This window comes from Chrysemys picta, chromosome 8 (genome assembly GCF_011386835.1).
Source record: "Chrysemys picta bellii isolate R12L10 chromosome 8, ASM1138683v2, whole genome shotgun sequence".
Taxonomy (NCBI): Eukaryota; Metazoa; Chordata; order Testudines; family Emydidae; genus Chrysemys; species Chrysemys picta.
In genome coordinates this window covers 104,633,607-104,753,383 of record NC_088798.1, presented here as the reverse complement: position 1 = coordinate 104,753,383, position 119,777 = coordinate 104,633,607, and the positions used below count along the sequence as shown (strand labels likewise).

The following is a 119,777-nucleotide window of genomic DNA, read 5'->3' as shown; positions in this document are numbered from 1 at the left end:
AACCCAGGAGGGGGGTTGGAGGCCAGGTAACACCTGGGGAAACTGGACAAAGGACACAAAGGCTGGGGGAGGAGCCAGGAAAAGGCCAGAAAGGAGGGGGCTGAAGGGAGTTTCAATTTGGAGCTGGCTGGGAAATAAAGAGGGGCGCCCCGACCAACAGGGCTGTGGCCTCCCTGAGGCCCCCAGATGGACCTAACTAAAGGGGGTTCTGTTGTCTGTAACGGCAAGACCTGTTTTGGACTGTGTTCCTGTCGTCTAAATAAACCTTCTGTTTTACTGGCTGGCTGAGAGTCATGGTGAATCGCAGGAAGCCGGGGGTGCAGAGCCTTGTCTTCCCCACACTCCGTGACAAAGCTATATTATCATGTTTTGTTATGGGTGTTAATAATGATCACAGGTGAAATCTTGGCCCCATTGAAGTCAGTGGGGCCAGGGTTCATCCCACATCTCCAGTGCTGCACGTGTACATTGTGCTGTACAGGTTCCTTGCCCCGAGAAAGAGAGCTGTGGAGAGCTATGACAGAACCAGCGTTCAGGACGGGGCGGGTTATTGGTTGGCGGCTCCTAGAAGTAGGTGGATGGAGGGCGGGCTTGGAGGACAAGAACAGAAAGGGGGCCAAGTGCAGGGGAAGCATTGCAGGAGAATGGCAGAAAGGGAGCAGTGAAGGAAGAGGGTAGGTAGGACTGGAAATGTGGGGGACTGTAACCGCACGGGACTCACCCGGCAGCGCCTCCTGCTGGTCGTCTCGGGGAATTAGCTTCCAGCCTCCGGAGCGCCCTCTGTCGGTCAGTATCCCACTTTCGCCTCTGGGATAGTTTAGGCTCCCTTGGGCCTGCTTCATCGTGTGGGTGGGTGGGTGGATGAATGGGTGGATTAGATGACCTCTCAGGGCCCTTCTAGCCCAACTTTCTATGGTTTGCCCAAGGTCACAGCAAGTCAGTGGTAGAGCAGGGAACAAAATCCAGTTCGTCTGTCTCCCAGGTCTATGTTGTACCAACAAGACCATGCGTCCACCTCCAAGCTTTTGAACTGGAAGTCCTATTTCTTTAACACATGCCCTCATCATAAACCGTTACGTTACTTGCAGAAGCTGCCACATCAAAGAGGGCTTTATGGGAGAGGAAGAAGCAGGTCAGGAGGCTGAGAAGGCTGCCTGATGCGCACGATAATATTTGTGTGTGCATTACACCTCGCTTGGACGGATTCGATTTGTATCGGTAAATGTTGATTTCACCTACGCACGCTCACCCCAACAAAAAAATGTTTCCATCGATAATAATAAAAACGTAAAGCTAGGCAATGCAAGACAAATGCTGCTTGAGAACGTATTAGAGTTTGATGGGAGGATATTGACTTTGCCTAGGCTGACGTGTGATGTTGACCTCCCCCATAATTTTGCCCATCTGTGAAAATGTAAATCTGCGAAAAGAGAAAACGATGCATGAAGATAAACATCGAGGTGATCTTTCGAAAGTCTACAAAAATAACAACGGAATTCTGCCCGGCCTAAATACAACAGTGCTGAAAAATCGGCAGCAGGCTGGACCTGGGACCAAGCCAACGAGAGCTGGGCAGACCACAGCTGCACAGTTGTATGTCCGAAGCATGGCTGGTTGACAGAGTAAGTCGCTGGCTTCCAGCGTGCCATTTCGATTGTGTCGTGAAAAGCCGTGCTCACCAGCTTAGGGCGTGCCCGGCAAAATTGTCCTGGCCAAGCTGCGCTGGAGTAGCGTGCTAGCTGGTAAAAGGGCAGGGAGTGGAGACAAATGTTGTTTTCCATCATAGAGCCTGACAGTTGTTAACAAAGCTTTTATTGTCTCCAAGGAGCAACTGCTCCTAACGCACCTAATCGCATCAACAGGCGTGACTGTCACTCCAGCCAACTGGGTTATACAAAGCAGATGGGGTTGTGTCACCCAGAAAACCAGGCTTGGGTGACAATGCTAGTTAAGTGACCTGCCCACGGGGAGGTAGCAATGCCAATCTGTCAGTACTAGGACGTGTCTCGTTAGATCCTAGGTGCGGGATGGGGATGAGGAGGGATTCAATTTGGTTTTTTACACTAGGGAAAGCCCTGCCCTTTCCCAGCAGTTGGACATTTTCCCTCAGGCTGTGCCATCCCTCCGGCCTGCCCCCTTCTCTGCCCCTTTCTCACCATGCCCCGCCGGCTTAGTGAGAGGAGGGAAATGGGCTCAGGGAAGCGGCTCGGGGTTATATCCAGGATGCCCGTTCTGCTGATTGCCAGGCTGCCACTCTAATTGCCAACAGCAGGAAGTTGGCAGTGGGGTGTTCCTCTCTGCTCCTGCGGCTCTACCCATCTGCCGTGATCCTCTGCTCCCTCTGCTGACCCCGAATGCTTTGGAGCCCCCTGCAGGGGAGCCTCTGGGGTACACCGAGCTAGTGGAGTGGTCCTCAAACCTTTGTACTGGGGACCCCTTTCACACAGCAAGCCTCTGAGTGCGACCCCTCCTTATAAATTAAAATAACTTTTTTATATATTTAACACCATTGTAAATGCTGGAGGCAAAGCGGGGTTTGGAGTGGAGGCTGGCAGCTCGCGACCCCCCATGTAATAACCTCGACCCCCTGAGCGGTCCCAACCCCCAGTTTGAGAACCCCTGAGCTAATGCCGTCTGTTGCTGCTGGGCCAGTAGGTGGCAGTGTGGACTGACACACAGGCCAGAGGCCGTACCGTAGGGCTGGCTGTTCTGCCTTGGGGGGGCAGTTCCCCGGCTGGGGTCCGGGGAGCGCAGGAGGCAGAGGGAGACTCCTTTGCACGTTGACAGTAAAGCTCCCATTGGGAGAACTGTCTGTGTCTCTGGCAGCTAAGGTCAGGCACCTCCGTGCTAGTGTCAGGCACTGTCAGACCCCAAGGGACCAGATAGCAAGTGTGAAAAATCAGGACACCTTTTTTTTTTGGAAGGGGGAGAGGGGAGTGTAGTTGCACATATAAGCAAAGCCTCTAATATCGGGACGTCTGGGCACCCTAGTCAGACCTGCCAGCACCTGAAAGCTGTGGACAGGGACAGGCTGCAGAAGAGAAAATTCAGTGACACACATTGGGTTGAAAGCGTGATGGAATGGGGTGCTTGTCTAGCCCCCTCAGCAGGTGCCTTATTTCTCCCACCCCATCCCCCAATATGCAGGGCAGCCAACTCTGGTGATCTCTGGTGTTTCTCTTAAAGCCCCCGCTGCAGGAATCCGGAACTTGCGGGAGAATCTCCACTGTTCTTTGGGGGGAAAAAGGCAAAGTAACTTTCAAGCCCCCGTCGATGCAGAGGAAAGCTTGAGAACATGCAGCGAGCGCAACCGAAAGGCTCAGAAACCAGCCAGCAAAGAAAAAGATCCCAGCCTTTATTACTGGGAAAAAATCTCACGCGTTTTAAGTAAATCTCTGAATTTGGGGAGCCTAACTCGTGATTTTTGAACGCTTCGGGTTGGCAACGCTGAGTCACTCCCATTGACTTGTATTCTGCGCAGAGGATCAGTCCATCAAGATGGTCAGGCGTGCAACCCCATGCTCTGGGCACCGTTAAACCTCCAGCTACCAGAAGCTGGGACTGACGACAAAGGATGGATCACTCCAGCCCTGTTCTGTTCATTCCCTCTTGACTCCTATTCTGCTGGGGAGGAGCATAGGCTCCGGGTGAGGAGCCTTTAAGAATCCGTTTCCAAGGGCCGTACCGCTGCACTTCCTGGTGAATTTCCCAGCTGGGCGGCTTGAACCCTAAATCCATGCCTGAGAGTAGAGTGGAAAAATAGGAGACATTTTGCCAACAAATTAGGGCCCATCCCCTGCCAAAGGCCCTGTCGCCATATGTAGATGGCGCTTGCTCCTCCCTTTCACTGAAAATAGGAGCAGGATTTGGGGCCATTCCTTCTGGCAGTGTCGTTCCACTTGCAGGCCTGGCTGGCGACAGCAGGCAGGGTGCTCCCTCTGCCCCTCGACTCCTGAGCGCGTCCTGTTAATCACTAACGGTGAAGCCCTGGCCCCACTGATGTCAGCATGAGCCGTTGCCTTCAGTCGCGATCACCATCATCGTCCCGGCTCTCCAAGTGCTTTACAAAGGAGGTCGGTATCATTATCTCCATTTTGCAGGCGGGGAAACTGAGGCACAGAGCGAGCCGTGACTCGCCCAAGGTCACCCAGCAAGGCAGTGGCAGTGCTGCGAATAAAACCACCGTTTCCTGAGTCCCAGCCCACTGCTCAATCCACTAGACCAATGGTTCTCAACTAGGTGTCCCGGGCTCCTGGGGGAGGCCACGAGCAAGTTTCAGGGGGGCCGCCAAGCATGGCCGGCGTTAGCCTCTCTAAGGCCCAGGGCAGAAAGCCAAAGACCCACCGCAAAGGACTACAGCCTGGGACCCTGAGGCCACCACCCAGAGCTGAAGCCGAAGCCTGAGCAACTTAGCTTTGCAGGGCCCCCTGTGGCATGGGGACCCCCAAGCAATTGCCCTGCTTGCTATCCCTTAACACCAGCCCTGGCTTTTATATGCAGAAAAACAGCTGTCGCGGCACAGCTGGGCCGTGGAGTTTATTGTAACTGATGCATTTCAGTTTCAAATATAGGAATGGCCCCAAGCCCTCTATCTATGATCAGTGTGTTCACACTATTTCACAAGAGACTGAACCAATTTCCTGGCCGTTCATGATCAGGATGGAGCAAATATTTCCTTTAATGGGGGCACAGGTCTGCAGGCAAAAGACTTGTGCATGAACTCGTGCACCTCCTTCTGCACGTGCAAACCGTCTCCCTGCACGTGCAACGCAGGGACTGTTTGCACTGTCGTCTGTTTCATCCCTTGTGCTTTCTACACTGAGGAGAAAACCCCAGCAAATAGTCTGGAAGTGCCAAAGAAACACCCAGGGGGTGGTCGCACAACGGACTTCAGAAATGGACTCGCTATAGGGGCTATCTGCAATGGAGAGCAGCAGGCCCAGAACACACTTCTTGGAAAGAAATATAGGGCCTGATTCTCATTGACACTAAGGCAGTGGAGAGGCCTCAAAGCTGGCAGGCCTCTTTACCCTGCTCGAGTGGCGTAAAAGGGCCTTCGTGTGAATGAGAATCAGGCCCCTAGCGATTTCAATGGGAATCCTTTTCCTGCCCTTCTCTGGAGCCTGACCAGACTTGTGCCTTCGTGCCTGGGACCCTCTCTCAGCTGTTTGCGTTAGCTCTCGCAACTGCTGAGGGCTGGGCGCTCGCCATGTCATTTGAGTCTCTCTCTGGTAGAACCCAAAAGCCCCCTGATGTCGGAGCACGTCCTGCCAGCCAGGAACAGAGCCCGCACTACAGCATGGACCTCAGCTCCTTTGAATCCCAACAGGGCGATGCTGGCGGGATTGTTGGGTTAAAATCCCTGCTCCGGGAGCACGATCTCCCTCCTGAGGTTCTGCTGAAAGGTGCGAATGGCTGCCACCAGGTGAGCCTTTGACTTATTAAAGTCCAGGGGTGTGCCAAGCCCCTGCTTTCAGCCTCAGTGAAAGAGCAATGGTAGTAGGTAGTAAAACAGCTGCAGCGGATGGAGGCTAGGGCCCGAGGCACTAAAGTGCGTGGCTAGGCCTGAGCAGAGCTAACCCAGGTAGATTAATAGGGGTTTTCCCTAAAGGCAAGTGCAGAGTCTAAGGTAGACGATTGGTTTGCAGCCTTTGCAGGCTAGTTGGTTGGAGGCAGAACAACCTGTGAGCATGAGCCAGAAAGCAGAGACACGTGGAGCTCCTTGGGCAGGCTGGAGCGGCAGACGGGGATTTCTGAGCAAGGAATCTGCCTGCTGCTGTTTCTTTCTACATCTCCTCTCGCTGTGGCTGCAGCAGCCCGGAGACGGAAATGGCTGCTGTAAACAGCGCCCAGGCAGGGGGCTTAGAAATGTCACAAGGTGCAAAGCACTGAAAATTGGAGGCCCCAGAGTTCCAGCTGCACACCCCGGAGCTGTTGTAACCCAGGCCTGGCACGTCACCAGGCAGCCATGGGTTACGCTAGGACCACATTCAAGTGAAGACTCTTAGTATTTCCATTACCAAGCCCAATTTGTAGGTGCTTGCAAATGGCTGAAAACCCTTCTTGGTGCCTGACCCGAGAGGCTGCTTCTTTCTCAGAGGAGAAGGAATTGGGCCTTTTATCTTTTCAGAGAGCACAAGGGAAAGGCACCATATATGGTCTGGCTCTTGCTAGATCTCTCCTCACTTATACGGAGGATGCATCCCTCTGCCCCTCCACTGTCCTGCTCTCTCCTCTCATTCACGCCCATGCGGTGCGATACTGACCTGGCAAGTGACCACCAGAGGTACTTGAGCTGGGAGCCCCCACAGTTCAATGGGGCAGGGCATTCTCCATGAAGCCCTGAAATTTGCTTCCCTCCATGGTGGGTCAGAGCCCGGCTTCCTTAGTTAACTTGCCTGCAGCCTGTGATTTCCCCTGAATTAGGGTCAGGGATGAGCTGATGGGGCAGAGGGGATCATCATGTTACAGTCATTGGTGGAGGTAGCTTAGTGGTGGCACTGGCAGTTTGATCTATATATGAAGAGCTTAATTGTGTGAAATGCTCTTGTGCTAAGGGGGTATAAGACTCATGCCATAAAACTGAAATAAGCGTTATCTCCAGTATGTGCCACATAATGCACATCACGAGACTGAGGGCGGTGGCATATGGCCGCTGTGAAAACCACCAGGGCTAGCCTTTCCCACCATGCTGTGCCCTACACGGCGGGAAGGGGGGGGGGCTGGAGTTCTATCTCTGCAGCCTGGAGAGGCACCCAAGTTATCCCTCTCATTGCTCTTGTCCTGGTGTGTATAATGAGATGCACTACTGAGCTCCGCTCCCACTGGTGCAGCGAGACGGTGAGGCAGGAGCCGGATTATTTCTCTGACCCCTGTTGCCTTTTCTCAGTGAGGGTGACAGATGGCAGTTTGCTGGTGCACGTTCTTTCTCTAGTGCCATGGGCGAGGGCCGCTGAGGGCGACCCAGTGGCTCTCCTGGTGGCCCCAGCCTGGGAGGCCAGGGTGACACCCAGGGGCTAGCCCGGATTGGAAGGCTCTGGAGCGTGTGACGTCGCTCCACCGGAGGAGAGGAAACAGCTGCATTGCAACGAGGGCAGGCTGCACACTGCCATACCGAGCGCGGCTCTGCACAGCTCCTGGGCTGTCTCACTGCAGGCTGAGAAAGGCTGCTCCGGGGAAGAGGCTTTGGCAGGACATGTAAGTCTGAGCCCGGGGAAAAGGGTCGATCCTTAGTGAGAGGGGAAGCTGGAGAGTGCCAGGGCTGATTGCGGGGAAGGGGGTCTGGCAAGCCACTGGACTAAAGGCAAATCAATAGCCCCTCCTATGTGCATTGCAAAATGTTTGGCTTGCTGGTGAGTTTCAGGGTTATTTGCTCTTTAGAGTAAATTAATGATTATTTATTATTAATGAAAATCACCATAAGTCTACCTGGCACTCTCCAGACGGCGAGCAAGCCCCATTCCAATTTGCTGGGAGTTTTGGGGAAATGGGTAGCGTTTCTGTAACCAGAGATGGCTGGGAGCTAGTGGGTGTGTTCCGGGCCCCTTCCCCAGGGTGTCTGTGTGTGTGCAAAACCCAGCCACAAGGATAAGCCTTGCTTAGCTTTGCTTGTCCCAGTATTTGGGCAGACGACAGAAAAAGACAAAAATCCCAGTGACATACTCCTTGGGATATGGGTTACATCCGTGAACTTGGTTTGGGGAAAGCGGATTCCCAGGGAATTTTGCCCTCCTGTTTCATAAAATGTCCCGTGCAATAGTTATTTTATAATGTATATTTTTAAAAGATTCATGACCCGGCGGGGAGATGCTTGAGCTCTGGGACGGTTCTTGGGGAGCTGGGATCACTTGTCCTAAGGCTTAAGGTTGAATTAAAAAAAAACAGACTGCACTGGATGTGTAGCGTCCCGGGTCTCTGTCTTCTGAGGTGGCTCGTGCATCTTTTTTTAACCCTCCCGATGTTTCATTTGCCGCCCTTTTAACGTGAGGAGCCCCAAAGGGCTGGTGCAGGAGGTCCTTGAGACAACGCCCCGATTCCAGTAGGATGGGTAGAGCCTGTGGTTTCACTTTTGCTCCGGGAATGACTTTCTGAACCCCCCCTCCTGTCTAAAGCAGAAGTAAACGTGTTCTCACAGTACCGCTGCCAGCCGGCAAGCTTTCAGAATAACCCCTAGGCCTCTTGTCTCTCTGTCCATGCTGCACTCTGGCATGAATCTGCAGGGCTGGGAAGAATGTAAAACCAAAGCCCTGCTGCTTAGAGGAGCCGTGCAAAGGTGGGCCAGGCTGGCCGGGGCCGTGAATCTGTCAATAAAACACAGGGGCTGTGGCTGGCCTGTGCACCACGGCTTTCACTGGCCCTTTTGGGGAAGGGGAGCTCAGGACAATTATCCTGCCACTGTACCGAGGATTTAAAGGATGTGGGGAGGGGCTGCTGAGTGCCCAGAGACCCTGGATGCAACAGCAGAGAGCTCTCCGCTCTGGTAAATTATTTATTAGGTGCTGTGAGAAAATCCCTATAAGCTCTCCTAAAGCATAATGAGCAGTGAAACCTTTTGTCCGCCCAAGAGCCGGCAAACATGGACACACCAACACCGCCTCCCAGATCCCCCCCCCCCCCCCCGCCCCCGGCCATCAGGGCTTTCCGTTGATTCCCTTGGTCTCGGTCGCTCTTCCTGGTGTTCAGCAATCAGGGAACGTGCTGCGCTTGCCAGGAGAGGCGGCAGCCCGAATGGTCGTGTGGGGCCAGCCCCCCAAGTAGGGGTCCCGTCTGCCCCTGACGTGCTGCAGGCGCGAGGCTGTGCGGCACAACGGCGCTGTTGCCAGCACAGGTGTTCTCGAGGACAGCAACAGTGGGTTCGTTGCCCGGTGTGCTTCGCGCCAATAAACACACCGGGGGAGAAGCAAACAACGTTTATTTGGGATCCCAAAGCGGTGCAAGGAGACAGGCACGTCTCAAATCAAGCACATTAACAGGAACAGTTTTTCTTCTTTTATACATTTTGCAGTTAAGCCTCACCCCCCCCCCCCACTTTCCCCTCTAGCCCTCCCTTTCTCCCTCCCATTCCTCCCTCTACCCCTCCCGTCCCTGGTAATAGTTAAGTCATTCTTGGCAGCTATAAGCCTAGCTTGTTAGTAACTTCTTTAAACCGTTATCTTGTCCTTTTTCCCTTCAGCCAGAAACATGCAGGCCTCATTATTACCGCTTGAGCAGGGGGTTGCACACAGATAACTGGTTGCTTACATATTCCAATTGCACCTGGCTTTTGAGGTTGATTAGAGTTTAAACATGGAAGGATAGAGTTTGGTTCACTTAGGCCTAGTGCAGGAAGGCTTCATTGACACTTAGTGGCCTTCCACCCTCCCGAGTTACCTAGGGTGATGCCTAGTGACGTCAACAGCGCGTTGACTATTTCATCCCCCATTGGCCTGTCTTTGTCTTCCAATGAGTGGCCCAAGTGGGGATCGGCTCTTGTCGTTGGGTCTTTGCATAGCTGGACCTTGCCTAGGCAGTTGTCATGGGAGAGGCGCCTCTCCTAGGGCCAGGAGGACCAGGAGCATGTTAAAAAGCAGTGCTGGATGGAGCTGTGGTGACTCCGGCATGGGCCTGCTCCCATCCAAGAACGGGGATAATGCGAAGGCCAGCTGCAACCCTGAGCAGCTGCTCCTTCCAGTGAGGTGGTGTTGCCCCAGAGGGGATCCAGGTGCTGTCGGGAGTTATCAGACCCCAGTGAGATGAATTTGGCTGTGTCTGGTGCACATTTCTCTGGGGCTGCATGCAAAGCTGGGAGCCAGACCCGGATAGGTGATCTGTATCAGAGGAAGTCAGGCAGGAAGCTTTCATAGGGTACAGGTCTCTTCATTTCCTCGCTGCAGTATTCACAAGAAGCCCCTCCCCCACCCAGGGCCCCGGGGAGGGGCCCCATCTATGCAAGTACCCTCGCACAACGCCACCCCCACATAGCTCTACCCCTCCTGGAGCTGTGGCAGGTGCTGGCCACCCTTTGCAAAGCCTGTCAGTTCAGCTGCTCTGGGCCCTGAGCCCTGCACCTTCCTGGTATTTCACTCTCTGGGCTTGCTGGCTTCAGCATTTGTGGATAAAAGCCCGGGTTTTGGAGCTGGCCCCGAGAAAATATGGCAGGCGATGAGTCTCAGTGAAAGCCCACGTCAGCACCCCCCTGGGCCTGGCCAGTGCAGACCAGCAAAACGGCAGAGTTCTGTGCCTCTTGGCCAGTTCGTGGTCAGACAGCGCAGCGCGTGCTGCTGGAGGCTGAGGGGTGACTCCGGCTGGTTTTTGGATCCCTGCCCTGCAGCCAGACTGCAATGCAGGGCCAGGCTGTCAGCCAGGAGCCAGCCAGGCCTCTTCCTGCGAGCCGGGCTCTCTCATTGGAGATCTGAGCTGTGCGCTCTCCACCCCCGCCAGACATTTCTCTCCCACTCTCTCTGGGCAGAGCTGCAACCAAGAGGGTGCCTTCAGAAAGAGGATAGGAAATAAAAGGGGGCTGAAGAGGCCGCCGAGTTTCTCAGCAGAGCATAAGAATCATAAGGAATTCTCAGAATCACAAGTGAAACTGTGACGATGCCGGATGCTTCTGTAGCATCTCAAAGCACTTCATTCATGTTTGGAGAGCACCGCAACGCTCTCCGGAGACCATACTGTTATCACCATTTTAGCAGGGGGGAAACTGAGGCACGGAGGAGGTTAAGTGACTTGCCTGGGGTCACCCAGGAAGTCGGTGGCAGTCAGTCAAGAAGAGAACCCAGGACTTCTGACTCCTCACCTCATGAGGAACAATGAGGCAAGCCCACCCTTCCTGCTGCCCCTGGAGATGATTGTGGTGTCCGAAATCCAGCCGGACGACCTCTCCACAGGCTCTTCTGGGGCTGTGTGGGAGAAGAGCCTCCTGTTTGAATGCGGTTCGCTTTGGCCGTGCGCACACAGGCTTTGTGGAAGTGAACAGGATGGAAAGTGAAATGTATTCAACGTATGTTTTTGAAAAGTGCTCCCAGCCCGAATTGCTGCTCTGGGGCTTTGCCAGGATTGAATTTTCCTGCAACATGGCGCATTGGCTCCAGGAAGTTGCGGGTGGATACGAGTTGTCCCGAGACCCGATGGGTGTCAGATAACACTCAATAGACTCATTCATTTCCAGGCTCCGTTATCCAGCTGCTTCTCTCCCTCCATCATCCTCTGCTTCTCTCTAGTCCCGAGGAAAATGAAAATGGCTCCCCCTCTTTGGTGAATCTCCCCCTTGTGGGGACGGGGTGTCCGTTGCCTGGTGACCGGCAGTGACTTTAGCGGTGAGGGCTTGTTTCCGTTGGTGTAAAATCTATCTTAAAGTAGGAGTAGGATGCGCTGCCATGGAAACCGAGGTGTATTTCCTAGGTTCGGGTCTCTGTATGTCTCTGGCATCCGGCTTGATTTCTAGTCTAGATGGAGTGAGGGGCCCGTGAGAGGGAGCTGCACAGCGCGCTGCAGACCTTGAAATGTGGCACTTGGTTCTAGCCCCAGGCTCCCTGGAGAAATAAGGGACTGATTGAAGCTGAGGTGGGATTCTGTCTCTCCAGGGCCTGCGGGATGAAATGGTGAACAGGGAGCGAACCAGCTGCTCTCTAGAACGCAGCACAGCCCCATCCCGCCCTGTCAGGTCTCTGAACACAACACCCCACTGCAGGGGGTCTGGATTGTGAGGTCGTCACTTGTAGCAGGGGCTTCCTCCGTCAGGCATTGACCTCTGCTGCTGCCTCAGTTTCCCTTCTCCCCCTGGTAAGCATCCCACTGCAGGCGTAGTCACAATAACCCTCCCCTGCTGGGAGTTTGGCTTCTTAACAGCGTTCAACACACAAGCCATCCACCCAGCCTCCTGTGCGTCACAACCTTTGGTGTAGGGCTCTTCGCTCTGTCCCTGATGAGGCTTTCCCCCCATGGGCCTGCTCTCCCCTAACCTCTCCTCTCCAGCTCCTGCCCCCTGCAGGCTTGTGCTTGCCGGGACTTCTGCCTGGGAGCTCTGGAGAGCCCTCTCCAGCCTGCTCTCTCTCTCACACGGGCCCCCATACGCTGTAGCCTGGGACTCACTTGCCCCATTTGTGCCAAACCAGGCGAGACTGAGCCCAACTCTCTTGTGTTCTGAAAGGGCCAGCATTGGAACTGGTGCTCTGGGACATGTATGTACCCGGGGGCCACTGCCCTGCTCCCCCAGCCAACCCTGTCTCCCTGGATGGCTCTCCTGGCTGGCAGGGTTGCCCCAAGATTTTGTAAGATGTGTCTGAGTGTCTTGCAATATCTCTGGGGCCAGCGCAGCATCCTCTCCTCGTGGGGATGCAGCCCCTTGCAAAATAGGATCCCGAGCCCTGACTGGGCTGTCTGGACGCTATCGCAGTGCAAAGGAGGATGATACGCGAGCTGAGCTCACCACAGGGCGATGCCAAGCCAAGATGGCATGATGTTGTTCCAGAGGAAAATGTCTCTGAGACGGTTGGCGTTCCGCTGGCTCCTAATATCAAGTGCTGTCCATATCGAGCCCGATTCTGAGGTCCACGCTCAGGCAAACTCCGGTTGACTTCAAGGACTTTGGAAAAACGACTGAGCAGGCCAGGATCCGGCCTTCGGTTTCCACTCCTGATGATCCTGGGCTTGAACGGGGCTTAGATCCCACATGAAACCTGTCTGCTGGGATGGTGGGTGGCTTTCTTGGGAGAAGCCAAGCACTGGAATAGCAGGGGGTGGCGCAGGCCAGGCCTGAGATGCGTTGGCAGAATCCTGGAGGGGAAGTTTGTTCAGCGCTGCCTGCTCTGTACCTGTCCAGAGCAATTCGTTCCTCCCCTAGAGGCGTTCTCCAGTAAATGAGAGAACAGCTGGGAAAGCAGAGGGAGAGGAGAATACAAGGTGACTGGAGCAGGAATAGGGGAGCTTTTGTATTCGTGGCAAAAGCTGAATCTTCCTGACATGCTCCTGTGGGGTCCGATTGTTTTATTGTAACACCTGTTGCCATAGCAGTGCCGAGGTTTAATGACAGCAAGAGGAAAACACACAGGGCCTGATCCAGAGTCCATTGAATTCAGTGGGAGACTTTCCATTGACTTCAATGGGCTTTGGGTTGGGCCCATCACCTATGTAAATTAGTGCCAGCAGAAGGAGGTCTTAAAAATTGAACTGGGCCATGACAATAACTTGTCGCCAGCAAAGCGATGGAGACTGAGCGTCCGACAAGAGACAGAACACCCCGCAGCGATCAGCCAGGGACAAAGCAGCCATGGGCCGTTGTGTGATGCTGCCCAAACATGGGCTCTGGGGAGGGATCATCTCCCGCCAGCCATGGAGAGCTCAACCCTAGGAAGCAACAGCAAGAGAATCTCAACCACTCAGGATGCAGAGAGGGAGAGGAGGTCTCCTAGGTAACCAGGTCTCCGGCCATTCGGCGCAAGACTTCAGTGCTCTGTGCTGAAAAGCCAGTTGCTCTAGCAGGCTTTCCATTGGGGAGCGGGCTGTCAATGGCAACGTTCCCCAGGGACCACGCTCTGCTCCTTGCTGACTCAAGTGCAACTTACTTTGTGTTTCTTCCTTCCCTCCTGTCCCCTTCCTGTGTCTGTCTGTGCCAGGCTGCCTGGCGCAGAGCAGAACGCCAGGGACCGAGAGCGAAGCAAAACTGCTGCTCTCACTGGTGAATGCGGATTTCTTGGAACGATGCTCCATGTGCCAGCGCATGGCAGCAGGATTTCTGCCCGCCAGGTCTATCAATACATGCAGAATGGCTCTGGGGAAGAGAGGGGATAAAGGGCAGAGCAAATCTGCGCAGCATCTCTGCCCGACAGAGGCATCCGTGCCCTGTAGCAACTGTATTGTGTGTGTGAGTTTGGCCAAGCCTCGGATAGGGGCCAATAAAGGACATAATGGACCAAACGTCTGGCCTCGGTTACGCCGGTGTAAATCTGGAGTGGATCCCCTGACTCCGAATTTACATTGCTGTGACTGAGAGCACAACCCCCACCAAAGTCATAAAGGACATTTTGCCTGACGTTTTTCTTTTCTTTTCTTCTGCAGCATCCTCTTCCTCCTCCCTCGTTGATTCTGACCCAGAAGCCATGGCGCCCACAGGCAAGGTACGGTACTAGCTCTAGCCCACGGGACATGTTGTAGCACTGGTTACCTCCTGCCGACTCCTCTGCAGAAATGGAGAGGCTCAGGGATCCCCCGTGCACCATTTTGTCCTTGGGACAGATTCACTGGTTCACTCCAGGGGTTTTGTGCCTCTCTGGCAATGTAAAGCAGCCAGTCCTGGCTTAAAGGATTGGCTACCAAGAGTCCATCCCATATTTTGCCAGGGGGCCATGTTAGTGAAGCTAACAGGTTGGTACAATCCACCGACCCAGTTCATAATTCTTGCCATAGTGGTCCTGGGTAACTCAGTACTTCTGCTCAGGGTGGGAGCAGTTTCTTTGTAAGGCTGAGAAGCAGGAAAGCAACCACAAGTTTGGCAGCTGGCGTTGCTTTTCATCCACGAGTCATGAGGTTTGAGATCTTGCTGACAGACACTGTTTATGGTGTTTCATCCTTCGGCTAGCACTCTGTGTAAACACAAAGCAGAGGCACCGGACGATCCAAATGGTTGTGATCTGAGTGGGGCTGGGAAGAAAGACAGAGGGGAACACAGATGGAAAAAAAGAACTAGTAGGAAAAGAAAGAAAGAGAGAAAGAGAGAAAGAACGAAAGGAAAGGAAAAATAGAAGAAAAAAGGGGGGGTGAGGGAGTCAGGAGCCTCTGTGGGGACAAAAGAAGTGGCGTGTAGCACAAACTTCTCATTCACCCCGGGGAGGTTATAGATCAGACCAGTTCATGGCCTTCAGCCCAGATTCTGGTCTCAGCCACCGCAGTGTAAATCTGGAGCAACTTCCCAGAAACCGAAGGACTGACTCCTGATTCACACTGGTCTAATGGGGATCACAGCCTGGCCCCACTTCCCTGGTTTTCCAAGCAAGTGGTGCAACCCCTGTTTTTAAAATGCCGGGGGTGACGCTTGTGGCTGGATGCCAGGCGGGCGCTGGAAGCTCGAGAAGTTCTAATCCAGAGCTTGTTGCCAAACCTTTTGTTGTAGTGTAGACAGGGGGAGGAGGGAGGCGAGTGTGAGCGAAGGGAAGGGTCACCACCACTCCTCTAGCCTGGAGCAGGGACAGCCATCTGGGGGTGACCTTTAACAGCCACAGGTGGGGGCTGTTTGCTACAAACCCTGCACTTATATCGGATTGGGGGAAGGGTCCTTCTGCCTGCTCGGCCCCGTCCTTAGTGGGCACTTCAGCGATCCCACTACGTCCCAGCCTGGCCTCTCATCATGCCTAGAGGAAACCGATCTGGCAACTCCCCTGAAGGAGAACAACTCCGTTCTGCTAAGAGAGCAAGTCCCTTCGCCCTCTGCCATCTGGCAGCTCCATTAGCAAACACCCACGCGCTGCCGAGCTCCAGGGGGGCGGAGGGGTGGAAAATCCCATCTCTGGTGTCAGTGAGGTCTGCACGCACCCTCGCCTGTCACTACTGGAGGGCGCCTGCCACCTGATCCCTCGCAGCCCCCATGTGCATCTGGGGCTGGTGCTTCTTCCCGCTGCAACGCACCCAGGAGCCACTGGTCAGCGTGTGTTAAGTCTCCCTCTTGGTGCCCGCTCCACAAAGGGTGTGAGTCTGTTAGAGCCTCTCGCTGGACAGCCTGGCTCCTGAGGTCAGGCTGCAGGGCCTTGTGCTCCTGGATCGAGAGGTTCAATCCCGGTGCTGGCCAAGATGGTGGCTGTCACACTGGCAAAGGGTCAGCACCGCTCCCCTCCCTGGGGGTGTCCAGGTGTCCCTGCAGGACATGTGGTTGGGAAGCTGGCGTTCTCTCATCTCATCCGCTGGGGAAGTCTTGTCCCCAAAACAGGGGAAGTCCCTTAAAGCGACAGACAAATATTCACGCTGTAAAGAAAGTGACCCCCCCCCCCCGAGAGAGAGGTGGCAAGAGCATAGGGTGCACCCTATGTGCACCCAGGGATCACTGGGCCCAGGGTGGATGCTGAGGCTGTGTGAGGAGGAGTGAAGCTGTGTAGGGAATTCGACTTCCACGGAGCTGCCTGCCTATTTATAGCGTCAAGAGCTCCAGCTGTCTAGAGGCCGGTGTGACTCAGAAGTGGGGGATGGGAGCAGGAGGGAGTCTTATAGCCTATGCACTAAATAAAACAGCTGAGGAATTGGGGGGGAAGAAGGAAGGCAGTCCCCCAGGCTCATTCCCAGCCAGGCAGGAATGGGAGTGGGGGATGTTATTGCCCCAGAAAGCTCACTACTAGCATGGAGCAGCCTCTGCTTCCCCTCCCCCCATTCAGTGCCAAAGGGGCCCTCCATTCCTACTAAGTGCGTATATATACAGCACAGTTTCGGGCTCCTGCATTTTGTTCCCTGCTCCGCTACTGACGCGCTGTGCAGCCTTGCCCATGGCACTTTGCCTCTCTGTGGCTCTGTTTCTCCACCGGGCTCAGAGTGGTGTGGCTGTGAGGGTGAACAGGTTAATATTTGTAAAGCACATTGGGACTATGAAGTGCCCTGCCAGTGCTGGGTACGATTAAACCTCTGCCCGAGTGGTGGGTGCTGAGTGTGCCCCTGCCAGGGTGATCTATGCCACCCCAGGCAGAAAAAACTTCTGCTGGTACCTGATTAGCCACCCGATGGGCCCCTGCTCTGAGCTCTCCCCTGAGATAAGTCTCCACAGAGAACACGCCCCACCCACACACATTCTGCGGGAGCCGGTGACAAGTGACTCCTTTGCCGGTGGCTTGGCCTTGTAACGTTTATTCACGTCTCTCCAAGGCATTTGTGCGGTAAGCGGCTCACACAGGGAATAAGGGACCTCAGGATCTTTGTTACGGGAAAGCAGGGATAAAGCCGTGCCCTGCCGATGAATCACCCGCAACATGATCCTGCCCTAGCAGCAGGGAGAGTGATCGGCTTCTCTTATTAGCCGTGCCAGAGACTGTGCACACGGCCAGAGCAGAGGTGCTCTAAGAACAGGCTCACGGTCTCCTGCTTGAGTCACCAGCCCCTACTGCCTCCCCACACTCTAGCTAAAGCGATGCTACTGCTTGCTTTTTGAAGAGCTGCTTCTCCCTGCTGTGGTCTCTCTTCAGTTCCTTGAACTGAACCATTGTGGTGGTTGAGTGAGTGCTGCTAATCGGGTGTCATATCTGCTGTCCAGCAGGGCCTCAGCTGTTTACGGTTGTCCTGCTTCCGTGTTCCTGCACAAGCTCTTTTGTAGATGATTCTGCCTCTGTGATGGCTGATTCAGCACTGGGCTGAGAGGAAGGCGTTGGTGGCTAAAAATTAGCCAGGCACCGGGAGGGAAATCCGAGTTTCTGCCCAGTTTGACTTGACTTCTTCATTCTTAGACTCTATTCCTGGGCTATAACTGTGCATGGTGACTTGATAGCAACATGGTGCATAGGAATTGCCACGGTGGGTTGGACCATGGGCTCCACCTAGTCAGGGCCGGCTCTGGCTTTTTTGCCACCCCAGGCAAAAAAGCCTCCTGCCACCCCCACCCCCCAGCGCGGCAGGGGAGGGCGGCCGGAGCCCCGGGGGGAGGGCGGCGAGTCCCGGTCGGGGCTCCGCTGTCCCCAGCGGCCAGAGAGCCGGGGGGAGGGCGGCGAGTCCCGGTCGGGGCTCCGCTCTCCCCAGCCGGGGCTCCACTGTCCCCGGCGGCCAGAGCGCCGGGGGGAAGGCGGCGAGCCCGCCGCGGCTCCGCTGTCCCCGGCGGCCAGAGCGCCGGGGGGAGGGTGGCGAGCCCGCCCGGGGCTCCGCTCTCCCCGGCACTCTGGCCGCCGGGGGGAGGGCGGCGAGCCCCGGCCGTGGCCCCGCTCTCCCCGGCGGCCGGAGCTGGAGCACCACGCCGCCCCCCTCCAGGTGCCGCCCCAAGCACAAGCTTGGTGGGCTGGTGCCTGGAGCCGGCCCTGCACCTAGTCTAGGATCCCATCGCTGACCTCAGCCAGTAATAGATGCTTCAGAGGAAGGTGCGTGAAACCTCATAGGAGTGATGGGACAATCTGCCCCTCAGGGAGCCTCCTCTCAACCCCCCGTGGATGGAGGCTGGCATCTCTCCAAAGCATTTTGTTTTTGAGGGTTCACTAGAACAACTCTGGCTGGGCCTGCCATCCAAATCGATGGCCAAGCCCGCCTGGTTAGTTGTGCTAGAACTGCAGAGCAGCCGCGCACACTGGAGCAGCTAGGACTGCAGAGACTAAGGGTGAAGGGAGGATCCTGGGGTCTGATCCCTGTGGTTAGAGCAGGTCCAGCTGCCTCAGGGGCCCGGCGCACAGATGATTGCCGCACCGTTGGCTGCTGGCCGGGCTGAGCTGTTTCGCTCCGGAGAAGGGCCAGGCTGGAGCAGAAACAAAGGCCAGGCTCCATCAGGGCACAAGGAGGTAACTCGTCTGGGATGCCCCCAGCTGTTGGTGGATCTGGGCCCCCTGTGGAGGCTGGGTGAGAAGCCCAGTGGTGGAATTCAGCGGTGGCTGGGTGGATCAGATGTTGGGTTTGCCCCACGCATTCACATTGCCACCCTCATAGATTCATAGATTCTAGGACTGGAATGGACCTCGAGAGGTCATCGAGTCCAGTCCCCTGCCCTCATGGCAGGACCAAATACTGTCTAGACCATCCCTGATAGACATTTATCTAACCTAGTCTTAAATATCTCCAGAGATGGAGATTCCACAACCTCCCTAGGCAATTTATTCCAGTGTTTAACCACCCTGACAGTTAGGAACTTTTTCCTAATGTCCAACCTAAACCTCCCTAGGCATGACCTCATGCCAGCTCTGGCCAGGCGGTGGAGAGGAGCCTCCAGCTGGCGCTTCCCAATTTGTTTTCTTGTTTCCTCTCTCTAGGCTGGCAGGTACAGGGGCTCCGTGAAGGAGTTCCCGAACTTCAACGCGAGCCAGGATGCAGAGGCGCTGTACAACGCTATGAAGGGGTTCGGTGCGTACTTTCCACTGCCGCCGCGCTATGGGCCCAGTCCAGTGTCCGTTGTTAGTGGCTTTGGAGCAGGCCTTGTGCTGGCATTCTGGGGCGGCATGGCCGGGTGGGAGCGGAATGGAGGGGTGACACTGGATGCCCTGATTGTCCCTTTTCTGATGGCAAGGGAGAGCATTAGGGGGAGAAGGCCATGAAAGCATCTCCTAGCCCTTCAGTATTGCCCCCTCCGGTGCTTCATCACCTCCCTGTGCCTCCATGTAATTGGTAAACGAGGACGCATAGTGCATGTGTTTTCAGGGCACTGCTGTCTGTTTTTGTAGGGTGCTGGAGTGGCTTCATGATGCACAAACAGCCTTCCTATGGGAAATGTCCCATGGCTTATCTTGGTGGGGGGAAGAAGCAGGCAGAAGGCACAGCGCTTCAGTCCGGATCTGACCTGGGACAGTCTCTGGTGCCCCAGTGCAGGATCCCCACGGGGAGAACGAGTGATTGGGGCATTCCCTGTGCTAGCGTGCTATGCCCCCCCTTCCCCAGTGATGTCCCTGAGACCAATCAGTCCATTACCCTGGTCCCAGGTAGGCCAGCCCTGGATGGGTGCGCCCTGGTCGCAGCTCTCTGTCCTACCAACTCCAGCACAGAGCTGGAATCCGCTTCTGGTCCAGGCAAAGCTGGATCTTAGAGCAGACCCAAATCTAGGCAGTAGGACGAGGGTGACTGACCGTGTCTCCCTGCAGGCAGTGACAAGGAGGCCATACTGGACCTGATAACGTCCAGGAGCAACAAGCAGAGAATCGAGATCAGCCAGGCCTACAAATCGCTCTACGGAAAGGTAACCCCAGAGAATCGGACGGTGACACATCCTGCTCTGTGATCTGCAGGAGAGGGAGACTTTGCTGCATCCTCCAAACCAGAGCATGCAGGGTGTACAGCCCCCTGCTTCTCCCTGTCCCTGCCTGACTGGCAACGGGCCCACAAAGCAAAGCAAAATCATTGGGAAAATTCACTAGCTAATGGCAGGGTGGGAAAAATCCTTCCGATACCCATGGCCAGCCCGGACTCTGCCAGCAGCCCTGCTGAGAAGGTCATGACCTCCTCCCAAACAGCTAAGGAGGCTGTCTTAATAAGTCCTTTCTCCCAGAGAGTCTGCCATTCATGGATCCTTCTCTCTCTCTCTCTCCTCGTACTCCCTTCTGTGCCCGGTGGCCAGGACCTGATCGCAGACCTGAAGCGGGAGCTGACGGGGAAATTTGAGAGACTGATTGTGGGTCTGATGCGGCCCCTGGCATACTTTGATGCCAAGGAGATTAAAGATGCCCTTCAGGTAAGGGGGAGGAAAGGGCACGCTCTGACCATCCTAGAATACAGTATGTGCTACACCAGGGGTTCTCAAACTGGGGGTGGGGAACCCTTAGAGGGTCACGAGGTTATTACGTGAGGGGTCACGAGCTGTCAGCTTCCACCCCAAACCCCGCTTTGCCTCCAGCATTTATAATAGTGTTAAATATGTAAAAAAGTGTTTTTAGTTGATAAGGGGGGTCGCACTCAGATGCTTGCTGTGTGAAAGGGGTCACCTGTACTATAGCCTAGCTCTGGCCGCCCCCTCTAAGGGCGGGTGTTCTTAACCCCGCACCCTGACGCAGTCCCCCAGAGGCTGCCCTTCTCGGCTGATACCCACCTGGCGTCAGCACGTGACATCTCACGCGGTGGTTGTGTTTCCTGCCTGCAGGGCATTGGCACCGACGAGAAATGCCTGATTGAGATCCTGGCATCCCGGACCAACCAGCAGATACACAACCTGGTGGAAGCCTACAGAGACGGTTAGCATGGGGGACAAGGGCGTCCCGGCTTCTCTGGGGCCAGGAGGCCAGCAGTCACTGCCCTGTGGGCAGGGGAGGATTTAAGTCAGATGGGGCACAGGTTCACCAGAACTAGAATATCCCCCAATAGCCTCTTTCTCTGTGTTTCCCCCTCCGCTGCTCCTGAGATGGACTCCTCCACTCCAGACTCTGTGCATGCTTCTCGGGGGCACCTGCCTGCATCCTCGCCCGTGGGTGGGAGAAGGCCTTGCACTTCCCAAATGTTGCTGTTGCCTTTGTACTCAGTTTTCTGATTGGTGCTGGGCAGCTGGAGTTAGAGAAGCGAAATATCTTTCTTTGAGAAGAGAACTGATTTTTAGACAAAGGAAATGCAGTAGATCGAATCTGCGTGGATGTTAGGAAGGCATTTGATACAGTTTCACATAGGAAATTATTAGTTAAATTGGAGAAAACGGGGATTAATAGGAGAACTGAAAGTTGGATAAAGAAGTGGTTAAAGAGCAGACTACAATGGGTCGTGCTGAAAGGTCAACTCTCAGGCTGGAGGGAGGTTACTAGTGGCGTTCTCAGGGATCAGTCTTGGGACCAATCTTATTCAACATTTTTATTACTGACTTGGGCACAAAAAGCGGAAGTGTGCTAATAAAATGTGCAGATGACACAAAGTTGGGAGGTATTGCCAATATGGAGGAGAACTGGAATATCATACAAGAAGATCTGGATGACCTTGTAAACTGGAGTAATAGAAATGGGATGATATTTAATAGTGCAAAGTGCAAGGTCATGCATTTAGGGATTAACGAGAATTTTTGCTATAAAATGGGGATTTATCAGTTGGAAGTGACAGAGGAGGAGAAAGACCTGAGTGTATTTGTTGATCCCAGGAGGATGACTATGAGCTGTCAATGTGATGCGGCCGTGAAAAAGGCTAACACAGTCCTGGGGTGCATCAGGCAAGGTAGAAACAGGGAAGTGTTAGTACCATTATATAAGGCACTGGTGAGACCTCATCTGGAATGCTGTGTGCAGTTCTGATCTCCCATGTTTAAGAAAGAGGAATTCAGTCTAGAACAGGTGCAGAGAAGGACTACTAGGATGATCAGAGGAATGGAAAACCTACCTTATGAGAGGAGACTCAAAGAGTTTGGATTGTTTAAGTGGTTCTCAAACTGTGAGTTGGGACCCCAAAGTGGGTCGCGACCCTGTTTTAATGGGGTCGCCATGGCTGGCTTAGACTTGGGGGCCAGGGCTGAAGCCTGATTCCATTCACGCAGGGCAGAAGCCAAAGCCTGAGGGCTTTTCAGCCCTGGGCAGCGGGGCTCAGGTTACAGGCCTCCTGCCTGGGACTGAAGCCCTTTGGCTTTGCCCCCACCCCCACCTAGGACGATGGGGCTCAGGCGGGCTCAGACTTCGGTCCCCCCTCTTGGGGTCGTGTAGTAATTTGTCAGAAGGGGGTCGCGGTGCGATGAAGTTTGAGAACCCTTTTAGCCTAACCAAAAGAAGGCTGAGGGGAAATAGGATTGCTCTCTATAAATACCTCAGAGCGACAAATACCAGGGAGGGAGAGGAGTTATTTAAGTTAAGTACCAATGTGGACTCAAGAACAAATGGATATAAACTGACCATCAACAAGTTTAGGCTTGAAATTAGGTGAAGGCTTCTATCCATCAGAGGAGTGAAGTTCTGGAGCAGCCTCCCAAGGGGAGTAGTGGGGGCAAAAAACCTAACTGGCTTCAAGACTGAGCTTGATAAATGTATGGAGGGGATGGTATGACAGGACTGCCTACAATGGTGTGGCCTGTCAGTGACTGCCTGTAGCAAAAATCCCCAACGGCTGGAGACGGGACACTAGCTGGGGAGGGCTCTGAATTACTACAGAGAATTCTGTCTCGGTATCTTCCTGGTGGGTTTTGCCCACATGCTCGGGGTCTATCTGATCACCAGATTTGGGGTGAGGAAGGAATTTTCCCCTGGGTCAGATTGGTAGAGACCCTGGTGGTTTTTTCACTTCCTCTGCAGCATGGGGCAGGGGGTCACTTGCAGATTTAAACTGTGAATTCTCTGGAACTTGAAGTCTTTAAACCATGATTGGAGGAAGTCAGTAACTCAGCCAGAGGTTAGGGGTTTATCACAGGAATGGCTGGGTGAGGTTCTGTGGCCTGCGACGTGCAGGAGGTCAGACTAGATGATCACGATGGTCCCTTCTGACTTTAGTAAGAGTAGCTGAGTAAGAATATACACTTCCATTTTAAACCTAACCAGTGTCCCTTAAGTGACTTCCCACAAGATGTCAGAATATGTTAGTATTGGAGCTGAGTGGGTCTACTATTTACTTAATTTTCTTTCTTGATATAGGAATTAGATACAGTGCTCCTGTCAGAGAATTTCTAAGTTATTAACTGCAAAAATAAATAGAGTTTTCAGTTGCCTAAGTAGCTCCTGGAATCATGGTTAAAGTTGTCCCTTCCCCCCAAAAAACCTGAAATGGTGCCCCTGTTGGCAGGCACAGAATTTGCCCCCCTCCCATGCACAGCGCCATTGGCTTGACTGGAGCCGCCCCCAAAAAAGTCAAACTATGGTGATGGGACTGTGGAGGCGAGGGGAGTTGTTGGCAGGGGGGAGTGCCTCTGAAATGGGTTTGGCTTGTTTGGGGCTTGCTGTGAAAGGCAGTGCAGCTTTGATTGCATCTGAGAGAGGGGTGGCATGCTGGACAGCAGCTCCACATACGTCCTTTGAACCCGGGGTCTGGATCCTGGGAGCCTTGTGTTGGGCTCCGGCCTAACCTGAATACAGAGCTGAGGTGCTTTCCATTTTCCTTTCCAACGCTCCAGCCTACGAGAGGGAGCTGGAGGCAGATGTCCTGGGAGACACCTCGGGCCACTTCAAGAAGATGCTCGTTGTTTTGCTTCAGGTACGTTGATCCGTCCGCCCCTCCCCATTCCCCCTTGTCTGTCCGCTGCCCTCATTCCTCTGTGACTGAGGCGCTGGCCTCTCGTCTCTGATGCAGGGCACGCGGGAGGAGGACGATGTCGTGAGCGAGGACCTGGTGGAGCAGGATGCCAAGGTAAGTGTCGCTGAATTGAGACGGCTCACTTCCCTGGCAATCACTATGGCACAGCCAGTGACTGGGAGGAAGAATGATGGGTCAGAATGAGCTTTTCATGGCACCGGCTGCATCCCTAGCTGGTTCAGATCGGAGCGACGCTGATTTATACCAGCCGAGAACCTGGCCCCTCCGACTTCAGTTTTAAGCACACTTTTTGTAGTTTATTCATTGCTCTGCTATGTGTCTGGGCAGCTAGAAAGGAGCCCAAAGCCCTGGTTGCAGACACCCCATACTGGAAAAGTTCAGCTCTGACTTCTGCAGCTCAGGCCCAGGTTTATCACCCCCTCTTACAGCATTTGAGAGGCCGTGGGGACAAGAGCCACCCAAGAGCTGCTTTCTAACCGAGTAGAAAGCTTCACAAACACACATGGCTGTGGCCCAAACAGGATATGAACCTAGGTCTACACACACACACACACACACACACACACACACACACACACACACACACACACACACACACACACACACACACACACACACTCGCTCTCTTCCAGCCATGTGCTCTTGCACGGTTGTAACTGTTTTTACTGCACACAGACACAGTGAGATATGGCGGGGGGAAGGAAGACAAGACAAATCAGATTTTGAATTGATAACGTCCCTATAGATGAAGTCAGTTAAACAAATGATCGAGCCTGAGACGGGGAAGGAGCTTTGCCTTTTGTAAGCAGTGGCATTAGGGTTTGGAGCTGGCACTGAAGGCAGGTGTTGAGCGTGTTCGTTCTGGGTTGCGTTCTGGGTTCAGGATTTTAGCACTCTCTGACTCTGGGCTTTTGCTGCTGTTTTCGCCTTTCTGCAAGGATCTTTTGGAAGCTGGCGACCTGAAGTGGGGCACAGACGAGGCCCAGTTCATCTACATCCTGGGAAACCGGAGCAAACAGCATCTCCGCCTGGGTAAGCTGTTTTCAAAGTGATCATAAGATCGCCAAACCACAAAGCAGCTAGCTGGTTCTTGCAGATTCTGTGTGGACATGCCAGCCAGTCTGGCTCTCGCCATCTGGTGGTCACGCCTGGGAAGGACAAGTAACCGTTTTCCATGAGATCTAATGAATTTTGAGGGAGGAAACCCCGGTGCCCATTCCATCTCTGGCAAAATCTTATCGGGCTATTGCTGGGGGAGCCCTGAATGCTCCTTTTCATCTTCTCTCAGGCCTCATGGCTGCAATAACTTGTTCACCCCAAGGGATTTTGTTTCTGTAGACATGCTTCGTAGCTTTCATTATTGTCGTTGGTGCCTCTGCTGATTAAAACCCACATCATTTAAGGTAGTTGCCTTAAAAGCAGACTTGCTGTGAAAGTAGTGGAGTAAACCAGCCACTGGCTGGCCGCCTTCATGCTGTAGTGTCCGAATGACTCGCAATCTGGCTAATGCACAAAGGAGGGGGTGCGCCTGTCTGACCCATTGGTGAGTGGGTGTTACAGGCAGTGGAGCCATTTGTATAGTGGGGGTGCTGCGAGCCACTGAACATAACTGTAAACCCTGCATATGATGGAAACCACTTCAAGCCGGGGAGTGCAGGTTACAGGGACCTTCTATGCTGGTACACAGAGGCTATGAGTTGTTACAGCCCCAAGCCATAGAGTTTGGGGGTTTTAGCTCAAGCTGTAGGAGCCCACGCGTTTAGTTCTGGAGGTCCCCGGTTCAATCCCCAGCGTGTCAGCTGAAGATTTCAGGTGGCCAACACACTCTTGGTGGCCAATGGGGGAGCGCCACGGGGAAGAGCTGCAACCGTGACATATGGCAGTGAAGAGAAAACACAACAGATTAGTTCCTCCTCTCACCCTCCCACGCAGCCATGTGCAGGGTTCCTGAGAACAGCCGGACGCTCTGCACCTCTTGCCAGCCAAACACCTAAAAGGCAATAATCCCTGCCTCTGAGAGCCCCCAACATGCAGAGTGGTGTCTGCTCCCCCACAAAGACGCTGGCCTCCATTTCCCCCGCCTCTGGGCCATGCCAGTGTGGCTTGTGACGAGACCTCTCTCCTGCTTTCACCCCACAGTCTTTGACGAGTATCTGAAGATTTCCGGGAAGCCCATCGAGGACAGCATCCGGGGCGAGCTGTCTGGGGACATTGAAAAGCTGATGATGGCAGTGGGTGAGCTGGTGCTGTCTGGTGGAGGGGCAGGGCCAGAGGAGACGCTCGCACCAAAAGGGTCAAACGGGGGGACTTAAAGTGAAGGGCCTGTCTCCAAATCTCTGAAGAAGAGACCTGAGCACTTACCGATACCGTGATCCCACTGACGGCACCTGGTGCTCTGCACCTCTCAGAAATGGGCCACTTTTATTTAGGTGCCTTAACATGGATTATGGGGCCTACTCCAAAGCCCACTGAAATCCATGGCAGAATTCCTGATGGTATCAATGGGCTTTAGATCAGGCCCCAGGTATCCATCTTGAGGCACCCAAGTTTGAAAATTTCACACTAATCCCTGTGGAAAAACACAGACTGGGTACCCCCATGTATATGAATGTGGGACTTGCCTGACTGCATGAGGCCAGGGTCTGTCGAGTCTGGTGTCCTATCTCGGAAAGAGATTTTGGGCGGACAGTCGTTGGTGCTAAAACGTGTAACGTTCCCCTGAGCGTGCAGGGAATGGCTGGAGAGCCCCGGACAGCGGAGAGGAGCCCGCAGCGAGGCTGACTCATGGAAATATGTGCAAACCCCTGCTGTGTCACCGGGCCAGCTCCGCGCTGTGCGTGTAAATGCAAGCCCAAATCCTCCAGTCCTCCTTCAGTCCATACCCCCGTTATTGTAGAGGGTAAGGAAGGAGGAAGAGCTGGGAGGGTCCCATGTCTACAGGAGTTACCTGTAATCTGCATCAGGAAAATAGAGCGCCAAGATTTGACCCACCATTAAAAAGACCTTTTCCGGCTATTACATCACAGCAGCATCTGCGATGCTCATTTCTCTCTAACTAGATTAGCCAACAGCTGCAACATCTGAGGCATCACAATACAGTAACTCATCCTGGCTCTTTAGTGGTGACCACTGTCCTGTAGGTGGGTTACAGTACACCTTAGAGGGAGACCACTGTCCTGCGGGTGGGTTACAATACACCTTAGAGGGAGACCACTGTCCTGCGGGGGGTTACAATACACCTTAGAGGGAGACCACTGTCCTGCGGAGGGTTACAATACACCTTAGAAGGAGACCAGTGTCATGCGGGTGGGTTACAATACACCTTAGAGGGAGCCTCGGGAATTATACTGGGACAGGAGGAAAACAGACACGGTACAGGGGAAACTGGGGGTAGGTTAGGGAGCAGCATCTAATGTGGTGTTGGAGGTGTGGGGAAGAGACCGAGAGCCTGGAAGATTTGAAGGAGTCAGCCGTGCCCTGAGCTGGAGTGCTGTGGTTAGAAGGGCTAAGGAAACCACTCTGCTCTGCTGGCCAATGGGGAGCCCTGTCTGTCGGGGTCACTGGACTCTTGTGACTCTTCTTGTTTTTTCACCTTCATTGTTTCTCCTGCAGTGAAGTGCATCCGGAGCACCCCAGAGTATTTTGCTGAAAGGCTCTACAAGGCCATGAAGGTGAGTGGTGCAGGATGTTCTCAGGAGCCCAGGCTCTGCAGGTGCTGTGTCAGGGAAACCCCACTAGCGAGGCATGAACCCCGTTTCCTTTAGTCCGTGAGAGGCACGGGGCTCTCTCTTCTGGGCGCAGGCCTGGCAGGGTTCTAACACCCGGGCGTGAGCAGGGAGAGTTCAGCAGAGCGTGGGACAGAGGGGTGGGAACAGTCTGGGCAGATTCATTCTGGCCATGGAAATCCGAGCCCAGGCTAACGTAATGACACTGGTGCTCTCCTCTGAAACTGCGCTCTAGGAGAAGATTGCAGAGCTCCAGGAGAATTAACCTTCCAGGGGCTTGGGGACAAGCAGTGTGAATGAGCAGAGATTCTGACAATGGGCCACGGGGACATTGACTAGCTGGCATTAGGCTAGTTTCGCGAGTTACTGGGAGCCCAGCTGGGTGACCAGTTCAGAGAGAACCGTCCGTCCAGGGTTTCGCCTCTTTCTGAGCTGGCGAATTGTCTGCAGACAAGTTGTGACTTTCTGGCATGATTGTGTGGCTAAGCCGTGGCCTGTGGGGCCGTCCGTTCCAGGGGCTGGGGACCAAGGACAACACGCTGATCCGCGTCATGGTCTCCCGCAGCGAGATCGACATGCTGGATATCCGGGAAGTGTTCAGGACCAAGTATGAGAAGTCCCTGCACAGCATGATTAAGGTAAAAGGAGGGCACTGCCGGGAGAATACCCAGTAATTCAGCTTTGATCCCAACCACATACGTAATGGAGACACGTGAGGCCAGGGAATCCCATCCTCTCCTCATCTTTTGACAGTGTGAGGAGGGGCGGCAGGGAGGTGGGCTTGGAAAACCAACAGGAGAACATTGGGGAGTTGTTGGGGTTGATTTTGGCTTTGTGAAAAGCTCTCGTCAGCCTCTTCTCTGACACGCAGAACCCCTTAATCCCCACTCGCTGCTGAGGCATCTTTAGGGAGAGACTCTCCGATGCTCCCTGGAATCGTCCCTCAGGCATTTTTGGAAGGCTCTGACTAGATTTTTTTCCCCTCCTGGTCTGGACACCCCCAGAACTGCAGTGAGTTCTGGGGTTCCACTGCCCACAGCTGGCTAAAGCTCCTTCTAATATGTTACCAAACTGATTTGTTCCTGAATCCACAGTGTGGTGGATGGTGGCACCCCAACCGGCCCCCCTCTGCCTTGTGCCTTGGCTTCCTTTGGAGAATGCAGCCAGGAAATCCCCTCCCACTCATGAGCTACTTTGTGAGACCCAGCGTCACGCCCCTCTCCGCCCAGGGGAAGCACATGACCTGCTCAAGCTAGACAACCCCGGCTGGGGCCTGGCTCCGCGATGTGGCTAGAGGTCTGCCCTGTGCACGCATGTGGTTTTAGCCTCTGCCTCTTCTTTTGCAGGACGACACGTCCGGCGAGTACAAGAAGGCCCTGCTGAAGCTGTGTGGGGGAGATGATGAGTAAGCATTCCTGCCACGCCCGCTGCCTACCTTGTACTGTCCCGCCAGTGTCCCCCGGGGTCTATGGGGAGGCCAGACTCTAGGCTCTCCAGCCTCCTTGACTGGAGCTCCGTCTTGGGGCCCTGTTGGAGGGTTTCCACTGCAGTCCAGGGAAAGGCACGGAGCGCTGGTCTGGTGCCAAAGTGGAGCATCCACATCATGGGCATGATCGTCTGTCACTGACGTCAATAGGAGCAGGTCCTGTAGTCCACATGGTCAGCACAACCAGAGGGGTTATAGTCCTGTCCCAATCCCCTCATTCCCCCTCCGCGCCCCCAATTGTTGCCTCTAGAGGCCCCTGTCAGACGTTGGCTTTGGGGGAAGCCCCACCTGAGCTGAAGCGTTTGTAGCTGCCCGGTCCGTGGGCTTGAGGGAGCTGCTGAAGGGGTGCCGTGGTATCCCGTATCTCCAGCTTGCACTGGGACGGGACCCCCTCCACATCTGCAGCTGAGTCACTCTCCCGCTGGTGACGTGCCAGCGCGAAACAGCCTCCTTTCATAGGAACTGCCCCTGAACGCAGCTGTAAAAACCCAACCCAGCTCCCCGCACCCTGCAGGGACGGGGCCATTGTCCAAACACATGTGAGCCCCAGCCTTGTTCACAGTCCTGCGGTCCCCCCAGTGGCACCCGATTGCTGCCAGCTGGGGGAAGGCAGGGACGCGAACGGGGGAGCACAGCAGATGCAGGATATGGACTAGAGTGGGTCCCATGCTGTAAGCAATGGTGGGGGGAATGCTTTGTCCTTGTCCCCCCAGTGCTGGGCGCAAGGAGCAGAGAAACCTCCCTGCCCTGTTCCCGGCCCACCAATCGCTCATGTTATGGAGCCAACGCCTCGTCACCTACCAGTGTCCCAGAGCGCAGGGAAGCAGCTGAACCGGCGATGCAGTGCACCCCGAGTCACGGCAATGCTAGCGTGAAAAACACCTCTGCCCCCAAGGCTCAACTCACCCGCCCCATCCGGTCGCTTTATCCTGACAATGCACAAAAGCCCCACTATTGTCTCAGCAGCTCTGGGTCACGCTAAGATTCAGGCTGTGGGGAAAGGGCTGCAGATTTGGGTTGGGATGCTGGCTGATCTGTCCTGAGGGGCATTTAGGGACTGGGTTAGAGTGGCGGCTGATTTGCCCCCAGGGGCATTAGGAACTGAATTGCAGTGGCGGCTGATTTGGCTTGGGGGCAGTAGAGATCGGGTGATGGTGTGGGCTGGTTTGACTTGGGGGCATTAGAGATCGGGTGATGGTGTGGGCTGGTTTGACTTGGGGGCATTAGAGATCGGGTGATGGTGTGGGCTGATCTGGCTTGGGGGCATTAGAGATCGGGTGATGGTGTGGGCTGGTTTGGCTTGGGGGCATTAGAGATCGGGTGATGGTGTGGGCTGGTTTGGCTTGGGGGCATTAGAGATCGGCTGATGGTGTGGGCTGGTTTGACTTGGGGGCATTAGGGATCGGGTGATGGTGTGGGCTGGTTTGGCTTGGGGGCATTAGGGATCGGGTGATGGTGTGGGCTGGTTTGACTTGGGGGCATTAGGGATCGGGTGATGGTGTGGGCTGGTTTGGCTTGGGGGCATTAGAGATCGGGTGATGGTGTGGGCTGGTTTGGCTTGGGGGCATTAGAGATTGGGTGATGGTGTGGGCTGGTTTGGCTTGGGGGCATTAGAGATCGGGTGATGGTGTGGGCTGGTTTGGCTTGGGGGCATTAGAGACCGGGTGATGGTGTGGGCTGGTTTGGCTTGGGGGCAGTAGAGATCGGGTGATGGTGTGGGCTGGTTTGACTTGGGGGCAGTAGAGATCGGGTGATGGTGTGGGCTGGTTTGGCTTGGGGGCAGTAGAGATCGGGTGATGGTGTCGGCTGGTTTGGCTTGGGGGCAGTAGAGATCGGGTGATGGTGTGGGCTGGTTTGGCTTGGGGGCAGTAGAGATCGGGTGATGGTGTGGGCTGGTTTGGCTTGGGGGCATTAGGGATCGGGTGATGGTGTGGGCTGGTCTGGCCTGGGGGCATTAGAGATCGGGTGATGGTGTGGGCTGGTTTGACTTGGGGGCATTAGAGATCGGGTGATGGTGTGGGCTGATCTGGCCTGGGGGCATTAGAGATCGGGTGATGGTGTGGGCTGATCTGGCGTGGGATCATTCAGCGGTTGGGTTATGGTGCTGGCTGATCTGTCCTGTGTTGGTGAGTTCCCCAGTTGCTCACTGTCCTTGACGTCCTATCCCCTCCCATTTCAGCGCCGCAGGTGAGTTCTTCCCTGAAGCTGCGCAGGTGGCCTATCGGATGTGGGAGCTTAGTGCAGTGGCTAAAGTAGAGGTCAGAACCCACTCCAATCCCTCCTCCTCTGCTCCCTGCTAGCTTGGAAATCACAGCTTCCTCCCTCTGCGCGCTGGCACCTTCTAACTGGCTGCTGCCCTGGCCAATCAGACGTCTGTACCGTGCATATTAACACGAGGTTTCCCTTGAGGTTCTGATTTCCAGTGATGAGTTAACCCCGGAAGTGCTGGATGCTCCCCCCCACGCGGCAGCAGCACGTGTATCTACTAACACATGTTGCTAACACTGAAATGCAAGCCTGGTGGATCCTGCTGGGTGCTGGTGCTGTCCAGTGCCATGTCAGCACCGTACACTGCGTGCAATCTGGAGCTTGGCTTCAGTGCCTCACGGAGGTCTCATGCACACGCAGCAGTGGGGCTCAGGGGGCCTTGTGTTCACCACATTAATGGTGTTGCACTGATGAGACATCCCAGGGCTCTGGGGGGGGGGGGGGGGAGAGAAGGTGATGGGGATGGACACCCTGGGGAATGGCAGTGCGGCAGATCTTCTAGGAACCTTTTGCAGATCTTGTGTGTGTGACCATGGGGCTCAGTCCCCAGCAGCGAGGCTGTTCAAGGAGCACCCTGGGAATGTTGCCTGGCAGAGTATTAGATGAGGAGCAGGGTTGGGTTGGGTGGCAAGGACCTTCCCAGCCCAGTCAGCCTGTGGAGGGGCACGGACGGCTCCGTTCCTGTTGGTGGGAGCTGCATGAGGACACCCGAGGGTAGAATTTGGCCTAATGCGGGAGGGGAAAGACTTTCATCCCCTTTGTGCTGCTGATTCCTGGTTCTCAGCTCTGTCCCTTTGCCTGGCGTGTGAGGTGGTGAAGCCCAGTCTGGCTCTCGTGCAGCATGAGGCGAGGATGGTATTTATACAAGCAACAGCGCCTCCTCTTCAGGGCTTCTTGGCTATTTCCTTCCCGGGGTGGGCAGTATCTGGACACTGCTGGCGCGGCATCCACCCCCTCCCCCCACCTGCTTTCTAATCCCACTAGCCGCTTTGCCTCTGGCTTGCTGGTTAACACGCCTTCTCCCTCTGTTTCTTCTCCTCTCCTGGCCCAGTGGGCTTCTGGATTTAATCTAAAACCTCTTAACCTTTCTGCAGCTGAGAGGAACCGTGCGCCCGGCTGCAGACTTTAATGCTGATGGTGACGCAAAGGTGCTGAGGAAGGCAATGAAGGGACTTGGTAAGTAGGACACTGTGGGCCCTGGTGGAAGGTGGGCGGCCCTATCTCCTCTGTCTTCTGGGGAAATGTTCCACTCCCTAGTGGATTCTAAAGCAGAAAACCCATGAAGGTCTGAGACTATCTGCATAAAGATCTAGAACCATAATTCTGCAGATGGACTGGAATAAAGAACTGTCAGCATTGGCTCAGGCAGCTGGAGTTGGAGCTGCGTAGAGTGCAAAGCTTGTAGTGAAGGATTTACTCAGAGAGTTTGGCCCATTTTCCATATCACTGATTGTCCCTCAACAGACAGACTTTGTTTTGCATGTTTTCTGCAAACATATTTCAGCCTAAAAGGCATCTGCAAACTCTTCACACCAGTGAGTATGTCTTCAAGTGTTAGAGATTTGCACGGGTGTGACTGGTCACGAAAGTCATGTGATTTTTTTTCTGTTCCCCCATTGGATGGTCTAACTTTTAGAAGCTACTTCCACCCAATATGAATTTTATTTAGTTAGGGAACAAACTTTGATTCCTGAGTAGACGATTCTGGGCCATGGGCCACAAATCCCCTTCTCATGAACACTTGGGTTCCTGCCCTTTGCTTGTGCACATCTTTGTGGGAAGGAAACAGGAAGAGAGGAGCACCTGGGTGACTGAGATGTTTGTGGATAGTTGCTCTCAATTCACCCAGCTCTGGTCTACAAGTAGGAAGGGAGGGGCTGTTTGGGATGGCCCAGGAGGGATATCAGAGGATGTGATTAAATGTGATCAAAGGGAAATTTAGACTAAATATCAGGACACTTCCTGCCAGTGGGATCTCCCAGAGTGTCTCTCTCTCTCTGGACAGCTAAAGCCCATCTCTTAGATCATTGAAAATTAGACTGGAGAACATACAGTAGGGAACAGCTCTTCGCTGGCAGGCTGATAAACTAATCAGACCCTTTGGTGTCTACATTGAGGAAAGTGTCTGGGGTACCTGACTCTGGCTCTCAGGGCTAGCAGTGTAGACACTTGGGCTCTGGCTGGAGCCTGGCCTCTGAAACCCAGCAAGGCGGGAGGGTCTCACAGCTCAGGCCTGTACGTCTACTTTCCTATTTGTAGCCCCACAAGCCTGAGTCATGGTGCCATGGCTGACACACTGTGGATCAGGAGGAAGCAGGGTTAATGTCAACCTAACAGTTAGCTGTAGCCTCACCTTTCTCCTGGTAGGGGAGATTCCCAGAATCGTAGCTACCTGAGCTAGAAAAGACCCATTAGACTTTCAGTGGGATTTAGGCGCCTAAGTCACTTTTGAAAATGGGACTTGCTCCTCACTGATTTCTAGACACTTGAAAATTCTCCCCCGAGTGTCCGATTGTTTTGCTGGAGGAAGTTGCTGTTGCCAACTATACTCAGCTCTCTGGTCAGGTTCTCCCCATGACTGGCAGACGCTGCACAAGCCCAGCCCTGGGGAGTGCTGCCAATTTGGGGTGATCGTGTGATACCACTGCCTTGGAGGTGCTGTGCTGACTGACTCTGAATACCAGGCCTGTTGTTAGAAACGGCCTTAGGGTGGGGAAGGCTTCTGCCCCAAGCCCCTCACAATCCTGCTGAGAAGGGTCTAGATAGTGGAGCTCCCAGTCCCCTAGACACCCATCTTTCCGCCTCACAGGCCTTGTGGCAGCAAACATGTCTCAGGAGCTTGGACTTTGCTGAGTGGCCCTGTCTAGAGCCTGGACTGGCTCTGTCTATGCCTCCCTGTCCTTCAGGCCCATCCCCGCAGTGCGAAGTCCCCTGGTCTTCACGTGGGCTGGTTTCTGTGTCACTGCAGGCACTGACGAAGGCGCCATCATTGATGTGGTCACACAGAGGAGCAACGCTCAGAGACAGGAGATCTTGAGAACCTACAAGTCTCACTTTGGCAGGGTAATGACGCAGGCTCCTTTCCCCTGACGCTTCCTGCCACCTTCCTGTCCTTTCTGCTCTTTCCCTTCCATCTGGTTGCTCATTTTCACCTTCTCTTTCCCCACTACTGTCTCCTCTGTCTCCCCCAGGTCTGACGAAGCTGTGAGAGGGGAAAGACTCACAGACAGAGTTCAGCATCTTTCGTATTTATCCCTTTCCTGTGAGAGAAATCCCAGTCAGGAAGGAGTCTGGTCTTTAGTGGAAAGTTCTTCTGTCCATTCTCACCCACATAACCCTGTCAATAAGGGCCATATTTTCAAAATGGCCCCAGTTTTTGGATGCCTCAAGTTTTGAGTGTCCAACTTTAGACAACTTGGGGTCTGATCTTCCAAGAGCTGAGCTCCTGCCTGTGAAATGGGGTCTCCTGTGAGGCATCCCAGAACAGAGGCACTCATAATGAGAGGAGACGCTTGAGAATTTGGGCCCATTTCCATGTCTCCATAGTACCTGCACTTCACACTCATTGATGGATTTTCTCCTCATGTCACCCAAAGTGCAGAAGTATTTAGCCCCTTTTTACAGATGGGGCACTGAGGCACAGGGTAGCCTAAGTATTTGCCCATGGTATTTCTTCTTTACTCCCCTCTCTTAATCCTGCATTCTGCACCTTTCCCCTTGCTAGCCAGCAGGGAGCGCTGAAGATTAGGGGGTAGCCATGACTCCCTCCATCACTAGCTGCTCGGAGCTGTGATTGGTGAGGAAGACAGAGTTAAACATGATGACATCCATCCCTTTTGCAGGATCTGATGGCCGATCTGAAATCAGAGCTGTCAGGAAGCTTGGCCAAGCTGATCCTTGGACTGATGATGACACCGGCACAGTTTGATGCCAAGCAGCTGAAGAAAGCCATGGAGGTAAATTGTTCAGTCGAAAAATTATCCACAGCTGTGTCTGAGAGTTAGCCATGGTGCTCCCGCTGCACTCTAGCCAGGCTTCCAGGGCTGCGTGGCCCAATGCACGGGAGCAATGCCATAGAGGGTGGCATCTTTCATCCAGTTGGCGATTTCCGTTTGCTTCTCCTGTTGCAACAAACTAACAGGGAGAGAGGCAGGGGATGGGCCCAGATCCAAAGCAGAAATAATCAGAATATCTAGCTCTCATACAGCTCTTATCAGTAGATCTTAAAGCACTTTACAAAGAAAGTCAGTATGATGACAGGTGGGGAAAATGAGTCACAGGGAGGTGAAGTGACTTGCCATAGGTCATTCAGCAGGCCAGGGGCAGAGCTGGGAATAGGACACAGGTTCACTGAGGACCCGTGCAATGCTCTACGCGCGAGGCCATGCCAGCAGGAGTTTGGGGTAGGAGCTATAATGGGAAGGAAAGCAAAATGTGACAACCTGGGACAGCACCATTTGTCAGCGAAGGGAGAGAGCAGCAGTCCTGGGGCAGATGCAGCTCAGAGACTTGATGTGCATCCCACGTGTCCTAATCGTCCCCACCCCAACAAGAAAACATGATGAGGATAGAGAAATACTTTGCTGTGATTCCTACCCTCTCCGGAGCCTGCTGCAGCTCTTAGCATTTAGAACAGCAGAACTTCCCTTTAAAAACCCAATCGGCACCTGCAGGATTTTCAGGGCCAAAGGGATTTTTCTTGCCTCCTTGAATCCAGAGAGCTCTTCGAGGGGCCGGTGGATCACTGAATGCCTAACTGCAATGAGCGAATCCCCTGATAACTATGTGGGAGAGGAGCCAAGCCAGCAATCCAAGGAGAATAGCTTCTGTTTGCTGTGCTGTGAATTAGTCATGGCTTGAGGTCCACAAACACAGCGTTAGGTGTCACTGCCTTGGGGGATTCTCCAGTCTCCACAAATACAGAGTAAATAAACAGGAATGAGGACATAGCCACGGGGTATTTACCCTGGAGTTACCCTGTGCTTAGGGATTTTGTCTGTGAAACAAAGTGTTGCTGTGATTAAAGAGATCTTCCTTATTGTGTGACTGGGATGATGTGGAAATGCCCAGCCAGGAGGGTTTTCATCCTAACTTCACCAGCAACATCCCTCCGGAAGGCACTTCCCATCCCGCAGTGTGCCGTGCGTTGCTAACGTAGGGATGTGCTGTTCTCTTCCCTTTGTGCTTCCAGGGGGCTGGCACCGATGAGAACATTCTAATTGAAATTTTGGCCACTCGGAACAATCGGGAGATCCAGGCGATTAATGAGGCGTATAAAGTAGGTAAGGAAGCCAGAGGAGAGATCTTAGAGAAATGCCGGGGGGAATCTGCCTGGGGAGAAGAGGGCTACATTTCAGCATTACTGAAAGTGAGGGACTCAAGACCAATGCTGACCAAGCTCCCCCCAGTACAACTCTGCCAGAGTAAGTGGTCTATGTACCGCTGCTGCTCCAGGCTTGGGTTCCTCACACAGCTCTATGAAGGCACCTGAAGCCTTCTAGGTATGGCCAGCGTCTCCCAAATGGCTCTTGCCTCCAATCAGGAGCAATAGAAACAGATGAGGTGCTTGGCACAAGTCCTAGATTTCCTGCATGTCCATCCTCAGCAAACAGGATCCCTGCCCGCCTACCCAGGCTCTTGTCTTAGTGCCCATCACCATCGCTTCTCCCTGAGCGCCTGTCCTTAGAAAACGGGAGAGTCCAGGATCCCATTCCAAGCCCTTCCCCTTCTCTCCCAAACACCCGCTGCCCTGGACCAGACAGCTCCATGCGTGGTAACTAGCTGTACATGCCCGTCCTGGAGCCTCGCCATGACCCAGTTGCGTGACTCATGTCCTACCCTTGCCCTCTCCTCTGTCCACTCTTCCTCCATCTGGCCCTTTCGTTATGGAACCTGTGGAACAGAGGGTTTGTCCTTTACCACGTGGGATCAGGTGAAGGCTTTTCAGCCGGCCTCCAATTCCAAGCACCCATTGTTCCATGTCCAAAACTGTGCCTGTAAAAGCTGTTGTGCGTCCATTTTATGTGTGCAAATAAGGCAGCTGGATACACAGGCCGTAGGGGCAAAGGACCGCTCTCACCTGCCCCGTTCCATCCCCGGGGCCCCTTGTGGCAAGCATGATTAGCTGCCTGAGCAACACCGGATGCGTGAGCGGAAGGCGGGGGCTGACTCTTTGAGGTGGGATGCATATTTATATTGTGTTTTGGTTTTGCGCTCCTTTCTCCTCAGCCTATCACAAATCTCTGGAGGATGCGCTGAGCTCTGACACATCAGGACACTTCAAGAGGATTCTTGTCTCCCTGGCTCTGGTAGGGTCACTTTTTCTCCAGTGTGCTTTGCTTGTGGGACTCTGGTTTTCCAATCTAACCTCTCGCAAAACTCCAGTTTCCTCATAGCCCCCCTTCTCCCCGACAGTTGACAGGGATGTGGTTGTGTTTCTTCAGGTAGAATCTAAGACAGCTTGCAGAACTCAGGAATATACCTGGTGTTTGCCCATTGGTTGGCTGTACCCACTCAAATCTTTCACTTCTAGCTCCTGTGGCCTCTAGGAAAGCAACATGCCAAATGGCCATCCAGTCAGACTGCAGGCTGTTGAAAAGGTCACACTGTAGGGCACATTTTTTAAAGGGGGAAACGGAGCTATAAACCCAGACAAAAATGTCTCGAGAGTCCCTGGGCCAGATCCTCAGCTGGAGCTCTACTAAAGCCAACCTCCTGCTCTGAGGCCCATGATGCTGTGGTGATTGACCCCGGCTGCGGATCTGGCCCCATCTCCTCTCTATTTCTCAGAAGGTAACTGAGCCCTGGACAGGAAATGCTCAGGGCTCTCAGGCAGCCTGTCCTTAACGAACAGGACTTGGTGATGCTGTATCCCAGCTGGTCAAGGAGTGTTGGAGGAAACGTACTCGGTGCGCACCTGCTGGGGTGGGACTGGAGATCTAACCGTGGATGGTCCTGGAGTCTTTGTGCCCCAGTTAAACGCCTGATAAATAAATATACTGTCACTGCAGAGAACAGGGAAGATCCAGGGAGCCAGGTGGCTTAAAGGGACATTGCCCCACAGATAGTACTGTGGACTCCAGTCCTCTAATTTTATACGGAAGAGGCAGCAGAAACGCTGGCTTCCCATCCCCATCCGTGTGTGTCAGGTGTCTTCTGGAGAGACCCCTGGCAGGGGTGAAAAGGGAGCGCAGGCTCCAGGGAGCCCATTAGTGCTAAATGCATGGCCTTTGGGATGTAGACCTGTGTCCATTAGGAACCAGGCAGAGGTCACCAAACAGTTGTCAGCCAGCCAAGGCTTTTGCCACCAACCACGTGACCTGGCTGTGAAAGACTCTCTCTGCCACAGCTAGTAGTCTCAGCCATCCAATATCGTTTGGGTGTGCAGCAGGGACAAGGACCCTTCCTGCTCTGAGCGGACATTTCTTCCAAGATCCTTCCTCCATGACTGTCATGTTTAAACACAGGGCAACCGTGACGAAGGAGGAGAAGACCTCACACGAGCTCATGAAGATGCCAAGGTGAGAACTGCACCTGCAGGTGTGCACACATACACACATGCTCACAGACTTGGGAGTTGGTGTTATTTATCAGCTTCTCCTTTGCTCCTTGGATCTGAGAATGCCCACCCCGAGACCGCCTACCCTCTCCATTTCTGGTGGGTTCCCTGGACCCAGCACTGAGGCGCAGGGGCCCTTCAAAGAGTTTGCGCTGCTTAGTAGCTCTTCTTTTCCCAACCTAAAGGAAAAATCTCAATGAAATTTTCCATGAGAATAGTCTAGCTGGGGTTTGCAGAAATCACACCATACTGCTAGGGGAACTGGGAGGAGTTAGGGGGGTGGTGCTTCCTTTTAGAATTTAAATGAATCATTTTATTAGCTAAAAAGATGTAGAATTAGTGAGCGGGTTGGTGTCCGAGGCCCTGAATGAAGTGCTGTAACATGTGCCAGTCTGCCCAGAGGTCACTTTGGCATTGTATCGGATGGAATTTTCAGACCATTCCTTTCTGGGTTCCACGGCGGTTTCACGCTGGTTAGTGCGATCGTTGACTCTTTTCCTGTTTGTCTCCTGTCTTCGCTTTGCTCCTTCCGCCTGCCTTGAACGACACCAGCCGCTGCACTTGGAAAGTCAACGAAGCCAAAATGTTCAAACTGGGAGCCTGACATCCGGCACCTAAACAAGGAGCCTGGTCTTCTGAGGTGCTCCAATGGGAGCTGTGAGGGCTCAGCGCCTCTGCAAATCAAGCCATGGCTTCAGGTGTCCAATGTCAGGACCCCGTGTTTGGAAAGTCTGGTCTTCATGACTCAGATGTTCCCATGCATAAACCTACATGAAAAATGCCTAGTGAAGCGGAACCGTTTCTGGGACAAAACTATGTGTGTTTGGGTAAAACTGCCACCCTTGATTTCTGCAAGCCCTAGTTCTAATATCCTGGAGCCATTGCTGTTGTATGTAAACATACAGGGCAGCTACAAACCATGACAGAAGACAAGGTCCCTCTCCCGAGAAGCTCCCAGTCTGGCCCCCTGGATTGTAAATGTTCTTATCAAAGGAAACACCTCCCCCAGCCCCACCACCACCCACCACTTAGTTGTTCAGAAGCTAGTTTGCAAAATAGCCACCATTTTTGTGGGCCACACACAAAAAAAGTCAGATCCCCTTGCTCGCACCACCGCTGCAGTTAGCTTAGGAAGGCTGTCCCGTGGGGAGAAGCTTAGCGCTTTCGCTTCACACAGGCTGGCGCCAGTAGCTGCTGTGGTTTTGATCCGCGGGAGTTACCAATCCCTTGCGTTTTGCTGGCAGTGACTCCGAATCTCAGAGTGGAAGGCAGCTAAAACAGCTGAGCTGCACCTGGTTCCTAATCTGAATCAACCAGGAACTGCTGAATTCATGATTTCAGCACAAACCCCTAAACCAGCCTGGGCTTGCTTGAAAGGCCCCTGGTCCCCAGTGAGCCTGGCACAAGTGCTCGGTTGGTTAGTCAACTGGAACCAGGCAAGGTTAGCCTGGTGGGGTCAAGCATGAGGACCCCCTTGACACAGCTCTGCCCTCCGCAGAGCTCACACTTCAACCCCCGTGACAAGAATCATCTCCCTTCCCCGCTGCCCACCGCACTGCACCCTCTGACGCTCCAAAGCCTGTTTACGAATCTCGCTGGCCTGAGCTGTCTGAGGTGGCTTCCAAGGGCTGTTGGAATATTCTGCTGCTGCAACGCCTGTGGACACGGCGGCTCCGTGGCCCCGCCATTTGCTGCTCTCTGTGCTTGAAGCCTGTTGACATGTGCCTTTCATTAGCGCGGCTGGCACTGTTCTCCGGGAGGATGTCGTTAGCATTGCTACCAGCAGAGGGGGGGCTCGCATCACTACCGCATGCTGCTGTGCGTTCCTACGCCTGTCCTGTGCAGTGCTTCATTCGGGCCTGCCGCTGATTGTACCGGAGAAAGAGAGAGGCAGCGATCAGTGGCTGAAATGCTGAGCAGATGAACTCGAAATCCCAGGCCCCTATTCAGGCCATTCCAGCCAAACTACTCCCCATGGCTCAGCCCTGGAGGAATGCATTGGAATAATCTCACATTTCATCAGATAGCAAGACCAATGCCCTCCCCGCCCACCGCCTGACCTTCACGCGGGCTCAAGAGGGCAGAGTAGGTTTTCGAGGCTGGCAGAAGAGAACAACGGTCCCCATGTATTTTTGTAGGCCACCTTGTGTGTGTGGAACACCTTCCCTCTCTCCCTGCACCAAACAACCCCCCTGACCTCCTCCCAATTCCTGTGGCTTGGCCTTGCATCACCCAGCTCCTCTCTGGCATGTGCACAGGTTGCCCTTCACGTCCTCATTCCTCTCCTGCTCCGGGTATGTCCACACTGCAGTCACGGGGTGTGATTGCCGCTCAGGTAGACGGACCTGAACTAGCTTTAATCCAGCCAGCTCAGGTACCAGAGCAGTGAAGTGGCAGCAGCTACATGCCTGGCCCCATAATTACCCTGGCTTGGACAGCCTGTGCTGAAGTGCGCACCGCTGCCTTTGCTGCTGCCGAACCCGAGCTAGTGAGATTAAAGCTGTAATCACCCCTGGGACTGCAGCCCAGACATTGCCTTAGCCTGCAAGCTCTTCAGAGCAGGGGCCTTGTCTTCCAACGTGTTTGCAAAACTCCAGGTCCATTGATGGCGCTCTGTGAATAATAATGATGGGCAGGGATGGTGTCCCTAGCCTCTGTTTGCCAGGAGCTTGGAATGAGCGCCAGGGGATGGATCACTTGATGATTCCTGTTCTGTTCATTCCCTCTGGGGCACCTGGCATTGGCCACTATCGGAAGACAGGATACTGGGCTAGATGGTCTGACCCAGTAGGGCTGTTTTTATGCTCCATCACCCTGCTGGGAGACCATCACCCCCAATGAGATTTCCACTGCACGCTCCGTTCTCCTCTGACCCACACGGGGGTCCTCTCTTTAAGGGATTGTTAGCAGAGGAGGGGTAATGGAGTTTTCTATATTTTACCTAATGCACTTGTGAACAGCCCGATTGCCTGCCCTGGCGACCGCTGGCATTTTCAGCAGCCGGGTCAGCAAAGGGCCTGGCCAAGCCGCTCTGTGGCCAGAACAGTGAGCGCCTCACCAGGCGAACGTGAATCCTCTTCTGCCACCCTTGCCTCCCTCTCTCTCGGTGGGGGGAATGATCGGTGCCTCCCCGAGGAAAGGGGGTGTGCTGCACATCTGACCCTGTTGCCTTCCTCTCTCCCCCCCTCTCTCTTTCTCTCTGCCAGGTGGTTGCGGAGAGCCTGGTGAGTGCCTGCCCTTTTATTCTTTGACCCCCATCTGCATGATTTACAGGGTACTACCTAGTTTGTTTGCAGTGCTGGAGGGGGAGGAGGCAGAAAAGGCCCACTGTACACCCAGACCAGGCTGCAGGCACCTCCTAGGGGTTCTCTGTGCAGGGAGCTCTCCATCTTGCTCCAACCGTTCCCACGGGCCAAATCCTGCCTCCTGCCTCTGTCAGAGCTCCCCCTTGAGGTCAGCTGGGGAGTTTTTGCAGGAGTGCAGGTTCCAGGCCTGAGCCCATGTACGCAGTGTCCTGGGGGAGCAGCCTAGGCAGTGGTCCAACTCCTCAATTTCTCGCACGCACACACACCCCCTCCCAGGAAGTCCCATGGGAACCCGAGTGACAAGACCAGTGATGGGTGCCTGGGAAATGTGAGTAATAGCAGAGTCCCAGGGCAGTCCCAAGTCACTTCAGAGGGGGCAGCACTGTGGGCCCAAGCAGGGGAGACATTTGCTATGGGGAACAGGGGCAGTTCCCCCCACACCTTGGTTTGTTTACACACAACTTTTCTGAAATGATGCCCCCGGGCCAAGTTTAGTTGTACACCATGTAGCCCCATTGACTGCCGTGGGGTTACTCCTGATTGACACTGAGCCAAGCTTTATATCTGCACTCCCAGCAATCCACAGAGGCGTCTGCAGACTCCAGCCAGACTGACAAGCCGCTCCGTGCCCAACGGGGACCCAGGGGATGTGCCCTAGAGCCTGGCCAGGCCTCAAGGTGCACTTGGGGGCTTGAATGAAAGCTGCTTAAACAGGGCCCACGCTAAGTGGGAAGGTACTGCACTAGGGGGAAGAGAAGGGAGATCCGATCCTTTCCAGCCGAGATGTGGAACAGCTGGGAGCCAGTCCTGTTCCCAGGGCCAGTGCCACCACTTAGGCCCCCCGTCGCCCCTGGTGGAAGCTAACCCCACCCACCTGCCCCTCCCACCCGAGGAGGGCCCCCCCCCCCCCCCCCCCCCGCGGCAGCTTGAGCTAATCCCACCCGCTGCGGCAGCTAACAGCTAACCCCCCCGCCACACCCGGGGAGCCCCCCCTCGCAGCAGCTCCCCCCCCCGTGCAAGGTCCCCCTCTGCAGCAGCTAACACCGCCCAAGGAGCCCCCCCGTGGAAGCTAACCCCGCCCCCCTCCACGGCAGCTAACCCGGCCTGGGGAGCCCCCCCGCGGCAGCTAACCCCGCCCGGGGAGCCCGCCCCAGCTCTCCTCCGCTGAGCACGCCGGCGCTGCTCTAATTCTCCTCCCCTCCCAGGCTTGCGGCGCCGATTGGAGGAGACTTAGAGCGAGGGCTGTGTGCTCAGCAGAGGAGGCAGAGTGGAGGTGATCTGGGGCGGGGAGTGGTTCTCCTGTGCGTCCCCCCGTTACTGCAGGTGGCCCTCCCCCAGCCCCAGCTCACCTCCACTCCACCTCCTCGCCTGAGCGGGCTTTTAGGCGCCCTCAACCACTAGGCGCCTTAGGCGGCCGCCTAGTTTGCTTAAGTGGTTGCACCGGCCCTGCCTGTTCCCTTTGAAGTCAAGGGCAAAACTCCCCCCGATTGCAGTAGCTTAGGCTTAGGCCCCCGCTTACGGGTGCAGAACAGGGTCTGTAGGTGCAGGCGTGTCTCGGGAGCACCAGGGCAGAGGTGCCGGAACAGCGTGCCAGCACTTTTGCCGCATAGAGGAGGCCATTTGGCTCTCAAAATGGCACCCACAGCATGCGTGCGAGGTCAGACCGGCGGGGCCGTTCCGGTGGTGTACGGCCCACTCAGGACCACCGCAAGCTGTTCACTAATGATTTTAGACTCTCGGGCCTGCACAGTCTTTTAGACTGGTTTAACTATTTCTATTTGCGGTGTGACTTTCTACAGAAATAGTGAAATCGGTGCAATCCCGAGGGTGGGCGCAGTTCTATGGGGATACAGGTGCTTTGCATCAGTATAGGCTATTCCTGTTCCCTACTGGAATAAAGCACCTTTGCACCAATACACACCCACCCACACAGGTGTATCTCTTTAACTACACCGGGTCTCGTTAAAGCGCTACAGTGTTTGTGTGTAGGCAAGGCCTGGGTAAAACATAAGATCACAGAAATGTGGGGCTGGAAGGGATCTCAGGAAGTCATCAGGTTCAGCCCTCTGGACCAGAATCAAACCTAGGGAGCTAAGTTGGTTGGGAAATAATTCACTTTCCCTGTCAAACATTTTCAACAGAAACAGAGGGGGAAAATCCTCTGTGTTGCAATTTTTCAGATTTTCACTGAAAACCACAATGTTTCTGCGTCTGGGTTTTCCTGTTTTTCAGTGAAAACCCAACTATTTTCAAGAGAAATACACTTTATTTTGTGAAAATCTCAGTTTTGTCAAAGAAGCTGTTTTCCTTCTGGAAAGCTTTTTGGATTGACATTTTCCCACCAACTCTCCCAGGAAGAAATGATGTACGGCACGCCTCCTCCTGCTCTCTGCACTGTCTCCTCTCCTCCTTCATTCTTGCTTGGTTTTGCAGAAACTATCTGATGTTTCCAGCGGCGACTCCACATCCCTAGAAACCCGTTTCTTGAGCATTTTGTGCACCCGGAGTTACCCCCATCTCCGCAGAGGTAGGAGCACGTTAATCACCAGCATCTGGCCCTATGACTAGTGGTGAATTCTTTGATCTGACCTGTGGTGCCCACATTGCCGTTTCCTGGAAGAGTGAGCTTGTGACGGCCTCACCCATAGTGATGCAGCCCTTGATAAGAGGGTGGAAATTTTCCTTTCGCCCGAGGGAAGGAGTGGCAGACCCTGCACCTCTGGGTCTCTGGGTTCTGGTTGCCAACTGCGCCTGCCTTAGGAAATACCCATGTGCTGTTTTGTAACCGTTCCTTCTGGCACCTCCTTAGCCTTTCCTAACACGGACCAGAGGGCCTGATCTTCAGGTCCTAGGGGGGTGGGGCTTGGGGCAGGATGCAAAGGAGGGGCATAGGTGACTTTGTGCCCTGCTTTCCCCCCCCACCCCCAATCTTGGGTTCAATTTGAGGCCGGTTTGGCCTGCAGCAGAACTTAGAGTGGCCTCGGGACTGGGAGGCTGGGACTTCGTATGTTCTGGCTTGTGACGTGCTCTCTTCTCCTTCGGTCCCTAGTGTTCCAAGAGTTCATTAAAATGACCAACCATGACGTGGCGCACACCGTCCGGAAGCACATGTCTGGAGACGTGAGGGATGCCTTCGTGGCCATCGGTCAGTTCCCCGCTGTGTGCTCAGGGGGTAGCCGGGGCCCGGGATTCCATTGTGTACACTGGCCCAGTATGGGATGGTGCATGGCCCTGTGGGGCTCTCTGCCATTGCCCACAGGGGTAGGGGGTAATAGGAGGCTATATAAGAAAAAGACCGAAAAATCGGGACTGTCCCTATAAAATCGGGACGTCTGGTCAACCTAGCTGGCTCTGGGGCACCTCTTCTCTCCCTGGAGCTAATCCAACAGGATCAGAGCACGGTTTTGGTTTTTCCAATAGCGGACGTAGATATTCTCCCCCTTGTGAAATGTGGGAAAGGAACATCCCGTGGATGTCTATGGAGCTGCTCACGTGTTCCTGCTATAAGTGTTTGCTGGATCGGGGCCATAGTGAGTTCAGTATACGCTCCAGTCCTGCGTTGCTGAAGTCATGGAGAGTTTTGCAAGTGACCGCAGTGGGAACTTCGGAAGGGATTGTATTACTTAAATATTGGGATGGTATCGGGAAAGCTGTCTTTTAGTGTCTCTTGTTTTCTGTATGAAAGTCATGATCAGAATAATACTAGGGACAAACAAAAGAAAATCAGGGATTGGTTCTGGTCCATCTTCTCCATTCAGTGGAAATGAGGCAGCTGGATAATTCAGAGCCTGTAAATTACCTGCCTGGATTGGGGGGTGGGATCCTTAATGATCTTAGAGAACAGCCTAAGCTGTGAAGTTGGGATCCAGGGTGAAATCATAGCCCCACGGAAGTCAATGGGAGTTTTGCCATTGATTTCATTGGGATTAGGTTTCCCCCTGGGTTCCTATCCCAGCCCCACTAACATTCAGGGAGGGTGGCTGCTCCCTCTGAAATACCCAAGCGGAGAGCAAACGGCGCTCCCAAGGCAAAAGCTGTTAGAGGGCCTGTGCTGTGGGGAATGATTCCCCCATGCCAGCCCCCATTGGGGTATCCTGGAGCCATACCACTACTGCTGGGGGTGTGGGACAGAGCTGGTTGCTTGGGCCTTGGCAAGGTTTCCAGACTGCGTCTCTTGTCTCTCTGCTTGCAGTTCGGAGCGTCAAGGACAAGCCGGCTTTCTTTGCTGACAAGCTCTACGACTCCATGAAGGTGAAAACAGACTCTCTGTTTGGGGTTCCCATGGCAACCTGGCGCTCTTTGCGTTTATCAGCCTGGCTGGAGCTGAGGTGGCCCTGTAGCAGTGGCTGGTATTTTCCGTTCCGTGGGTCCTGGTGAAGCATCCGTCTGGCTGCTCCAGCTGCAATAGCTCTGCCCCGCATTATGTCCGACAGTGTCGCTGCTGCCACGCTTCCCTGGGCACGGAGATTTGGGAAACTCGTTTAATTTATCAGCTCCCACCCTGCCCCTTTTGGTTATTGTACTTTCTCCCCACGTTGCCAGGGCATCGGCACCGATGAGAGAACCCTCACCAGGATCATGGTCTCCAGGAGCGAGATCGATCTGCTGAACATCAGGCGTGTGTTCAAGGAGATGCACGAGAAGTCGCTCCACCACATGATTGAGGTGAGGAGGGGGTGGGAACTTCCCTGTCACATCCCCACTGGGCACTGTCCTTGCCATTGACCAGGAGTGGGCCATGCTTTAAAGACGTGCCTCTTAGCTCGGCCTTTGCCCTTAAAGTTGACTGCAGGGGAGTGTCCTGGGTTCTTCTGAATCGCTGGCCATTAGTGTCACCATGGTGACTGCTGGGTGCTTTAGAAAGTCTGTTTCAGCTACTCCATCTGCCAGGGGATGCAGGATTGTGCCCTGCTGGATGGTAACCAGCACTTTGTCCATTCACGCTTTAAATGTACCAGGCAGGCAGTGAACATTGTGAGTGAAAATTTCTAAGAGGCTTGTCCCCATAACGTCTGGGCACCAACGGTATTGATCCCTGCCTTCTGCTGGAGGAGATCAAAATGCTTTAAGGGCCAGATTGCACTCCCCTTATTGCATTGTCACATGGCTTTTCACTTTTCTCTGGCGTTTGTTTCCTTCTTGCAGAAGGACACCTCCGGCGATTACTGCAAAGCTCTGCTGGCCATTTGCGGAGGGGACGACTAAGCTGCCCTGAGAGCCCTGTGAAAGCCCGTCCCTGTGCCTGAGCCATCACGTGCACACAGCCTAGATGTCACTGTCGCTTTTAGGGGGCTTTGGAGGACGTTCAGTTCCACTTGGAAGAAGATTCACCTTGTGCTAGAAAAACGTACAACAGAAGAGTATAACATTACAAGCAGTGCAGACCACCCGGGTGGTCTCGGGGTGGGGATTTTATGGGAGGGAGTGAGGGGGGATTATTGCCTGAATTGGTGCAAGATGACTCGTGTCCAAACGTGTCACTAACCCAGGAAGTTACTGTGATATAAAACGTTTTAAACCACAGAAATAAAACCTTCATGTTGCTGACCATGGAACGACTCCAGTTCGCTTATTGCAAGACCTTCATGTGCGAGAGAGCCCATCTTCTCAGCTGCCTTGTGTAACGCTGAGTGCCGCCTAGTTCTGCTATCTGATCGCATTGGCTGCTGCATGCTCTGCTCCCTTCACTCCCATGGGTATTTTCCGAGGGAAATCTGTCTTTTCTTTCTGGTGCAGTGGGAACGGAATACCCAGGGGAAATAGCGGGAATGGCACGTGCAAAAACCATCCAGGAACTTCATGGTTTAATTCCAAAATACAGAGCTATCAGGAGTTCTCCAAGTGCCATGTGACTCGGAGTCCACTCCAAGTGGAAACAGAAATCCAGTCCAGGATCTGTCTGAACTGGGGAAAGGTTGGTTAATTAAATGCATGGTTCATTCCCTGGCAATAGCCTATGTAAGCGTCCCTTTTCCTCTGTGAAAAATCTGGACTGGATTTCTGTACCTTTATGGAATGGACTGTGGTGACAATTCTGGATACCAGGTATTTGTGTGGATGTTGGTACAATAAAGCTGAAGTAAAAATCTGACCTTCCTGCCCTCACCTGTGATCCCATTCATGGTTTGATGTACTGTACAAGCTGCTACTGGGGCATTCAAAGCACATGTGCCAAAACTGTAATATGCACCTAACAATTATTTATTTTAAATTTGCATGGATACAAAAATGTGTATCTGCAGCCGATCCGCGATCCACAAAAATTCTCTGCGGATATCCTCGGCTTTGCAGGGCTCTGCTTACCGTGGCTCTGAGGCTCAGCGGCACCCCCTCTTCCCCCGCCAGAGCCGGGTCAGGGATTGCTGCGCGGGCAGCTGTGGGGAGCCAGTGCAGAGTCGCTGACCCTCTACCCGTCCTCAGTCGGGTGGGGAGCCTGGGGGGTGGGGACAGGGCTGGGGGCTGCTCTCAGCCCCCACAATCCCCACACCATGGGCAGGTGGAGAGTCTGCCACGGCTCCCGGGGGGGAGGGGTCTCAGGGAGGAAGAAGAAGGGAAGGGAAGGGGAAGGGATCCACCCCTGTGAAGAGTGGACAGGCAAGGCCCCTCCCATTCCGGCACCACTGGTCACTGCTGCACGGTGACCTGCGGAGCTGCCTGGTGGCTGCTCGGGCCCCCCCGCACAGGGCAGATGGAGGGTCCACCGCAGCTGTCCCCACAGCTGCCAGCCCAGCTATTCTCATGGCTGGGCTGTGGCTCCGAGCCCCCCGGCCAGAGCTGGGTCAGGGAGAGCCACGCTGGCAGCTGTGGGGAGCCGCTGCGGACCCTCCACCTGCCATCGGTAGGGTTCCCGTGTCCCTGCCCCCCCAGGACCCCCACCAAGGGCAGATGGAGGATCCGCGCCATGGTTCCCTCACAGCTGCCTGCCCAGTTCTTACCGTCAGAGCCCTGCGCGGATGCAAAATTTGTATCCACATCCGAGTGGCTATCCACCGAAATGGTCCACAGATATAACGTGGATACTCGCGGATTTGCAGGGCTCTACAAAAGGACATTTTCCAATGGAAAACTGTTCCATCAAAAAAAATGTGACCCACTCTCCTAGTACCTTACCATCCCCTGCCACCCCATGTACAACAAACAGGCAATCCAAGCAGAGGGACGACGTTGCAATGCAACGTCCCCAAAACACAGCTGGTTTGAGGGTTAGCCACTAACCTAGCAGCTGGCATTTAACCCATGTTGCTGCCATCAGTTGGGAAGAGCTGAGAGCATTTTGCAGGAGGATGTTTGAAAGGTGGCTAAAGATATTGTATGAAGGTCGATTCAGTGCTGGGCCTGTCGGCCTTGTGGGCAGGAGCAGGTTAGATTCAAGAACGGAGCAGGTCTTGTGGTTGCTCTGACCTACTCGCTCCTCCTCTCTGCTCATCGAGAATGTTCTAAGTAGGCATCTATTTGTGGAAGCTGTGAGGCAGTTACTGCTTTTAGTCACCGGGGGTGGGGGATGAATTTGGAGTAATTCCATTGACTTAGTGGAGATGTGACGCCTCTGTCGGAAGAAGAATCCGGACCAGCACATCAAGTGTCTCTGTTCGCTTGGAAACAGGAAGGTTGGCAGCAACACGCAACTGCTGGCAAATGTGATAGTGAGCTACCACTGCCCTCTTGGGCACGGCATCCTTGTGTAATTCTGACTCCTGAGGGTGGGGCTTGTTTGTCTGCATATGCTAGGGCCCACCCCGAACTGCACAACTAGAGACAAGCTGCTTCCATTCACTGGCAAGCCAAGCATAGAGAGATGATCCCCAAAGGTCCAGGAGGTCTGTTTGTTTTGGCCCTGCGCTCAGAGGAGATTGCCCTAAACTCACTCTCCGCCACCTGCCAGTAATTCCAGCTGAACCTGACGCACCAAGACCAGCGTCTTTGTTTTCATGTGCGAGGAATTTCCCTGGGAGGGCGTGGCTATGAATTCAAGTCCTGGCTGCTCCCTGTTAAGTGGATGAGGACACCAAAGTCACTCAGTGATAGGAGGGAGAAATCCTCCTCGAAGGGGCTCTCTTTGCAACACCGATTCTCTGTCATCCCCCCTGCCACTGATGGTTTAGCCCCAAGGCATCCATCTATCGATCTAGGTCCTTATCTGGCCCTTACTGCTGTGGTAACGAAGCTCCACTAGCTATAGCTCCAGAAGAAACAACCCATCATCATTGTAACCACCATGTTCACTAACCCTAACACCCCGAGCTCCATGTCTGCTCCCACTGCTATTAGTGCGAGTGGGGCTGCCCCAGCACTCACGGGTGGCAGAATTTCCGAAGAGCCTCCATGCAGACCTAGACCATTCAATCCATGTCCCATCACTGTGGGAAACTCAGCAGCCCCTAAAAGCATCCCAAGCCAGGAGGGAGCAATTCCTGATGGCCTGGAAAATGTCGGAGATGGGGTCCCCATCCTCCCAGAATAATAGGAGAGCTGTAGTGGTTTGGGGAACTCAAGCACAATCCTACAGGATTCACTCTGCATTTGGAGTATTTTCCCTCTTTATCCCGCCCCTCTGGTGCTGTGGGAAATAATAATCCAACTCTACCTTCTTCTCTACTTCCCAGGCAGCCCCCTCCTCCCCCCCGGAAATTGTCCTTGTTCATCATCATGGGCGAGTGGGGAAGACTTTGGTGATGCAAGAGGGTTCCTGCTCCCTCTCCCGCTGACTGGAATGACGCTCCCGGCAGAGTGCAAAACCAAAAGTGCAGTAGCACCCATGTGCAACAAATGACAAGGAAATGAGAGAGTAACAACCTCTGGGCGCCAAGCTTTAAGACTGACTTCTTGTGCACCAAAAAGATAACTCGGTCGCTGTGTAAACTACTGGCACTTTCTGCGGTGCAGGAAATTGGGGGTGGGGGGGGGAGAAGTGATCTTATTTAACTTCTGACCATCTTCTTGGTGCTGTGCAAGGCCTTAGAGAAGGAACAGGCTCTGCTGCATGGTGCTTGCAAGAGAAAGCAAGGTGGCGTTGGGATGGCAAGTCACGTCTTTGGGTGATTTTAAAAGTGAAGGGTTAATTGAAGCAGCCTGAGCCAAGCATAGTGGTTCCTCTGCCCAGGGTTTAAATGCATCTTGATCCCCCCTCTGGCAGCACTTCTTGCTACTCTTGTTCTAGGTCCCTGTCTTGCAGCTCCTGCTATCCCGCTCCTGTGAGGCTCATGGCCAAGTCTGCAGGTGAGGGAGTGTGTGTGTGAGACCTTTACAAATGGAGATATTTGAAGGCGAGAGGCCTTGCATCCAGGCCATCTTCACCCATCTAGGATTTTAGCCCTGGTCTCCAGAGGAGAGCCGGGACTGTTCCTCCAGTACACCTCTCTCTCCCATCATGCATTGGATCTGAGCCTGTTCTGAGCTCAGACTCCATGGGTTGAACTTTCCCAGCCTTGAAATCTTTCTCGGGACCTCACCTGACTACGTTATGTGGTTCTGAAGGCAAACGGCGATCTCTGGTAATTTAATGGACACCTGTAACCAGGAAAGTGTCATCGGTCCTAGGTGGTATTTCCTCTCTCGCCTGTCACACCCCAAATAGCTTCTCCCCCTGCCTCCAGTAAGTACATGAAAAGGGCCATGTCAAACACAGAAATAAATGCAACAGGAAAGTTGTTCTAATGGTTTAAGAGCCACAGCGCTATAGAAGGAAGTGAGGGGGCGTAGAATAAAAAAAGGGAAGCACCCGAAAGCTGACTCGTGGGTGAGATATGAATGCAGGTCTGGGTCTGCCCCCTCTCCCCCGTTCCAAGGAAAACGAGGCCTTTGGTGTTCCCACAGGAAACTGTCTGCGAGGGCCAGGGGTTCATGTACCAGTACGAGAACAGAGAGGGCCAGACGCACACAGCTGCTTTGCATTCTGCTGCAGCCTCGCTGCCAGTGAGGGATTGTTTCCAGGCAAAGCAAAATTGCATTTCATTAGTTGCAACACTTAGAAAAACCCCAAAGCCAGTGATTTGAGTCCCAATGGATGAGCTTTCACTCTGAGTCAGTTCCCAGGACTATTTCAGGTCCTCTTTGCCACTGACAGACTCTGGGAGGTCTGGCGAATGTACTCCGCGGGAGGATGGCTCTGGGGCCTAGCCCTCTCCCTACATTCCATGCTGCGGCCTCATTAAACTGCTGTCTTCTGGCCTAAACCGACTGTGCTGCTTTGGAGAAATCTGAGTGCACTAAAACACCAGCAGGCTGGGTTTTTGAGCAGTGTTTTCAGTATGTTTCTCTGTACAAGGCGGGGAGTGAGTAGGTTATTTTTGTCTGTTTTTCTCTAGCTTTTCAGCCCTCCCAAACTAGACCACGGATAGGCAACTTCTGGCACGCGTGCCAAAGGTGGCACGCAAGCTGATTTTCAGTGGCACTCACACTGCCCGGGTCCTGGTCACCTGTCCGGGGGGCTCTGCATTTTAATTTAATTTTAAATGAAGCTTCTTAAACATTTTAAAAACCTTATTTACTTTACATACAACAATAGTTTAGTTATATAATATAGACTTATAGCGAGAGACCTTCTAAAAACGTTAAAATGTATTACTGGCACGCGAAACCTTATATTAGAGTGAATAAATGAAGACTCGGCACACCACTTCTGAAAGGTTGCCAACCCATGAACTAGACAGATAAGGAGGAAACAACAGTCTTGATTCTAGGGTTGCCAAGTTTGGTTGGACTCCAAGGACAATCCTGGAGGGTTGACAACCCTTCTTGACTCCTGTTTTCACATGAAACTCCCTGTATCAGTTTTAATGGAAATGGCTTGTGCAGAAAGGGGCCTGATCTCACCAGAGACAGTGGATGGAAACCAGAGTTGGGTCCCAAGTTGATGTCCATGCTGGAGGTGTGTTGGCCACAAGGCCCGATTATTTGCAGAGAAGTATCGCTGCAGAAACCTGGTAAAGGCTTGACCATGTTATGCCATTATGTTACTCTTTCAGTTGTGTCTCTGCTGTCTAATTTGCTCAGTGCATGGGACAAACCCCCTTCCGCACCCACAATGGGCTGTCCCGGGAACCTGCTCATCTCTGCGGTGCTGACATTCCAGCAGATGATGATTGCTGATCGTTTCTTGTCGTTGTGTCTAGTTAAAGGCAATTTGATGGCAAACAGTTCTGAGTCTGTGGGGTTATAGAGAATGTGTGTTACTGGCCTTGAAAATTTAGGCTTGAAATAGCTAAAGGCTAAAGCAAAGCAAAACAGGATCTGAGATCTCTTAGGACCAAATTCTCTGTTACTGCATATTGGTGTGGCTCTGTTGCCATCACTGGAGCTACACCAGTTTACACCAGAATGTGGCCCATAGAATTGGCCATGACGTGCCTCATCTTGGTTTCACAGTTCTTGTTAGCCACCAAATGGTCTTGTGTACCTACAATAACGGGAAGGGAATAATGACCTCCTTGCTGATGGAACACCACCCAGCTCCATCTCTGGCTAGGTCCTGAAGGTAATCTGGCTGGATATTTAGTTTATGTCCATCACTGACAATCTGATCGTGCCACCAAAGCTTTTGGATGGATGGATGGATGGATGGATGGATGGATGGATGGATGGATGGGTAGTGGAGATCCTTGGTAAACGTTCTGGGAAGTGGGGGAAGTTATTTGATTAAATGTAAGGGTAAAAGCCCCAGCACGGTGGAATGGGTCATGGAGGAAGCTGCCTTTAGGCATGAGTCTAAATAGATTGGTGCATTCCATAGGCTGTGGGCTGCAAAAGGTATGGAGAAGCAATTGCCTACCTTAACTCTATTCTCTTCTTCTCTCCAATAGCCCTGTCCCCTTCCTCTCCTCCCATTATCACTTCTCCCCTCCACACCTCTTCTCTCCCTCTCTCACCTCCTCAATGGTTCACTCTCCTTCTCTCTGTAGCCTTCCTCTCTTTCCCTCTCAACTCCTGCCTCCATCCTACTTGATCTCCAACTCATCCCTCTCCCTTGCACGCTGTCCCTGAGCCCTCTCATCCTGCCAGGGTAATCTGAGTGCATGATTTACATAGTCAGATCTTAATGTTCTGGAAATCCCCTTCTGTGGCCTGAGCTTCCTCCCTGAGCTCAGAAGGCGTCATCCTCGCAGTTCTTCTGCTTTCCTTTGTCAACCAAAGCAACAAAACAGACCAGCCTGGACTGGTAAATACTATAGCCACAGGAGCAGCGAAACCCCACTTCTGATGTCAGTAGACACCGAGATGTCAGAAATGTGGTGCCCTGCACAGATCAAAGTGCAAAAATGGCCTAGAAAAGCACACGGCCTTTGATCCTGTGCCACTCCCCCCTGTGCCTTGTGTCTGGGATTTGATTCCTGACCTTTGTCCTCAACCCCTCTCTCCCCCCTCCACTTGTACAAAGTTATAGGGCAGTGGTTCCCAAACTGGGGTTCGCGAACCCCTGGGGGTTTGCGAAATGTTACAGAGGGTTCTTGGGGAAAAATTCCCTAATGGCGGACAGAGCTGTCCCTTGGACTTCCAAGAGCTACGCAGATCAAAGCAAGCATATATGTCACACTGAGGAGATTTAAATTTCAAGACTCCTTATAAGAAATGGATAGGGAGGTGGATATTTTTTGCTGTTTTTAAAATTAAATAGGCACCTAGCACTGTTTTTAAAATTATTATGAAGAACACGTTTAAGCTTTGTAACGTGTGGTTTTGCCTGGACTACCCAAGACCTGAATGCTTGTGTAGGAGGAACTTTGAGTAAGCTTCTTAAATACCTTCATGCCGTTTCACATCTGATACTCCTTGATGAAACAGGCTTATTCAAAGTGATACAAGCTATGAAAGTGAGATCTTGGAAGAGTGTTGCCATTTTCATAATGTAATAAAAATACTGTAATGATAAATAATAATAGAGTGAATAAACATGTCATAAAAACAAATTTTATATTTCCAAGATCACTGCTTTTATAATTTATACTCAGGTAAAAGAGAAAATCCCTGGAAATATTCATTTTTAGGAGGGGTTCGTGAGACTTGACTTCACAGGTTGTTAAAGTTTGGGAACCACTGGTATAGGGTGAGAGCTTGGATTACAAAATTAACCCGAGCAAGCAAACAGGGAGCAGCAGGATGTCTTGTTACTCAGGGCTCATCTGCATGCAGAGTTGCACCGGTTTAACGAAAGGTGCCATTTTAAAGTGATCTACATAAATTAGTGCAAAAGGCAATGCGGGAGATTCTGGTTTACACCAGGCCAGGTTTAGCAGGCGATATTAGGAACAGGTTTAAGCTAAACCATAATAAGCCACTTCTGAATTGAACTAAGGGCACGTCTAGGGTGACCAGACAGCAAATGTGAAAAATCGGGACAGGGGTGGGGGGTAATAGGAGCCTATATAAGAAAAAGGCCCCAAAATCGGGACTGTCCCTATAAAATCGGGACATCTGGTCACCCTAGGCACGTCTTCACTACCCGCTGGATCGGCGGGGAGCGATCGATCTATCGGGGATTAATTTATCACGTCTAGTGTAGACGCGATAAAATCGATCCCCGATCGCTCTGCCATCGACTCCGGAACTCCTAGGCATGTCTTCACTACCCGCTGGATCGGCGGGTAGCGATCGATCTATCGGGGATTAATTTATCACATCTAGTGTAGACGCGATAAAATCGATCCCCGATCGCTCTGCCGTCGACTCCGGAACTCCACCGCAGCGAGAGGCGGAAGCGGAGTCGGCGGGGGAGCGGCAGCGGTCGACTCGCCGCCGTCCTCACAGCCAGGTAAGTTGACCTAAAATACGCAACTTCAGCTACGCTATTCACGTAGCTGAAGTTGAGTATCTTAGGTCGACCACCCCCCACCTCCTCCCGCATAGTGTAGTCCTAGCCATAGTGTGTGCAGCCTGTGTGTGCACCAGTTTAACTAAACAGATATAACTAAACCAGTGCAAATTTGCTCTTGTTCCAAGTGCCAAAGCCAGATACAGTAATGCCAATAGGGGAGCAAGCTGGATTCCAATCTGCCTCATGCAGCATCAGTCAAGTTGTCCCCTTAATTCTAGAAGTAAGGTGATGTAATGAGCTGAGAGAACACAGCCTGAATTTCTGATGCCAGGTAGAAGATGCAGGGCGGGCAGCTAGAAAAACTAAGCCAGATGGGTCAATAAAAGATACCGCCTCACCCACCTGGTCTCTCCAGATTCTGCTGTCAGTTATAGTGGTGTGCCCTGCACCGGGTGCATCTAGAATAGAAAAACAAATGCTCACAATAGAGCAGGAGCCAGCAATGGTGCAGCTTCTCGGTGCTCGGAGTCCCTTGACATGAGCAGAGTTATACTATCAGAGAGCTTGGCCTCCAGCGCAGATGGGGCTCTGGCGTTTTTACTGCCAGGACATATTCGGAGCGTATTTGCCTGATACCGTGGTAAGAGCACTGTCTACATCGGTGCTTGGGCCAGTGCAACAGCTGTTCTATAGTACAAGCAGTCATTTTGCTAGTATAGACAAGGCTGCTGGAATCAGTGGGTCTGCGTGCGTGTACCTGACAGCAGAACTTGCTCCTCCCATCATCCTTTGACTTGTCGAATGAGGGAATCGGAGGAATACAAAGTCCATGCTGTCAGAGCAGCGTTCTGCACTATCACCGACGTAACGTTATGGCCTCCGTCGAAGGCCCCCTGGAGAGTTGGGATCAGTCTCTAAAATGGAAAAGACTCTGAGTCTTCCATGTTTATTCCAGCACCAGCCAGTTCCAGCCATTGAGCAGACGGTCAAAGAACTTGGTAACCACTCCACGTGGTTTATCTGGAACGACTGCAGGGCTGGCATCTATTCCCCCTGCCTTCAAAATAGTACCACTGGCCCACTTGACTTCACCGCTGCTGAGGCTGATGGGACAGTGAGGGATGCGCTGATCACTGGCTAGGGAGGACAAGGCAGGCTGGCCAGTAGGAAGTATTTCCTAGTAACACTAAACAGGCTTCCTAGGAAAGTCACTAAACATATGGGCATGTGGGAAAGAGAACAATCTTCCGGTGGCCAGGCAGGAACTGGATGATCTCATTAGCCTTCCTAGGATTCCATAACTGAATCATTGTTCTGTGGTTCCAAGCTGCAAGTACTAACTAATAAGTGGGGTACCGCCCCCTCTTCATGAGGACAGATGCAGGAGAGCTCTTCTCGCTGTGTGTGGCTCCTTATCAAAACCACTCCAGCTGCCTGGGGCCTCATCATGGGGAATTCCCCTTCTCCTGCCTAAAAGTAAACTCAGCTGGGCTCTCCTTCCTGTATTCGCTTAACAACCCAGAGGCTGGACTGAAGGGTCTCTCTATCGCCAGCTCCCCTGGCCCTACCTGGGTGAGTAACCAAAGGTTCTTTTAGCCAGAGCAGGTGGTAGATAAGATGAAATGGAGAAGAGTCAGTCAGGAGGCTGTAAATCAAGATTCTAGAACTATGGAGAGAGACACGACACCTCTTTCTCTCTCTTTGACAGAAATAGACCAGCGTTTTTACAGTCTGCGTTAGGCTATTTATTTGCAGGCTGAGACACTAGCTTAAAAACAAGCCCCTTTGTGGCTCAATATGGCTGTATTTAGCTTTGCCTCCAGGCTTTCTGCTGGCTTACAAAACAAAAAACAGAACGAAATGAGCACCAGTTGGTCTAGGAGAAGCAGCGATAATTTGACCGTTTTTCAGTCCCAGGGTCCATAGATGCCTGGGTGCACGGAGCGCCTGGGTGGTATATTCAGCTATCAAACATAGGCGTTTACATTTCCTGCACTGGTTTAAAATGCAGGACACGAGAGTCCCAAAACCTTAGAACATGCTAAGCTGTGAAATTAAACCCCGTAGAACATTTTAAGGCATTGTTCTATTTAGAGCACTGAGGGACTGGGCCACAGAGCTTACCCCTTGTAACGTATTTTAATGACCGTGTTCTCCGGTGTTACCTGAATCCTCCAGTTTCCAAAAAGTGATTGTGGTGCATGAGCAGTGTGCTGCGGGAACCCAAGACTGGAAGGGCTGACCATGCTGTAGGGCTGGATTGAAGTGTACAGGCAGGCTTCCGGGAGAGCCCCCCCTGGGCTAGTAGGAGTTGCCACACTAGTCAGCAAAGAGGTGCCTAGGCTGAAAGCTATGGGGGAATGGGTCAACTTCTCTGCTTGCAGTGTGGGTCCGCTGCTTGTTCCACAGCCTGCTAGGTATAGTCCCTCGCACCTTACTGGCAAAAAATGGCTAATCATTAAATGGAGCAGCAGGTCCAGCGAATGTGAAAATCTAGGCAATATTGTGCAAAAATGAGAACATTCCCTGCAGTTGTCACTGGCTCTTTTTTTCCTGTCATGACCCACCATCGTTGCTCATAAGCAGCCCTACAATAAGAGAAGCGATGGTGCCGGGGGTGGGGTGGGGGTAGGAATGTGATAAGGAAACATATTTCGATGTCGGTTTTCCAATATATGATGAGAACAAACAGCTCAAAAGGCCAGCTGGCTTGACTCTCCCCTAGGCAATAAAGGCTGGGGAATTCTCGCCGTCTGAGCTGCCAGGAAAGCAACTCCGGAGCGGCTCTTTGCGCTGTACATAGGCGTGCCTCTCCTGCCACGCCGCGCTCTTGACCTTCCTGCACAGCTCCCCTTGATATCAAGGGGAGTCAGGCAGAGTTACAAGGCTAGGCAAATGTATGGTCATTGTGAAACGAAGCAGTGGGTCTCTGGCATTCTAAGGAAACACAGTGACCATCCTCTAGCCAGCGGAATGCTGTGTCTACATCTGTGTAATTCACTTGTGAAAACTTTAAGAATGGGGTTTTGCACCTCTATGCGCCCCGTGCTCCACTTTCATCTCCCCAGTCTGGCAGGGGGTTCCACCTCTGAGGCTGTGATGTCCTGAGATCCAAACTTGGGACGCTCACTGGCATAAGAGCATTCACCTAACGGCCCAGCATTTCTGTTCTGATTCTCCCCTCCCCAGAACCATGGGGTCCTTGCTGACAGCTGCACAGAGTTCCCCCTCTAGTAATGCCAGGTGCTTCAGAGAAAATGAACAGAACAGGTAATCATCAAGTGATCCATCCCCCATCATCCAGCCCCAGCTTCAGGCAGTCAGAGGCGAGGGACACCCACAGCATGGGTTTGTATCCCTGACCATCTTGGCTAATAGCCATCGATGTATCCTCTGTAAACTTATCTAATTTTTTAACCCCATTATAAGTTCGGGCTTCACAGCATCCCCTGGCAAGGAGTTCCACAGACTGACTGTGTGTTGTGTGAAGTAGTACTTCCTTTTGTTTGTTTTAAACCTGCTGCCTATTAATTTAATTGGGTGACCCCTGGTTCTTGTGTTATGTGAAGGGGTAAATAACACTCCCTTGTTCACTTTCTCCACACCAGTCACGATTTTATAGCCCTCTATCATAACTCCCCTTAGTCGTCTCTTTTCCAAGCTGAAAACTCCCCCCTCTTTCTAATCTCTTCTCCTTTGGAAGCTGTCCCAAACCCTTAATCATTTGTGTTGCCCTTCTCTGAACCTTTTCCAATTCTAATATATCCTTTCTGAGATGGGGCAACCAGAACTGCATACAGTATTGAAGGGGTGGGTGTACCATGGATTTATACAGTGGCACTATGATATTCTCTGCCTGATTATCCCTTTCCTAATGGTTCCTAACATTCTGGTTTTTTGACTGCTGCTGCACACTGAGTTGTATCATCAGCATGGGACCTGCTCTCCTTTGGCACCCTGCAAATCACAAAGCCCACCGTGCTTAAGTGTCCCGTAATGAATCCTGATACTGCCAGATGCAAGCAGCCAGCCAGTAGGCATCTAACATGCGGGGCAAAGCCCACCTTTTTGTTCTGCGTTCATACAATGGTGTCCTGGTCCTTGGGCAGTCCGGGGCTGCTGCTTGCTATGGCAATACAAATAGTAAATATTAATAGAATCGGACGCAGGCTTAAAGGCTTTTTTTTTTCTTTCTGAACAACTCTGTGGGTTGGAGCGACTGAGAGGAAGCGGCAGATTATGAGCAGCCCAACGTTCACTGCAGGCACAACTGTGGCGGTACCCACTTCCATCCAGGAGTGGAAATCCCCCTCCACATATGTAATCACTTGAGAAAGACGATCAGCCTTCTGCCTCCCTCCCTGCCCGTTCCCCCTTCACAGATAGCCAAGGTGGGATCAGTGACTCGAAGACTCCATTCGAGGGCTAAATTAGGAAGGGAAATTTAGGGAGATAAGACTGGTTGCCTCTTCCTCCTCTTTGTGTTATAAATGCAATGGCAGTGTTCTGTAGCTATGATCCAGCACGCTACAGCTCAGGCGAGTGATCCAATAGGGCATGGGGCCATCAGCCCCGAATGCTACAGCACATCACAGTGTACAACTCCTATGCTGCAGGACATGGGGTTGTCAGTCCCAAATGCTCCAGAACACCACAGTGTACAAGCTGCAGGACATGGGGCCATCAGTCCAGAATGCTCCAGAATGTCACCACATACAAGCCGGATGCTGCATGGCATGGGGCTGTCAATCCAGAATGCTCCAGAACATTACAGTGTACAACCCCGATGCTGCAGGGCCCGGGGCTGTCAGTCCAGAACGCTCCAGAGTCCAGAACATGACAGTGTACAACCCTGATGCTGCAGGGCCCGGGGCTGTCAGTCCAGAACGCTCCAGAGTCCAGAACGTGACAGTTACAACCCCGATGCTGTAGGACATGGGGCCGTCAGTCCAGAATGCTCCAGAACGTGACAGTGCACAACCCCGATGCGTCGGGGCACGGGGGTGTCAGTCCAGACCGCTCCAGAACGTGACAGTGCACAACCCCGATGCGGAGGGGCACGGGGCCGTCAGTCCAGACCGCTCCAGAACGTGACAGTGTACAACCCCGATGCGGAGGGGCACGGGGGTGTCAGTCCAGACCGCTCCAGAACGTGACAGTGTATAACCCCGATGCGGAGGGGCACGGGGGGTGTCAGTCCAGAACGCTCCAGAACGTGACAGTGTATAACCCCGATGCGGCGGGGCACGGGGGTGTCAGTCCAGAACGCTCCAGAACGTGACAGTGTATAACCCCGATGCGGAGGGGCACGGGGGTGTCAGTCCAGACCGCTACTGTAGTTTCCTGGTGGTCCCTCCCGTCCTTTTGTCTCGCTGCTTTCTCTTTCCCTTGACCGCACCGCACCCTCTGCCACTGCCTTCCTGCGGCTGTGTCCGCCCCCACCCCACCGCCTCCCCCCGCCCTGCAGCTCTCGCCCTTCCCCCACCCCCTCTTGCCCTCTCAGCTCAGATCTCCCCCTGCCTGCTGCGGGCAGCCGACCTGCGGCGTGCCATGGCGGGGGCGGGCGGGCGAGCGGACGGGGGGGCGTTGCTGGTTAGCGCTCAGCCCCGTCAATCACGGGTGGGAATTTCCAGGGGAGGCGGTGCTGACTCACACTTCCTCCTCCTGCCGCGAGCGAGCCAGGGGCTGAGATGTCCCTGCGCGCGCCGCCGGCAGACCCGCGCTGCCCGTTCCCAGGTAGGACGAGACCCGACCCGACCCTCCCCCCGCTTGCCAATGGGCCCGAGCCCGGGCCCCTCTCGCGGCCAGCCCCGCTGCAGCCAGCCCCGGGGAGGGGCGCTGCTGCCTGGCTCCGCCGTTCGGTGTTGTGCTGCGCTGGGCTGGCTGCATCCCCTCTGCCAGGGGGCTGGCCTGGGCTGGCTGCATCCCCTCTGCCAGGGGGCTGGCCTGGGCTGGCTGCATCCCCTCTGCTGGGGGGCTGGCCTGGGCTGCTGGGGGGCTGGGCTGGCTGCATCCCCTCTGCCGGGGGGCTGGGCTGGCTGCATCCCCTCTGCCGGGGGGCTGGGCTGGCTGCATCCCCTCTGCCGGGGGGCTGGGCTGGGCTGGGCTGGCTGCATCCCCTCTGCCGGGGGGCTGGGCTGGGCTGGGCTGGCTGCATCCCCTCTGCCGGGGGGCTGGCCTGGGCTGCTGGGGGGCTGGCCTGGCTGCATCCCCTCTGCCGGGGGGCTGGGCTGCTGGGGGACTGGGCGGTCTGCATCCCCTCTGCAAGGGAGCTGGGCTTCTGGGGGGCTGGGCTGGCTGCATCCCCTCTGCTGGGGGGCTGGCCTGGCCTGGCTGCATCCCCTCTGCTGGGGGGGCTGGTCTGGGCTGCTTGGGGGGCTGGGCTGGGAGACTAGAGCGGAATGTTTGTAAAGCAAACCGGGGCTTGATAGCTCAGGCTTCTCTCTCTTCTCCCTCCCTCCCTCTCTGGCCCCCAGCAGCTTGTCTGTCTCTGGAGGCGTTTTGCTTTCCCAAGTGCTGCGCCCCCCCCACCCCCGCACCTCCCCCCTACTGTGGGACTCCTGGGAAGGAAGCCCCATAGGTGTGGGAATGGAGGTGGTGCCGCCCCCCTCCCCCCCGGGATGTTGTGATTGCAGAGGGGCTGGGGGGGTTGTTGGAAGTCTCGCTCTGCTCCGCTTCCCCGGAGCGGTGGGGTGGTGTTCGCACAGGACTGATCATGGGTTCGGTGCCATGGAGGCCGGGGCGTGTGTGGAAAGCCACCCCCCTGCCCTTTCGGTGGCTCTCCAGACATGTCCTGTGCAACCCCCCCACTCCGGTACCAAGTGACTCACTCTGAGCGGGCCTGGAGGATTCATGGACCTGCGGTGGAAAGGCTGAGGTGCCATGCCCACCTGGCAAATGATGAGACATAGCCCTGCCAGCCCATTCACCCCAAAGATCCCCGGCAGTGCCGCACTCCCTGGAGTGCCCCCCTAAGGCACTGCGTGCATGTGGTAAGGTGTGGGGGGCGTTACATGCTGCCTGTGCACTTACTGCGCTGTCCATGCACAGTGTGGACCTTGGGGGTGTGCTGGGAGCTGGGGTGCTGCTGATAACAGATACCACTTACAGCTCTGTCTTGGGGACAGTGTCTGGCATAATAGCAGCTTCAGGAAGAGAAATTTACCCATTCCCAGGAGCTATTTGAGGCTCCCTGGTGAGTCCCTGCAGACTGTGCTGCTCCCCAGGTAATATTGACATCCTGCTCGCACACGCTATTTTTAATCCAAGGGTCTCCGTGGACGTTACGGACATGCATTAGATAAACCTTGCAGCAACCCTGAGATAATGATACGTAGTATTATCCCTGCTGTATGGATGGAGACACTGATCCTCAGAGAAATGACTTGCCTCGCTCACATTGAGGAGGCCTGACCACCCGTCCTCTGAGCTGATCGCTAGCCACAGCCTTCTCTGCCAACCTTGTCACAGATTGGCCAGATGACAAAAAGAGCGTCGTGCATGGAAGGCCTCAGAACTGGCCTTAGAAGAGTGTCTGGTGGACACCTGGTTCTGTGTGCTGTAATCAAAGGATTTGATGGTGGGATGGGGGGGGAAAGAAATTTCTCAATGGTCAATCCAGTTGTGATTTCAAAGAACAATGTCCTAGCTGATCTTTGAAAGAGAGACACATGTTCTCCCTGTAGTTTACCTTTCCAGATTTGCATTTACCTGGCTTTGACTGAAAGGCAAAGATGAGCCCTAGGAAAATATAACTTGCTGGTTGCCTTTTTGGGTTAGATCAAAGGTTACTGAGCCGTGTAGTCCATGGACCATCAGTGGTTCACAGAGTGCTTGCTAGTGGTCCAGACAGCTAGCTGGTCATATGGGGCTGGCATCTCTCCTTGCTTCCAGCTCCCGCATCACACAAAGACAACTAAAAATATTACCAGGTTGTAATGGTAATGAGGGACTTTAACTATCCACTTATCTGCTGGAAAAGTAATATGGCAAAACACAAAATCTCCAATAAGTTATTGGAACGTATTGTGGACAACTTCTTGTTTCAGAAGGTGGAGGAAGTAGCCAGAGGGACAGCCATTTTAGATTTGATTCTGGCTACCAGGGAGGAATTGTTTGCAAATCTGAAGGTGGAAAGCAGTTTGGGTGAAAGTGATCTTGAAATGATAGATTTCATTATCCTAAGGAAAGGAAGGCATGAGAGCAAGGGAATAAGGACAATGGACTTCAAAGAAAGCAGACTTTAATGCACTCAGAGAACTGGTAGGTGAGGTCCCATGGGAAGAAAATCGAAAGGTAAACGTGTTCAGGAAAGCTGGCATTTTCTCAAGGAGACAGTATTAATGGCACAACAGTGAACTATCCCAATGTGAAGGAAAGATGGGAAGAATAGTAAGAGGCCAATATGGCTCCATCAGTTAATAAACTGAGAATCCAAAAAGGAATCCTACAAAAAGTGGAGACATGGACAGCTTGCTAAGGAGGAATAAAAAAGAATAGCACGCGCATGTAGGGACAATATCCGGCTACAGCACCAAATGAGTTGTGCCTAGCAAGGGACATAACAGGCAATAAGAAAAGGTTCTATAAATACATTAGGAGCGAGAGAAAGATGAAGGAAAGTGTAGGCCCACTACTCAGCAAGTAAGGCGAGCCAATAGCTGATGACATCAAGAAGGCTGAGGTGTTTAATGCCTATTTTACTTCACTCGTCACTTACAAAAAGTTTAATTGTGACCAGATGCATAATTAATATTAACAACAAGGACATAAGCCAGGACAGGTTAAAGAATATTTAGGTAAGTTAAATGTATTGAAGTCGGCAGGGCCTGACAAAATTCACTCTTGACTACTTAAGGAATTAGCTGAAGCAATCTCGGAACCATCTTCAACAACTCCTGGATGATGGATTGAGGTCCCAGAGGACTGGGGATGGGCAAACATAGGACCTATCTTTGAAAAGGGGAAGAAAGAGGACCCAGGGAGTGGACATTATAGACCAGTCAGCCTTTAACTTTGATACCTGGAAAGATACGGGAACAAATTATTAAGCAATCCATTTGTAAGCACCTAGAGGATAATAGAGTTATAAGGAATAGATAGACAACATGGTTTTGTAAAGAACAAATCATGCCATATCCACCTAATTTGCTTTTTTGACCCGGTAACTGGCCTGGTGGATGGGAGGAAGCAGTAAACATAATGTATCTTGATTTTCGTAAGGCGTTTGCCTCAGACCTTCATGACATTCTCATAAGCAAACTAGGGAAATATGGTCCAGATGAAATTACTATAAGGTGGTCGAAAGACCATACTCAAAGAGTAATTATCAATGGTTCTCTGTCAAACTAGGGGGATATTTCTAGTGGGGTCCTGCAGGGGTCTGTCCTACGTCCAGTATTATTCAATATTTTATTAATGACTTATAAAATCTGCATGTGACACCAAGCTGGGAGGGATTGGAAGCACTTTGGAACACAGGTTTCGAATTCAAAATGACTTTGATGAATTGGTCTGCAGAAAAGGGTCTGGAGGTTAGAGTGGATCACACATTGAATATGTGACAACAATATGATGCAGTTGTGAAAAAAGCTGATTATCATTCTGGGGTGTATTCACAGGAGTGTAGTAAGTAAAGCATGAGAGATAATTGTCCCGCTTTGCTCAGCATTAGCTGGAGTATTGTGTCCAGTTCTTGGTGCCTTTCAGAAAGATGTGGACAAATTGGAGAGTGTACAAAGGACAGCAACAAAAAAGATAAAATGTTGAGAACACCTGACCTCTGGGGAAAGCTTTAAAAAAACTCTGCCTGTTTTGCCCCGAGGAAAAGAAGACCGAGGGGAGTCCTGATAAGTGTTCATATATGTTAAGGGCTGTTATAAAGAGGACGATCAGTTCCCCATGTCCACTGAAGGTAGGACAAGAAGCAATTGACTTAATCTGCAGCAAGGGAGATTTAGGTTAGATATTAGGAAAAACTTCATAACTATAAGACTTGTTAAATATTGCAGTAGGCTTCCAAGGGAAGTTGTGGAATCCCCGTCATTGGAGGTTTTTGAGAATAGGTTGGACAAACGCCTGTCAGGGATGGTCTAGGTTTACTTGGTCCTGTCTCAGTGCAGGGGGCTGAACTAGGTGACCTCTCAAGGTCTCTTCCAACCCTACATGTATTTGATTCTCTGAGATACATGCAGTCCTTCCAGTTTTACTTTCTCATGTAAGCAAGTGTTGTAGTGACCCCAGGGATGTTGTGTGGTCCCAAATGGGAGGGGAGGTGTTCGGGAGCCAGTCTCTCTGTTAAGATATGCTCTGTCCTATGGGAAATGTTTGAGCAACACAGAACAAAAAGACAATCCCCACTCCGCAGAGTTTACAATGAACAGAGCAAGCTTTGTCAGTCATTTTTCTTGTCTTATGTCCAGGAAACCAGGACCAGGCTGGTGTGCCTACCAAATTGCCGGTTCATAATAATACTCATTTATATAATAACACGCACCTGCAGTTTGGCCCAGCCCCCACCCCTAATCCCACGGTGCTTCCTGGATTATAAAGATGCTTTCTCTGAGATAATCTGGAAAGCATTTAGCGACCGAATGGCACGTGCTCCAGCTATTGTAAGCTCTTCTAGCCCAGGAACATGCCTCTCTATATTTATAAAGCGTGGTGTACATTTCCAGCGCTGCATACGTGTTTTGTAACAATATTAGGGGTGAGTGAATGAGCACCTCATAAGCGCTGGGGTAGGGAGGTCTGTTCCCCTGCCATCCTCAGAAAGCTATTTGGTTATTAATCTAACATTCAATTTCCTGCAGCTTAGCAATCACACTTCTAAATGTAGGTATAACAATATCTATGGGAAAACTGATCTGTTTACTAATGTACCTGGAACCACACCTGAAAAGCTGGAGCTGTATCATGACACAGCTGCATCATATGGTGACCTCGGCAGTGTCAAGGCAGAATAACTCCCCCAACGTGTGGCGTGTTGGATAGTTGGATGTGCTGAAAGGATGGATCCTAGATGCATCTGAGGTCACTGTTAAGTGCTCTTTAGAGAGTCAGCTGGATGACTCTTGGGTATTGTTTTTGGGTATCCGTTGGAGATGGAAGTGAGAGCCTTATGCAGTGCTGGAGTGTGTTATTGACAGCATTGGAAGCAAGATGAATGTGGAAGGGAATGCACAAGTCCTTCCCCTTATCTTCTTATTTCTATGCTTCTCAGGTTTTGGGTGGAGGGGGTATATCTTGGAGCAGCCTCAGCTGTCGCTAAATGGAGTTATTGTTTGTTACCTCCTGCAAAGACAGTTATGGGATGCTGGAGTTGGGGGTGTGCATCCCAGATAGCTTGATCCATGGCGTTTATTCTGGGAGCTCTGGAAGCAGTGACACACATGCAAGATTTCTCATCCAGAGCTCAGAACAGTATTTGAAAAGGCAAAATAAGTGACAGGAAGGGAAGTGAGTCTTTAATGGCCTTTTCTTCTTGTAGCGCTACGGGCTGAGCTGATCCTATAATAGCCCTTCAGCCTGACCCGCAGAAAACAAGTTTTGCACAGGGCTTGAAGTTTCACTTGCCAATGGTGGGTACGAAACATGGCCCGATGAGTGAAGAGAGCATAGAGGAGCTAAGCCATCAGTTTCTACAGAATTTCAGCTCTTCTTTAAAATAAGATTTCTATTATGGTTCTGAAGATAACTTTGCAAATGGGACTCAGTTCCCTGCTGACTTCCTGAGTCTGCTGGCAGCTTCACTGCCACTGTTGCGGCTCAGAGTTTCCTCAAGCAGCAGCAGAGTACACTTAACAAGTTCTACTTCATTTTAAATGCTGCTGTTTGGAGCTTTGAAGGCTGCTGGGAAAGCATGGCAGCTTATTCTGCTGCTTTAGAAAACTGATCAGCAGCTGAGGCAGGTACTGTTGCTGTGTGGAAAGCAAAATTAAAATACTGGGTTTAGGGAAAGGGTAGATTAGTAGAGAGAACTTATCTTCCCAAAAGAGGATGGGGTCCCCGAGCAGCATCCAAGGACAGCATCCTGCAAAAAAGAAAATCACCCCACAGAAGGGGTTTAGCTTCTCATCCGGGCACTGCTGCTAAAATCTCACTACCGGTGCTCCTTTGCATTGGTCTCTGGCTAATAAGTGGCTGGTAATTGCTTCTAGCAGGAACCTATCAGAGCAACGGCTTTCCTGCTTGCTAACAAACCTGCCCCCTGCATGGTCACTACCCCAGGGGAGTTACAAGAAGAGCTGGAAAAAAATTTGACGAACCATTTTTCCAGGGACAAATGTTGTTTCATCAAAACCGAAATGTTATGTGGAAACGTATCTGTTTGGACACAAATTTCATCGGGAAGTTTCCTTGGGTCTGGGGTGGAATTTGTAGACCGAGGGTACGCCTACCCTGGAGCTGGATGGGGTAATTTCCAGCTTGAGTAGACAGACCTCTGCTATTGAGCTGGTTCACAAAAACCAGAAGTGTAGCCCTGGGCAGCGGGATGCCCGAGGACAGTCCGGTAAGAGACCCTAAGTACATACGCAGGATAACTAGGCTAGCCTGCAGCTCACTCCATCAGGGCTACACTGCACCTTTTTCCCCCCCCTCCACGCTTGCTTTATCAGAGCTAACCTGGGTATGTCTGCTCAAGCTGGAAATTCCACCTCCTTCAGCTCCAGTGTAGACATATCCAGAGACCGAGACCAGAATAGCCCAGCGGTTAGTGCGCTCAGCTGGGGAGGTAGGAGACCCTGCTGTGAAGCAGGTAGAACAGGGACTAGAACTACTAGGCTAGGGGCTATTCTGGGGGGTGTCTCTCTCTCTCTCTCTCTCTTATTCCCCCTCCCCCCCCAAACCCTCCAAATAAAAAAAGTCCAAAGGTCTTGGTTTCATTCCGGATCAGAATGAAAACAAATTTTGAAACCTTGTTTTTTGAAACCTTGGAATAGTTGTTTTCCAAGCAGCCTTTATGGTCAATAAAACTCTGGCCTGGTCTCTGCGGGCAGCCGGCCAGGAGTTACCCAAACTCTAGGCTGAATTCAGTGTAGTACAATCTGGATTTTGTTCTCCAGGTTCAGCTCCTCATTCAGGAAAGTCCCTTCTCCCAAGCAACTCCCCACCCTGTAAGTTTTCTGGCACGCCCTTCCCCCCCCCCCCCCCCGGCTTCACCTCCAAGGGTATGTCTACACGGCAGCTGGGAGTGTGCTTCCCAGCATGGGAAAACAGACCTGCGCTAGAGCTGTTTGAACTAGTGTGCGAAAAATATCAGTGCGCCCATGGTAGCCAGCCAAGTACATACCCAGGGGGGTTAGGTGGGTGGGTGTGAGAGCTATTTGTAGAATACTTGTATGTGGACTACGGAACTACTGGAGTTCTCACTGAGACCTCAACCGATTGTAGCCCCCGCGGTATCTACGGTCCTGGCCACAGACGGCACATCTGTATTGTAGTTAGCTGCTTTCCAGTAAATAAGGCTGAAGTGCTTTTGCTTTCGTTCTGAGGAGAGAGTTGCTGTCCTCAGCAGGTGCCCTTTGGAACGCCAAGTGTGCTGCCAGAGTTCGGGAGATTGCTTTCAAGCCATGGATTCCTGGGTGCCCTGGACGGTCTTGTGTTGCAAGAAGGAAAACCCCTGCTCTGCATAAGGATCGGCTGATGCTGAGTAGCGTTTTTCCTGTGTGCTGTGCCAGTGACTCCCGAGGCTTGGCACACCTGCTTCCTGGCTCTGCCCGTGGGGAGGGGCTTCAGTCTCAATTTCACCGGAGTGCCAGGGTCCTGCTGAATGATTTGGTGGTGTCGAAGGGATGTGTGGGACAGAGCCACAGGCTGAGGGGTGAACGGGAGCGCTGAGAGACTCACTCACTGGCCAGGTGATTTCAGCCTCCCAATAGGGCTTGTGGGGGCAAACAACTGAATTAGCTTTAAGAGAAAGCTGGGTAAATTCATGAATGGGATTATCTGACGGATGGGGCTGCTTGTGATGGTGGGGGGCAGGGCTCAGCAGCCCTGGGGCTCACTGCCGGTTTAGATCTTATGTTCCTAAAAGCTCAGGCTTCAGGGCTTCACCGTTCGGGGCAGATGGGACTTTGGCCCACCCCCAGGGCTCTGAGGTGGCACTAGATGTTTTCTCTCTTTGGTGCTGGCTGGTTTTTGCTCAAGGTCTAACCGATTGTCTTATCGGAGGCGGGAAGGAATTTCTCCCCGGTCTAATTGGCAGTGGTCTTGGGGACTTTTCACCTTCCTCTGCAGTGTGTGGGTGGCGGTCACTTGCCAGGTTTATCTGGGTTTATCTCATTTAATCATTGTCCTGCCATCGCAGGGGCCTCGTGCATCAATGCACTTTGGTCCTGCCTGTTCTCTTTGTGTGACAGACTAGCCTAGACTCCTGTGGGCTGTCCTACTTTGATCTAATTTTGGTTGTGGGATTTGGGGTGTGGGTGCCGGGCGGTGATGGTGGCCTGTGATGTACAGGAGGCCAGCTCTGGAAGATCTGGTGTGGTCCCAACTGACCTTAAACCTTATGATTCTTGAGGTCCCCCACGTACACTGTGAAAATGCCCTGTTACAGTCATTCAGTCTCAGCACAGAATCTCTCCCCCACCTCCACTGCTGTTGGAACTCCTTTGACTGCCAGTGTAAACTCACCAACGTGTTTCTCAGCACGGTCAATTGTTTTCAGGGCCGCTAGAGAGGGGGTAGCCACGGCTGTCAGCAGCAATGCAGGGATCACTCTCCTGGTATATCTGGGGCTTCCCAGGGGCAGGTAAGGGCCACATGCAGGCCGGCTCTCTGGTGGCTCAGGGTCACAACTTTATTGCGAGGCGCACCATATTTGGTGTTTTTCCTTTAAAACCCCAGCTCCCGGAATGACAAGAGCCTATGAGAATCTCCATTTTCATTTGAAATAGCTGTGGCCACCTCTCTTCTCTTCCTATTTTCCCCCCCCTCTCCCCCCCACTGGTAACCCTAATTATTTAAAAAACAACCCGTGCCTACAGTCCATGTAATTAAAGCTAAGATTGAGTCATGGGTATTTTTAGTAAAAGTCATGGACAGGTCACAGGCCGTGAATTACTGTTTATTGCCCGTGTCCTGTCCATGACTTTTACTATAAACGCCCCTGACTAAATTTTTGCTGCCCGGGGCTGCCGAGCAGCGGCTGGTGCGGCTGCCTCAGGGCTGCTGCCCCAGCCACTATTCTGGCCACCCCGGGACCGCTGCTCAGGTGGTCCCCGGGGCCAGCTGCACCGGCTGCTACTCGGACAGTCCCTGAGCAGCAGCAGGTGCGGCCGCCCCTGGGTCCGCTGCTTGGGTGATCCCCGGGGCAGCTCCAGCAGAGGCCGGTGTGACTGACCCCGGGGCCAGTTGCTCGTGCGGCCCTGGGGTCAGCCACGCTGGCGGCTGCGGAATTTCATGGAGGTCACGGAAAGTCACGGGTTCCATGACTTTCTGTGACCTCCATGACAAACTCGCAGCCTTACGTGTCATTAACCCAGCTGGGTCAATTCTTCATCTTTCCCACTTGCTTGTACGTTGCATCAATCTCCTCTACCCATTACCTGCCTGTGTCTTTAGAGTGTAATCCCTTTACAGCAAGGATTGTCTCTTTGGTGCTTGTACAGCCCCAGCACGATAGGGCCCCAATTTCTGCTGAACCCATTCGACACTACCACCAATATCTGTATTCGCTACTAAAAGTAAGTTTCTGGCCTCATGGTTGTGAAGTAAAGTTAGAAAATGTGCACCCCAAAGGGAAATAAAGAGCCCACTGTGTGTTATTTCTGAGCCAATCTCCTGATTTCTCGAGGGCCTGGTCCATGTTATTTTTTGGGTTGTCCTCCATGTATGTGCCGGTGCCTAGGTTATGCAGTGTGTTACAGGGGCGAGGAGTGAATGCACTGTGCCTTCTACTCTAGTTAACTCAGTCCCCTAGGAGTGCCATGGTTTCTCAATGCAGGGCGTGTGGAAGGAGGGGAAGATGATGCCAACAACTGTGGTTTAAAGCTAAGGGTTCTGTGATTCTAGGCTCTAAGCCGTTCCTATGATACCAGTTGCTCCTCTTGCCCAGAAGAAAATATTTTTTCTCTTCCATTTGTCTAGCTGCTTCTGATTTATTTTATTTTTTTTAAGTGGTATATTTCTAACACAGCCCAAACCAGTGCGGCTTCTTATTGCTTCCTCATCTGTATATGGGCCTCGCCAAGAAGAGGAATGATCTGGAAACAGCATTTTGTTGCGAGTCAGTGGGTTGGTGTTGAACTTGTAGGGGGAGTTTTTGGTGGGTCACACCAAAAAGGCTGCTGTTGTGTGAGTCCATTTCTCAGTGGTGGTGAGTGCTAGATGTTTTTAATAGGCGCTTCTGTTCCAAAGGGCTATTATTCACTAGATCGTGACTAGGTTCACACCGTCACCACTGGATGGCTGATAACTAACCTCTTGCCGCTTGGGTTTTTAAATAACCTTGGGGGCTGGGGAGGGACTGGTCATGGCCAATGAAATCTAAAAATAATCACAATTAGAAGCACACTGCAGGGCGGCTGGAAGTATGAGTGAGCATTTAATGCCCATGCTAGCAAAGGGCTCACAGCACTAGTTTGAGCCAGTTACTGTTCCAGGAAACACCGTGCAAATTTCCCCCACCCAGCTCTGCTGATGCACCTCAGGTCTGAGCAGTATCACCTGCGCCTGGTCCGTGCTGGGCTCCCTCTGCCAAGGACTGGCAGTCTTTCACTAGTGATTAAGAGGAGGTCACCAAAGACATTATGACCGTAGGCAGATTTGAACATGGGTCTCCAGAAGTGAAAGGCTAGTGCCTGGATGTACCGGCCTAGCTCACTCGTGACTAGCTTCTATTGTATACTGTCTCAAAGAACCCTTCCAGAGGAGGCTAACTCCCAGGGAAATTCCAAGGCAGTGGCGTTACGTAATTCGCACATGCTCATTGTATTGAATTCTGGAGCGTAAGTGGGACGGGAAGGACGTTGTTTGTGTTCTTCCTGGCATGGACCTGGCTATGGCTTTATGATGCTCCTCCCTGTACACCATGGCCACTCACAGCGTGGTGGTAGCAGCAGGAATAGAACTGAGGTCATTTTACTCCAAATGCCCAGGCCCCCACTACCTGAGCTAAGGAAGAATCTCTACTGGTTGTTAGCAGAATGGGCCCCAGTGTTCACAGCTGAGCAGTCCTGATTCCTTCCAACAGAGGGCCACAGCAAAGCCCCCTCTTGGTTTGAAGTGAAGTTCAAACGGGCAAATCCGAATGAGCTCCATGGATTGCATCTGGTGCACTTTAGGCTACTGGAACGTCTTTAATCGCAGTCGAAGAAGGTTCCTATACCTGCCTGATTCCAGGAGAGACTTCGCTTGGGAACACTCCCCACTTGAGTATGGCAGTTCTGGAAAAATCCCACGCTGGAATTTTTCCAGGCATTATTATTGGAATGAGGAGTACTGTGTAGGACTGGACTCAATCGTACACTGCTCAGACCTCAGACTGGAGAGACCTTGCCTTGAAGACCCTTGTTCTAACACTCATTGCCTTTATGCTTTCCAGGGGTGCTCAACAACCATTAACTAGTCCCAGTCACACCTGAATGGGTGCTAAGCCAGTGTGATCCCCATTTTGCAGAAGGGGCCTCACAGCAAGTCAGTGCTAGGGATATGGTGGGAACCCAGGAGTCCTGCCTCACAGCCCTGATCTCTCTGCCTCTTCTTTTTCAGTCTGCTTTGGTGCGGCCTGCGAGTTAAAGTAGATTGAGACAGGAGGGAGAACTCTAAGCAAGGGCTAGCACCGAACCAGTTCTTCTGTCTCAGGAAAATATTTGAGATGTTGAAAAAATGACCTGTCTCAAATAGGGTTGAAAAGTCAAAACCTAGAAAATTTTCACAAACTAGGGGAAAAAAAAAATCCATTTGGGTCAATTTTGACCAATTTTTATTGCTTTTTTACTATCATTAGTTTAATTTTGAAACAAAAAGTTATTTCAACCTGGAATGTCAAAATGAAACATTTCAACAATTTTAACTTTTTGACAATTTTTTTTCAGCTAAAATTTTTTATTTTGTTTTTTATTTATTTTTGTAGAAAAAACAACCCTTTCCCTGAGTGGTTTCGGTTTCAACGAATTGGCGTTTTCTGACGAACAACAGTTGTCTGAAAATGCCTGACTAGCTCTACTGTCAACATACTGGGCATGGGGGAGAGATCTGAACCAGGGAGAGGAAGAGAAGCTCTTTCTTGTTCTTAACGAGAGAGCAAGAGCTGTCTCCCCCTTACTAATCCCCAATGCTGCTGACTTGGCACGGGTGGCTCATTGGGTTGTATTTTTCTCCCAGACACTGCGATGTGGCTATTTAGACATGTGACATTCTTGATCTTTCATCTGAATTCTCCCCCACCCACTCTTGTCCTCTCATTTCTCCTTGTGCTGAGTTGTTATAAAAGCCCTCCTCTGAAAGGTCTCTGTGCACCCACCCTCTTCTCCAGCAGGCTGAGAACGGAGCTGGTGGGCAGGTGACCACAGTCTGCCTTGCGTGACTGTGTCCTCTCCCTCCGGTTCTCTTGAGGTTGTTGTGCTCTCCCCGCAGATAGTCTCACGACCAGGGAGGAGTTGTCATCGCTTGATGAAAAGATCAGGACAGCTTGGGGGGGGGGGGGGGGGGAAACACCTGACATTTCTCTTCAGTTCGGGGCTGAGGAATGGTGAAGTTCACGGCTCCTTCTGGCCCTAACTCAGAACATGAACAAAACTTCTAGCGGCCTTGTGGCAGAGGGGATGGGAGGGCCCCATGGATTACCAAAGGCGCCTGTGGAGTCTTGAACAGCAGTAGGATCGTGAGGGATGGGTGTGACAGAAAGAGCCTTGAATTGGACCTTGTGTGTGACAGAGAAATGCTGTGTGTGTCACAATGAGCTGGGCCTAAATACCACTGCTAATTGGTGGGGAAACACTTAACAACCTTGACATTTGAATTGCCCTCATTAGGTTTCAGAGTTGACAGAGATGGATGGCTTGGAGCTACTGTTCCAGGCCATCAGCAGACTCCGGCAGACAAAGGCTGACGTCCATATGAGGCTACAGGTGGCTCAAGTCTTTCCAATCAGCCAACCTCTGGCTATTGGAATCATTAGTTTAGGTCAATGGTTCTCTATGACTCATTCTCTTAAGTGAGATCTGTGCATTAACCCACCTGTCCTCCCAACCACCCAGTCCCATGAGGCTTGGCAACCAAATGTTTGATTCTTGGATAACGAGGGAGAACTGCTAGGACAGCTGGTGGTGAATACCCCTCCCCTCCCCCCCCCCCCCCCCCAACATGTGAGGCGGTCCCAGTTCTCCGGCGTGTCTAAGGCAGCCTGACCTCCAGTCCCTTCCTGCTGGCGTGCATTCTTTTTAGGGAATCCTTTCGCCCTCGGTGCATCTCCTCTATGGGATGCTCAATCCGACCGTGCTGAGCACTTCCCGGTGCTGGATGCTGTCTCGCTCGTTACGGGAGATGAGCAGGTACTGAAACTGCCACCGCTCTGTCAGCTGCTCCTGCATGCTCCAGAAACAGAGTCTTTGGTCAGGTAGCACCTGAGAAGTTAGTGACTTCTGACTGCTCTTCACCCCCTTGAAGTACTCTCTGCCTGAGCGTCCCTCTGGTCTGAGAATGCAGATTGTGTGTCGGGGGGGTGATGGGGGGTTGCTATTCTACTAAGTGCAGACTGGTCTTGGCAGGTCAAAGTGCACCTGTCTCTCCCCTTTGGAGACGTGGTGTTGTAACTCCCTCAGGGCACAGAAAGCACGAGTCTTAACATCTAGGCTTGGCGCCTTGCTGGGGGCGACCATGCACCTCGTGCAAGCTACCCATGTGCTTGGACATGATTCTGCCCAGGGAGGTCAGGGCTGGAATAGCAGAAGGTGCTGCTGGCCAGGATGGCGGTCCATTGGCAGAGCTATGTGCTTGTCAGTAACCTCCCATCTTGATTTAAAAATGGTCAGTGATGGGGAATCCATCCCAACCCTTGGTAAGTTGTGCCAATGGTCAGTTACTCTCACTGTTAAAAATTGATGCCTATTTCCAGTCTGAATTTGTCTAGCTTCGGCTTCCAGCTGTTGGATTGTGTTAGACCTGCTAGATCGAGGAGCCCATTGTTAAATATTTGTTCCCTGTGTCGGTACTTATAGACTGGGATCTGGTACTTTCTCTTTCACGAGGGCTGCCGGTTGCGGAAATGAATGTGGGATTTGCCCTGTGTTACTTGCAGTGCACTGGAGACCTTTGCGACGTGTACATGATAAGATAATGCACTCGCAGCACTCCAAAGATGTAAACGGAGGGACCTTCTCCTGGGCCTCTAATCCAGGCCATAAATTGTATCGTAGTGGGCTTTGTTGGAATCGAGTCCTGGTTAGTGAAATACATCCACTGAGAGAAGGGAAGGTGCACAGAGCTGTCCCAGGGTGTTCTAACTAGCAGTTTAAACCTTGCTCTGGAGGAAAAGTCCCTCGCTAGGTCATGTTAATTATCTTCAAACAATCAGTGAGTTAATTGCTATTCTGGTTGCAGATCCTGTCAGGTGGCAATTGTCATCTGGAAAGTCCCTGATCCCACTGACAGGCAGGTTATGTAAACTTGGAAGTTTCAGAGGGGTAGCCGTGTTAGTCTGGATCTGTAAAAAGCAACAGAGGGTCCTGTGGCACCTTTAAGACTAACAGATGTATTGGAGCATAAGCTTTTGTGGGTGAATGTCCACTTTGTCAGACACATGCTTATGCTCCAATACATCTGTTAGTCTTAAAGGTGCCACAGGACGCTCTGTTGCTGTAAACTTGGAAGTAGCTCTGGGCCTCAGGCCAGGGGGCTTCAAATTTTCGGAGCATGGACTAGAGCTTTCCTGTCCCACAAAAATTTGAGATACAGTATTGAGAAAATTCCCTATCCCGAACCGGGATGAAAAATCAAAATCTTGAAAATTTTTGCCGGTGGAAAACCTGAAAAAAAAAGTTTGGATCAATCAAAAGGTCTTGTTTCAATTTTGGTCTTTGTTCTTTGAATGGCTCTTTCTCCCCCCCTTTTTTTTAAATTTTTTTTTATTTTTAAGTAAATGTACTAAAATTTCAAAACAAAAAGTCATTTTGTTTAAAACATGTGAAACTTCCTGTTTAGAAAATGGTAAAACGTCCATTTAGATCTCAAAACTTTTCTTTTCCCAGTTTTTTGAGTCAGGAGATTTGTCGAATCCAGACTCTGTTGTGTGAACAGATTTGATTTTGATGAATTGGCATTTTTGGGGTAAAAAAACAAAAGGGTTTGGTGAAGAATTCCTGACCAGCTCTAGCATGGAACTTGTGGTAATACAGTGATTTTCAGGTAGCCGCTCCACCCCGTTTGCAATTGCATAACATCCCTGTGGTGACTACTACAGCCATTGCTTACCTGGAAAAGTAATTAGGGAAGTATTGAATGTAATTTAGCAGCCTTTGAATGCCATGTAGCAGCTAGCAAAGGTGTTCCTGGAGCTTAAAGAAGGAGTGAGCCAGCCAGGGGTGTGATTTTTTTGAGAGAGACCCACAAAAATGGTGGCTTAATAAATAAATGTCCTGGTGTCAGCTATTGTCTCTTGTCTCCCTCTCGCCCACCGCTACCTGATTCTCAGTACATCCAGGTGCTTAGGCCCAACAAATAACTTAGTGATTCCCCGGGCCTTTTGTTTCTGGTATAACTGGTTAACGCAGACTGTTTTTTCCACCTGGGAATATGTCTGGGTTGGGCCATGGAATGCATCCAGGAGGCACCTGGGGCCAAAAATGCTATTTAACAAACTATTGGACTTATCTGAGATGTCTCCCAGCCCGATCTGTGGCTCTGTGTTGTCACGGTCATCATCTAGTGAATTGCAGAAGATGGATCTAATAGGGTGGAGCCCAGCACAGTTTGATCTTGCAACACAGACAGGGCTAAGCTGTGTGTTTGAGAGCTGGTTGAAGGCGGGTTTGTTTACTTGTAATTTAAGAACTTGGCCATTTTCTGGCAATGGAAACATTCACGTAAACATTCTGCTCTTTCTCAGTCTTTTACAAATTTTTCATGGAGACTTTTTTCCCCTTACCTTTTGGTTTCCCTTTGTGAGGTTTTCATTTTTGGGGTTCTGTGGGGCAGTTTTCTCTCTGTTCTGTTTGCACTGACTGGTTTACTTGATCTGTTTAGTCATGTGGCAGGAATCTCGTCAAAAGTGAAAAAAATCATTTTAGAAAATGTCACTTTAAAAAAAAAAATCCTTGGAACACTTATTTACCAAAAAAAATAAATCTTGATCTGTCAAACTGTGATGAAAACAACATCCACGGCTCTCGTGATCTTTTTTTCAAAAAATGTTTTAACCAGCTGTAGTGTTAACCATATGGCCAAATAGCAGGAGAGCCCAGCAGCTCCAAGGAGGAAGGGGAGAGGACCAAGCGTGATCAAGTAGAATGAGTCTGTGGTGAAATGACTTTGAGGGAGGTGGGGAAGAAGATTGGAGCAAAGGGCCAGTCAGCACCGGGGAAAGAATGCCCTGAGTAGGTTCTAGCCCACGAAAGCTTATGCTCAAATAAATTTGTTAGCCTCTAAGGTGCCACAAGTACTCCTGTTCTTAGGACTAACGTGTATCACTCAGAAGCTTCAAAAGATAATTGCAGTAAACCATCTTGGGGCTGGTCTGCTCACAGGTGTCTCACTGATTTAATGATATCGGTTTCTGAACTGATCTAGTTAAACTGGTGCCAAAAAAACTGCGTAGAGCAGCCATTAACTGGCTCTGCTCTTGTCCTGCAGATGCTCTCTGTAAGGGAAAGGTGTGCAAACACAATGCTCGGGGGCCAAAATAACCAGAGTCTCTTAATGTGAGTAAATGCCATTGAGAGGGAATAACTTGGTCTCCTCTCTCCTGACACTCTGCCCGTGGCTGCAGCTTGCGTGACGTTAACGGGTGAGAGATGACGGGGTGGGGGGGTGCAGGAGAAGAATCGGCTGTGGTGCCAGTGATGCTTTCAGGTGGCTTTGATCACTGGTGGGGCACTTGTGCGTGCTGGGGACAGGGCGAAAGGAAGGGGCGAGACAGGCTTTGTCCATGAGCAGGGGCTGCCAATTGGTGCCACACCCAGCAACGGAGACCCGAGTGCTCGTTGTTGCAGAATTGAGCCAGGCTTCGAGCACAGGTCTGCAGCGAGGCTGGGGAGTGCACTAACCCACTGTAACACATGCAGCCCCCACCCACCTCTTGTGACATTTACATATAGCTATTGTGAGCCATTATGGAAGCTGCAGACCAACTGGAGATAGCTGTGTCTGGCAGCCGCTGGAACCCAAATTGCTGATGAGCTCTGGGCTAGGGCGTGAGGTACCCCAGGGCTGTTCTCGCACTCCAAGGGGCTCAGGTCCGGAAGGGTGACGTTCTGATTTGTTGCCTTTCAGGGATGGCTGGTTGGGAGGTAGATGATTAAGCTGCAGACATGGAAGGGAAAGGACCCTACCGCATCTACGACCCTGGTGGGGGGACACAGGAAGAGGCAGCCGCAGCCTTTGAGCGGCTGGTGGAGGAGAACACCCGGCTGAAGGAGAAGATGCAGGGGATAAAGTCTCTAGGTAACTGCTGTGGTGCTGGACTTGTGTGGGGGGAGGGTGGCTTTTCTTTCATCCTTCCCCTTTCTGGAGAGTTCGCTGCCTCCCTGTGGCAGACCCTTGCCTTGCAGCCACGATGCCTCATGCATGGTGCTCTCACTGCTTCATCAGCTAGAGGGGGTGCTACGGAGTGACGCCCCTCTCTTTCCCCACCCCAGGGTGCGCTTGCTGGCTCGGCAACACTCCCTAGCTGGGGTGTGGGAAACCGGGACTATGCATTCAATGTGTAGCCCCTCTCAACCTGTCCTGAACATGCCCTGGACGATTGATATCCACGGGGTGATTCCCTGCCTGGGAAACCCCTCCCGGGTATGAATTGTGCCGTTCTGCAGCGAGTGGTGCAGCTGTGCATCCTGGGAGCGGGCGCTGGCTCGTCACTGAGAAGGCAACACAAAGCTCTTGGCTCTCTGTAAAATCTGTTGTGGTGCCGGCAGAATCTCGTGGCTTGCGCACAGGGACGTGCAGATGGGCTGAGACGCCTGCTGTTTGTGCAGCCTACGGAAAGGCCCATGGTCTGTGCTAAATGGATGGGTTGCTATGGTTGCTGTGCTGATGCGTGGCTGAGAATTGAGAAGTGTCTTAAATGTGCTCAGCTCCTCTAGCATCCTTCTGTGATGTATTGCAGGAGCCTTGATCCAGCTAGCTTTTAAATAAGGCGATGCTTCTGTTCAGCTACCACCTGAAACTCCCCACCCCTAATCCGTTTGATGGCTTTTTCCCCTCTTGCTGGAGAGGACACTTAGTCCTCCTCACTGCTGGCTTCTGTGCTGCAAATGTAGGGGAACCTCTTGGCCCTGTGGACCCAAATAATGCAGACTACGGCCTGGTCCACACTTAAAAATTAGATCGACCTAGCTACATCGCTCAGAGCTGTGAAAAATTTCGCCTTCTGTGTGCCGGGGTTAGGTCGACCTAACACCCGGTGTAGACACAGTGAAGATGGCGGAATTCCTTCATCAATGAAGGAAGCGACTCCACTCCGGTGCCGCATTGCCAGAGCTGTGCCGCTGTAGTGTAGATGTACCGGTAACCTCTTAGAGTTCACAGGCAGCAGGAGACTGTGATGCCCTGTTCCGAGAGGACTGACAAGATGCATGAGTGTGGGAAAAGATTAGATCTTGTTGTACTACCCAGTGGAGATTAAAGGCCTTGGAAAAGGGACCCTCCTGGCCCAGGGTGAGGTTCTCTCGCTTAAGATCAGAGCTTTTAAAAACTGGGGAAGACGTATGAAATATAAAATCTTCCCTGTAAGATGTGCTGTCCTTGATGTTTCCATGCTAGAGAAGCATCAACTGTAGTTCCAGTGTGGGATTATTTGCTTGGGAAGAATTATTTCTGTCATGTGTGACATTTCCATTTCTTCTGGTTGTGAACTACAAGTGGGGGAGGGGATTTGTGCAGGCTGGCATGGGGAACTGGCCTCTGGGGCATGGCAACTATATACTAGGGAAGGGGTGTAAATACCAGGAAATGCGAACTCCTCTGTTTACTGTATACACCAGGAGAACTGCTGGAAGAGTCCCAGATGGAAGCATCGAAGCTGCGACAGAAGGTGGAGGACCTCGTGAAGGACAATGAGATGCTGAAGTCGTCTTCCTCTTTCGACAAACTGCCTGAAATAACAGGTATGAAAGTGGGAGGCTTCTCCTATGTTCTCTCTCTCTCTCTTCTCTGACCCTGATGTCCCCAGGGAGTTGCGTGGCCTGTGGAGTGTCCTTGTTTCCCACATCAGTGGTTATGGGGAGAGAGAAGGTCAGAGCAAAGTTTGGCAAGTCACATCTGGCCGGCCCATTAACCTTCCCTAGTGCACATACGTTAGGGATGGTGTGCCTAGCCTGTGTTTGCCAGAAGCTGGGAATGGGCGACAGGAGATGGAGCACTTGATGATTCCCTGTTCTGTTCATTCCCTCTGGGGCACCTGGCACTGGTCACTGTCGGCAGACAGGATGCTGGGCTGGATGGACCCTTGGTCTGACCCAGTAGGGCCATTCTTATGTTCTTAACGTAACAGCCTGTAGCCGCATTTTAAAATGGGTATGCAGACCGTTGGTGCCCTGTGGTCCAGGAGTCCTGTAGGCAAAAAGGCTGCACCCTGCCTTGCAAGGAAGTGATTCCTAAGCTGTGGAATGGCTAATGACAAGTGAAGAGCAAAGTTAAGTGTCCTAATGAAAAGAGCTGTCTGCTCTTCTCTTATATTGAGATTTGCCTGCAGCTAGTCTGCTTTCTCCAGCTCCTGCTCCCTTCTGAGGACGATAGGTTGAGTGCTGGTGTAATTCGTGCATGTTTCAGATAAGCCATGAAAACCTGAGGTCCTGTCTGATTTCTGTGGACATCAAACCTCCCCTGGCATGCTTAATAAGAGTGGGATTTACTCTTGTTGCCCAAATTTTCCTTCCCTGCAGAACCCGTGAGTACCCTAATGTAGACAAGCCTCCTGCAGCCAAGCCCGTTTCTAGAACCGTTTTTAGGTAAAGCTGCTTAAAGCAAGTCTAATTGAAGGAGCGATTCAAAATGGCTGTGGCTGCCGGAGAGTAATCTGCACCAGGGCTCCCACAAAGTCAGCTGAACTAGTGTTAGAACCAATAGAAATCTTTGTGAATTTCCACTTAGTTTGACTTCTGTACTGCGGGGGCAGGGGGGAAAGCTCCAGTCAGGTCAATGGGGTCGCATGGGGTGGGAGGCAAATTCTGCACCTGCCTGAGGCTTTCAGTTTTGGGGGAGGTAACGCTGCCCTGCCCCCCGCCACACACACACACTATATCCATGAAGGGGCAAGGCCTGTGTGAGGCTGTTATTGTTAAAGTTGTCTGCTCGCAGGGACTGGCTGATGAGACTTAAAGGGCTGCAAAGAGAATATCTAAGCCCTGGACCTGATCTTTCAGGATAGCGGTGTGACGCGTCCGAACAGGGGAACGTCCAGCTGCTTTACCTGACAAAGCCGACTGACTAAAGGCAAACGCCTGGGAGTTAATACACACAGTCTGCATTTGCACGGCATTACCTGGGCCACTTACCCACAGAGCTGCCCCTGGAAAGAGCCAGGAGAAGGGTGTACAAGTGTGGGGCTTAGCCCTGGAAGCCGTTCCTTGGTGCCTGTTAGTCTGTTGCTGCTGGTTAGATGGGAGGAAACCAATCTGCACTCTGACCTCTCTCTGCAGCCTGTTGATGTTCTAAGACTGTTGTTTTGTAGCCGGGGGGGAGGGATCGGAGACGGGCCAGTTGAGTAACATTTGTTGCCAGTGCAGAATTTCACCCAGTGGAAGCCTGAGTTCCCTTCCCCTCCGGGGAACGGGTTGGAGGTTTCTGTCCTGTCGCACTAGCTGGAAATCATTGTTCTCTGTGACTTCTTAGCCTGTCTGGTCTCTGCCTCTTCACTGCTGTCCTGTTTCCCATGCCAAGCTCTGAACCATTCACAGCTGTGGCATCCTCTCCCTTTTACAGGAGGTGATCCAGAGCCACACCTGTCCCCCGCGGGTCCAGGCAAAGTTGAGAAGGAGCTGGATACAGACCCTCAGAAGCCTCCATCCACTGTAAGTCTGATGAAAGGGAGGCATTTGCCCTTTAACCCTTAGCAGCCCAGGCCCTGAAATTATCAGGCAATTAAAAAAAAATACTCTGAGACTTAAGGAAACAGACATGTCGGAAGGGGCTAGAATTCCTGCCTGACTGGGGTGGGTTCCCTGTTTTGTTTCCCACATGCGTGATAGAATGGACTGTGAGCCTGTCTTTAGACTAGCATGTAACTGCAACAGCTGCTCTGCATTATAGCATTGGAGTGCAGTGCCAGCTACTGTTATCTACGCCCATTCGCTTTCCCTTCAGGGGCTTCCATCCCAACTCTGACCCCTGTAGACACAGGACTTGCTTTCTGTTTGTGGGGCAACCTGCCTGTCCTAGGAGCCCCTATGACTGGATTCTAGTCCCCAAACCTGGAGGATCATCTTTACAATGCATAGAGCGGCTTAAAGAGCTGACCCGCTGGCCCAAACCATCCCTGTTTTGTACTAGAGCAAATGGCATTAAGCCAGCTGGCGGAACGGGGAAATGTCTCCCTTCCCTGCCGTCCCCATAATCTCCGTCCTCCCTTTGCTGTGATGGAGCACCGCGGGATTTGCTTTCCCTGCGTGAGGGCCTGACTCCCCTCTCCCTTCGCAGGGATCCTCGTCAGAGTTCGAAATTGTATCTGGTGAGGACAAGAGGTTTTCCCAGGAGAGCAGGAAGTCGGTGAGTTATCCTGCCAGCTCGGTTCCCTGGGGGAAAGCTCGTTTGGGACTCGAGACAGGGCTATTAGTACATTGCGGGGGCCGGTGGTGGGGACTGTGTAAGATGGGCAAGGCCGTTTTGTTCTGGTTTTCCCTGCACTGACCGGGTTTGCTCTTCCTGGATGGGAATGGAGGCCGGGTAGGTGGTGGATGATCAGGGGCAGTAGCTAGGGCTAGAGTGCTGATTCCCAGCTGAGTAGCAAGGCCAGAGGAGCAGCCAGCCAATTCTCCCCGCGCCCACTTCCCCGTCGCCTCACCCCATTTCAGTCCCTGGCCCGATGCACGAGAGCTGCAGCGCGCACACAGGAACCACCGCACGATTGCTTCCCTTGGCCCTTTTCTTGGGACACGGCCAGGAAGATCAGAAGGGGAAAGCGGGCGGCTGCTGCAGAGGGGCCTTCTCGCTCACTTATGCAAATGGGCTGGCGCCGGTGACTTCCCTCTGGGCAGGCGCCGTGCGCTCTGTGCAGCTGGGCGTTCAGCCAGGAGGGCAGGCCACCGGCCTGGGAAACTGGGCGCCTCAGGGCTGAAGAAAGGGGCTGTAAAGTCCTGAGTGGCGCAATCTGGCGCCGCACGTTTCGTAACCCTTTCGGTCTCTGCGCAACTTGACAATCGCTGGGTTATTTCCCTCCCTCCCCCGCACTGCCCCCCTGCCCCACACACAGTCGATGAGATTTTTGCACCCATCCTGGCCTATTTAGGATCCTCTTGACGCCCTGTTAACTATCCCTGTAAAAACCACCATAGAACTTGGCGTGGCTAGCAGGCTCTGCTCAGCAGATGCCCGCTGCTGGCACAGCAGAGTTGGTCGGGCAGGGTCCCGACCGAGGCCCATCGGGGAGCCTGCATTCAGCCTGCCTGTGGTAAGCTTGGCTGTATCCCTGACAGGAGTCCCAGGGGAATGCATCCTTTGAGAGCATTGCCAGTCACTGCCTCCCGGCCCTTCTCCCACCCTCAGCAGGCCGGCGTTGTTTTTCTGGGAGCCTGGCTGCAGGCTGCAGTGCGTAGGAGGGTAAGCAGCGTTCAGGCTGATTCAGATTAGGAGCTGAGCCGCTGAGAAAGGGGGCACTCGCCCCCTAGCGTCCACTTACTGCCTGTACCCAGCCCTTGTGTGTCAGCCTGTGTTTTGGTTCCCAGAGCCTGGCCTTGCCCCGCGGCTGTTCTGCACACCTGAAGTGGGGAATCCTTCCCACTCTGCCGGCACTGCGGTGGAGCGAGTCGCTGCACGCTTTGCTCTGGGCCCAGATCACTGTGTCCGAGCCGGGCAGCATCCAGGGCGGGGGAGGGAAATAGGACGGTAAAGAGAATAGCGTCTTGTTGGATAAAAACAACCCCAGTGCCGGGTCCCAGAAACACATGCTGCTCCACTGGGACAGGTCCCCGGGTTTGTGCGAGGCCCAGCCCACGCACACATGCTGCTCCACTGGGACAGGTCCCCGGGTTTGTGCGAGGCCCAGCCCACACACACATTTGCACCAGTTTCACTAGCGGGTGTGACTTATAGCAGTTTAATTAATCCAGTGCAACTTTGTGTGTGGATGCTCTGAAATCAGCTTATATCCCTCCAGCTTCCACCTGTCTATTGAGAGGTGCCAGCTCAACCCATTTAAACCCCTCCGGGAAACTCACCCAGTTTTAAGAGAAATCGGTGCAACCCGTGCGCATAGAGAGAAACCAGGAGCAGGCGAGAGGGCAGCTGGGTACATGTGTGGCAGACACATGAGGTGGGGTGATGCAAAGTCAGAAGCAGGTTATGTTGTCACTCCCTTTGCTAGTTGGTGCTGGGGCTGGAATAGCAGGGAGCTGCCTCCCACCCCCACCCCCACCCCCCGAGCCATCCCTGCTCCGGTCCTATCTATAGCCGCTCCCCCAGCAGACGCTGGGAATGGAGTTCTCTCCAGTAACTTTACTGCCTGGCGTTGTCTTAGCCAGTTTTCTCTTGGCTCTTATCATTGGCGGGGGGCTTTACAGCTGACCTGTGTGCTGCCTGGCTGGGCACATACGGAGGCTGCCAGGGCTAAGTGCGAGCCAGGCTGGGTGTGCCCGAACGTGCCCTCCTCAGCAGCATTGCTAACCGTGATAAAAGCTGATGGGGCCAGAAAGCCACAGAGCTGAGGACGGCCTGTGGTTTATGAAACTGGGGGATGTTGCCTTTTCGCGTTCCCCTTTATGAGTCAGCCGCGGGACGCGTGAGAGGTGGATATGGACTCCTGTAACTCTGGGATTTCCCGGGGCCATGGGGGCAAAAGGACGGGGGGCGGGGCGTGAGTCAGGCAGCCTGGGGAGCGGTACTAGGCTCCCGACAGGTGAAAGGCTCACAAGACTCGGTGTGGGAGGAGCCCCGTTCTTGGTGGACTGGCTAGGTGGCACGCAGGGTGAGACCTGTTCCCTCTTGGGAGTCATGGCCGCAGAAGGTGTCTTCGGTCTCCTAGGTAACCAAACAGTTAAACACCCGCAATAGCTTAGGGCAAGTCAGGGCTCAGTAACCGAACGGTGCAGCTGGGAGTTCTGTCAACTTGTGTAAGCAAGTGGGTGTGCGGGGTGACGCACGCCGGCAGGTGTGGCCAGCCACGATAAATACAGCCCGGTCCAATCTCGGCTGGCATCTGTCGTGGGACCTGGATCCCCACATGCCCTGGGGTTACTGGGAGCAGAGACAAAGCCCAGCGGAAGAGAGGAATGACGTGGTAGAGGCAAGAGAGGGAGCTTGGAGAAGCAGTGGAGGGCCGCGGAAAGGTACCAGGAGCTGCAGAGGAGAAGGGCCTCGTGCCAGCAGCGGGACAGAGAGAAAACGGATGAGACAAGTTCTGAGCGAGGCTGCAGCGGGTCCTTGGGGTCAAGTTCCCATACGGCACCAGGTAGCACAAACTGAGCTTGTTCCAGTGTGTAATTCAGAAGCGGCACCTTCTGGCACTTCCCAGCGAGGTGCAGGGCGAGGGGAGTCGCTGTCCATGGGGGCCCGTTTGCTTACTGGTCCCCCAAGAGAATCCGGGTTCAGTAGTCTCACTGGACTCTGGCATTCGATTGGCGCCCACAGCCAGAGCATGGTTGTGTACCAAGTCGTCTGGGCAAGCTCTCCTACACTCCAAGATTCCTCTGTTATCCCAGGGCTACCCACAGTATGTCTCCTGCGGGGGGCCTGTCCTTGAATGGAGACCCCCCTGTGGGGAAAACCCTGCACCGGGCTGGTTCAGATCTCACTGGCAGGTCACAGGCGTGTTCTGGACCCTCTGGGCTCTGGCTGGCCAGTGAGGGCAGGATGGGAATGGTGCTTGCCAGCGTTGCCTGTGTGGGATGGGTAATAGAGAGAGAAGCTGGGAGATCCTAGAACTCTGGTAGCCGCTTGGGTTTCATTGTAGTGTCTTTTGGGATGTAGAAAGGCGCCGTTGTTTAGAGACACAGGAACCGCTAGAGGGCACTGGAGGCTGAGTCCTGCGTGGAGGGAGACACTGTTCCTTCAGCAGGGAGAAGCGAGAATTAGGTCTAGAAAGGAGGACCCCGGGATGAACCCCAGTAAATCCCCTGCCCTATGCTGATGCCCTGTTTGGGTTTTGTTTAGGGGTTTGAGTTGGCCCCACATTCATTCGCCGCTCGGCATCTCAGCAGGAAGATGAGCACCAGTTCGCGGAGGCTTCTGGGTTTGGCTGCTATCTTCTACCTGCTGGAAGGTGCTTGCTAAGCTACCTTCACTCCCCATTAACCAAGTGCTTTGTTAGAGAGCGCTCTCCTGGCAGGGCCGAGGTGGGGCTAACTCCACGTTTGAGAGCCCTGGCTGGAAGGTGCTGCTGACATGCCAAGAGAGGTTGAACTCTATGACACTGCCTGAGTGGCTGGCCGCCGCCTCCCTTGCACAGCCCTGCTCTCCTTCAGCTCCACGGGTGCAAAGCTGCCGGGCTGACCTCTCTGACCGACCGCAATTCCTCTCCCAGGACGCAGAGCTGCAGAACGAGGACACTAACCTGATGCTGCACCTGCAGCGGCTGGAGAGCACCCTGAGCGTCTTTGCCGAGGAGCCGGACAAGAACCAGGTCTTGGCTCACCTGGGGCGCATGGCCCTGGAGTTTAACCGCCTGGCCTCCAAAGTGCACAAGAACGAGCAGAGGACGTCCGTTCTGCAGGTAGGGACATTCCCTCTGCACACAGCAGAGAGGCCTGTGGGGTCTGTCCCCTGCAGGCAGGCCTAGGAAACTTCCTTCCCCCTCACCCCTCTGCCCCACTGTAAATCCCGCAGGGACCTCCGCAAGGGAGCACTGCCTAGCTGCCTTTCTCCACGCTCCCTCTTTTCCTCTCCTCATTTCTCCCCCCTCCGCCACACCAGTCCCTCCTTTGATCTTTTCTTCTCTGTGTCCCCATGCTCCCACCTCCCCCTGCTATCTGTGTGTGAGAAACTGCAGGCTCCTCTGTGTCCAGCCTGCTCTCATGCAGCGTCCCCTTGTCACTTCCCTCCCACTTCTGGCCATGAACAAAGCACTAAGTGCCTGGGGCGAGGGGGAAATCTTCTCCCGTGGGCAGCTTGATTGTGTAATTGCTCATTATTGGACATAGAATGACTTGCATCTTCCTCCAAAGCATGAATGGCAGATGTTACCGAGAGACAGGCTGCTGGGTTAGCGGGATCATTGGTTTGGTTCCTATGGTCCCTAGTAGAGTTGGCCGCTTTAGGGACCACCCTTTTAAGCACTGAGGTCACATTCGGCCTGTGAGTGAGATGTGTAGTGCCCAAGGGATAGGTGTATGTGCGCTTCTGCCCTCCAGTAGCATTAGTGGAGGAGAGACCAAGTCATAGAGCCCAGTTGGCCATCAGGTAGGGGCCTGGCCTTGTTAAACCAAGGGGGTTCCGTCGCTGGAATGCCCTTTCCCTGTATGTCAAGGGGGCTGTGTGAAGCATGAGCCTAAAACCACTCGTGTTCCTCTGGCAGACGCTGTGTGAGCAGCTACGTAATGAGAACGAGGACCTGCGGGCAAAGCTGGAGAAGGATTTGGAGCAGAGGAACCAGGCTACGGAGAAGCTTAGGTGAGAGCAGGAGAGATGTTGGCTGGGCAAGATGCATGATTGGCGGGGTGGATCAGATGGAATTCGGCGTCTTTCCTGCCCTGATTGTTAACTTCTTCAAATGTTGGTTGCTGTATGAATCCTTGAGGGTCTCTCAATCTGCGTTTCTGTTGTGCTCTTCCCGCCGCCAAGGTGTGAGAACCTGGAGCTGAAGAAGATGGTGATGATGAGCAACAAGGTGGGCGTGAAAAGGGATGGTGTGGAGAACGCTGGCCAGCAGCAGGTAGGAGCAGCCAAGACTCCTCCTCTTCCCAACTCCTCTTCCCTGTGCCATCCCAGGACAGCTCCCATGCCACAGGGACAGTTCCCACCCTTTGTAACAGTACCCTGATCGCACCTTGGAATGGAGTCCCAAGTCCAGAGCGCCGTGTGATCCTGGAGGGTGCCTGGAATCCTTCTTGGCAAACCCCCCCATTTATCTTCAAAGCATCCCTTAACCTTTCATAGGCTGATATTTTTAATCTCCCAGGGCCCGATTCTCTCCATTTACCCCTGTATTGCTGGGGTGGTGCCCCTGACTCCAGCAGTCACCCCTCTGTAGAAGGAAGGCTCAAGGGTGGGGAAAACAGGCCCTAAACTTGGAACAAGTGCAGGTATTTGTTTCTTTAAGAGGCTTATTTTGGAGGGAGGGACATAAAGCTACGGCAGAGCTAGGAGTCATTCTGCCATGCTCCCTGCAGCCTTGCTCCCTGCAGCCTTGCTAAGTGCCACTGGGTCAGTGTTGGCTACCAGCAAACCCTGCTGCAGTGGGGAAGTCCAAAGCAGCAGAGCACGGCTGCTCCCTGCCCCCATCGCCAAGGGATGGGCTGGAAAGGCGCACGTCATTGTAAGGGGAGGAATGGTCTTGGGCGACCAGGGCTTTGCCACTGAGCTGGGGTACGGACCCCCTCTCCACAGTGGGGAGAATGCTACTTACGCCACAGGAAGTGGTGAAGCCAAGTGAGTGCGGGTGCACTCGTGAACCGTTGCCTTGAAAACCTTGTGTGACTGGGAGGGCGGGTGATGGCGCCATCAAACCAGCAACAGGAGCGAGCGGAGGATTCCCGTGCTGAGGGGGGCAGTAAAGCAGCAGGGGCCAAAGCCGAAGGCTGATCGCCCTTGAACTAGAAGGCGTTCCCTGCCTTTGTAGGCAGATGGCTGGCTGCTCCCACCACATCCGTGTCCCCAAAGAGCGGGAGAAGTCCCTTTCCCCGGGGAAGGGGGTGGGGACAGGACCGAGGCAGACACCAGATGGCGCTGTGCGGGACCCATGCTGCCTGGGGTCCAAAAAGCAATTCCTGACACTAACGACATCTAAATTCCTCTCCCCCTCCCTACCCTTGGGTGGCTGTTGGGGGGTGGTAAGTGGTGGCCAGAATTGAGGGATTATGGGGGCAGGCCAGTGGACTCTGCCTGGGCTGCGAGTTCACGTTGGTTACCTGCAGAGAGACAACCGGTGCAAGGCTGGTGTCAGTTAGTCACGGGGCTGGAGGTGGGTTCTGCTCCCCACCAGGCGGGGCTGACGGCCATCGCCATGTGAGGCAACATGAGCTGTGTTGCTCAGGTGTGCTGGGAGGGCAGGGGACAGCTGGGGGAGTGGGGCAGGCAGCTGTTGGACACAAGACTCTTCTCCTGCTTCCCCGGCTGTGGGATGTGTCTGGCCCAGCTGCCGTGAAAGTCCTGAGGGTTTCTGTTTGCGCTGTCTCCAGAGTGGAGCGCTGGCAGAGAAAGCGTCGGGCAAGGGCGTGCCAGGGGCCAGTGAGAAGAAGGTGAAGATCCTCGAGCATCAGCGCAATGAGGTGAGCTGGGCCCGCTGCGGAGCACCCCGGCATTGTTGGCTTTGAGCGTTCGCCTTTCCCCCAAAGACGTGCCAGGCCTGGCACACACGGCCTAGTGCTAATGTACGCACCTTACAAAGCAGTCCCACTCTTGGCATGACGGGCCGTGTCTGCTCAGGACAGGCCCAGCATAGGAGAGTAGCAGGGGGCTGTGGGTCAGTCTGAGGTGCACTGGCAGAGCCTGGGAAGGTGGGGGAGGGCGCTGGGGTAGCAGGAGGTGGGGGGTTGAGCTGGGGGGGGAGCGCTGGGGTAGCAGGAGGTGGGTTGAGCTGGGGGAGGGCGCTGGGGTAGCAGGAGGTGGGGGATGGCGCTGGGGTAGCAGGAGGTGGGGGATTGAGCTGGGGGGGGAGCGCTGGGGTAGCAGGGGGCTGTAGATCACACCGAAGCGCACTGGCAGAGCTTGTCTGCCCCTTGCTTGTCTGTGACATTCCTCCTGTCTCTCCTGCTAGAGCTGCTAGTTGCTCAGTAAGTCACTAAGCCTGAAGGTTTTACAAATGATGGTTCAGCTCAACTTCTAAGAGCGTGAGCCTCGCTAGTGGGAGAAGAACTGGGTTCTGCTTGGGCGCTCTGGTCACACAGCGCTCCTGAGAGAGAGAGAGAATGCCTGGGGGTAGGAGACTGGTAGGCTGCAAATGCCTGTTTGCCCCACTTGGTGGGGCGGGAGAGGGGTCTGTGCCCCGGTTAACTCTGTGTCTTTCTCCCCCTAGCTGCTGGAGGTGAACAAGCAGTGGGATCAGCACTTCAGGTCCATGAAGCAGCAGTACGAGCAGAAGGTACGTCCTAGGTGGCAGCATGTGCCCGGCAGTTTGCTTGTGGGCAGATGCTGTGTATGCACCTGTGAGCGCTACACACAGACCATTCTGGGCAAACTGTTCTCCTCCGGACTGTGCAACTCTTCTGAAATGTCTCGCAGGCGAACGTGTGCTTGTGTTTGCAGGGAGCAGCATGGGGGCTACTTGGGTATCCCCCGCCCCTTCAGTGCACTCTCCTTTCCCCAGCCACAAGCTCTCCCCAGGCTCTCTCCCCATCCATATAACCATTCATTCCCTCTCCATCCATGCCAGCCTAGGCATCTATGCCAGCCTAGGCATCTATGCCGTTCTCATCTTCACCGTGGTGTCGGAGCCCATCTCTTTCTCTTGGAACCTCCTGTTTCATGCATGACACAGGTGGGGAGAGGCAGCTGAAGGGGCTGTGGGAAGTTTTAAATTAAAATGCAGGTGGGGGTGGGTGGGCAAATGGGGCTGGGGGTTGCACCTCTGCTGTGGGCGGTGCTGCGTTCCAGACGGTCACGTGGCCACCCTGTCCCCCGGCAGATCACAGATCTGCGTCAGAAGCTGGCGGACTCCCAGAAGGCGCTGAACGAGCTGGAGGCAGAGCGGGAGCCGAAGCAGAGGGACTTCGATCGCAAGCTTCTCCTGGCGAAATCCAAGATTGAAGTGGAGGAGGTGAGTCCTGGGCGGGAGGGGCTGTATCCTCCCCCCCACTCAGGAGCTGGGCAAAAACCAGGCACTTGTGCGTTGGCTTCCTCTTGCCACAGTAACCCTGGCTCCTCCCAGCACATCGTCTCCCTCTGGCTCCCCAGGTGTCGGCTGAGTCAGAGCCACTGTGTTAGCAGAATGATTGAACAAACTGTGGGCCGGGGCAGTGGGGAGAGATGGAGCGTGTAGGTCTCCTCTGGGCTCTGTGAGGAGGCAGCGATCCTGCGTGCCGCGCCTTGGAGCAGCGGGCAGGCCCCATGCGGGCTCTCTGGGGGCACTCTGCCTCCCAGCGCCTCTCTCCTGTCTCCAGCGTAGTAAAACCCCCCTGCCTGGGAGCGAATGGCTGGAAGGAGGCTGCGTCCTGTCAGGCCCCAACAACCGGGCTGCCGCTCGGCCTGCAGCACCAGAGTCAGGGGCCGCCACGGGGGCCTAGAAAGCAGGAGCAGGCCCATCTTGCTGCTTTCAGACTGACAAGCCTGGCTGGTGTGGGGCGGAGGGAAAGAGGGTCAGACTAGGGGGAAATGTCTGCTGGGAGTGAGAGAAAGAGGCTGAGCCCTCCATGGGGGCCAGTTCTAGTTGAGGGAAGGGAGAGAGGTCTGAGCCTCGGCCGTGCGAGAAGGCACCTTCCCGATCGGAGCAGAGGTGCTGCTCTCTCTGCTCCCCGGTGCTTGACCCGAGGGATGAGTCTTTCCTCTCTCACCCCCCCGCTCTGCCACCTGGCTTCTCCCTCCCGTCACGCCCAGGGAGGGAACGACAGGCCTGGGAGGAAGGGCGGTGAGTAACGTACGGCTGCGCCTTTCTCTGACCTCCCTGCCTCTTGCTCTTTCAGGCAGAAAAGGAGAGGCTGGCCGGGGAGGTGAGGGATCTGAAGCAGAGACTCAAGTTTCTGCAGGAGCAGCTGACACCGGTCACCAAACAAAGGGAATACCAGGAGAAGGAGATCCAGAGGCTAAACAAGGTGAGCTGCCTGGCAGCACCCATCCCTGGTCGCCCCGATAAGTCTTTGGTTTCCAAGGACCAGTTCAGACAGGTGTTCCTGTACCTCTGGCAAACTGCAGTTCCCCTGGTTCCCCGGGCACTGCCTGCACTTCCTGTCCAACGCACTATGTCTCCGAGCAAGGCAGCGGCTGCCCCTTTCCATCCCCCTCCTCCCAGCTGGACAGTAAACCCAGAGCAGCTGCTCCCTGTCCTGCCTTCCTAGCCAAGCTCTTTCACAGAAACCCCTCCTGGCCAGTTGTGCGGTGCCGGAGAGCAGTGGCCCAGGGAGACCTGCGGTGCCTGAGAGGGGGAAGTGCTAATGAGCTAGGAATTGGCTGAGCTGAAAGAAGAAACGTTCCTCCCTCCATGGGAAGAGTCTGATGGATCTGCCTCCCTCGCCTCGCTCAGGGGTGGACGCACCCTGCCAGGGGATTATGGGAGGGCCTCCGCTCATGGCTCCATCAGACAGTGTGAGGGCAGCTGGGGGCACTTCTCTACAGCTCAGCGGTTGGTAGCTGCAGGTCGCCAGGGGTCCTAAATGGAGCCTGTACAGGCCGCATGCTGCAAGCGCAGCTGCGGGAAGGGCCCGTGTCTCTTTTGGGGATGGGGCATTGCAGGGGAATAAGCCCTTTGTGGCACTTGGCTGGCAGATACCCCTTGTGCATCAAACCTGCCTCTCCTGGTGTTCTGGATACCAGCCTGCCCCTCCTCAAACCCATCCTGCCTGTCTCTGAGTTTGAGCCCTCTCCGTCTGTTCCGAGCCGTGCTGGCTGTCCTGCCCCTTGCCGTGCCCGTGTCTGAATCTTGGAGGGACACAGCTGTCCCTGGGCAGTACGTGCCAGAGGTTTTGCCCAGACATCCCGTGGCAGCGGCAGGCACGTCTCGCTGTTGGATAGTATCAGGGGGTAGCCGTGTTAGTCTGTATCCACAAAAACAACAGGGAGTCCAGTGGCACCTTAAAGACTAACACATATATCTGGGCATAATGCCTGCAACTGTAACTTTCACTCCATGCATCTGAAGAAGTGGGTTTTTTACCCACGAAAGCTTATGCCCAAATAAATCTGTTAGTCTTTAAGGTGCCACCGGACTCCTTGTTGTTTTTGTTGCTGTTGGATAGTGACCAGGGCTCCGTTCGGGCCTTAGTTTCACCCCTGGCTTGTCTGAGTGGTGACGGTGGGAGGGAGGGCCAGTGAGAACGCGGGATTTTCCAGGAGGTAGAAAGGTGGGGATTTTGTTTCTTTTAATCAGCATTCGGAGCAGGAGAGGAGAGAGGGCCTGGGTGGTGGCTGTGCTCTTCACCTGCACCATGTCCAGGCTTCACTTGGTTTGTCTGCACTAACTCTGGATATCTGCCTTCTCAGCCCCCTTCCAGCTGGGCGTGTGCCCCACTACTCTATGCACTCTAATGGCGCCCTCTGTCCCTCTCCACCCTTAGGCCCTGGAGGAGGCCCTGAATGTCCAGGCCCCTGCTTCTGCCCCTTCTGCACTCAGTAACGCCACGGAGCCGGGCGGGAGCATGAGACCACACGAGCTGCTGACCCAGAACGAGCTCCTGAAGCAGCAGGTAAGGAGGGATTTTCTCTCACTCTAGTTCCCTGGGCTAGCTAAGGCTGCAGAGAGTGTGTGAACTCAGACCCTGGGAAGGGTCTCGGGTCTCTGAGCAGATAGCCCCAGCCTCCCCTCTGCTTAAAGGGCCAGATTCTGCTTGGATTCCCACCAACGTGGTCAGCTCCGTTGACGTTCCTCTAGCTTTACTCTGGTGTAACTGGGAAGAGGCTGTAAGGAACGCCATTGGTGGTATCTGACCGTAGCCCCATCCGGGCCTCGGCTGGAAGTGCCTGTGACAGGGTGTCACCGAAGGGGACACAGCAGGGTGCCAGGTCTGACATGAGTTTGCACTGTTGGGGGTGGGTCTCATTTCTCGAAGGCTCGGTGTGAATTCTTCAGTTAGCTTGGCATGAAGAATTTCCACATGCGCTCACAGGGAGGGCGCCTGCCCTGCCCCCCCCCCGGGCCCTGCGGGAGGTGTCTGACAGGGCCCAGTGACCCTCTCTGCCTCTTCTCTCTGCCAGGTGAAGATCTTCGAAGAGGACTTCCAGCGGGAGCGGCGCGACAGAGAGAGAATGAACGAGGAGAAGGAAGAGTTGAAGCAGCAGCTGGAGAAACTTAAGAAGCAGTTAACAGTCTCCAACAACCAGGTAGGGCAGTGGGGTGAGGAGTGGGGGAGTAATGCTCTGTGCTCTGAAGCTAATGTCAAGAGGCGTTTGGGGGACAGGGGAGACAAGTCCACCCCTGAGCCTTCAGCTCTGCCACGCGATGGCGTCTGCTATATGCATGGATGCGTTGACACAGCCAATGCTGGGAGAGTGGACTGGGCACAAGTGAAACCCACTGGCAGATGGAGCCGGATCTCTCGACACGATCCTTCCCTGACCCCCGTTTGTGCCGATCGGCCAGCGAGCTGGGTCTTTGCCTCCTGACCCTGGAGGGATCCAGCCCGTCAGTGTGTGGTGTGGGCAGTTTGTTCACCTCCATCCCATCTGCACGGAGCAGTGAAGGCCGTGCCAGCTGGGGAAGGGGAACTCGTGTGGGAGAAGATGGCAGTTTCCAGAGTGCTTTGGGGTCAGCAAGGGCTGGGGGGCAGAGACAAACACAGGAGACAACGTACATTCATAGTGTGCAGGGCCCTGCAATCCCACGGGCAGCCCCACCTAGGATGGCGATAGCCCCGTGTCCCCAGTGCAGGAAAGCTTACGTCAGCCAGCAGCGTTCAGGTCCACGCTCCCACCCGGGTCAGCTGAGCCCCCTGGCTCCCCTCTGTGGGGGGGAGGGGTATGTGACGAAGGCCTCCTGCGAGACCTGGCTTCCCACCAGCCCCGAGGGCCGGTCACTCAAAGGTTATTGAGATTAAGTTGTTTTCTTGCCTCTGTTGTGGCCTAGAGCCAGCTCCCCCCAGCCTTGGGGAGCTTCGTGCTGAGGGGGGTGGGCGGTTTTGTCTGTGAGATTTTAAAGATCCTCGTGGGAGTAGCTGAGAGGCCTGTGCGGAGGAGCCCGGCTCCTCCATCACAGTCCCAGGCAGCAGCTGCTCTGTTTGCAGAGTTGCAGAAGCTGCCCCCTTGGGGAGATTTGGGGCTGTCCTCCGCTGTCCCTCTTGCCCCGGCACGCAGCCCAGCCAGTCAGTAGCTCTGGGGGCAGCCAGGGGTGGGAGACCCACAGGAGCCTGTTGGCATCGGGGGCGCCAGGCAGGGCTTCCATCAGTGCTGATGAGGTGGCTCTAGGTGCTTGACCCCAGGGACTCCTCCCCCTGCATTTGAGTGGGAGCTGCCAAAATTCCCCTGCCTTTTGGGCCGTAACCCCCCACAGGAAACAAGCAGCCACTGGCTGCCAGCGCCCGTGTGGCCGTGACCCAGACCGGCCTGCGAATTTATTTTAAAGCCCCTCTGGGATCATGCTCCGGACAGGCCGGCATGTGGCCAGTGAGGGCGGGGGCAGTGGGCGCTTTCGGTGCTCCGGCTCGGGCCCCAGGTTCGGCCCCAGCGTGGCTGTCAGTCGCTGCTACCAGGCTGCCCCGCCCTCGGCGGGCAGGAGTTCTGTCCGGCGCATACCGGCGTCCGCGAGGGGGGGCCGGTGCTGTGCCACACTCTCCGTTCTGACCCCGCCTCTCCTCCAGCTGCGGCTCTTCAAGGACGACTGTCAGCGAGAGAAGGAGGAGAAGGAGAAACTGAAGAAGCTGCTGAAGCAGCACAAGCAGGTATGGAGGGTGGTGGGCGGAAGCAGCTCTCCCCTCGGGGACGGGGTGTTGGCCGGAGCAACGTGGGGTTTTTCTGGGGGCAGGGGGGTTGGAAGGGGAGCAGCGTAGGCCAGGGCTACCCGGGGAGTTGGGTGCCCTGGCTGTAAACACCCCTGCATGCTGATGTGCAGCTGTTCGGGGGGCTAAGAAATCCGAACGTGTGGCAGAGTTACCGGTGCGCGTCCTGCCCCCAGCACGGAGGGTGTGTCGGGGCGTGGTTGGGGGGGGGGCGTGTAGCCGTAGCAACGCTGAGGTTGCTGTAGGTGATGCTGGGGGCTGAACCTGCCCTTGGCTGGTGCCGGGATCAGAGGACATGAAAGGATCTTACAGGCACCTTTGCCTTTGCCTAGGATCTTGTGCCAAGTGCATCTCGGCCAGAGCCGAGGACCAGGGCTCGTGGTGTACAGATGCTACCATGACCGGCACATTAGACTTGCACAGCTGGGCGGAAGGGGGGTCTGTATAAGCTGGGCTGTCTTGGCTTTGTTCCTGAATCTGCCTGTCTGCCTCTTGCAGGTTTCTGGAGAGAGGCTGCACCCAGAGCCGGTCCCGGGGCCTCTCGGCCCTGCCTGCCCCATGTACCAGTTCCAATATAGCCCTCCAGTGCCCCACCACGTCTACCGTGGCTACGAGGACTGGCAGCAAATCCGGTACCCACCTTCAGCAATGCCGGGCGACCATCCACCAGTGCAAAACTTCCACCACTTCCCTCCTGTGAGTACCATCTCGGGAAGGCATAAGGCTGGGCCAGGGCGGGGGCCATCCTGTAACCATCTCTGCTCCTTGCACGCCCCTCCCAGCCTCTCCTGCAGCGTCTGGATGTGTTTCAGGCAAGGTGGTTCCTGTCGCCCAATCCCCAGGTAGCCTGGCCACCTCCTTCCACCCGACCCCCTGCCAGCCAAGTGTAGGCAGCCGCCCGCCCACTCGCTATGGGCCTCATTCCTTATCCCAGAGGGAGTGCAGCTGTGCACACACAATGCGTGTGCAGTCAGCATGACTGCGTGCGCAAGTCAGGGACTGCACGCACTGCTGGTGGTCCACACATGGTGTGTGACTTAATGGCAGAGCCAGGGATAGCCCTCAGGAGTTTGTGGCTCATGAGTCCATGAACCATCTGCTGGACTCCGACCACTGATGAACTAAAATGTCAGTGTCTGTATGTCTGACCTCACTGATCTTTTCCTCTCCCCCATCAATCTATCTAGGTGCTTATCTGGCCCCCAGCACTGGAATATCTGAGATCCTCACATTCTTGAATGCATTTATCCCTGGGAGGCAGGGAGAGTCTATTACCCCATTGTACAGAGGGAAACTGAGGCACCAAAAGACTGCGTGACTTGCCCAAGGTCACACAGGAAGCCTAGTGGAGATGGGAATTGAACCTGGATCTCCCAAGTCTTGGGCCAGGGCCCTAACAACTGGACTATCCTTCCTACATCCCCATCTGCCTCCTGCCAAGTTGTTCTGTACAGAATCTGAGACCCACCTGTTTCCTGCCCTCCCTCACGCTGCCCCGTTCTTTGCTCTTCCTTTCAGCCAGAATACACCTGGCGCCCACCTTGTGCTGTGTCCAGGGCCCAGAACTCCCAAGCAGTGGAGGGAGTGAAACCACTGCCCAAGGAATCCGGTAAGGAAATGCTGCTCTCACACGCCAGGGGTTACTTTCCTTCTGCTGAGAGTGGCGCTGCGTGAGAACCCTGGACAGCTGCCGTTCGTGTTGCGGCTCAGATGGGCACTGAGTACTGCAGTGCATTGAGGCAATGGGCTTGCCCCCGTCAAATCCCATCTGTCACCAGCTTGGCATTGGTTTGCCCATGTCCCAGACCTGCTGCACGAGGAGGATCCGGGGGCTGGAGCGGACCAGACCGAGGCGCTTTGGGAGAGTGCGGTGTGGGGAAGCTTGCACGCTACTCCCTTGCCCTCACCCACCTCTGCCAGTTCTCAGCCCCAGGAGCATGGAAACACCTGTCTCGAACCTGAGAGTAAAGTTAACTAAAGCCTGAGATGGCCCCTGACAGCCCTCTGGCGCAGCACGTGGCAATACCATGGGATGCTGCTGTGATCTGTTTAAACTGGCTCTAAATAGCGTGTGTACCAGGAGACCGGAGCGCTACTTACGCAATGTGGGTGTGCTTTCTGTCTTTCAGAACCTGCAGGGCTTGGGTTACCAAAAAAACAAAGGCCGGTTTAGCTGTGGGCCAATGTCAGAAGAAGAGGGGGCGGGGAGTGTGCGCGCCTGAGTGTCTCTAGACCCTGCCTCCTGCTAGTTATCCCTGTTCACACACTGTGTATGTAACAGCAGATCCTTGACGGGCTGGGATGTCTCCCTCCGGAGCTGCTGAAGAGAGAACGCCCTGTGCCCTGCGGAGCTGCTGAGGAGCAAGTCGCGTGGGTGCGTCCTTGGAATCCCGGCCTACAGGGGTTGTGCAAATGGCCACGTGTGGTGATCTTGTTCCTAGCCATGTCGCTTGGGTTTTAATTTGATTCCCAGCCTTGCATTCTGCAGCAGCACCTGCTGGGAGCCTCCCATTTCCTATGTTTCAACAGAGCCTTCGGTGGAGGATTTTGCTGCAGCCTGGTTTTGTATTTTAACGTGTATTTGCTGGCTGACCCCAGAGACTTTCCCCGTCAAATAGTGTAGGTGGGAGAGCCGCCCCATACAATCCCATGACGAGCAGAGAGGCCAGCTGAACAGATGTCTGATACCCTGGATAGATGGGTGGGGAAGAGGGTTTAATTGTTTGTTGTTCTTTTCATAGTTAAAAAGAAGCCAAGCTGAAGCTAAACTGAATCCATTGGTTCATGTCATTTACCAGTGAGCGCTCTGGCTTGAATGGCTTTTAAAGTGTCCCGAGTCCAGGGCCCAAATGTAAATGTCTCTCGACGCTCCATTGAAACTCAGGCGTGTAGCGCTTGCCCCATGTAGATACTGTCCAGCCCTCTGTACATACATATACATACACACTCGCTGTCTATAGAAGATGTGGCAACCCTCATTCTCTTATTAGATTGACCTCACAGTCCAGTCTCTGAGTGATCAGGGAGCCACAGGCCTATGGTGTGCAATAACTCTGCCTTTATTGCTCCCGGGGAGCAGGCTGTGAACTCTACCCCTCTTCTCCCACATCCCCAAAGCAGAGCTAACGAGCCGCCTTTCAGTAACGAGTTAAGATTTTAGGGCCTGATTCAGCAAAGTACTTTAAGCCCATGTCTAACATCAGGCGTGCTTTGAAGTCCGTGGGACCTCTCACCTGCTCAAAGGCAAGCGTGTGCTTAACTACCTTGCTGACCTGGGGACCCGAGGGAGAGGAGGAAAACCTGATGGAAGCAGCAAACAATAGACAAGTTCATTTGTGGGCCCAGGCAGACCTGTTCTACTCCGTCCTGTTCTATCCTACTGCAATGTGCCCCTGGGCTTGCCCTGCCCGGGGTAGCTGTTGCGAAGTGCTGGGGTGTGCTGAACAGGAGGCGCTGAGTACTTGCTGTTTAGTACTGACAGTGGCTTTGAAGGGGTGACGGGTCTTCCAAAGAAAAAAATGACAATGACACAAGGTCTGAGGACAGGAAAGGAATGGCTGGGGTTCCGATCCCTCGGTCTCCCTGAAGAGGCTAACGTGTCTGTTCTTATGCGTGCGTATTGTGTGTGCAGTGTATTGTTGTCTGTAATTAATCTGCTGTATGTTAATGTTGACACGCAAATGGTAATGTGTACTTTGGGGGGCTCTCGCCCCTCCTTTCTTGTGGATGTCACTTCCCCTCGTTCCGCCAATTCCCTGTTAGCTGCTTGGGCTAGTTCTGGGGAACAGTGGACAGATCTCTGCCCTTCTCTATACTGTCGAACGATAACTTGAAGGGAAGGGGAGAAGAGGAGCTTTTCACCCCATCTTCTCTGCAGAGAAAACACCCAGCTCATTATCCCCCACCTTTTCCTCCCCTACTCCCTCTGCTTGGGTTTCCTTTCTGGGATGTGAATGGACTCCGGTCCCCTCCAGATGCTGACAGTCCCTGGAAAGGGACTAACCCCATCAGAGGGAGGTGCTGTGGGTTGTCGTAACCCTGGACAATTGTAGGACATAGGGGGGTAAATTCAGGAAGTGAGCAGTATGATGGAGCACCCTCAGCTCCCTAAAACATTCGTGCTTCTTTAGCCCAAAGCTGGGGCCATTAACTTGACTGTTGTCCGTGATCACATGGCACCCGTGTCCCCAAGAACCTGTATCTGGCCATCGCTGGCATGTGACTGAGGGTTTCAGACTGTCAATCTAACAGCGCTGTATTTAGTGGGCTGCCTCTATCTGGTTCATAGGAGCGGCCCCATGGGCTTCCCAGGCACTGTTCACATGTGCAAAGCAGTGGATTTGGCCACGGGTGTGTGAAGACAAGGCTACCAATGTAACCCAGGCTAATAGAAGCGGTTCCTTGTCCGGTTTTAGTGGCTGGTCCATATGTAGAGATTTGAGTCTGCTTCTGCCTCCGAACTAATGGACCTGCTCTTTTAGCTCAAAATCTGCCCTGCCTGCCCCAGACCAAAGGGAGAATAACAAAACCCAGCTCTGGAGGCCGTACTAATCCCATGGATACGGCTCTATAGCAAAAGGGACACCCACCCTGCGTACAGTGAGTGAAGCCTGTAACTAGCATACGCGTGCGTAAAAGGCTCCATGATTTGATCTGCCCTGACATCAGTCACTCGGCTCTGTGGGTCCCCTCGGGTCCTGCTGGCTTCCTGTGACTGTCCAGTTCTGCACCCACCGCCCTGTGTCTAGTTTTTTTCCAGGGTGGCTCCTAAGCAACCCAGCCTCTCGTTCCTTTGCTCTGGTTGCGCCCTGTCCCTTCAGTTCCCTGTTCACGTGGGTTAAATCCCGTTCCTTACAGCTCTGGATCTAGGCCTGGATTCATGTCAATCGTGTATGCGAAAAGCCAACCTTGCTCCAGATGAAAACTAGTCTGAAGAGTGACGTCCCCGTAGGGCTCTGCCCTGGGGCATTGGGATCCACCATTAAATGTCTAGTTCTAGCTCTGGGCTGCCTTTCTAGCCGATGGCTCTGTGTTTACTACGCACAGTGACCCGCGTTGTTATTGCAGCTGAAAAGGGGTGAGGGGGCTAGTTTTAATTACCCCAATCCCCATGGGTTCCCCACATGGAGAAAACCATTTCCATGAATTTGGGATGTTTCGCCATCCATTTTGCCCACACGTTTTGACATGCTAATGTTTTAAACTGATACAAATCCAGCCACTCAGCCTAGGTTTTGAAATGCACCCTGTATAGCAAATATCCTGGAAAACAATACCCCTCCATTCCCCCAGGGGGCAAACGTCTACCCCAGAGACGCATGTACAAATCTCTGACACGGGTTGCTTGATTGGTTGGTTTCTGTGCAGAAAAATTATTATGAATTGTAACGATAACTATTCCTTTGCAATACTCCTTAATAAACTATCTGGAGATTTTTCCACCCCAGGCATTGTCCACTGTGGGTTTGCTTTGTCTCCTTGTGTTCTCAGACAGCGGCGCTGCCTAGCAAAGGGGTCCCGTCTTTGAGCGAAAACAGCGTGTTAGGCTGGCGTCCTAAACTGAATAGCCGGCGGAGTTTTGCTCTTGATCACAGCGCTTCTTAACTGGCAATTGCCAAACTTCCCCGGCCAGAAACGACTCCCTCACACCCCTACACGCGTATCATCTGCTACTGCAGGGAGCTGATTGGGTGCCTGTCTCCCCACTGTGCGTAGGGAATTCAGATGGGGAGTGGGGGGGGATGCTTTTGCATGAGCAGATAATGGCTGGAGAGGATGGGGGGGCTTCCTTTTTTGGGAGCAGAGCTTTCCATGTTGCTCTGGGCCTGGCACACCTCCCTCAAACCTGCTCCTAGCTGTACAGGTGGAGATGGAAGAGCAAGGCACAATGTCACCCCAGTCCCCTCAGCCAGTATCTGTCCCAGGGTGGACACAGCCCCACTCCTCCTAGGGCTGCCCATAGGGACACCCAAGCGCTTCCCCAGCCTCAGTGCTTCTTGTGGTGATCACCAGTCCAGCGAGTGGCTTAGATGGAAACCGGAGAGGGAGGGAGCTCTTCCTGCACCAGCCCACAAGAAGGAGGGGCCAGTGGTTGGGGTGAGTCCGGGACTCTGCTGCAGACTTCCTGTGGGACCTTGAGCAAGTCACTTAGTCTCTCTATGCCCCATCTGTGAAAGGGGATAAGAGCACCTGTACTGAGGGCAAGTCCATTAAAGACTGAGGCACTCGGGTACTCAGTGATGGGGGGGCCACAGAAGCACATATGGCAGGGAAAGGGCTGCTGCGCCCCTGAGTCCAGGAGAAGAGGGGAGTTGTGCTTGAACCCTGCCCAAATGCGAGGTCAGAGCCATCTGACTGGGGCATCTCTGGACCCAGTGTGGGGCCTGTCCCTATCTGCTCTACCAGCTGGTGTGGGGCATGGGTAGGTTCGGCCCCATGGCTGAGGAAGGAGAGTCCTTTGACGCTGTGGCCGGAGCGTTTGTGATAAACAGGAAGAGGCAGGTTGGACGTCAGGTGCTGTGAGACAGAGACACCCTCACTCCCCGGGAGGCTGAGGGCATTGGCACCACCGAGCTCTCAGCCCAAGCCAGCTGGTCCCCTGTCGCTGTCACAGGTAGGGTGAGGACCCCAGGGCCCTGGGTCCCCTGGCAGTTGCAGTGTCTGAAGGGCCCTTGTCTATGGGCTCATCTGGGTAGCGTCTCATGCCTGGGATGACAGGAGTTGGCGTTGGAGCCCAGGAGAGGAGGAGATGATGGAGCCAAGAGCTGGGGCCCGGCAGAATCAAGTGCCAGATGGACTCGCTGGCTCATGCCCTTGCCTCTTGGCTGAGAGGAAACCCCCCAAAACTCCTTAAAAACCAAGCGCCCCCTTGCATGTTTGCACAGGTGTTTATTTTGCATTTCTACAGCTCTACACAGGCTGCGGGGGTGGGAGGAGAAGCTGGGTTCCTGGGAGAGAGAGGAGAGCACATCCCTGCACAGGAAACTGCAGAGCGGCTTGAATGCACTGGAAGGGCCGCTCTACGCCCATGCAGGCTTGGGACAGATCTACCCTTTGGGGGCTTGCAGACCTAACCGTCATGGTGATGCATTCTCCTAGCACCCAGAGCCCATGCCCTGCTCTCACACACGCCCGAGATTACACACTAAGCCACAGCAGCTAGAGAGAACTCGCCCTCTAGGGAGATCAGGGCTGCAGGAGAGATTCCAAGGGGCACGTTCCAGGTGTGGAAGGCTTTGTGGGGAGGGGTGGGACCAGGCACATTATCCAAGCCCATCCGTCACCGAGGGCTCTCCTGCCAGGTCAGGGACAAGAGCAGGAGCAGCCCAATTTACGGGGATGGCAATGGCAAATATACAGCAAGATCAGTTCTAAGGGAGGAGGGCTGGACTGCTAAATAAATAGTGATGAGTGGCTTTCAGCAGGAGTCTATTCCTGAGGGAGCAGCGGAGAGGGCCGGACCCTGTACTTGCAAAGGGTCTTTCCCCTCCCCTGAGATTTCCCCTGTCTGTGTTTCTCTAGGAAGTGGGAAGCTTGGCTATTAATGAATCTCTCCAGAACGGAGCGGGTGGCAGTGGAGAAGGGCAGGTTAAGGATGGCAGACAGGTCTGATGGCTGCAGCGTGGGGAGGTGACGCCACATGGCGATGGGTGACTGGGGTAAATCAAATGTCATTTTAGGCAACTGTGTTTCCCCAAAACATGTTGCAGGACCGGTCTATAGGGAGTGGCGGTCAGGGCCGGTCTCTACAGCGTAGCACGAGCGTGCGTGCAAACTAGTCTGTAGAGGCTGGTGCCTTTCCTAGCAGATTCCACCCGTATTGGTGTCATAGCAGAAGAGATTTTTGTATCCAGGGATTCAGCTCTTTGGATGCATTGCATGGAGATTTTTGGCTGTGGATAAAGCATTGAGTCCCACCCCCACCCCACTGCTGACATCTCTACATTAGTCTTCTCTGACCAGGGGCAGCCTCCTCTGGCCAAAGACCCGCCGCTTCATGTAATCTATGATGTCATTCTTCACCACGGCCAAGTTTGTCCTGGGGCCCCACCTCATCACGGGCCGCCCCGTCGGGCCAACCAAGAACTTCTCGAAGTTCCACTTGATGTCATGGATCTTCAGGGGCTCCCAGAAGAGCCTTTTGGGGTCGCCGAAGCTTTCCACCACGGGAGGGCAGGAGTTCTGCAAGGAGAGGGAAGGATGAGCATCAATGACACTGTGGGCTGGGGAAAGCTACCCTGCCCCCACCTCCTGCTCCCCAAACCAGGTCTCGGGAGAGGGCGTTTGGAGGCACGCACCTTCAGGAAGGTGTAGAACTTCTGCTCCTCCTCCCCGTTCACATCCCCTTTTTGAAAAAGCTGGAAATTCGGGACAAAGCCGCCCCCGGGCCGGACGTATCTGAAATCAAAGGGAGAGAAGAGTCAGGTTCCGGTTCAAAGGAACATAAGAACAGCCATACCGGGTCAGACCAACGGTCCATCCAGCCCAGTATCCCGTCTTCCGACAGCGGCCAATGCCAGGTGCCCCAGAGGGAGTGAACCTAACAGGTAATGATCAAGTGATCTCTCTCCTGCCATCCATCTTCACCCTCTGACAAACAGAGGTTAAGGACACCGTTCCTTACCCATCCTGGCTAATAGCCATTAATGGACTTAACCTCCATGAATTTATCCAGTTCTCTTTTAAACCCTGTTCTAGTCCTAGCCTTCACAACCTCCTCAGGCAAGGAGTTCCACAGGCCCATCTTCACCTGGCATGGAGACAGTGATGAAACTGCTGCTCCTGCCCATACACGCTGCCCGGCCGGCGGAAGCCAGGCCTAACCCCTGATCTAGACACAGCAGGGACCTGGTCAACAACCAGCCTTGTAAACTGTTTTCTAAATGGTTACTGGTCTACGCGCCCAGGCGGGCTGTGTGGGCTGGAACCATTTTTAAATCACTCCCGTGTACTGTTACGCTGATGCTGCTTCAGATGCTGGCATGATGGGGCCTCAGCCTCCCTTCCCCTACGTCACAAGCAGCAGGGAGGAGCCTGGGCCTGGGGGATGCAGCCTGCAGGGTCAGCACACAGTTATCCGATCGCAGCAACTGCATCTAAAGGACGGGACCCAGAACCACCTGCTTAGTGGCTGGGGCCAAGCAGGAATTGTCCTTTTGCATTCCTGCCACACACTGACTGCGCTGGGCTTGGTTCAAGACTGATCTACACTCCCGAACCCCTGTCAGATACTGTGCGGAACGGCTGGCTGTAATTACCCTTGGGCTTAGCGTGGGTTCAGAGACGCAATAGGGAATCCATGCCCGTCTTGTGACTGATCTCCGGTGTATCCACTTGACTAGGCACTGCCCGTTTTCCCCCCCTGCCCCCGCCCCCACAAGGGCTCTCAGGCCCCTGTGTCACTCAGCTGTCGACTCACTTCAGCGCGGGGAGGATTTCGGCGTTGTCGCCAGGTTCTTGTTTGCCAAATTGGTTGCTGGGGAAGGCCAGGATGACGAGTCCGTGCGACGCCAGCTCCTTCTGTAGTGCATTCAATTCTGCGCACAAGAAAACCCCACCAGGGACGGGTTAGTCACAGCGAGCGATGGGAGCTGCTCCCCCGGTGGCTGAGCCGCACGTGGCATCACCACGCAGCCGGTTGGCGTTCGAGATGGCACAGGGGAGGTGGGAGAGGGCTCCCGTTCTGTGCTTCTCCCAGGACTCCGAGGCCAGGATCAGACCCCAGGGGCAGAAGTCCTGGCATTTTCCTTCAGCAGGAGTGAGCTCTACGCCATCGCATCAGCCTCCCCTCAGTCTTCCTAGCTGCAGCATGGGTCTCCTGGGACTTGGGCCCCGTCTGCGCTTAAACCCCTCTCTCTCCCTGTCTCCATTATAGCGTTGTGGCAAAGGGGAAATCGCTGGCACTCAGGCATGCTCTGGCCATCCCTCCGCTCCGTCTGCCCCCGAACACCCCTGACCTGACCCCTGCACCAGCAGCGGCTTTACACTCACTCAGTGGGGTTCCCCGCCCCCCATTGCCATGTCCTCTTTCACTTCACAACCTTCCTTTTCTCTTTGGCCTATGCCAGGGTCCCCCCGCCCCCAGTGTCCTGAGGTGCACAGAGGTGTCTATCCCAGACTCCAGCACAATCTCCTCCTCCTCCTTCCTCCGGGCAGGGGATCTTACCCAGGTACTGCATGGTGAGTCCTCAGTAGGTAGCCACGTTCACAAAGAGGATCATCTTCCCTTTGTACTTCCCGAAGGGGATGTACTCCTGTCCGTCTATGGTGACGGCCCCATACTTGTAGATTGTTCCCTCCACCGAGTTGTAACAATCCACCTGGAAAACAGCCAGGCAGAGCACGTGGGAAGGGGCAGGGCTGGAGAGGGGCAAGCAACAAGGTCTGATGACCAGCGATTAACTAGCTTCTTTGGGTTTTACTCTGTTTCCTGAGGAGCTCCAGAGCCCCCAGTTCCTCTCCTGGCTTCCCCTTCACCCGCTCTGCCCGGCGGGAGCCAAGGCACACTGCTGGGATCCTCCGGTGTGGCCAGGTTTGGTTTGGCTCAGGCGAGGATGGGGACAGCTGTGAGGTTCTGATCTGCTTTTAGAGTCTCAATCCGGTCCCCACCACCAACCATGGGGAGGTTTGTATCCAGGGATGATCTACTTCAATCCTTCCTCTTCCTTTCCTCCCAGTCCTTCTCGCCTCCTCCTCGACCCCTGCCTTCACTGCCACCTTCCCTTCATCTCCTCCACCTCCTCGCTGGCCCCACAACCGTTATTTCATTCCTCCGCTTCCCTTCTCCTTAGCTCTGCTCCTGTCCTCAGCCTCCTTTCCCCCCTTCTTCTCTTCGTTCACATGCTCCCTTAGCCCCTGTCTCCTCCAGCCAGCCTCCACCCCTCTCTTCCGAGGAATCTGCAGACAGGCAACATCCAGTTTAGGGAGGGGAAGGGGCCCAGTGGGACGCCATCCCCTGCCCCAGAAAAGGGCTTTGCGATTCCATGCTATTTGGTGCATTCCCCGAGAGAGCAACGTTCAGGTGACCCACCGGGAAGTGTGCATTCCAGAACCCCACCTGTGCTCCTCCCCAGAGTTGGGGCAGCCCCATGGCACTCCCTGGTGTGTCGGCCAAGACAGCGGTTGTCGCATGGGAACCTGGGTTAGCCGCATGCAGAGAGGGCGATACGGTCTACTGGCAAGAGGAAAATCTTTTCCATGGTTCCCCCTGTTTGAACGCTGCCCTCCTCTTTCATTATACCCCTGCTCGCTGCAAACAGGCCTGGCTTATCGAGGCACGAAGGAGCGCGCAGGGGCGCTCTCGGGAGTTAAGCCCTAGTTTACGTTCTCCTTTGCGTTCTAACCGACCCATGGGCGTGCCTCTCCCACTCTGGCTCTGCTAAGGGGTTGGATTCAGAGGTGCTGGAATTAGGGGGGCTGCCGCACCCCCTGGCTTGAAGTGGTTTCTGTCAGATGCAGGGTTTACAGTTTGGGTCAATGGTTCTCAGCACCCCCACTATATACATTGTTCCAGCCCCCCCTTTAGGATTTGTCTCTGGCAGCCTTGGTTGGGCTCCGTGGATCGCCTGGCCAGGGTTCTAACGCAGACTCTTCCCAGACCAACCGGCAGCCAATGCTGGGCTCTCGCACGGTGTGCTCATCCCACTGAATCTCAGAAATCGTGTTTGACACGCACCGGCCTCCCACCCAGCGCCTCTGACGTTCCAGGGCTGCAGCTGCTAGCATGTTTACTCCACCCAAGCAGCAGCCACAGAACCACAGCTGGGGAGGGAAAGGACCAAAAATAGCCACCGTGTGTCAATAGCGAAGAAGAAACCCTGCGCCTCTTTCTACTGCTGCTCGCCCCTGCGCAGGGAGAGGTGCTGACCCGCTCACGCTGCCCCATCCTGTCCATGTACGAAGGGCCGGGAAGATTGCTCCGAGAAGGATTGCTGAGTTACAGTGGCTTGCTACTCCTCACTGCCCGGCTCCTGGCTGAGTGTCTGTCACCTAGAAACAGGCTGTTACTAGGATCCCGCTCAGCCATGTGTGTCAGGCGGAGCCGCTGGCTCAGAGAGTGGGGAGCCAAAGTGTGCCCCAAGGTGGCCCCGGCTCCCTGTTCACCAGGACAGATTTAGAGAGACACGGAGAGGGGAAGGGACCTTTCTCATCAGGACGAGAAACAAAAGCAAGTCTAGCTGCTCACCTGGCAGGGGAAGGGCCCTGGCATGAGAGATTGCCTGCCCCTGTCCCTACAGCCCCCAAGAGGGTCTCAGGAAGGAAAACCTGCTCCTACAGACTCTAGGATCAAAATGCCAAGCACACAGCTGGCTTCCAATTCTTCTTGTGTAAGCACCAAGTGCCTAGCCCTTCAGGCTGTGAAGGAAACCTTCCCCCAGTGACCTGAGTAACCAATGCAGAATGGATTCCCTGAGTCTGAAACAGCAGCTCTGGGAGGGGTGAATGCCCATGCACCTCAACTAGTGTTAACTCTTAAGCCTAATGATTATGCTCCACGACCCCAGGTTTTTCCAATAAGTTGAGTCTTGCAAATGTGTATCTAGTTTATACAATCACAGCAACATTGGGTAACTACCCATGCCAATGGCCAAGCCGACAATGAGCACAGATTCATAGATTCCAAGGTCAGAAGGGACCATTGTGATCATCTAATCTGACCTTCTCCAATGATTAATTACTCTCGCTGTTTAAAATGTACATCTTATTTCCAGTCTGAATTGGTCTAGCTTCAACTTCCATCTGCTGGGTAGTGATATACCTTTCTCCGCTAGATTGAAGAACCCATTATTAAATATTTGTAGATGCTTCTAGACGGTAATCAAGTCACCTCTTAACCTTCTCTTTGTTAAGCTAAATAGATTGATCTCTTTGAGTCCATCACCATAAGGCAGGTTTTCTGACCTTTTAGTCATTCTCGTGGCACTTCTCTGAACCCTCTCCAATTTGTCACCATCCTTCTTGAATTGTGGACACCGGAACTGGACCCAGAATTCCAGCAGCAGTCGCACCAATGCCACATGCAGAGGTAAAACCACCTCTCTACTATTCAAGTTTCCCCTTTTTATGCACCCGAGGATTGCATTAGCCCTTTTGCCCAAAGCTCATGTTCAGCTGATTATCCACCAAGACCCCCCAATCTTTTCCAGAGTCCCTGCTTCCCAGGATAGAGTCCCCTATCCTGTAAGTGTGGCCGACATTCTTTGTTCCTAGATGGATACATTTACATTGGAAATTTCCACCACATGCGTCTGACGAAGTGGGCATTCACCCACGAACGCTCATGCTCCAATACGTCTGTTCGTCTATAAGGTGCCACAGGACTCTCTGTCGCTTTTTACAGATCCAGACTAACACGGCGACCCCTCTGATAATTTACATTTAGCCATATTAAAATGCTTGTGCCCTGTTCACCGAGCGATCCAACTTACTCTGAATCAGTGACCTGTCCCCTTCATTATTTACCACTCCCCCAATTTTTCTGTCATCTGCAAACTTTTATCAGTGATGATTTTATGTTTTCTGCCAGACCTTGATAAAAATGTTAAATAGCGCAGGGCCAAGAACTGGTCCCTGTGGGACACCACCAGAAACACACCCATTTGATTAGGATTCTCTGTTTACTGTTACATTTTGAGACCTGTTAGCCAACTTTTAATCCACGTAATATATGCCATGTTAATTTTATATCTTTCTGGTGTTTTTAATCAAAATGCCATCTGGTACCAAGGCAAATGGCTTACAGAAGACTAAGTGTATTACATCAACACTATTACCTTTATCGAACAAAACTGTAATCAAATTGTTAAAAATCAAGTTTGTCTGATAGGGTCTGTTCTCCATAAACCCATGCTGAGTTTCATTAATTAGATTACCCTCCTTTAAGTCTTATTAATCAAAGCCCTTAACAGCTGTGCTTGTTTGGGATCTATAATTACCCAGATCATCCCATTTACCCTCTTTAAATATTGGCACATTAGCTTTCTTCCAATATTCTGGAACTTTCCCAGTGTTCCAAGTCTTTTTAAAAATCAGCTTTAACAGTCCAGCAAGCTTTTCAGCCAGCTCTTTTAAAACTCTTGGGTGAAAGTTATCCGGAGGTGCTAACTTAAAAATGTCTAACTCTAGTAGCTGCTATTTAACATCCTCCTGAGATACGAGTGGAATAGAAAAAATGTTATAATAAAATATGACATCATTTGTTTTTTTCCCCAAACACAGAACAGAAATATTTATTAAACACTTTTGCCTTGTCTGAGTAATTGTTGATAATTCTACCATTTCCATCTAGTAATGGACCAATACCATTGTCAGGATTCTTTTTGTTCCTAACATACTTTAAAAACTCCTTACTGTCCTTAACTCTGCTGGCCATAAATTTCACCTTGTGTCTCTTTGCTTCCCTTATCGATTTTCTACAATTCCTAGCTTCTGATTTATATTCATTACTATCCACTTCCCCTTTCCTCCATTTTTTATATATTTTATTATTTGTTAGAGTTGCCTTTACTTCCCCTCTACATCAGAGAAGAAGTGAAGAAATAGTCATGGGTCTAAAACCTTCCAAGGTTTGGGGGTTTTGTACGTATAACCCCAACTCTGAACACCCTGAGTTCTTAAGTTGTTTGCTCAGGTGGCATTTTGTTTCACTTTCATGTTCTCAGAAGGCAAGATGCACTCAAAGTGCTGATATGTGCCAGCTTAACGTCGGTGAACACGGTTTATATAACTGTAAAGTGACTGCTATTTGCTATGCTACTCACAACCATCTCACTGTTGCAGCCCCTGTCTGTCAGATCCATCTGTTGCCTCTCACCATCGTCTTAGAATGAGAGTTCTTTTGATGGCTGGACCACTATTTCATTATATGTCTGTACAGCCCCTAGCACACCAGGGGCCCTGATTCCTGACGGGGGTTCGACATGCTACCTCGGTCTTTGCAGGAGCCCCTACAGAAGGTGTAAGGGAGACAAAGGATTGCTGCACTAATTGTATCTAATTATCTCATGCAGACTGGCATGCATTTCCCCCATGTCCAGCACTGGGTGTCAGCGTGCCTGTCTCTTGCACTTCATCACCCTGCAACCCTTCCTCCTGACACCCTGGGGCATCTAGAATTATCTCCCCTGCCATCCTCTGCCAGCAGGAAGGCAAGGCAGCCTCCACGCACAGGTGGACCCACAAAACCGGGTTAACAGACTGGAAGCCAAACGTTTGTCGCTTTCCCCCTTTCCACCCAGCGCCTCTGATTCAGTCCAAGACGCCCCCACTCCGGGCTTGTGACATCACACTCACTTCCCAGGCGACGGACGGGTGATGCAGAGCAGCAGCCTAGGAATTATGCAGCATTCAACTCTCACGCAAGCCCTGCTTGGGGAGCTGAGAGCCCTGCCAGAGACAAGCATCCAGGGGGAAAGCTCAGCTCGCCTTCCCCACGGAGCTCTGCCAATGCAACTCAAGTCCGAGGCCTGCGCCCTAATCACTTGCCTCCTTGGGCACCTCCCACAGCTCTTCTGATGCCCCTCACTCCGGCCCTACCACCCTCTGCTCCCCACTCGTCCAGTCCTGGCGTTGGCCTGCGTAGAGCTTGCCAGTCACATTGACCCGGGTGCTGGCTTCGTGGCGTGGCCTGTTAGAGATCAAGCGGAGAGCCACCAAACTTGTTCCCAGTGTAACTCGAACCGTGTTTCTAAGCAAGGGATCCCTGCTCACCGAGACAATGACACTGATTAGATGTTTTCCTCTTCCTCTAAGATCCCCAGGCAGCCAGGCTCCGTGGAATAATCCTTCCCAGGGGCCCCAGGGCTCTGCACATGCCAAAAGGAAGATTCACCCTGATAGCTGAAATGGGGGAGCTGCCACAGCGGTAGGTGGGGTGCAGTGAGGGAGCAGGGAGAAGAAAAGGCAGCGTCTGTGTCCCCTGCACTAACGCCGTGTATTTAAATGAGGGAAACCCAGTTAGGCAGAAGGGAAAGAGGGAACCAGCTGAGAGAGGGAAGGAGAAATTACCCCTTTCTCCCGCCAGCAAATCAGTGCATTCCCCTTGTTGGCCTGCTGCCCCCCTGCCCAGATCCCAACACACCAGAACTTTGGGGCGTTGAAACCCAGATCCAATTTGTGTCCATCTCTCCTGATGAGTGTAGGGGAGAGACCCCCAGCCAGGGATGAAGGATGCCCCATGGGACCCAACAGCATCATGCCAAAGCACCGACCCTGCATGCACACTGTTCTCCGGTGGGTTTCCCCTTACCTTCTGTTTCTCCTGCCCCTGGTTAGGCTGAATTAACCCAGCCAAGAACAAGGGGAAAATCCAAGAGCCCCTGAGTCTGCCCCCCATGGCAGCTGTGGGGTGCCAACACCCGCTTCTTGCCCCACGGAGCACAGCAGCTGGGTGCCCGTGTCCGGCTGGGCTTCTCCGTCACTGTCCTCTTCCCCACACTGTGCCACCTTCCAGCACAACAGCAGGGAGAAATAAAAGGCTGAGCTTGGGTCCTCCTAACCAATCACAGTGAGGCAGGGCTGCTACCAGAGCTATTAACCGTGTGGGCCCTGGTGAGCTCCAGAGGTGTTGGAGGGAGGGAGAAAGGGGATTGATTGCTTCAGCTAAGGGAGAATCTGGACTCAGAACAGGCATCCCAACACCCCCATGGCTGGAGAGGTCTGGTTGCAGGGCTTTGGTTCGGCTTATAAAGCTAGGGCCCCCATATGAAATTCGGGCTGGGATCTGAGTGCAGATTATGCTACTTTCCAAAACAGAGGGGAAAGGAAACCAAAGAGCATGGGGTGGAGGGGAAAGGAGATTAACCACGTACCTGACTGTTATGTAACACACTACGGGCCTGGCTGCAGTGCAGCAGGACCTGAACGCCTGGAGATTAGGATCAAAACAATGGAGAAATTCAAGGCTGTTATCTTGGCCCAGCCCGTGAGTCTCGCCCTGGTGATCCCGCTGGACGTGTCCAAGTACAGCCACAGATCCATTGTATCTCACACACCAAACGGGGCATGAGCAGGGACAACCCAGCATTCCAACTCCAATCCCTGCTACTCACGGGATAAGCACACCCCAAGATGCAGCGGGTGGATAAACCAGCTGAGAGGGAATGGGGTGGGGGACAAGGAAGATGGGTACGTTCGCATGGTAGTGTCAGCGGTTAAAGAACTCACGGGGAGCTCCCAAGGGTAGGCGTTAAAATAAAGGCAAATAGTCCTGGGAAGGGTTAGAGAACAGCTGGCATTGGCCACTGTCGGAAGACAGGACACTGGGCTAGATGGACCTTTGGTCTGACCCAGTCTGGCCGTTCTTATGTATAACCGAATGGGAGAACCAAGGCATTCCAATTCCTGTTGCCCGGGGGAGCCCAGGGGAAATTCCTGTGGGCAGTGGCAACTTTTTGGTCTCAATTCCCTGTGTTAGGGCCACTGGCTGCTGCTCCAACTCTAAAGCCAGCCAGAACCCCTGGGACAGAGTGTCCCTCTGGGGACAGAGTGGCTCCTACACCCTCCCACCTCTCAGCTGTTGATGTGAAGAGCTGGGGGGGAAAGAGGGTGTGGCCAGGGCTCCCTGCACCTGTGCTGACCCCCAGCTGCTTGGCAGCCAGTGTCAATTAAAGCACTCCCCAGATTCTGCAGTTTTCACAGGGAACTGGACAAGCAATGGAAGGTCCCAGCGTCAAGGGAGTGCCCACAGTACCTCTGCGCTGTCCTCTGCTCGGGGCACCCAGGGCACCGTGATGGCCCAGCTCCCTCCCTAGAGTCACACACCTACTGCTCTGAGTGGGGAGCGGGATCCTAGTAACCCTAGCAAGCCCCATTAAGCCCTGACAGAGGCCATGCCAGGCCGACACTGGCTGAGTAACTGTGTGCTTTCATCTTGGTCCACAGCCTGCTGTTCTGGGGCTGCCCATCCCTGACAGCTCCTGGTTCTCTCCAGCTGACGGCTGGCCCCTGCCCTCTGCTAAGCAGAGACTCCTTGTCCCCTAGCCCTTCGCAGCCTGCTTTCCACTCCCCATCCCTGAGTTTTCAGCTGCCTCTGGGAACGCTGGGATTATTAACGAAGCACCTGTCAAAGCTGGGCTGCTCTGTTTACACACTGGGTTCCTGCTGGATTGCGGTGTGGCTAGAGAAGGCAATCCAGCGAACATGGGCCTGGGAACAACCCCACCCTTGTTTACTTCTGAGCGGAGAAGAGCAGAAGCAGGGTGGGTGGGATTGTCCCTGGCGGGCTGGTTGCGTTTGGGTTTTGCCGACTGAGAGCAGGGGGCTCCTGGAGACCGGGGTCTGAAACCCCAGGGTTCGGGGGAGATTGTAGAAATGGCTCCAGCTTGGGGTTCCTTTCCATTGGGGGGGGGGCTGGGGTTTTCATAGGAAGGACGTGGTTCCACTGCTCATCTGTGTCTCTGTCATCAGGCCACGAGGTCACTCGGATCAGCCCCCCTATGCTGACATGTAGCCCAGTCCCGACGTCTCCACTACGCTTCCAGCCTCTGCAGTGACTCAGGCAAGCAACCCCGCTGTTCTCCCCCCGGCTCCTTGCCTTGCCTTCCAGCCCCCAGCCCCTTTGTACTGCATCCTCAGCCCTCTGAACTCCCTTCTGCTGTGGGGCTCAGAGCCCCCTCCCCACCGAGAGGTCAGCAAAGGGGCCATCCGGCCACTAAGAGACCAGAAAGCCTGATTAGCAGCTGGAACCCATTAGGGCCCCTATAAAGGCTGCCTCTCAGCAGAGCAGAGGCTGGTGGGTGGGGCCTCAGGAGCAGGTGCTCTGATGGGGGCAGCTGGGGTTAGACGCCTTTCTAGGGAGGAGTTAATAATAGGACTGGCTAATGCAGGCTGGGGTGGGGATCAGGAATTCCTTCAAGCTGGGCTGTAGCAAGGCTTGCCCTGGGAGCCTCAGTGCACCAGGAGCTGCTCTCTAGGGAGCTTTGGCAAACACATGCAAACCTTGAACAGGACCTCCCAGCCCCCCAAGAATACACCCCTTTGCCTCCTCCACTCATGCCTCAGGGCACGGCTGGGAAAACAGAGAGAAGGGATCAAAGCGGCTAAGCAGGGAGGCGCAGAGCCAGCAGGGGCTCTGAAGGGGAGGACAATGACAAGGAGTTTGATGGGGTGGAACATGGGGAGTAGCGGAGGGAGGTGTCCTGGCCAGAGCGACGGGCAACCAAAATGCTCTGACAGCTGTTTTGTCCTGGAGGGGTGAGTGGGGGGCTGGGGAGGCCAAAAAGGCGGGTGCAGGAAGAGATGAGCAGGGGAGATCTCTGGAGGAGATTTGAGGTGTGTGAGGAGAAAGGGCAGACCGGGGTTGAGAGATGCTCTAAACCACGGCCCCATGCAGCTCCCAGAGCCACCAGGGTAAAAGCAGCAAGGTTTGCAACCAAGAGATGAGGTCATGACCTCTGGCCAAGCACAGCACAAAGGAAGTCCCCTCTAGCCTCAGCTGCTCCCTGGACAGCCACAGGCAGCCAGGGACCCGAGTGCCCCCCAGTTTGGAGAAATCAAAATATTTACCTTGCAGTGGATCAAAGTTCAATAGGACGGGTGCTGAAGCAAATTCCCTACCAGCGTCCCTGCAGGGGATTGGTGGAGAGCGGTAAGCTGAGTGAGGGGACATTCAGGGGTGCAATCCAAGTGAGTACTTGGCCAGGTCACGTAGAACTGGGCAGTGACATGGGATAAAGGTCCCTGGGAGGCAGCGATCAGCAAACACTGGAGAGCAGCTCAGAATTGCAGGACATAAATGTGAATCCCTGAACTCCCGAAAAACTAATAGCCCTGGGGTGGCTCCCTCTGCTAGGCCGGCTGTAGCTGTCTGGGCTATAGAGGAATATTCCCTAGTGGGATCCGTGTAGTTCAGGGAGGTGGGCTGAAGCTGCCAGAGAGGGGCAATAAAGATTTGGGATTTTCCTAAGCACTCCGCTTTGGCCTCACTTACGTATTTCCATAGCACCTAAAGGCCCTGGTCATGGGCCAGGACCCCAGTGCGCTAGGCACTATATGATGAGCATTTTTGAAAATGCCACCCTGAATGTTGGGCTCCAGCTGATGGCCCTCCCAGGGGCTTACCATAGCCCCGCAGGGCCCATCTATGTTCAGCTGACACGGACAGTCCCAGGAAGAGACAGGAGCACTTGTTAATGTGCCTGAGAGTTTGCTGCCCTTTGGGACATGCTAAACTGGTTAAGCTTTTGTGTCTTTATCAGAAAACAAAATAGCCTTGTTCACTTAATTCCTACTGCGGGTGAAGATCTCGGGCCAGTGTGCTGCGGTGGACGAGGGTTATGCAAGCTGGGACTGGAGGGATTCTGGCTGGAGAAAGCAGTCTGTCAGCATCTCCGATTTCAGCCAAAGTGCCCTCTGTTTCGGAGGATTACCTAGCTGGAGATAACAAGAAGCATCCCAGGTGCCTCTAGATGCTCATTCGGCAATGACTGCCACAGACCAATCCTGCCAACCTTTAGAAAGGGTAAACAGGGCCACCGGCATAATTATAGGCAGGTTGGCCTGACATTGATCCCAGATAAAAGAATGGAACAGCTGATAAGGGACTTGATTAATAAAGAACTGAAGGAGGGTGACGTAATTAATGCCAATCAACATGGATTTATGGGAAATAAATCCTGTCAACCTAATTTGGTAACATTTTTGATGAGATGACAAGTTTGGCTGATAAAGGTAGAAATGCTGATGTAATATGCTTAGACGTCTGTCAGGCGTTGACTTGGTATTGTTCAACATTTTGATTAAGAACCTTGAACAATACAAAATAAACATGGCACGCATTCAATGGATTCAAAACTGGCTAACTGATAGGTCTCAACATTTAACTGTAATGGGGAATCATCATCGAGTGGGTATTGTTTCTAGCGGGGTCTTGCAGGGACCAGTTCTTGGCTCAATGCCATTTAACCCTTTTATCAATGACCTGCTGGAAGAAAACATAAAATCATCACTGATAAAGTTGGCTGCTGATACAAAGGTTGGGGGAGTTACTGATGGAGAGCAATCTGGATCGCTTGATAAGCTGGGCACAAGCCAACACTATCCATTTCAATATGGCCCAATGTAAAGCGTACATTTAGGAAGAACGTACGTAGGCCGTACTTAAAGGATGGGGACTCTATCTTGGGAAACGGTGATTCTGAAAAAATGTTGGGGTCATGGTGGATAATCAGCTGATATGAGCTCCCAGTGCGACACCGTGGCTAAAGGAGCTAATGTGATCCTTGGGTGTTTATACAGGGGAATGTTGAGTAGGAGAAGGAGGTTCTATCCCCTCTGTATTTGGCACTAGTGTGCGCGCCAATGAAATCCTGTGTCCGGTTCTGGTGTCCACAGCTCAAGAAGGATGTTGATGCATTGGAGAGGGTTCCGAGAAGAGCCACGAGAATGATCAAAGGGGCTGCTAGGAGTGGGCAATTGCCAAGGACAGCAGAAGGCCTAGTGCTAACATTGGCTAGTGCTACCCTGCCCCTGTGATAAGGGAAGGGTGTCAGCCTCTCAGCAGAGAAAGTTTGCAGTGTGAATGCTTTTGAGGGAAGCCAGACACAGCAGAGGAGCTGGCTACCATTGGCTCTGCTAGGACTAGAGTTCCCCCCGAGTCCTGCCAACAGGCTGCTCGCGATCCACTCTGTTCTCCGTACAGAACCAGGTCGGGGCTGTGCAATCCTTTGAGCCAGACCCACCCCTGCTCCCACCGCATCCCGCAGAGAACAGGAGCTCCCAGGGCCAGTCCATGTTCCCAGCTGTGGGTGCAGAGGGCTAAAGCCCCATGGGGTGGCCCAGCTAGTGAGAGAGATGGGCTCTCTGGGCTTGATCAACTAATCTCTCACCCATGCCAACAGGAAAAGCCACCCACTCCAACCACAGCATGTACCTTTCATATCTAGCCCAGGCCTTGGGAAACCTGCCTGCAACTCCCAGCTCTGCTGCAGACGCCCTGTGGAACATTGGACGAGTCATTTCGTCTCCCTGCACCTCAGGCAGGACCGTTACAACCCCCGGGGGCCTCTCCCTCCCAGTGGCTCCCCTCAGGGGCAGAATGTGCCCAGGGCTTGGTGGCACCTGCTACCGTCAACAAGGCTTTAAAAACAGCAGCCCATTGTCGCCTGCTCGGTTTGTTTGTCATTCCCAGGAAAGCAGGGGATCAAAGACCAGCCTCGCCCCTTCCTGAAGTGCAGTCTGGGATTGTTTACAACAGCCCTGGGCCAGCGGAGGTCAAAAGAGACAGGGGTTGTGTTGTGTTTGACCACGACCCTGGCGCCTGGAGCAGAGCCTGCAGAGATGATAGGGCTAGTGAGAGAGACGGGCTCTCTGGGCTTGATCAACTCATCTCTCATCCGTGCCAACAGGAAAAGCCACCCACTCCAACCACAGCATGTACCTTCCTGCCTACAAAACTTTGATAATCAACTATATCTTCCTGTCATTCCCAAGGAGTCTTCCAAGCCTGAAGGAAAGGCCAGGCTAGTGTGGGCTTCCTCTTCTACGAGTGAGATCAGTGCTGATGAAAGATGGGAGCACTGGAAAAAACAACAACCCCTTTATCCACAAAAGGGATTCAGCACAGGCCACAGCACTGTGAGCTTCCCCCTAGCTGCCCCCCACCCCAACCACTGAGCTTCACCCTGAGAGAGGAGAAGCCAGGTCAGCCTCCCTGCCGCCCCGTTCAGTCCTTGGCCTCTCTTCGGAGGGTGTCAGTGGTTTGTCGTTCTGTGGGTGTGGTGTGGCCACCTGCCCAGCAGGACCAGGACCGAGCCCATGGATCTATTCCGGAGAGGCCAAAGAACCATCAAACAGCACTGCCCATGCCCGGCGCGGCTACTGGACAGCCAATCTCCTTTCCATGGCACGGCAGGAGGTTTCTTTCAACGGTGTGTGTGCTGTGCATG

The 119,777-nt window shown here is 53.4% G+C and overlaps 3 protein-coding genes across 20 annotated transcripts; 2 read left to right on the top strand and 1 right to left on the bottom strand.

Annotated features, from left to right (window-relative positions):
* The first annotated feature begins 7,057 nt into the window (after positions 1-7,057).
* Positions 7,058-47,663, top strand: ANXA6 (annexin A6). 2 transcript variants are annotated; one of them, XM_065555106.1, is made up of 26 exons: positions 7,058-7,197; positions 14,038-14,096; positions 18,891-18,981; positions 19,713-19,807; positions 20,186-20,299; positions 20,705-20,795; positions 23,627-23,706; positions 23,803-23,859; positions 24,705-24,798; positions 25,906-26,001; positions 27,379-27,437; positions 28,007-28,129; positions 28,838-28,896; positions 31,157-31,235; positions 32,340-32,421; positions 34,214-34,308; positions 35,088-35,201; positions 36,437-36,527; positions 37,474-37,553; positions 38,712-38,765; positions 42,010-42,027; positions 44,542-44,635; positions 45,158-45,253; positions 46,301-46,359; positions 46,651-46,773; positions 47,254-47,663. In XM_065555106.1, the coding sequence occupies exons 2-26, from the start codon at positions 14,079-14,081 to the stop codon at positions 47,311-47,313; spliced, it is 2,022 nt and encodes a 673-aa protein (XP_065411178.1). In that variant the 5' UTR covers positions 7,058-7,197; positions 14,038-14,078; the 3' UTR covers positions 47,314-47,663. The 2 variants fall into 2 exon arrangements, with proteins under 2 accessions (XP_065411178.1, XP_065411179.1); XM_065555107.1 differs by lacking the exon at positions 42,010-42,027.
* A 9,562-nt stretch (positions 47,664-57,225) lies between these two features.
* Positions 57,226-102,340, top strand: TNIP1 (TNFAIP3 interacting protein 1). 17 transcript variants are annotated; one of them, XM_065555102.1, is made up of 18 exons: positions 57,226-57,427; positions 79,286-79,456; positions 80,995-81,117; positions 82,934-83,022; positions 83,648-83,716; positions 87,684-87,872; positions 88,674-88,768; positions 88,940-89,030; positions 90,496-90,585; positions 91,332-91,397; positions 91,941-92,072; positions 92,935-93,063; positions 94,522-94,650; positions 95,159-95,284; positions 96,757-96,837; positions 97,393-97,590; positions 98,413-98,503; positions 99,179-102,340. In XM_065555102.1, exons 2-18 carry the CDS (start codon positions 79,324-79,326, stop codon positions 99,184-99,186), a joined length of 1,839 nt encoding a protein of 612 aa, XP_065411174.1. In that variant the 5' UTR covers positions 57,226-57,427; positions 79,286-79,323; the 3' UTR covers positions 99,187-102,340. The 17 variants fall into 17 exon arrangements, 13 of the variants coding, with proteins under 13 accessions (XP_065411174.1, XP_008164701.1, XP_065411175.1 ...); XM_008166479.4 differs by having other exon boundaries at positions 99,024-102,340; XR_010589930.1 differs by having other exon boundaries at positions 57,305-57,427; positions 98,082-98,503; positions 99,176-102,340.
* Positions 102,341-103,762: 1,422 nt separating this feature from the next.
* Positions 103,763-113,400, bottom strand: GPX3 (glutathione peroxidase 3). The gene is made up of 5 exons (XM_005295795.5): positions 113,141-113,400; positions 107,060-107,213; positions 106,313-106,430; positions 105,192-105,291; positions 103,763-105,075 (listed from the first exon to the last, which is right to left on the bottom strand). The coding sequence occupies exons 1-5, from the start codon at positions 113,225-113,227 to the stop codon at positions 104,839-104,841; spliced, it is 696 nt and encodes a 231-aa protein (XP_005295852.3). The 5' UTR covers positions 113,228-113,400; the 3' UTR covers positions 103,763-104,838.
* Between the last annotated feature and the right edge of the window lie 6,377 nt (positions 113,401-119,777).

Coding starts and splice junctions, on each gene's coding strand:
- ANXA6 (XM_065555106.1), top strand. Junction 19,808..20,185: donor ACAAATCGCTCTACGGAAAG/GTAACCCCAGAG, acceptor CCCGGTGGCCAG/GACCTGATCGCAGACCTGAA. Junction 32,422..34,213: donor GAAGGCAATGAAGGGACTTG/GTAAGTAGGACA, acceptor GTGTCACTGCAG/GCACTGACGAAGGCGCCATC.
- TNIP1 (XM_008166479.4), top strand. CDS start 79,324: ATGGAAGGGAAAGGACCCTACCGCATCTACGACCCTGGTGGGGGGACA. Junction 79,457..80,994: donor GCAGGGGATAAAGTCTCTAG/GTAACTGCTGTG, acceptor TGTATACACCAG/GAGAACTGCTGGAAGAGTCC. Junction 93,064..94,521: donor AGATCCAGAGGCTAAACAAG/GTGAGCTGCCTG, acceptor CTCCACCCTTAG/GCCCTGGAGGAGGCCCTGAA.